Source organism: Coregonus clupeaformis, unplaced genomic scaffold (genome assembly GCF_020615455.1).
Source record: "Coregonus clupeaformis isolate EN_2021a unplaced genomic scaffold, ASM2061545v1 scaf0058, whole genome shotgun sequence".
Classification (NCBI taxonomy): domain Eukaryota; kingdom Metazoa; phylum Chordata; class Actinopteri; order Salmoniformes; family Salmonidae; genus Coregonus; species Coregonus clupeaformis.
The window spans coordinates 824574-968752 of NW_025533513.1; the positions used below are offsets into that span (position 1 = coordinate 824574).

The 144179-nt window shown below is 44.3% G+C and overlaps 6 protein-coding genes, 1 long non-coding RNA gene and 3 pseudogenes across 12 annotated transcripts; 6 read left to right on the forward strand and 4 right to left on the reverse strand.

Moving 5' to 3' along the window:
- Window positions 1–726: 726 nt before the first annotated feature.
- LOC121555421 (4-galactosyl-N-acetylglucosaminide 3-alpha-L-fucosyltransferase 9) lies at window positions 727–6216 on the reverse strand. The gene is given in 4 exon segments (XM_041869261.2): window positions 727–1826; window positions 1829–1934; window positions 3029–3076; window positions 6158–6216. Coding segments are annotated over 3 exon segments (1200 nt in total). The 5' UTR covers window positions 3068–3076; window positions 6158–6216; the 3' UTR covers window positions 727–771.
- Window positions 6217–14340: 8124 nt separating this feature from the next.
- LOC123483271 lies at window positions 14341–17499 on the forward strand. 2 transcript variants are annotated; one of them, XR_006658151.1, is made up of 4 exons: window positions 14341–14598; window positions 14709–14864; window positions 14972–15083; window positions 17387–17499. It is a non-coding gene; the product is annotated as an uncharacterized LOC123483271 (long non-coding RNA). The 2 variants fall into 2 exon arrangements; XR_006658150.1 differs by having other exon boundaries at window positions 14342–14598; window positions 17341–17499.
- Window positions 17500–20659: 3160 nt separating this feature from the next.
- On the forward strand, window positions 20660–24468 carry LOC121548019 (annotated as a pseudogene).
- Window positions 24469–27327: 2859 nt separating this feature from the next.
- LOC121549540 (SCY1-like protein 2) lies at window positions 27328–48860 on the forward strand. 2 transcript variants are annotated; one of them, XM_041861342.2, is made up of 19 exons: window positions 27328–27478; window positions 29783–29984; window positions 30232–30389; window positions 35471–35615; window positions 36736–36885; window positions 38304–38525; window positions 38862–38978; window positions 39306–39431; window positions 39698–39874; window positions 40071–40082; window positions 40282–40404; window positions 42603–42716; window positions 42901–43033; window positions 43206–43324; window positions 43454–43554; window positions 44321–44393; window positions 44572–44661; window positions 45273–45392; window positions 45698–48860. In XM_041861342.2, exons 2-19 carry the CDS (start codon window positions 29808–29810, stop codon window positions 46316–46318), a joined length of 2778 nt encoding a protein of 925 aa, XP_041717276.1. In that variant the 5' UTR covers window positions 27328–27478; window positions 29783–29807; the 3' UTR covers window positions 46319–48860. The 2 variants fall into 2 exon arrangements, with proteins under 2 accessions (XP_041717276.1, XP_041717284.1); XM_041861350.2 differs by lacking the exon at window positions 40071–40082.
- Window positions 48861–48941: 81 nt separating this feature from the next.
- On the reverse strand, window positions 48942–56363 carry LOC121549558. The gene is made up of 14 exons (XM_041861355.2): window positions 55899–56363; window positions 54955–55705; window positions 54704–54735; window positions 54366–54429; window positions 54111–54243; window positions 53692–53836; window positions 53316–53436; window positions 52399–52486; window positions 51260–51371; window positions 51004–51109; window positions 50844–50922; window positions 50542–50611; window positions 50300–50414; window positions 48942–49921 (listed from the first exon to the last, which is right to left on the reverse strand). Coding segments are annotated over exons 2-14 (1125 nt in total). The 5' UTR covers window positions 54956–55705; window positions 55899–56363; the 3' UTR covers window positions 48942–49862.
- Window positions 56364–68499: 12136 nt separating this feature from the next.
- LOC121549565 lies at window positions 68500–71303 on the forward strand (annotated as a pseudogene).
- On the forward strand, window positions 71040–71964 carry LOC121548027 (annotated as a pseudogene).
- Window positions 71965–93464: 21500 nt separating this feature from the next.
- LOC121548038 (protein mono-ADP-ribosyltransferase PARP12) lies at window positions 93465–104535 on the reverse strand. 2 transcript variants are annotated; one of them, XM_045212872.1, is made up of 9 exons: window positions 104454–104535; window positions 100470–100615; window positions 99892–100171; window positions 99089–99233; window positions 98741–98876; window positions 98337–98457; window positions 94835–94913; window positions 94464–94687; window positions 93465–94268 (listed from the first exon to the last, which is right to left on the reverse strand). In XM_045212872.1, exons 1-9 carry the CDS (start codon window positions 104473–104475, stop codon window positions 94213–94215), a joined length of 1209 nt encoding a protein of 402 aa, XP_045068807.1. In that variant the 5' UTR covers window positions 104476–104535; the 3' UTR covers window positions 93465–94212. The 2 variants fall into 2 exon arrangements, with proteins under 2 accessions (XP_045068807.1, XP_045068806.1); XM_045212871.1 differs by having other exon boundaries at window positions 100455–100615.
- A 9570-nt stretch (window positions 104536–114105) lies between these two features.
- si:dkeyp-38g8.5 (uncharacterized protein LOC568385 homolog) lies at window positions 114106–121736 on the forward strand. Its single transcript, XM_041861388.2, has 4 exons — window positions 114106–114290; window positions 114562–114655; window positions 114794–114881; window positions 120345–121736. Exons 1-4 carry the CDS (start codon window positions 114188–114190, stop codon window positions 120957–120959), a joined length of 900 nt encoding a protein of 299 aa, XP_041717322.1. The 5' UTR covers window positions 114106–114187; the 3' UTR covers window positions 120960–121736.
- LOC121549575 lies at window positions 121596–142532 on the reverse strand. Of its 3 annotated transcripts, none has more exons than XM_041861376.2 (11): window positions 142069–142532; window positions 140599–140719; window positions 138111–138309; window positions 128401–128563; window positions 127286–127945; window positions 126621–126755; window positions 126039–126140; window positions 123195–123353; window positions 122878–123080; window positions 122566–122661; window positions 121596–122259 (listed from the first exon to the last, which is right to left on the reverse strand). In XM_041861376.2, exons 3-11 carry the CDS (start codon window positions 138300–138302, stop codon window positions 122089–122091), a joined length of 1881 nt encoding a protein of 626 aa, XP_041717310.1. In that variant the 5' UTR covers window positions 138303–138309; window positions 140599–140719; window positions 142069–142532; the 3' UTR covers window positions 121596–122088. The 3 variants fall into 3 exon arrangements, with proteins under 3 accessions (XP_041717310.1, XP_041717303.1, XP_041717298.1); XM_041861369.2 differs by having other exon boundaries at window positions 140595–140719; XM_041861364.1 differs by lacking the exon at window positions 140599–140719 and having other exon boundaries at window positions 142069–142530.
- Window positions 142533–144179: the final 1647 nt, after the last annotated feature.

Consider the following 144179-nt stretch of genomic DNA (forward strand, 5'->3'; position numbering starts at 1 on the left):
AAGACGGAGCAGTTAAAAATGTTTGGTCCACACCCCCTCGACAATGAGTAGCCTTAATGGCCATGTACTCTTAATCTACACCCGGCACAGCCAGAAGAGGACTGGCCACCCGAGGTTTTAGACTTGGTTTCTGTATTTCCACTGTATGTAAAAAGGGTATTATAATTGTTATGTGAATTATTTAACAAACTATTTCAGTTTCTCTGTGCGTCTCCCAAAAGGTTGTAAGTCTTTTGGGATTTAAGTAATGGCCAGAGTCCCGGTCTGCATAGTCAGAGATATTTATTCATTGAGAATTCTGCCATCACAATTTCAGAGTCCATCTTTTATACTCATACAAAAAAATCCCTCCCCTCTGTAGGCGGGCTGTAGTTTTCCACTCTAAAACTGCTCTACTGACCATCAGTTCACACACACATATACACACATGCATACACACACACACACACTACTCCCTGCATTACTCAGTTATTGCCGTTCTCACAATATTCTGCACCATGTTTTCATAACAGTTTCTCCCCTCTTTATCTTAGTTTCTCAGTTGTCTTTGTTGTCTGGCCTAACTCTTACTCACATTGCTAAATAGTGGCTCAATGCCATAGCCTTTACTGGTCCTACATTCACACATTTCTAACACATTATACACAGTTTCAGGGTGTAATAATTAGTCATTAATAATTAATCTATCATAATACATTTGATTGATTGAACTTCACATGTTGGTGCTTATAGGTCCTTGCACATGGAAATGCCCCACTACAAATGGGTCACTTAGCCCCAAAACCATTTATTCAGATTATGAAAAGTTCTGTATCCTTTATTTATTCGAATGTAATCACATGAGCGACAGGCATGCTCAAGTCCAAACCACCATCCCTGGACTTTAAAGTTCTCTCGCCAGTTGAAGTACCTCATGTATTCTTCATTATTCTGGCCGAGAAAGAGAAGCTGCTTTGCCAGCTCCTCTGTAGAGGAGAAGTCATCCACATGGATGAAAGAATCCCTTGGGATAAAATGCTCGTAGTTGTCCCTGGATAGACCTAGAACAATGGGCACTGCTCCCAACTTCATAGCGTTGAACAGCTTCTCTGTAGCATAGTCTTTGTAGATGGAGTTTTCAAATGCCAGGTAGAATTTACAGCTGGACAGAGTCTTTGAGTATTCTTCGTTTTCTATGTATCTATTAAAATGTCGCCCATAGGCCTCTACTTTGACATGCCTACTGAGCTCGTTAAACACCTGTACCCTCTTGTAGTTTGGGTTCCAGTTGCTCACTACCCAGCAGACTAATTTGTCCTTCTTGGGCAGCTCAAAGCTCTTATCCTCACTGGTTACCTCGACAAGCGACCCATAAGGAACCTTGATGTCAGAATCCAGTCGATAACTTGCAGTCAAATTGAACAAGTTGTCAACAGCAGGAATCCTGTTTGTGTTAGCTGGTGATTCTGCATTCCACCACACCCATTTCTGGAACCATGGACGTTGCTCTTGGGGCATGTTCTTCAGGTCTCCATGGATGTCTCTATGGTGGAAGATGACACCGTGCGCCTTGCTGTAAAGGTTTTTATCTACTGTTAGGTGACAGCCTTTGATGTTAAAGTAGGCACAAGAGTCTATGTCAAAGGCGTGACCAAATGGCCACATCCAGATCAAAATGATAGTATCTGTGTCTGTGTCTCCGTCATCATCAGCCTGAATGGCTGTCTGGGCATGGTGTGTTTTCTGCCCTGTGTGGTTCCCTGCCCTACATACTTGAGGGCAAGCAGGACAACCAGCCTTCCCCTCTTGGGATGCCTTGTCAGTAGGGCATGAGGGGAACTTGATCTGGGTTTGTAGTAAATGAAGAATATGCCCACGAAGCACGCCATTAAAAAACAGCCAATCAGAACAGGCCGTAGAACCCCCTGGGAAGCCGTAGTGGACATACTTTGACCCTTTGGAAGAGAAAAGAGACCAATCAAAACCACTCTAGAATATCAACAACTAGAAAAGTACATTTCCCCCCTCACACACACAAAAAAAGGTCTGCTTACTAGCATGTTCTAACGTATTTATGGTTGTAAAATACATTATAGTAATGGTAGTGACTGGTTATAGCTGAAAAAGTAGGTAGACCGAAAGATTGATTGAAATGTATTGTATTGGTCAAGGATTGGTAGGATAGTCAATTTTACGAGGGCACGTTTGGCAGCATGAGTGAAGGAGGCTTTGTTGCGAAATAGGAAGCCGATTCTAGATCTAACTTTTGATTGGAGATGCTTAACTCAAAACAAAAACTTCTTAAAATTCATGATGCTCCTTAAGACCTGTCCTTAACAAATTAATAATCTTTGTGACTGCATTTATTTAATTGATTTTAACACTTGAATTGTGGGGTTTTAGTGGTTTTTCCTTAGTACCTGTAGCCTAGTTACATAAACAAATTAAAATGCTATTGTGTTCTTTCATATACATTTTCTTTCATATTCTAATGTTACCTATGATTACTCACAATGCTTTTATTTAGAGTAACAGTTACATATCTTATTCATAACCAGTCAAAAGGTCATCATTACTTCTATTATAATGAATAGTTCCTCCTCCAAGCCAAGTTATCAAACTTATCTTGGTATCCAAATGCCAGGAGAAGAATTGTATCACACTGCCTACATATACCATCTATGTGTAGAGATCAGTGAGTGACTCATGCCAAGCTACTTTCGGAGACGGTAGGAAGGTGTGGCTGCTATTTGAAAAGCAACCTATGAAAATTATATTTTACATAGTGACATCCTGTGACCGTGTATGCCCGATATGATCGCTTTCTGTATCAACCCATTAGGGAAAACAATACTTCACAATAGGACTTACGGGATAGTATTTACTTGTTTTTCCTGTTTGAAGGTTTCAGTTGGATTATGAACCTGACAAAAGCTAGACACACCATAAACTCCATGGTCATACCCTTAAGGTTAAAACCAGTTTGATGAGATCTTAACCTGACAGTAGAAGAAATTGTATTAATTATTGTATTCCCAAGTGACCTTACCTCTTTCAATTTGTCTGACTCATCCATGGTTATGCCCATAAAGAGAACCTGATTTTAGAAGATCAAAAATATAAAACAAATGATAAGAATTAAATCACTTTTGATTTTTTAAAACTTAATTGTGATATTATGTGTGACAAAATAGCATTCCCACTGAGCACACACTGGTTGAATCAACATTGTTTTCACGTCATTTCAATTACGTTGGTTCAACGTGGAATAGATGTTGAATTGACATCTGTGCCCAGTGGGTTAGTCTCTTCCTCTCTAAACTGGTTCCACCAAGTGTCTTAAAAAACCAACAGTGAAACTGAACATAACACCACCTATACTGTAATTGACTATATTTGATAACCCAATATTGAATATAATTTGTCTATCACCCTAATGAAATGAATAATTTTCTACACCTTAAAACAAGCTTGAGTGTTGAGGGAATGCGTGTTGGATAGTTGTTCGATAAGCAGTATGTCACCAAATGTTCTGCTTCTGGTTTAGTCTTGTAGGAACCACATACGTTTGTGGTCTAGACTAGTCTAGGGTTGCTGCTACAGGAACAGGGGTCCTTCTTGGGCAGCTCAAAGCTTTTATCCTCACTGGTTACCTCGACAAGCGACCCATAAGGAACCTTGATGTCAAATTGAACAAGTTGTTAACACCAGGAATCCTGTTTGTGTTAGCTGGTCAATTTGTAAGTTGCTCTGGATAAGAGCGTCTGCTAAATGACGTAAATGTAAACGTGATTCTGCATTCCACCACACCCATTTCTGGAACTATGGACGTTGCTCTTGGGGCATGTTCTTCAGGTCTCCATGGATGTCTCTATGGTGGATGATGACACCGTGCGCCTTGCTGTAAAGGTTTTTATCCACTGTTAGGTGACAGACTCTTGTGCCTACTTTAACATCAAAGGCGTGACCAAGTGGCCAGATCAAAATGATTGGATCATCGTCATCCTGAATGGTTGTCTGGGCATGGTGTGTTTGGTTCCCTGCCCTACGTACTTGAGGGCAAGGAGGACAGCGAGCATTTCCCTCGTGGGATGTCTGGTCAATAGGGCATGAGAGGAACTTGATCTGGGGTTTGTAGTACATGAAGGATTTGCCCAGTAAGAATGCAATCATCAGAGCAGGCCGTAGAACGCTCTGGGAAGCCGGAGTGGACATACCATCTTATAAAAATGACAATACACCATGGAATCCAGGGAACAAAATACACAAGGAATGTAAAATGCATCACTAGTGAAACATACCAACACCAGGAGTCATCCAGTGCTGTTTATTAATTCAGCATTCATGTGGCCCACGTGTCAAACTCATTCCACGGAGGGCCTGTCTGCAGGTTTTTGCTACTCCCTTATACTTGATTGATGAATTAAGGTCACTAATTAGTAAGGAATTCCCCTCACCTGGTTGTCTAGGTCTTAATTGAAAGGAAAAACCCGCAGACACTCAACCCTCCGTGGAATCAGTTTGACACCCCTGATGTGGACTTCCTGGTTGTCCTATATGATTACGTATACACTACAACCCTCAAACACAACTCTGGACCTCGAAGCCAGTTCCACTGCATTATTTTCTTGTTCCCTTCTAATCAGGGACTGATTTAGACCTTGGACAGGAGGGTGCAATTACTTATCAGGTAGAACAGAAAACCAGCAGGCTCTGGACCTTGTAGGGTAAGCGTTGAATACCCTGCACAGCAAACCATGTGCACAATACATAGAGCTACTTTTGTACATTTCTAGATTGGCCCTTGAGGGCATTGTTGGGAGTTACTGTGTGTGATCAATCTGGAATGTTCCAGAAATACATCCGTTTTTGGTTTTACATTTTTAAAATAATTTTATCATAACATTGTCCTCTGTGTTTACATTTTAAGATCATTTAAAGGCAATGCTTTTTATCCTGTGAATACGGCAAGCATTCCTTCAGCAATATCTCATTCAAGGAACAAGGCCTTAGACAATACCAAACCATAACATGAAAATCATATCAAGCATTACCTAGGACTCTTCTCTCCCCCACCCCCCCAAGTATCAACCCCGAGCTGCTGCTGCTGCATCTTCTTCGGGGTTTATTGGCAGACTACACTCATTAGGTGTATTGCGCCACCTACTGTACAGGGTGGTAAAAACGAAATTCCAACCCAAGCTAAGGGAAAGTACAGCACTTCTACCTTAGCTTCTAAACCCCACCCATAATGATTAACCTATGAGAATGTACATTTAATTAACTGAACTTTACTTTGTTAATTAGACCAGGTAATACTATTGAAAATATTAAGTTAATTACATTATTAGTTTAAATGACCATATTTAGTCAAGTACACTAGTTTAAAAAGACAGAACAGCATCAAATAGAACATGATTAGAGTTCCTACTTATAGTCCACCTTCCGGAGACATTTGAAACCCCACCTCTTTAAGGAATACCTGGGATAGGATAAAGTAATCCTTCTACCCGCCCCCTTTACTCCAACCCACCCCCCCCAAAAAAAAAAAAAAACATTGTAAAGTGCTTATCCCACTGGCTATAAGGTGAATGCACCTATTTGTAAGTCGCTCTGGATAAGAGCGTCTGCTAAATGACGTAAATGTAAATGTAGTCCCTTAAGAAGAATGAAAGTAAGACAACTACTGCATTTCTTATGAGATTTTTAGATTGTGCGAATGGTCACTTTTTTATTTTTTTATGCGGCCACAAATCAACAGTGCGCGCCACTAGGCAAAATGTAGGCTACATTTTTTATTAACGCCATCTCCTCCAAATTTGCGCACCGCACATACCGGTATGAAAAATGTATGCACTCACTAACTATAAGTCGCTCTGGATAAGAGCGTCTGCTAAATGACTAAAATGTAAATGTAATGTAAATGAAATCATGGGTGAGTGGCAGGCCAATTATCTAACTCACCACACCTGGCTGCAACCTGAGCAATCAACTTGGTAGCAAACAATTAAGGTCAGGCACACCTAAAATGGTGGATAACTATGTATGGCAATGAACTAGTGCACTTTTTCCAAATCACACTGTATATCTTTTTAAGCATTTTAGATTATAATATTAAAAGATAATAGGCCATCTAAGGCTGCATCATCACATCCCCAAGCCAAGTTTCCAAACTTACCTTGGTATCCACAATGACAGGAGACGTTGAAGAATTGTATGGCACTGTCTACATATACCATCCAGGGGCCTGTTGCACAAAAGTAGAATTAAGACATCCGGGATAAATGACTCAGCTGAGCTCAATGAAGCCAAAACATGTGCGTCCAGGCTTAATTGGTTGCACAAAGACCAAGCCAGGATGAGCAGACACGGATTCATTAAGCCAGGTGAAACCAATCCTGGATAGGTGCGCGCTCACGGCTCACTCAAATAGACCCCGCCACAGATCACAGATTAACTGATTTACCATGGCAACTAGAGCCGCGTACTTTTCCCCGTCGGAAGCACAAATCCTCATGGAGGCATACGAGGAGGTAAAAGATATAATTAAGAAGAAAGGCAACACCGCCACAGTGATAAAGCAAAGAGAAAAAGCGTGGCAAAGTATTGCAGACCGCCTGAATGCGTAAGTAGTGCACAATTACACACTCACCGCTCCGCTGAAACATCACAATTACAATTCAAATATTTAATTCACATCTCCAAAAATGCAGTTGTACTGTAATTATGAAACGGTTAAATTTTTAATTGAAATGCACTGCAGATATGAGTGAAATTGTGTAAAGTAACTCCATCACACTGTATAAAGCTATGATAAATTTTTTGATATTTTTACTGAAAACAAGACAAAAATACCAAGTAATTTTTTGCAGTGTGACTCCATTAAATGTGTGTGTGTGTGTGTGTGTAGATTAAACATGAACGGGCCAAAACGGACATGGCAGCAGGTCAAAATCAAATACAAGAACATTCTGCAGAATGGTATGGTCCCTGACTAATATTTAACAAAGCACAAGCATATATTGTACCCAGAAGGTGCCTGCTCACACATTGTCTGTACTGTTTTAGCAGTGAAAAAGAATACCCACAGACAAGGCACGGGTGGTGGGTCACCAAAGGCTGACCTTACCCCAGCAGAGGACATGGCCTTGGAGCTAAATAAAGGCAGGCCCGTCTTAGAGGGGATCCCTGGGGGAAAGAGACGAGCATAGGTTCCTCCCAAGATGCCACCCGCTTCATTCAAGGTATGTCCTTCCATCTCTACATGGGATACAACCACATTCATATTGAATCAATTTGGACTGTCTGACTTTGGTTTACCTATTGCCTTGCAGTGTCTGGCAGCACTGTGTTCCTGTTAGAGCCACCAGCACAAGCACCAGACGATGCTGATCAGTGAGTACTCCATCAAAGGCATACTGTAGGCCTGGCATGTCTTGTCTACTAGCTTCAATATGAATCCGATTAAATGTGATAGGGTGAAGGCCCCAGTGCAGCAGCAACAGCACATGATGGAGACGATGATGAGGAGGAGACCATCTCTCTGGATTCCAGAAGGCATGAGGTATCATGTTAAGACTGTGAAAGTACTATTTACTCTACAATGGTGAGGAGTCCTCATCAAAATCAAAAAAATCTAATTTCTTTTACAGGACCCAGATGCTATACAGTGGGAAAACCAGCCTGGCAACATAGTGCGTATTAATAAAAGGACACCACATCCTGCCAAATTCCAGCTGCGCTAATTGTATTGTGTTCACAGAGCTCACAAGCTATCAGAAAGTTGTATGGCAACCACCTCCGGCGCCAAATAGAACTGGCAGACATAGACATTCAGTACAAGAAGAAAAAGATGGAAAATCTTGCACTGGAGTCTTTCTAAGGTTTTTTTTTATTTTCCCAGCAATCAGTACAACCAAGTCATCGTTATAAGGCATCGCCCTCTTTTGCCCACCCCCCCAGCACCAGGTGTGGCCACTAGCCTTATATGAAGGCCCAAAATTGTGTGTTCCTTTCTGCTCTGACAATGGCATGCCCATTCGTGCGAGATGTGGTGGATGAAGAAGCACTTGTGCTGAGGAGAGCCTTCAGGCGAGAAAGGGTCTTCAGGGACCGGTTGGACCCACTGGCCTTCCCTGATGACCATCTATATGAAAGATACAGGTTTTCTGCAGATGGCATCAGGTATCTATGCAGACTACTGGGTCCCAGGATTAAGCACCGCACTGCACGGAGCCATGCACTGAGTGTGGAGCAAATGGTTTGTGTGGCCTTGCGCTTTTTTTGCTAGTGGAGCCTTCCTGTACTCAGTGGGGGATGCAGAACAGCTGAACAAGGCCACAATTTGCCGCACAATAAGGAGTGTGTGTCTGGCTATCAAAGCATTAGCAGATGTCTTCATCTCCTTCCCTGGCCACAGAAGACTCTGTGACATCAAAGAGGAGTTCTATAGGATTGCAGGTAAGAGGATCTACAAATTACAGGACAACTGTTAACACATAGTAGGATACTCATTACTTTGTGTGACAGGTTTCCCCAATGTCATTGGTGCAGTGGACTGCACACACATAAGGATAAAAGCCCCCTCAGGTGCCCATGAGGCCGATTTTGTGAATAGGAAATCCTTTCACAGCATTAATGTTCAGGTGAACATAACTTTTTGATATTGTCCATTGACGAACACTCTGCATTGCCAGTGATGTGCATTGATTGGTGTAATATTCCTCATCTTATGATTTCAGATGGTCTGCAATGCTGACTGTGTGATCAGCAATGTTGTGGCAAAATGGCCTGGCTCAGTCCATGACTCCAGAATCTTTCGGGCCTCTGAAATCTATCAGTGCCTATCACAAGGTAAGCCACACAACCCCTATTTATAACCATCATGGCTGTGTCAAGAATATCACTGTGTTTATGAGGTAGTAATGATGAGATTTTGTGTTGACAGGTGAATTCTCTGGTGTGTTGCTGGGAGACAGGGGTATGGCTGCCAGCCTTTTCTCCTGACACCTTTCACAGACCCCCAGGAAGCACAGCAGGCCTACAACCATGCCCATGCCAGGACCAGGGCCAGAGTTGAAATGACCTTTGGCCTCCTGAAGGCACGCTTTCACTGCCTTCACAAATTAAGGGTCAGCCCTGTTAGGGCATGTGATATTACTGTGGCTTGTGCTGTCCTCCACAATGTGGCCTGCCTGAGGAAGGAGAGGGCCCCCCAGAGTGCCACCAGCCATGGACTGGGACAATCCGGCAATCTTCCCTGATGACGACAGTGGTCGGCTGCTGAGGGACCAATATGTGTTGAATTATTTTAGTTAGTATGTGTGCTTTCAATTTTGGTTAAATATGTCCTGCGGTGGCAGAGGAATTTGGGTTTTTTTGGGTTCGTTTTTTTCGAATTTGGCCTCTTATGATGTTTGTGCGGTATACTGTGTGTAATACAAGGCTGCAGGGAGGCTACTGCATCCATTCATTTGTCTGTTCAGTTGATGTGTATGGATTTGTCCTGCATTTATTTTAGTGTGCAGACATGCAGGGTGTGTTATATACAGACCTTTGAATGTGTATGTATCATTTTGTATAATATGCTTGGATTCTGTGCTTTCCATCTTGTAGAGTCACTGTGACTTCAGTTTCGAAAGGAGCTGATGGTTTACCTGCTTTGTTTTGTCCTTATTCAATAAAGGAACATAATGTTACACATTGTGTTTTTATATTCATATGGAATGTGTATTTGTTTATATGACAGAGTACTAGGGCCACACTGAAGAAAAAGGATAAAGTCATAAATTTATGAGGCTGGTTCTTTCTGCAGAAAAGCTACATATTGTTTTTACAGTTTTGATACTTATGACAATGTGATACTTAATATTCTGGCACATCAGCATGTCTTTGTTTATGAAACCATACTGAAGTACAATTTCACGAAATGCCCCACATCTGTCATTTTAACAACTGTCCTCCTTTAAAACAACTGGTTACAATATTATGACTTGTGTTTTTTTCCCTCTGTGGCCCTAATATTCTATCATTTTATATATAGCCTTATAGTCTATGGGAAACTGTAAATTATCTAATGATAGCAACATCATCTAAAAAATCATTTTTTATCCAAAATCATTGAAATTAATGATCACAAACGTTTAAATAATGACAGTGGGTCTAGTTATATGTGATAACAATGTATAGTGAGCAGTGAAATAACTATTGGTTTCCATTTGTGGTGACTGCTGACTGACATTAGGGATGAGATTAAATAGATCCTGGAATTTAGCCTGGTCTGGAGCAGGCTAGCTCCACAGAATAAATCTCCATGGTAATTTATACCATAACATATCCTCCTGCCCCCTATCCATCTTTAGTGCAACCGGATTACGGATCAATTGAGCCAGGATCACCAAGATATCCTGGCTTAATCCCTTATCCTAGTTTTGTGCAACAGGCCCCAGGTGTAGAGATCAGTGAGTGACTGAGTGAAATATCTTATCAACACCCCTAATGCCTAACTTTCAGAGAGGGGGCCGGGTCAGGTGAAAAGGCACCTGACCCCGCCCCCTGGCTGTCTCATCACCTGGGGTGTGTTCAGTTCGCCTCAATGGTTGCGTGATGGTTTGTACTGAATGACACGTTTCCCCAAAATGGTGCGCACCGTTCTTCAACAACGTTTGAAGTACATTTGCTACGGTTTGGTGGTTGTGGCGAGGTCTGGCCTGATCAATACAGGTGTGAAATGGAAGTGAATAAGGGTGAATTATCGGAGGTGGCATGTTCTTGGAGCTTGCACAGATGGTCAGGATAAAGATTAGTATGTGACGGTAGGAGTGACATTTTTGGAGAAAGTGAACCCCTGCCTTTTGGCTGATCCATATCTGGTTTCAGGGTGGGTGAAATCAAAGTTGGGTGCAGTGGAATCGGTGAAGGTAACCCGAAGTGGTCTTGTGGAAATTGTTTGTGTTTCTGCCGGTCAGAGGGAGCTGGCGCTCCACGCCACACGAATGGGGACAAGAGATTTAACATGTTTTGTTCTCAGGAAAAGGGCATCATTGAAAGGAGTGATTACTGGGGTAGCTGTACATGTGAAAGTTGACCATCTGAAGGGAACGATTCCCGGTGTTTGTGATGCTTGTCGTTTGGTGCGACGCAAACAGGGTGGCATGAATGGTGAAACAGTCATTGTCTGTTCTTTTTTTTTTATGTTAAGTATTTGCCCGACAAAGTGATGTTAGGATATTTCAGTTATCCCGTACGAGCCTTTGTGCCGAATCCATTACGTTGTTAGGTGTCAAGCTTATGGGCATGTGGCAGCAGTGTATAGGAGGAAGGTTCCTAGGTGTGAGAAGTATGCAGAAGGTAATGAAACAAAGGAATGTGTAATATTGGGGAAAGAAGTGGTATGTGTTAATTGTATGGGTGCCCATGGGGCTGGGGATCAGAAGTATCTGGTGAGAGGCAGGTTGAGGTTACCAGGGTTAGAGTAGTGATGAGGCAGAGAAGAAAGTGGAGGAAGATGGGTCAAGGGGGAGGGATCCTGAGAGGAGTCATGTGAGTAGTAGATATGTGCCAACACAGAGGGATAGGCCATTGAGTGATATATGCTTCAGTAAGATTGGCTTTTTTAGCGCTCATATCAGTGGTTATCAGCTGTACCGCAGAGATTGAATGTAAGTCTCAGAAAATAGAGGCGGTGGTGGTGGCAGCAGCAGAGAAGTATTTGGGTGTATGAGATTTGACGTCAGAAGAGTTACAGGGTGTGTTGAGTGGTGGTGTCCCGTCCTCCTAGGCCATTGGCCTGAGGTAGGATCAGATAGGTTTTAATAGGGTGGTGGGGTTTTTAATGTGTAGGGTTAAATGGCAGAGTATTTTAATTGTTATTTTTTTTCCTTTCCTCTTTTTCCACTCAAAGTATAAGGGATTTATACCCCAGTCTAGTGGCGTTAAGGCAACATTTATTGGATGCCAACCGCCGTTAAACCTAATCGAAGAAGAAGCTGCGTCACATCCTATTTGATGATGGCGGTTGATTTGACTCCGAGGTTTAGACGATTGAACAGTCAAACACCGAGCCTTCGTGAAAATGTTAAACCAGGTGAGAAATTGAAATGTAAATCCTTAGGTTATAAACCGTAACATGCTTTCAACTTTTTGTTTTCCTATCCAAAAACCCAGCCAGCGTACAAAGCTGTGCAGAGCTGCCAACTCTCACGCTTTCCCCGTGTGACACACGTTTTTGCCTGTTTTCACACGCACTCACGCCACACATCCAATTTCTCACGCAAAAAAAATCGGCCGACACTCGTTCGTTCCTTTTTTCAAACTCCCCGACGGTACTGAACCATATGCGAAAGTCAACAGGAGAAGAAACGGTCACTACCTCAAGAAGTCTGATAAGAAGCTGAGCTGAGACTATGTATGTAACAATGAAATGTTGTCCAATTGAGTACTCACTCTCTTAAACTTAAAAACTTGAAAGAAATTATTTGTTTGTGCGTGTGAACATGATTTAGTGTGGTGAATGTAAACTCAGCTGATTTCGAACAGGTAAGATGTATTCCAAAGAATTGAACATAAATACAGGAAATGTGTGCAATAGAAGTAGGTATGTTTTTGTAACTGAGAGTAGAGTTATTAAACCAACGTGACCATTTGAATTGTTTAAGGTTTCAAAGATGTCCCGTAAGAGACCTTTGCCAGGACAAAAGCGAAACCTTTTATTTTATTTAAAGAACCAGCCAAGTGAGAAAAGACAGACAAACACACTGACAGAACAGCCAGAACGATTGATAGAAACGACAGGACAACAGACAGAGGAGCAACACAAAGGACAGAGAGAGCAGGAGACAGGACAGACTGACAAACAAGCAGAGGAGCAACAGACAGGACAGATTGACGCACATGCAGAGGAGCAACAGACAAGACAAATAGAACAACCAACAGGGCAGATGGAAGAAGACAGAGGGACAGACAGAAGAGACCCCCCCCCCAATCCAACAGCAGGGCCAGAAGAGTCGTGCTCTGGCTGGAGCAGCAACATATAGATCAATTTTCAAAAATGAGTGGACCTCTTCATGGCCATTTATTACCAGAGGGAGCCTCAACACGCACTACTGGTGTGCAGTCTGCCGTATTGAAAACTCCATGTTGCCACCAGGGTGTGACAGATGTAGTGCGCCATATAAAAAGCAAAGGCCACCAAGATAAGCAACGAGCTCTCCAGTCCACAGCCACAATATCCCAATATGCAATGGCCGTTCCATCTGTTGGGGGTATGTCTGCACAAGAGGTTAAGGTATGATATGTGTAATGATTCTGTCAAGGTTCAGTCAAGAGTTTTGTGTTCTAGTTGATCACGGTAAAGTCATGGTTGATAGTTTTGACTAATTTGTGGTTTGTATTTCAGTGTAGTACAGTCCAGTTTTCTTAATTTGAGATCTTAGTTGCTGAATGTGTTTTTTACCTGTGCCCTATTATCGCAGGCGTCTATTTTAAATAAACTGGTCTTTTGGGAGGATTAATACTTTTTAATTTCTTACAGACAAGAAGGGCTGAGGTCAAAATGACAGCTGGGTTGGTAGGTCACAACGTCCCCCTAGCCTTTGCGGACCACCTGGGGCCTCTCCTAAAAGTATGTTTAGGAGATTCGAAGACAGCGCAGGAGTACAGGTGTGCCAGGACTAGGTCATCCTGCATTACCAATGAAGCACTCGCACCATATTTCACACAGGAGCTTGTGAAGGAGATGAAAAAAGCCCTGTATACCCTTGTTACGGATGGGTCGAATGACACTGATATTTCACAAACTATTTGAGATTTTTCTCCTCTGCAAAACATGTGCTTTGTGTATTTTTAAACATCTAATAACATGAACATCTGTATGATTCTAACTTGTCATTATAGGAGTGGAAAAGATGAACCCGCTTACTCTCCGGGTCTTCATGGGCAGCAAAGTTGTCCACCAGTTTTTAAATATGTGCACAACAAGTGGGACGAGATGTGGGCCAGCAAGTGAGATCTTCACCAAAATGAACTCCACCATAGAGGAGCATGGCATCCCTTGGGAGAACTGCATTGGTCTCTCAGTTTACAATGCAGCTGTGAACATTGGACCACGTAATTCCATTGCCTCTAGGGTGCTCCAGAAGCATCCCAACACCTATATTCATGGTTGTCCTTGTCATGTGGCACATAACACCGGCAAAGCTGCAGGAGTGGGATTTTTTAAAGTGAGTTAAGGCCTGATTTATCTTTACATGTAACTTTTTATTTGTATCCTAATTACGTGCATTGACTGAATGTGTTATGATTGATTTATGCATTGCAGGTGTCTGGTTTTGATTTGGAGGATATGGTAGTGGACATCGGTTACTGGTTCAAGGGTAGCACAAATCGGAAAGGATACCGGACAGGTATGCATGTTTGATACTATTAAGTGTAATACTGAAATGCTGAGCTGTAGAAAATATATGATATGGATTTAATGTCTAAAACAGTTTTGTGAGCTCCATGAAGCAGAGTACATGGAGGTCCTCCTGCATATCTCGGTCCGTTGGCTAAGCCTTGAATGTTGTGTGACCAGGATCCTGAGGCTGTATGAACCTCTGGCCAGCTACTACAAATCTGCTAGTATGGTCATCAATTTTCAATTTCATTATGCAGCAACTACATGGATTGTTAGTCACATACTTGTATTAATGACAACCTCTTGTTTTGTGTTATTTATTGATTGATTCAAGATGAAAATCAGGCCAGGTTCAAGAGACTTGTGCAGACATTCACTGACCCCATGACAGAAGTGTACCTGCTGTTCTTCCAAGCCACCGTACCAACTTTCACTTCTTTCAACTTGCTGCTTCAGAGAGCAGTCATCAATATTTTTGTTACATGATGAGGTGGGATTGGATTTAGCTGTTTTTTTCCATTCTGTGTTTCTTGTTGATATCTGCAGGGATCCTCTAAAACAGGTTTCACCTACTATTTTTGTAAATGTCTGTTATAGATGGTGAAATTCGTACGCAAGCTATGTTCCAAGTTTATGGTTCCAGCAGCTCTGCAGTGCCATGAGGAGCCTTGTGAAATTGCCTTTAAAGAAAAGGCAAACCATTTACCAGGTTAGTATTTCAAATCAAATCAAATTTTATTGGCCACATGCGCCGAATACAACAGGTGAACTGGTACATTACAGTGAAATGCTTACTTACAGCCCTTAACCAACAGTGCATGTATTTTTAATAAAAAAGTAAAATAAAACAACAACAAAAAAGTGTTGAGAAAAAAAGAACAGAAGTAAAATAAAATAACAGTAGGGAGGCTAAATATACAGGGGGGTACCGGTGCAGAGTCAATGTGCGGGGGCACCGGCTAGTTGAGGTAGTTGACGTAATATGTACATGTGGGTAGAGTTAAAGTGACTATGCATAAATAATTAACAGCAGCGTAAAAAGATGGGGTGGGGGGGCAGTGCAAATAGTCTGGGTAGCCATGCTTAGCTGTTCAGGAGTCTTATGGCTTGGGGGTAGAAGCTGTTGAGAAGTCTTTTGGACCTAGACTTGGCACTCCGGTGCCGTGCAGTAGCAGAGAGAACAGTCTATGACTAGGGTGGCTGGAGTCTTTTACAATTTTGAGGGCCTTCCTCTGACACCGCCTGGTATAGAGGTCCTGGATGGCCAAGCAGTTGCCATACCAGGCGGTGATGCAACCAGTCAGGATGCTCTCGATGGTGCAGCTGTAGAATTCTTTGAGGATCTGAGGACCCATGCAGAATCTTTTCAGTCTCCTGAGGGGGAATGGGCTTTGTCGTGCCCTCTTCACGACTGTCTTGGTGTGTTTGGACCATGATAGTTCGTTGGTGATGTGGACACCAAGGAACTTGAAGCTCTCAACCTGTTCCACTACAGCCCCGTCAATGAGAATGGGGGCGTGCTCAGTCCTCTTTTTTTTCCTGTAGTCCACAATCATCTCCTTTGTCTTGGTCACGTTGAGGGAGAGGTTGTTATCCTGGCACCACACAGCCAGGTCTCTGACCTCCTCCCTATAGGCTGTCTCATCGTTGTCGGTGATCAGGCCTACCACTGTTGTGTCGTCGGCAAACTTAATGATGGTGTTGGAGTCATGCCTGGCCATGCAGTCATGGGTGAACAGGGAGTACAGGAGGGGACTTAGCACGCACCCCTGAGGGGCCCCCGTGTTGAGGATCAGTGTGGCAGATGTGTTGTTACCTACCCTTACCACCTGGGGGCGGCCCGTCAGGAAGTCCAGGATCCAGTTGCAGAGGGAGGTGTTTGGTCCCAGGATCCTTAGCTTAGTGATGAGCTTTGAGGGCACTATGGTGTTGAATGCTGAGCTGTAGTCAATGAATAGCATTCTCACGTAGATGTTCCTCTTGTCCAGGTGGGAAAGGGCAGTGTGGAGTGCAATAGAGATTGCATCATCTATGGATCTGTTGGGGCGGTATGCAAATTGGAGTGTGTCTAGGGTTTCTGGGATAATGGTGTTGATGTGAGCCATGACCAGCTTTTCAAAGCACTTCATGGCTACAGACGTCAGTGCTACGGGTCGGTAGTCATTTAGGCAGGTTATCTTAGTGTCCTTGGGCACGGGACTATGGTGGTCTGCTTGAAACATGTTGGTATTACAGACTCAGTCAGGGACATGTTGAAAATGTCAGTGAAGACACTTGCCAGTTGGTCAGCACATGCTCGGAGTACACGTCCTGGTAATCCGTCTGGCCCTGCGGCCTTGTGAATGTTGACCTGCTTAAAAGTCTTACTCACATCGGCTACGGAGAGCGTGATCACATAGTCATCCGGAACAGCTGGTGCTCTCATGCATTATTCAGTGTTGCTTGCCTCGAAGCGAGCATATAAGTGGTTTAGCTCGTCTGGTAGGCTTGTGTCACTGGGAAGCTCGCGGCTGTGCTTCCCTTTGTAGTCTGTAATAGTTTTCAAGCCCTGCCACATCCGACGAGCGTCAGAGCCGGTGTAGTACGATTCAATCTTAGTCCTGTATTGACTCTTTGCCTGTTTAATGGTTCGTCGGAGGGCATAGCGGGATTTCTTATAAGTGTCCGGGTTAGTCCCGCTCTTTGAAAGTGGCAGCTCTACCCTTTAGCTCAGTGCGGATGTTTCCTGTAATCCATGGCTTCTGGTTGGGGTATGTACGTACGGTCACTGTGGGGTCGACATCATCGATGCACTTATTGATGAAGCCAGTGACTGATGTGGTGTACTCCTCAATGCTATCTGAAGAATCCCGGAACATGTTCCAGTCTGTGCTAGCAAAACAGTATTTGACTATTCTTATGATCAAACACTATGATATGTGATATTTAGCCTTGTACCTTATACCGATATGCTGTATCTGTGACAGGAAGAAAGTTGAACATTGAGTTCACAACCAGGGCTAAATTTAACAGATTACTCGACGAGGGTGACATCACACCACAGCAGGTGGATTCATTCCATGAAGCTGTGTTGTGTTTCCTGACAAGTGCTGTGGATTATGCACTTAAGAAGCTGCCACTGGAAGAGCCACTGATCAAGCACGCACAATTTGTAGATGTACGGCAGAGGGCTGAAAGTGACATCGAAGATGTTCTGTACTTTGTTGAAAGGTTAGTTTTTTTTCTCTAATTATTGTCTATCATCTTAGCTAAAATACCCTGTGTTTTATGATGAGGTGTGTTCACTCCTAAACTGCACATGAGATATTCTTGTGTGGCTTCTCCTCAAAGATGTGTATGAACTGCAGCTGGTTGATGACTATATACCTAAAACGTAACAACTTGTAACTCTACTTTCATAAATAGGTTTCCCCATCACCTCCCATACCATGGGCCAGAGGAGCATGACCTTCTGGGTGAGGAGTTTCTAAATTATCAGACCATGCCAATGATATCCCTGCAGGACTAAACTGAAATGGAAAGCTTCTGGGCTGAAATGGCAACCCGGAAGCATAAGGTAATTTTTTTTTCCTTTTTTGTCTTTCCTTTTGGCAGGTGTGGCTTGGCTACATCTGTTGCTTAAAATTGTTGCATGCATATACAGTGGGGAGAACAAGTATTTGATACACTGCCGATTTTGCAGGTTTTCCTACTTACAAAGCATGTAGAGGTCTGTAATTTTTATCATAGGTACACTTCAACTGTGAGAGACGGAATCTAAAACAAAAATCCAGAAAATCACATTGTATGATTTTTAAGTAATTAATTTGCATTTTATTGCATGACATAAGTATTTGATACATCAGAAAAGCAGAACTTAATATTTGGTACAGAAACCTTTGTTTTCAATTACAGAGATCATACGTTTCTTGTAGGTCTTGACCAGGTTTGCACACAATGCAGCAGGGATTTTGGCCCACTCCTCCATACAGACCTTCTCCAGATCCTTCAGGTTTCGGGGCTGTCGCTGGGCAATACGGACTTTCAGCTCCCTCCAAAGATTTTTTGTTGGGTTCAGGTCTGGAGACTGGCTAGGCCACTCCAGGACCTTGAGATGCTTCTTACGGAGCCACTCCTTAGTTGCCCTGGCTGTGTGTTTCGGGTCGTTGTCATGCTGGAAGACCCAGCCACGACCCATCTTCAATGCTCTTACTGAGGGAAGGAGGTTGTTGGCCAAGATCTCGTGATACATGGCCCCATCCATCCTCCCCTCAATACGGTGCAGTCGTCCTGTCCCCTTTGCAGAAAAGCATCCCCAAAGAATGATGTTTCCACCTCCATGCTTCACGGTTGGGATGGTGTTCTTGGGGGTTGTACTCATCCTTCTTCTTCCTCCAAACACGGCGAGTGGAGTTTAGACCAAACAGCTCTATTTTTGTCTCATCAGACCACATGACCTTCTCCCATTTCTCCTCTGGATCATCCAGATGGTCATTGGCAAACTTCAGACGGGCCTGGACATGCGCTGGCTTGAGCAGGGGGACCTTGCGTGCGCTGCAGGATTTTAATCCATGACGGCGTAGTGTGTTACTAATGGTTTTCTTTGAGACTGTGGTCCCAGCTCTCTTCAGGTCATTGACCAGGTCCTGCTGTGAAGTTCTGGGCTGATCCCTCACCTTCCTCATGATCATTGATGCCCCACGAGGTGAGATCTTGCATGGAGCCCCAGACCGAGGGTGATTGACCGTCATCTTGAACTTCTTCCATTTTCTAATAATTGCGCCAACAGTTGTTGCCTTCTCACCAAGCTGCTTGCCTATTGTCCTGTAGCCCATCACAGCCTTGTGCAGGTCTACAATTTTATCCCTGATGTCCTTACACAGCTCTCTGGTCTTGGCCATTGTGGAGAGGTTGGAGTCTGTTTGATTGAGTGTGTGTGGACAGGTGTCTTTTATACAGGTAACAAGTTCAAACAGGTGCAGTTAATACAGGTAATGAGTGGAGAACAGGAGGGCTTCTTAAAGAAAAACTAACAGGTCTGTGAGAGCCGGAATTCTTACTGGTTGGTAGGTGATCAAATACTTATGTCATGCAATAAAATGCAAATGAATTACTTAAAAATCATACAATGTGATTTTCTGGATTTTTGTTTTAGATTCCGTCTCTCACAGTTGAAGTGTACCTATGATAAAAATGACAGACCTCTACATGCTTTGTAAGTAGGAAAACCTGCAAAATCGGCAGTGTATTAAATACTTGTTCTCCCCACTGTATGTGTCATGCATGTTGCAAATTATGCATGTTTTTATCTGAACTTTGTTAATGGATCAACCTACAGTATACTTACAGTATTAATCAATCAAAAATCAAGGTATGTTTTTCCATTGTGTTTTGGTGCATTTTCCATAGGTGACAGGAGCCAAAGAATTCGAGAGGCTTGCTGCCGTCGCCAAGCTTGTCCTGGTGTTGCCCCATGCAAAGGCAGATGCTGAGAGGGTGTTTCAGTTGTGGGACTGAAGAAAACCAAGAGAAGAAACAGCCTAGCATTGGATGGCACCCTGTCCTCAATAATACCATAAAGATGGCCAATCTGGAGCCCTGCTTCAAATGGGAGCCCCCCTCCGATATCATCAAGGCCTCCAAGAAGGCCACAGGCCAGTATAACCATGCCGACAGATCATAGACGAGGCTCATTTGAGATGAGCCAGGTCTGCGCAGAATCGATCACTGGCGATCACCGCCCAATACATGCTGGTTAGATTTGTGTCCGACTTGATCCCGACTTTCTCTGACGTCATGAACACGTGGGCAACGATAACCTCATGAGATCAAGGCGGCCGCAGTTCTGAGACGCAGGCAGTGCAATTGCTTTTCACCGACTGCAGGACCCAGGCGGACCAAGGTTTTTTGAAAAGTTGGCAGGTATGGCTGTGTTGGCTCAGCTGACTAGGCTAGCTAGTTAACCTCGTTAGCTTAACTGCTATCTAAGCCATTAAACACATGACATTCTAGCTAGCTGTCATGTTTTTATGGCTTATGGCCACAACCCTTATCTTTTACACAACTGTGAGTAAACTGAAGTTAAACGACCATACTAGAGGCTAGTTATTAACATCATTGGAGTGAGTGGTAGCTAACTAACTTGCAAGGTGACGTCGTCACACAGCGGGGCGACATGAACTGACAACAGCGGGAACTGACAAGAGCCAACAGTGGCTGTATTGGCAGATTTTTAACGCTTTCGTGTAGTTTTTTTTGCATGCAGTCGCCATACTGTTAATGATATATGACTGTCTACTATCTTGAATGTGTCATCACATAGGATTATCGGGGCCCTTCCACGCTACACAGCTGTGGCATAACATCATCTAGGCGCTGCAGGCACAGGTGGAGGTGCGACGACGGCGGCGCCACCTGCGTGTCCACCCTGACTGCTTCACGGGCTCGGATGCTGTAGATGCTGTGCTCAGCTACCTGATGCAAAACGTCTTATTCTGCGCCAGCGAGGTGTCCCGCCTCAAGGCCGCCAGGCTCTGCCAGGCGCTCATGGAGGCCAAGGTGTTTGAGGCGGTGGGGACCAAGCTGTTCCGCTGGGACAAGGAGGTCTCTTTCGAGGACACGGGCTGCAGCCTCTACAGTTTCCAGGACTGCGGCTCGCTGCCCGGCTCAGCCAGGAAGGATGGGGACACAGAGAACATGGCCCCCGAGGACTTAATGGGCAAGAGGAAGAAAGGCTCCAGGTTTGTCTGAGTCACAAACATGCACACACACATACATTCTTATTCTTTCTGTGTTTCTCTCTTACACACACACACACACACTTGCTTTTACTGTACCTCACTACATCATCACTGCCCTTGATGTCGATGATAATCTCTCCCTCTCTCTGCAGACTGAATGAGCTGAGGACCATCTCCAACCCCCTGGCGCTGGGCCCCTCAGACCAGAGGGTGGAGAGGCTGCTGAAGACCATCAACCTGCAGCTCTTCCTCCCTAAGGCCATGACCAAAGCCCCCACCACCTTCCTCTCAAAGACGGGTGAAATGTCAAAGCCTGGCTGTCTTCACCTGGCCATGTTGAAAAGTACTATATTGAAAAAGGAAAAGTTAATGTACTTGCTCACTAGTCCTGTCCCCTTTTCCATTCTCTGTATCCCTCCATCCCTCTTCCCCCCCTCCCTTTCTCTCTCTTCCTCTTTTTTTTTCTCGCTCCATTTTTTTCTCTCCCACTCTTGCTTCTCATTCTACCCCCCTCTCTCTCCCTTCCCCTCTGTCCTCAGTGGTGGTGGAGGAGGTGTGGAAGCAGCAGACGCTGCTCCAGCTGCTGCAGACGGTGGATCTGCCCGTGCTGGACTGCATCCTGGCGTCCCTGACCCGGGGGGCCCAGCCCCACCCCCAGGCTGCAGCCCTGCAGCCGCTGCAGAGCCACCACCAGGACCTGGTCATCTCCAACACCTGCCTGGACCGCGAGCTGCCCCAGAGCCTCAACCTCCCAGAGTTAGTACCTAACCAGCCGCCATAGAATGACTGACATATTGAGCGTACCCATGAAGGTGCAGTCAAATTGCTGTGGTGTGAGGGCCTTTTGCCGTTCAAGTTATTCTGTTTATATGTGGCTGGTGGCGGCCGCTGACTGCCTGGAGCTCTTCCCTGACCAGCTGATCGTGTTGGCGGGGGAGCACCTCCTCCAGCAGGGCGGTACCACTGGGGCAGAGAGGATGGCCGGCCAGAAGAGACTTCTGTTTGACACCATGGCTAAGCACTACGGAGGCCAGGAGAGGTCTCGGCTGCTCACCGGACGCTACCTAGACATCCACACGGCCATACTGGACCTGCTGGGTGAGACTGGCTGGTTGAGGAAGTATGGTGGGGTGTAGCGTTAGTGTGTTTTCATCATGTAGATCCCTGCGTGTGTCTTTGACACACACCCACTCACTGTCTCTCCCTATTTTTCCTCTTTGTGTGTGTGTGTTCTCAGACGGTGGGAAGGTGGATGATGCTGTCAGGGCCTATCAGCTGTGTCTGCGTCTGCTGGAGCCTGCTGGGAGAGATGAGCTGAGGAGACTCCTGGCCTTCATGGCCACAGCAGCCCATCCGGATGCATGCCGCCTGCACAAACAGGTAATCTCACTCCATACACACACCATTTTAAAACGATTGTTTCTCAAATAATGGGTCAGGGCCCAATGATAAATACTATATACATCAGTGGTGGGCAATCATACCATGCGACGCGGCTGTGGGTGCAGGCTTTTGCTTCAGCCAAAGTGGTAACACTGGTGGTCCACTGTGTGACTGACCACTCTGTATGTCCCAACAGACAGACAACAGGGCCCTGGTCAGCAGGACATTTCTGAAGGCCATCGTGCAGAATAAAGAGCTATCTCGTACCCAGAGCGAGAGGCTGCTGCTGTTTCTGATGGACAACTACACTCAGCTCTTCAATGTAGGCACATGAAATCCCTGATCCTCTTCCCTGGCCCTCTTCTGACAGATCCTCGCCTGCAGTCCTCCAATACCAAAATAAACAAGTTGTAGGGCCGCATTGTTGAACGGAAATAGTAGCTACAGAGGGAGGAAGCTTTAAAATCAGGATTCGGACACCCTGCCTTTTTAAAGTCAGGCATCTGACCCTATTCTCAAGGGTGTAATCTGTACTACAGTAGGGAGGAGGTACTACAGTAGTTTCAAGCTATTTTGTTGTCTTCAATTTGTTTGCTGTATTTCTGACATTGCCTGATGCATTATGTGCAGCATGTATATGATTTGTTTATGTGAATAAAATATCATTTTTATCAACCCTTCTCTATCCATAATGGGAGTAAACCCCCACATCGCTGATTTGAAGCTGTGAGGAGAACGCTGCAAATCCTGCAGCAAGTCCCACTTGATACATAATTTTAGGACTTGGTGATATACAGTATATGCCTTTCTGTGCTGATGCTATTATCATAACAGTACTACATAAGATAATGCGTCATCCCTAATCCTCAATAATGGAATAAACCACCATCAGTGTCGTGTTCACTAGGCACGAAATGAAAGAAAACCGACTGAAACATGCAGGGACTACCAATGAGAAGCTAATTTCCTTTTTCCGTTGCAAAATGTTTTCTGATGCATTCCCTAATAAATACACCCCCTGTATTGACTCCCTTCTCCTCCTGTGTTGCAGTGTTCACGTTCTGCCAGCAGGTGTCGCTGCAGCAGTAAGGACCAGCGCGAGGCAGCCACCCTAGAGAGCTTGACGCAGCTGATCAGAGACATCAGCCTGAGCGAGGCCCTGTCTATCAAGGAGAGGAGGAGGCAGGTCAAGGACTTCCAGAAACACCATCCCATAGTCTTCCTCCAGCACTTCTCCTCCACCTTCTAGGGGGGAAAGAAATGTAATGAGTGGTGGTAAACCCAATCCAAAATCAAGCCTTACCCCTGCCATGCATTTGTAGATTTGAAAGGATTGGATTAGTTATAAGCAATTCAAGGTATTAAGTATTCCACTTACCCAATCAGAGGGTAAGGTCATTCCAGGGCCATGTTCAGTTGCAGATTGAGATGTGATTCCTTATTCTACATGTCAGAGGCATGTTTGATCTACATAGTGTATTTATATCTAAACGTTCAATCCTGTTGAACATGCCCCTGGTCTACACAAGGGCATACTGCATAGGGGGTGGGCCTAGGGGTTGATTTTGGAATTGGGCAGTAAGGGATCCTTGTCGCCTTAATAAGTGCTTTTGTTCTTTGTTATGCAAACAGTTGTCACAGTGCTGTGTGCTTTACGTGGGATGAAATATCTATTTTGATTTGATGTAGGCCTAGTTTGTGTCATATTTTAGTGATGTTACTCTCACGAGGCTTTGCTTTTCAAGAGTTCTTATGCATCCGGCTTCCTAATGCATTTGCACTAGTTCCTAGGCCATAGTAAGTTCTCATCAACACTAGATGCTAGTGGTATGATAGTAGCAATTGTTTTGTTCTAACAAGAAGAGATGCACTTACCCAGGTGCCTCAAGAGTTTATTTCTGGGGAATGAGAGCATTCTCTGCTTTCCTTAGCTGATGCCTGTCCGGAAAACTCTTGATTTCATTGAAATCTACATCTAATGTTGGTGACACATTTGCACATACAGGTAAAAGTCAGTAAATTAGAATATTTTGAAAAACTTGATTTATTTCAGTAATTGCATTCAAAAGGTGTAACTTGTACATTATATTTATTAATTGCACACAGACTGATGCATTCAAATGTTTATTTTATTTAATTTTGATGATTTGAAGTGGCAACAAATGAAAATCCAAAATTCCGTGTGTCACAAAATTAGAATATTACTTAAGGCTAATACAAAAAAGGGATTTTTTAGAAATGTTGGCCAACTGAAAAGTATGAAAATGAAAAATATGAGCATGTACAATACTCAATACTTGGTTGGAGCTCCTTTTGCCTCAATTACTGCATTAATGCGGCGTGGCATGGAGTCGATGAGTTTCTGGCACTGCTCAGGTGTTATGAGAGCCCAGGTTGCTCTGATAGTGGCCTTCAACTCTTCTGCGTTGTTGGGTCTGGCATTCTGCATCTTCCTTTTCACAATACCCCACAGATTTTCTATGGGGCTAAGGTCAGGGAGTTGGCTGGCCAATTTAGAACAGAAATACCATGGTCCGTAAACCAGGCACGGGTAGATTTTGCGCTGTGTGCAGGCGCCAAGTCCTGTTGGAACCTGAAATCTCCATCTCCATAGAGCAGGTCAGCAGCAGGAAGCATGAAGTGCTCTAAAACTTGCTGGTAGACGGCTGCGTTGACCCTGGATCTCAGGAAACAGAGTGGACCGACACCAGCAGATGACATGGCACCCCAAACCATCACTGATGGTGGAAACTTTACACTAGACTTCAGGCAACGTGGATCCTGTGCCTCTCCTGTCTTCCTCCAGACTCTGGGACCTCGATTTCCAAAGGAAATGCAAAATTTGCTTTCGTCAGAAAACATGACTTTAGACCACTCAGCAGCAGTCCAGCTCTTTTTTTCCTTAGCCCAGGTGAGACGCTTTCGCGCTGTTTCTTGGTCAACAGTGGCTTGACACGAGGTATGCGGCAGTTGAAACCCATGTCTTTCAAGCGTCTCTTGGTGGTGGATCTTGAAGCCCTGACTCCAGCAGCTGTCCACTCCTTGTGAATCTCCCCCACATTTTTGAATGGGTTTTTTTCACAATCTTGACTAGGGCGCGGTGATCCCTATCGCTTGTACACTTTTTCTGACCACAGTTTTTCCTTCCCTTTGCCTCTCTATTAATGTGTTTGGACACAGAGCTCTGAGAACAGCCAGCCTCTTCTGCAATAACCTTTTGTGTCTTTCCCTCCTTGTGCAATGTGTCGATGGTCGCCTTTTGGACAGCTGTCAAATCTGAAGTCTTCCCCATGTTTGTGTAGGCTTCAGAACTGGACTGAGAGACCATTTAAAGCCCTTTGCAGGTGTTTTGAGTTAATCAGCTGATTAGTTTGTGGCACCAGGTGTCTTCAAAATGTAACCCTTACACAATATTCTAATTTTGTGACACACAGAATTTTGGATTTTCATTTGTTGCCACTTCAAATCATCAAAATTAAATTAAATAAACATTTGAATGCATCAGTCTGTGTGCAATGAATAAATATAATGTACAAGTTACACCTTTTGAATGCAATTACTGAAATAAATCAAGTTTTTCAAAATATTCTAATTTACTGACTTTTACCTGTATATTTGTTTCCAACTAACAGGCATAGGATCTGGGAATTAATTCAAGGGTTGTTTTGGTATCAAGTAGCTAGTTTTCTCAGGTAGATTTTTATTTAGGTACTGTGAATAGAAGTTTAGACTGTAGATTAAGCTTGAAGAGAAATTGCTTTAGACAAATAAGCATTACACTATTTCTATACCTTAATTGAAATGTAACACTTTTATTGTGTTTTTAAGACAGTAATTTAGCAAAACACGTATTGTTTTGAATTTCGTCAATTGCATCTTATAACTGGTAAGGGAATAATGCTGGTAGCACTACTTTTATATTTGTACATTTTCTGTAGGGGACATTTCTGTTGAAATGGTATTTATCTACTGTAGTTATTTGTGGAACTGTTTCCCACACTTATCAATAACCTATTACATATCTGTTAATCACATAGTTGACACTAACTATTCTAATAATATTGACTTGTAATAGGCTTTGAGCGTATGCGTTTGTAAGTTGAATCATGAATTGGTAAATGAAGGTGCAATGTTTAACATGCAGCCAAGCGTCTTTACTTTTGTAGTTTATTGGTGGTCTTACAAATGGATGATTTGTCTCTAAGTGCCATATGTTTTTAGCTCAACTTGAAGGTTGAGTGAATTAACTTGTTGAAATGAGTGTAAATCATAGAATCCAGGGGTGTATTCATTAGTTGCACACCCTAGCAAAAAGTTGTGCAACTTAAACTTTTCGCAACGAAAATGAGTTTCTATAGGACAAATTTAAATAGGTCCCTCCCTGTTTGGTTCTTAGTGAATACACCCCAAGTTACTTGTTGTGAATGTTACATTGTTAATTAAGTTGTTGCATCATTGGTACTATGTTTTAAATTCAAGAGCATTTTCTGTTTACTGTGCATGTTGCTGCCTCCTTTGCGGTTTACATATCTTAGTCAACAGAATAGTATACATGACATGATCTGTAACGTTGCCTATTGAGGTTTTATGGTTAATGCATTGAATTGTTTTGAAATGCACTTTATGTTGACTACAGTACAATAAAATAATTTTATTGAACATCATTGGAAGTTCCAGTAGTCATTTGAGCAACCATTGGACGTATGGATGTGCATGAAATATACAATATTCAAACACTATACAGAACAGAAATGTGCTATACAGAAGGGTATAATAATGAGAAAAGTACTCTTAAATCAACACGCAGCGCACGACTTATCTGCTAGAGTAGCCGGAAGTGACGCTGACAGTAAGTGGCAAGCTAGCTTAGCAAAGAAGCCAAACAGAAATTTTGACTCTGGAAGAGATGGAGGCTGTGTACCACAGCAATCAGTGACAGCTGTTTTGCTATTTAACCGCGACTTGGAATCGTAAAACCACCTACATCGCCTTCGTGACACAGGTAAGCGTGATACAGTTGGTTTCAGACCCAGAAACACCACACGGCATTTCAACAAACATGTCAAAAGTTTCGTCCCCCTTTAACTAGTCTACTGCTACGCGATAGCTAACTAGCTAGCTAACTGGGTAGCCACATGAATAAAAACAATTTGGAAGTCGGGTGAGGCCCAAACCGGTTAAACAAACAGGACAGGTATTGGTTTAGCCAATACGGTAGCTAGCTAAATTATATGGTGTAGCAAGCTAGCTAACCATGTCACACAACCGTGTTCCTCCTTCAGCAATTGCTCAACTGGCCTCTGCAGACTCACTGGTATTGATAGCCTATCATAGGAGCCAGCTAACGTTTGCTAGCTGCTTGTGTTTGTTCAGCTTCAGCTACCCTACCAGAGTCACGTGTATTGTCTACTTAGCCTGCTACTCAGACGGTGAGGTGAGGAAGTGGAAAGTCACTGTTATTGTCTCTTTCACATTTCCAGTAGGAAATGCATCCAACCAATTGTAACAGCTTATTGATTCCACTTTTATAATAAAAAGGACCATATTGAAACGGAGAATGTTACATGTAGACTAACCTATGCAATATCCAGAGACCGAGAGAGATACACTTTGGCAATATCATATTCCAACGTTACATTGCATTTTGCTTAGGATCTAGCTAGGTCTCGCAGCTTGCAGACATACATTTTGGGCTAATTCATAAATTCATTGAGCGCTATTTCAATATCTGTCATCAATGTGAGAATCTCAATAGTACAGTGCTGGTTGAATACAATCGGTCAGCTCTTCTCGCCACTTGAATAAGGGCCAGCCATTTGTATGCCCAGTCATTCTTTTTACCTCACTTGCTCGCCTGCTTTTAAGGAGAGATTCTGGGAATTGAAATACTGTGTATTGAAATGACAGGACTGCATACAGGAATAATACTGTGTGATTCATTTCTCAGCAGACAGACCGAGACTTTGATACTTTTTAGGCAACATCAATCTTGATTAAGGAGGGGATTGAATGTCTCTGCTGTAACCAAGAAGCTTGATCTTGACATGTAGCCACTTAGCTAGCAAGTTAGAAAACCAAATGCATAGCTGGAGCCCTGAGCTGGATATAATTTGATTTCTTATAGTTTATATTTAACTTACAGTTAGTTATAAGCAGTGGCATAGCACCCCAACCCCCACCCCCTTAAACAAAATATATATTTTTGAACGTTTTTTTAAATCATACTGTCTGTATTTCAAAATACCTTGGTATATTTTGTTTGGCACTGAATTTTCAGTTCTTTGTTATGGCAACCGATGTGTGAATCATCAGTTTGTTTGTTCAACAATTTATGTCAGGATGGATTTGGCAGCAATGAGAGAGAGACAGAAAGTCAGACACACAGAGAGAGGAACACACTGATTAAGTAATGGGTTTTATGGACCGGTTGGTTTCCTCCCTGCTCAAGATTAAAGCCCTTTGCTTTGTCCATGTCAAGCAGTGTCCGCTGACTCAATTATGGCTGTTGGCAACTACATCAGCGCTAGGCCCAGGTGTTGAGGAGAGCAATGACATTATACCCTGCCTGCAGGAGACCGACTTGTACAGATACAGGCTTCAGACAGTAACTCAATGAAGTTTATAATTAAACATGGGATCAATGGCTTCCTCACTAGTCTGTTGTTTGGGGTGCAAACCCACATTTCCAGGCTGCGTCCCAAATGGCATCCTATTCCCTATATAGTGCACTACTTTTGTCCAGAGCCAATAGTGTACTAAATAGGAAATAGGGTGCCATTTGGGACGTAGACCCACTGCTTGATATGCTAATAGGATATTGTGTCTGAATGTGTTCATTCACTCTGATTCTATTGTTGCTGTGCCGGGGTTTGGATAGCGCTTGTCGGGATTTGTCAGACGCGAGTGCAGACAATGCATACTAATAATACAGAAATATTGACTCTGTTTCGGATCTGTCTCTCTCACTTCTAAGTCACTGTGATTTAGGAGATTTGTTGGGATTTGTTTGTTTGTGTGTGTGTGATCGCACATGCCCACTGTGTGTACTCTGTAGTACTGTGTAGGTGGATGTGCATATTGTGTGTGTGTGGCACACATCAGAGACCTCGACAGCTCTGTCTACAGCCATTACAGGACACTTTCATGTGTGATTTTGCTCTCTGTGGCAATCTGGCAGGTGCGTCAATGTGTGTTGCTAATAGACTAGTTTTTTTCCCATACGAAAGTTGTGTGTGTTTGCAGCCTCTATTTCAGTACACCATATAGTTGAACTCTCTGTGACCTCTTTCTCTCTCTTCACCCCCAGGGGTCAAAGGTCAGGCTGAGTCACCATGGAGTCCATGCTAAACAAGCTCAAGAGCACTGTCACCAAGGTGACGGCCGACATGACCAGCGCCGTCATGGGCAACCCGGTGACGCGGGAATTTGAGGTGGGCCGCCACATCGCCAGCGGCGGGCCCGGCATGTGCTGGAGGATCTACAACGGAACCAAGAAGTCGACCAAACAGGTGAGGCTGCCTGGGGGCTTCATGGACTGATAAATATAGGCCTGTTCTATACTTAACTTGCTTAACTAGAGCAGTGTCTCCCAACCCAGTCCTTGGGCTCCCATAGCCTGAGGACTTACACATGTTTGTTTTCCACAATTTGTTCAAAGGATGGATGGGACTCATTTTACCATCTCCAACTGACACAAACTGTCAGTGGTTGTCCTGATGCAGATGGTCATTCCTGTTTTATTCTTTGTTCTTCCAGGAGGTGGCTGTGTTTGTGTTTGAGAAGAAGATGGTGGATAAGTATCAGAAGTTTGACAAGGACCAGATCATTGACTCTCTGAAGAGAGGCGTGCAGCAGCTCACCAGACTGCGCCACCCTCGTCTGCTCACTGTCCAGCACCCGCTGGAGGAGTCGAGGTGGGTTAAGCTTACTGTATGCTTCCCAGTCGAAACAGTTTGCGCGTATATTCAGACTACGTTTTTGTTCATTTTGGTGTTTGGCAACGTTTGGCAGTTTTTTTTCCGTCAGTTCGAGCACATTCTTTTCTTTGTTGAGGCTTGTCCAAGTTCGGTAGCCGAAGTCTATGCCCTTTCGTCTGTAATTGGTCAACATTAGGGATTCTTCATTGAAGTGTTTGTTGTCATTCAACGACAGACCACTCGTTTTCATCAAAATTCTTTCACTTGAGAAATACTGTATCGAACATCTTGGTTAGATGTAAAATTGCGCGACTAAGACCGCCTCTGCAAAAACATACAAATTATAATTACAGACCTCTTGAGTTATCTTAGATGAATTCAGACTATTTTAAGGATGTGTACTAGTTGCTACGGTGTCTCAAGAGGGACAAACAGTATTATTGCTGCTTTTTTTCAAGTTTTTCAAGTGAGCACAGACGTTCACTTCGCCTAGCTGAGTTCTGCTAGGAGCCTTTACACACTGACACACACGCATAACACACACGCACACACAAACACACACACACGCAAGTCATGCATACACACTCTGAGGCATATATCTGTACCTGGGGCAAAAGTTCAGGATACCACCGGGTTGCTTCCCGAGGCTGTGAGTCTGTTACCGGGGGCTGATACTGTCATGGTTCATGTGGGGTCAAATGACATTATGAAGGGCAGCTCAGAACAGCTGAAGATGGATTTTAAAGAACTGATTGGGTCTCTACTTGACACCAACAAACGCCCCATAATATCTGGCCCTCTGCCCTCCCTAAATCGTGGCATTGAACGGTTCAGCAGACTTTTAGCCCTCCTTAACTGGCTACGGGACTATTGCAGCTCAGTGGGTGTAACATTTATTGACAATTTTGATACCTTATGGAAACAAAGCTTGTATAATAAGGAGGATGGGATCCACCCAAATATTTTGGGTTCCTGGATCCTTTCACAGCATTATAAGGCTGCGTTGAGTCAATGACTCAAGTCCAGCTCATTTAATCCCTACCATTGTGTCGCTGAGTTGTCATAATGATTCAGCAAATGTACATTATCCTAGGGGCGTTGGAAGACACAATGTAAATAACCTAATTTATGTCCATCTTACTGCCCGGAATGCCTCTGCTCATCCTACAGCTATTGTATGCAGTAATCATATGCCTATGAACCAGAGTAATACTGTTAGCACTGAGGTGGTGTGCCCTAGTAGGAAGTCCACTGTGTGCAGCTCACCCTGCACTAGTAAACATACTCTGGTTATTTTTATATCTGCTAAACTTCCCAGTAAAGCAAGACAAATAATCAAGCATCCCAGAAAAGTGTTAGAAATAGCCCACATTAACATATGTAGCTTAAGAAACAAGGTTCATGAAATCAATAATTTGCTAGTAACAGATGACATTCATATTCTGACAATCTCTGAAACTCACTTAGATAATACCTTTGATACAGTGGTAGCAATACAAGATTATAACATTTACAGAAAATACAGAAATGCCAATGGGGGCAGTGTTGCGGTCTATATTCAGAACCACATTCCTGTAAAGCTTAGAGAGGATCTCATGTTAAATACTGTTGAAGTAATATGGCTACAGGTTCACCTGCCTCACCTAAAGCCCATTCTGGTGGGAAGCTGCTATAGACCACCAAGTGCTAACAGTCAGTATCTGGATAACATGTGTGAAATGCTTGATAATATATGTGATATCAATAGAGAGGTATACTTTCTGGGTGATTTTTAAATATTGACTGGCTTTCATCGGGATGCCCATTCAAGAGAAAGCTTCAAACTGTAACTAGTGCCTGCAACCTGGTTCAGGTTATCAATCATCAGCCTACTAGGGTAGTTACAAACTGTACAGGAATGAAATCCTCAACATGTATTGATCATATCTTTACTAATGCTGCAGAAATTTGTTTGAAAGCAGTATCCAAATCCATCGGATGTAGTGATCACAATATAATAATAATAATATGCCATTTAGCAGACGCTTTTATCCAAAGCGACTTAGTCATGCGTGCATACATTTTTTTTTGTGTATGGCTGGTCCCGGTGAACGAACCCACTACCTTGGCGTTACAAGTGCCGTGCTCTACCAGCTGAGCTACAGAGGACATATCTAGGAAAACCAAAGTTCCAAAGGCTGGGCCTAATATTGTGTATAAGAGGTCATACAAGCAGTTCTGTAATGATTCCTATGTTGTTGATGTGAAGAATATTTGTTGGTCTGTGGTGTGTAATGACTAGGAACCAGACGCTGCTCTTGACACATTTATGAAATTGCTTATCCCAGTTACTAATAAGCATGCACCCATTTAAGAAAATGACTGTAAAAACGGTTAAATCCCTGTGGATTGATGAGGAATTGAAAAATTGTATGGTTGAGAAGGATTAGGCAAAAGATATGGCAAATAGGTCTGGCTGTACACACATGACTGATGATTTGGCTGAGAGAAATTGATGATAAAAAGGTTGTGGGGGCTGTTTTCTTAGACTTCAGTGACATTATCAATCATAGTCTGTTGCTGGAAAAACGTATGTGTTATGGCTTTACACCCCCTGCTATATTGTGGATAAAGTTACCTGTCTCACAGAACACAGAGGGTGTTCTTTAATGGAAGCCTCTCCAACAAAATCCAGGTAGAATCAGGAATTCCTCAGGGTAGCTGTTTAGGCCCCTTACTTTTTTCAATCTTTACTAACGACATGCCACTGGCTTTGAGTAAAGCCAGTGTGTCTATGTATGCGGATGACTCAACACTATACACGTCAGCTACCACAGCGACTGAAAGGACAGCAACACTTAACAAAGAGCTGCAGTTAGTTTCAGAATGGGTGGCAAGGAATAAGTTAGTCCTAAATATTTCAAAAACTAAAAGCATTGTATTTGGGACAAATCATTTACTTAAACCTCAACTGAATATTGTAATGAATAATGTGGAAATTGAGCAAGTTGAAGAGACTAAATTGCTTGGAGTAACCCTGGATTGTAAACTGCCATGGTCAAAACATATTGATACAACAGTAGCTAGGATGGGGAGAAGTCTGTCTATAATAAAGCGCTGCTCTGCATTCTTAACAGCACTATCAACAAGGCAGGTCCTACAGGCTCTAGTTTTGTCGCACCTGGACTACTGTTCTGTTGTGTGGTCAGGTGCCACAAAGAGGGACTTAAGAAAATTGCAATTGGCTCAGAACAGGGCAGCACGGCTGGCCCTTGGATGTACACAGAAGAGCTAACATTAATAATATCCATGTCAATCTCTCCTGGCTCAAAGTGGAGGAGAGATTGACTTCATCACTACTTGTATTTGTGAGAGGTATTGACATGTTGAATGAACCGAGCGGTCTGTTTGAACTACTGGCACACAGCTTGGACACCCATGCATACCCCACAAGACATGCCACCAGAGGTCAAGAACAGACTATGGGAGGCGCACAGTACTACATAGAACCATGACTACATGGAACTCTATTCCACATCAGGTAACTGATGCAAGCAGTAGAATCGGATACAAAAAAAAAAAAGATACAAATACACCTTATGGAACAGTGGGGACTGTGAAGAGACGCACAGATACATGCATACACACACACAATAACATACACACGTACACATGGCTTTTGTGTTATAGATATGTGGTAGTAGAGTAGAGGCCTGAGGGCACACACTTAATATGTTGTGAAATCTGTTATGAATGTATTGTAATATTTTTAAAATGTATAACTGCCTTAATTTTGCTGGACCCCAGGAAGAGTAGCTGCTGCCTTGGCAGCAGCTAATGGGGATCCATAATAAATACAAATACATGCAAAAAATGGATACGTACATACACACAACAGGTGACGCATAAACACATGCAGCAAGGTATGATCAAAAGCTTTGGGCCTAGCTCTACAGACTTGGCACTGAATAATACATACACCTGCCAGAGGAAGTGGAACGAGAGATACTCACTCAGTCTTTCTCTCTCTCTCTCACACACTACCTCTTTCAATTTCAATTCAAAGGGCTTTATTGGCATGGGAAACATGTTTACATTGCCAAAGTAAGTGAAATAGATAATAAACAGTAAACATTACACTCACAGAAGTTCCAAAAGAATGAAGACATGTTGTAATGATGTGCGAATAGTTAAATTAACATAAATATGGGGTGTATTTACGATGGTGTTTGTTCTTCACTGGTTGCCCTTTTCTTGTGGCAACAGGTCACGAATCTTGCTGCTGTGATTGCACACGGGTATTTCACCCAATAGATATGGGAGTTGATCCAAATTTTTTTTGGGGGAATTCTTTGTGGGTCTGTGTAATCAGGTGCGGGTCAGGTATTCTGCCACTCTCTGTTTACGGCCAAATAGCATTTTAGATGGCTTTGTTTTTTTTGTTAATTCTTTCCAATGTGTCAAGTAATTCTCTTTTTGATTTCTCATGATTTGGTTGGGTCTAATTGTGTTGTTGTTGTCCTGGGGCTGTGTGGGGTCTGTTTGTGTTTGTGAACAGAGCTCTAGGACCAGCTTGCTTAAGGGACTCTTCTCCCGGTTGATCTCTCTGTTGGTGATGGCTTTGTAATGGAAGGTTTGGGAATCGCTTCCTTTTAGGTGGTTGTAGAATTTAACGGCTCTTTTCTGGATTTTGATCATTAGCGGGTATCGGCCTAATTCTGCTCTGCATGCATTATTTGTTCTGTATGCAGTCTCAATTTGGTGTTTGTCCCATTTTGTGAATTCTTGGTTGGTGAGCAGACCTCACAACCATAAAGAGCAATGGGTTCTATAACTGATTCAAGTATTTTTAGCCAGATCCTAATTTCTCTCTCTCGCTCTCTCTCTCTCTCTCTCTCCCACTACATACCTACCTTCTTTTATTACTCACCTTCCTCTAGTTCACCATCATCCCCCCCCTCTCTCTCTTTCTTTATCTAACTGTTCCTCTTCTCTGTCATTCTTAACACACTCCTTCTTTCTTCATCTTTCTTTGTTTGTAATAATTGACACACTAATGTGAGCATTGAAGTTGAATTCTCTCTCCCTTCCTCCTTCAGGGACTGCCTGGCGTTCTGTACAGAGCCAGTGTTTGCCAGTCTGTCCAACGTGCTGGGCCAGTGGGACAACCTGCCCAGCCCCGTGCCCACAGACATCAAGGACTACAAGCTGTACGACGTGGAGACCAAGTATGGCCTGTTGCAGGTGAGACCCAATACACACGCAAGTGTGTAGATACACATTCACACACACGTCTTGTTGCTATGTGTATTGCTTGGCAGATGTTTCAAACCCAATTGGACTAACCACATGTTTATTAAGTTGGGTCCCAGGCATATTTTTTTTAGGATAATTGATTAGATTGTGCTCCCATGCCAAGTCACACAGCTACTTAAAAGGGCAATCTGTGATTGCTACTTCAATTTTTGGACTTTTAAATTAATTATATGTACCCATTGATTCTTGAAGAATATAACTTAATGCCTCATGAGCTTAGTTCAACTGTCGTACACCTTCAGAACCCAAAGCTTGTTTTACTAATTTGTTTGTAAACAATGTTATTGTAAACAAACACTAGCCTCAAAACATGGTTAAAACTATGTTGATTTCATGGATGGTCAGTTCTTGCATCCATAGCTCTGTCTAGGAATTTGGGAGTGGTAAAAAAATCAAGCTCCACCCTTCAGCTTTTTACAAAAACATTGGTATGAAAAAATGTATGCACTCACTAACTGTAAGTCGCTCTGGATAAGAGCGTCTGCTAAATGACTAAAATGTAAATGTAAAAATGTGGGGTTTCACTGTTTGAACTGCAGATTGCCCCTTTAAGGAGGAATGCTGTGAAATGTCACTGCTGCATAATTGATCTGGGTTGGAGAAAAAAAAACTGTCAAGTACAGCTTGAATTTGTGTGTTATGGTGTGAATGTTTTTCTTTGTAAGTGTTATAAAATGCCTGGAACAAGCGAGATGAGATGAAATAATTAGACTGTACTTTATTAATCCCCAAGGGGAAATGAGTTTGTCAGTAGTTAGTATCACAGATTGTCTTTCTGTTTCTCTTGTCACTGTTTTACCTCTCCTGTCTTTTATCTGCGTCATGCCTCTTTCTTCTCCTCTGACTACTCTCCTCTGACTACTCTCCTCTCTCTCTCTTCTCCCTCCCTCTCTCTCCCCCTCCTTCTTTTCCTCTCCTCTGACTACTCTCATCTCTCTCTTCTCCCTCCCTCTCTCTCCCCCTCCTTCTTTTCCTCTCCTCTGACTACTCTCATCTCTCTCTTCTCCCTCCCTCTCTCTCCCCCTCCTTCTTTCCCTCTCTCCCTCAGATCTCGGAGGGCTTGTCGTTCCTCCACAGCGGGGTGAAGATGGTCCATGGGAACTTGTGTCTGGAGAACGTCATCCTCAACAAGAGCGGAGCCTGGAAGATCATGGGCTTTGACTTCAGCATCTCCTCCACCAACCCCTCAGACGCCGAGGTGAGATGGTCAGCACAGTACAGAGAGAGGGAGAGTGTGTTGGTGTGTGTGTGTGTGTCTGTTGACCTCTGTAGTTGAGTGTGTGTGTGTGTGTGGCCTGTGAGCACCTGTATGTATCTCTTCCTCTGTGTGTGTGTGTGTACAGTTGAAGTCTGAAGTTTACATACACTTAGGTTGGAGTCATTAAAACTAGTTTTTCAACCACCACACATTTTTTGTTAACAAAATATAGTTTTGGCAAGTCGGTTAGGACATCTACTTTGTGCTTGACACAAGTAATTTTTCCAACAATTGTTTACAGACAGATTATTTCACTTATAATTAACTGTATCACAATTCCAGTGGGTCAGAAGTTTACATACACTAAGTTGACCTCAGACATTTTTTTGTAGACCTCCACAAGTCTGGTTCATCCTTGGGAGCAATTTCCAAACACCTGAAGGTACCATGTTCATCTGTACAAACAATAGTACGCAAGTATAAACGCCATGGGACCACAGCCATCATACCGCTCAGGAAGGAGACGAAGACAAAGATCGTACTTTTTGGAGAAATGTCCTCTGGTCTGATGAAACAAAAATAGAACTGTTTGGCCATAATGACCATCGTTATGTTTGGAGGAAAAAGGGGGTAGCTTGCAAGCCGAAGAACACCATCCCAACCGTGAAGCACGGGGGTGGCAGGATCATGCTGTGGGGGTGCTTTGCTGCAGGAGGGACTGGTGCACTTCACAAAATAGATGGCATCATGAGGAAGGAAAATTATGTGGATATATTGAAGCAACATCTCAATACATCAGTCAGGAAGTTAAAGCTTGGTCGCAAATGGGTCTTCCAAATGGACAATGACCCCAAGCATACTTCCAAAGTTGTGGCAAAATGGCTTAAGGACAACAAAGTCAAGGTATTGGAGTGGCCATCACAAATCCCTGACCTCAATCCTATAAAAAGTTTGTGGGCAGAACTGAAAAAGCGTGTGCGAGCAAGGAGGCCTACAAACCTGACTGAGTTACACCAGCTCTGTCAGGAGGAATGGGCCAAAATTCACCCAACTTATTGTGGGAAGCTTGTGGAAGGCTACCTGAAACCTTTGACCCAAGTTAAACAATTTAAAGGCAATGCTACCAAATACTAATTGAGTGTATGTAAACTTCTGACCCACTGGGAATGTGATGAAATAAATAAAATATGAAATAAATCATTCTCTACTATTTTTCTGACATTTCACATTCTTAAGATAAAGTGGTGATCCTAACTGACCTAAGACATGGAATTTTTACTAGGATTAAATGTCAGGAATTGTGAAAAACTGAGTTTAAATGTATTTGGCTAAGGTGTATGTAAACTTCATACTTCATCTGTATCTGTCCTTACATACCTGTCTCCACCCCCTTCCCCGTCCTTCCCTCTCTCCCCCAGCCCAAGTATTCCTGTAAGGAGTGGGAGCCCAACCTGCCTCCGCTCTGCCTGCCCAACCCAGAGTATCTGGCCCCCGAGTACATCCTGTCGGTGAGCTGCGACGCTGCCTCGGACATGTACTCGCTGGGCGTGGTGATGCACGCCGTCTTCAATGAGGGCAAGCCTGTGTTCCAGGTCAACAAGCACGACATCTTCAAGAGCTTCAGCCGACAGCTTGACCAGGTGAGGGGAGGGGGGGAGAGATAAAGGCTTGATGGCCAAAACATGTCGACGTGACTGCTGATCAAAATACAAATGAATCAAAATTAAAATGAAGTTGAGTGCTGGTCCTCTTCATAAAGTTAGATTTCTCTTGAGCGACAGCACCAAGGACTCATTCAGGCGACAGACCTTAGTTAGAATGTATCACGTCTTATTTAGCATTGTTGAGCGATATTAACACCATAGTTCACTGCAATATCTGTAATGCATCATTGATTCCATACCTTTTTAAATTAGTAGATCTCACCCGCTCTCTCTCTCTCTCCCCCCCCCTCCCCATCCCCTGTCTGTCCATAGCTCAGCAGACTGAGCCCCACCATGTTGAATAAGATTCCTGAGGAGGTGAGGGAGCACGTCAAGATGCTGCTGAGTGTCACGCCCAACGTCCGGCCTGACGCTGACCAGATGACCAAGGTCAGATCACCCCAGTATCACCACATATGATCTTAAGTCACTAATACATCAGGATACACTTTACTTTTCACATATATTAAAGCAGGATCACCAAGTCAGCTAGCTAACTTTGATAAATATTTAGAAATACCTTTAGATTTTCTGATTCATTTAATCAAGCTAAATTTGAATATGGGTTTTTGGTTGAATCAATCCATGCCCGTATCAAAATCTTCTTCCTAAAAGGTTATTTCAGAGCATTTAAGCAAGATGAACTCATTGATCCTGCTTTATGACATACCACCCAGTTCAGTTTAATAATCCCTTCTCTCCATCTGGGTGCTTCAGATCCCCTTCTTTGATGACGTGGGGGCAGTGACGCTGGCCTACTTTGATTCCCTCTTCCAGAGGGACAACCTGCAGAAGTCCCAGTTCTACAAAAACCTGCCCAAGGTCTTGCCCAAGCTACCCAAGGTTAGTGTTCACTGTGTGTGTTGCTCTTACAGTGCATTTTAGAGTGGCCTAGCAGTACATTCCTACAGTAGAATGCTTCATGCTCAGTGTACAGGTAGTTTGGAACGCGGTCTTCAATAATCCAGTCAAATTGGGATTTGCCATTTTTTGGTTGTCCACTTTATTCAACCGCAAATATGCGTTCAAAAGTGACCTAATAAAAATCATTCTGATTAAAGCCACTATTCCTAACCCCTTTGCGTCCTGTCTCTTCTTCTCGACCCCAGAGAGTGGTGGTTTACCGTATCCTCCCAGCCCTCACCTCAGAGTTCGTGAACCCAGACATGGTGCCGTTCGTCCTGCCCAACGTCCTGCTGATTGCAGAGGAGTGTACCAAGGACGAGTACGTCAGACTCATCCTGCCGGACCTCAGCCCTGTGTTCAAGCAGCAGGAGCCTATCCAGGTACACACACACACACACACACACACACACAGTGTATCCCCATACCCAGTTTTTAGGCCTACCTTCTATGTTTGCTTGATGTGTGTTACAGGGAGGGCATGGTTAGATAACAGACTAGAGGATGCTGTAAACTTTATCTGGTGACAGGGCTGTATGTATCATACTGTTTCTCTCTGTCTCCTTTCCATGCCTTCAGGCAAGCAATATGGTGAGTGGTCTTTGCTAAGCGTAGTTGCTAAGACATTGCTTGTGCGTCGCGCGCGTGCGTGTGACACCCTAATGCTTAAAAAAAGAGCTCACTTTATTCCTAGTTTCAATTCACTGGTAGTTACACATCTCTCTTTGTATCTGTCACTCTCCCATCATTAACCCTGGATGAACCGCGTTTAACCCTCTGTGTCTATCAGATCCTGCTGATCTTCCTGCAAAAGATGGACCTGCTGCTGACCAAGACCCCACCAGAGGACATTAAGAACAGCGTTCTGCCCATGGTCTACAGAGCCCTGGAGGCACCCTCCATCCAGATACAGGTACCACAGACAACCACATCATGATTGTACGACGTGTTTATTCCACCGGCAGAAAGAGAACTGCAATACAGTTGAAATGCAAATGAAATAAGGTTAGGTTTAGGATTGAGGTTAAGGTTAGGTTTAGTTTGAGTATGATTAAGGTAAGGGTACATTAGCATACTGTTGTCCGTTGCCATTCATTTTCTGCCGGTTAAATATACACTGGCTTGATTTAATGCATAATTTGTTGGCCGGGTACTGTGCATTGTAAAAGAGAGAGATCTCTATTTACCTATCCAAATAAGTCAGTGATGTAGTGAAGGAAGTAAAGGGAGGTCAATTGCGGCGTTAACGACTAACCACTGACCCCATATCCTGAACGTACACTACCGTTCAAAAGTTTGGGTTCACTTAGAAATGTCCTTGTTTTCAAAAGAAAAGCAATTTTTTGTCCATTCAAATAACATCAAATTGATCAGAAATACAGTGTAGACATTATTCATGTTGTAAATGGCTATTGTAGCTGGAAACGGCTGATTTTTTTTTTTTTAATGGAATATCTACATAGGCATACAGAGGTCCATTATCAGCAACCACCAGTCATGTGTTCCAATGGCACGTTGTGTTTGCTAATCCAAGTTTATCATTTTAAAAGGCTAAACCCTTTTGCAATTATGTTAGCACAGCTGAAAACTGTTGTGCTGATTTAAAGAAGCAATAAAACTGGCCTTCTTGAGACTAGTTGAGTATCTGGAGCATCAGCAATTGTGGGTTCGATTACAGGATCAAAATGCCCAGAAACAAATAACTTTCTTCTGAAACTCGTCAGTCTATTCTTGTTCTGAGAAATTAAGGCTATTCCATGAGAGAAATTGCCAAGAAACTGAAGATCTCGTACAACGCTGTGTACTACTCCCTTCACAGAACAGCGCAAACTGTCTCTAACCAGAATAAAAAGAGGAGTGGGAGGCCCCGGTGCACAACTGAGCAAGAGGACAAATACATGAGTGTCTAGTTTGAGAAACAGACGCCTCACAGGACCTCAACTGGCAGCTTCATTAAATAGTACCCGCAAAACACCAGTCTCAACATCAACAGTGAAGAGGTGACTCCGGGATGCTGACCATCTAGGCAGAGTTGCAAAGAAAAAGCCATATCTCAGACTGGCCAATAAAAACAAAATATTAAGATGGGCAAAAGAACACAGACACTGGACAGAGGAAGATTGGAAAAAAAGTGTCATGGACAGACAAATCGAAGTTTGAGGTGTTCGGATCACAAGAAGAACATTTGTGAGACGCAGACCAAATTTAAAAGATGCTGGAGGAGTGCTTGATGCCATCTGTCAAGCATGGTGGAGGCAATGTGATGGTCTGGTGGTGGTAAAGTGGGAGATTTGTACAGGGTAAAAGGGATCTTGAAGAAGGAAGGCTATCCATTTTGCAACGCCATGCCATACCCTGTGGACGGCGCTTGATTGGAGCCAAATTCTTCCTACAACAGGACAATGACCCAAACTATTTAGGGAAGAAGCAGTCAGCTGGTATTCTGTCTATAATGGAGTGGCCAGCACAGTCACCGGATCTCAACCCTATTGAGCTGTTGTGGGAGCAGCTTGACCGTATGGTACGTAAGAAGTGCCCATCAAGCCAATCCAATTTGTGAGAGGTGCTTCAGGAAGCATGGGTTGAAATCTCTTCAGATTACCTCAACAAATTGACAACTAGAATGACAAAGGTATGCAAGGCTGTAATTGCTGCAAATGGAGGATTTTTTGACAAAAGCAAAGTTTGAAGGACACAATTATTATTTATATTAAAAATCATTATTTCTAACCTTGTCAATGACTACATTTCCTATTCATTTTGCTATATTTCCTATTCAAACTCATTTAATGTATGTTTTCATGGAAAACAAGGACATTTCTATGTGACCCCAAACTTTTGAACGGTAGTGTATAACTAACCATTGAGAAGATAAGAAAAACCTGACCCTAGACCAGCGGTTAGCAGCAAATTCAACCAACTTTGTAAAGCTCACATGGGAACCTCCATAGAGATTCTATAATACGCCTGACCAAGACAGACAATATTTTGCCGTTGCTATGATCCCAATGTCCATTCGAGAGTTCTAGGCTATATGTGATTCTATGGAAACCGCTGCCATTAAGTCATCACCAATGCTGTGCCCTATATTTGTGTGCCCCCCCCCCCCAGGAGCTGTGTTTGAACATAATCCCCACGTTCGCCAACCTGATCGAGTATCCCTCCATGAAGAACGCACTCATCCCCCGCATCAAGTCTGCCTGTCTACAGACCACCTCACTTGCAGTCAGTCTCTCGCTCTCATTTGACTCTCTCTGTCTCTCTCTGTCTCTCTCTCTCTCTCTGTCGCTCTCTCCCTCTGTCTCTCTCTGTTGATCAAATGCACATGGTTGTTTTTGACTGACCATTGATTGCCAGTTAATTGTACAGAAATATTCTGATTGTGTGTATGTTTGACCTGTGTGTGTAGGTGAGGGTCAACTCCCTGGTGTGCCTGGGGAAGATTCTGGAGTACCTGGACAAGTGGTACGTCATTGACGAGATCCTGCCCTTCCTGCAACAGATACCCTCCAGAGAACCAGCCGTACTCATGGGGGTTCTAGGTAACGGAACATCTAGAACGTTTTAGAATCTAGATGATAGTCCTAGGGATAGTTCTAGGCTAACACTTAAAAACATGAACTATCCATTTAACAGTATTGATACATTTTCTGTTGATGTTTGTTGTGGCTCTGATCTATTGTGGAATGGTTGTATGATTGTTTCCACCCATAGGAATCTATAAGTGTACCTTCTCCCATAAGAAACTGGGCATCCCCAAAGAGCACCTAGCTGCCAAGAGTCTGCCTCACCTAGTCTCGCTCAGTATAGACAACAACCTCAACCTCAACCAGGTAGGTAGATATGCGCGCGCGCACACACACACACACACACACACACACACACACACACACACACACACACACACACACACACACACACACACAGAGGTTTTATTCAAACCCTCTCTCTGTGTGTTTCAGTTTAACTCCTTCATGGCTGTGATCAAAGACATGCTGACTCGTATGGAGGCAGAACACAAGACCAAACTGGAGCAGCTACACAGCATGCAGGAACAACAGAGGTATCAATCAAATCACTCTTTCCCTCCTGTCTTCCCCCTCATGTTTTAATGTCAGGTGCACAACTACAGTGAAATGCCTTTCTTGCAGCTCTAACCCCAACAAAGCAGTAATCAATAACAATGTAATACTCAAAATAACAAGGTAGAACAAACACACATGAGATATAAAAATAAGAAAAACACGATAAAGTAAGTAAGCATACTATATACAGGGTTAGTCAGTTCCAGTACCATATTTACAATGTGCAGGTATACTGGTTCAATAGAGGTATATATGTATAGGGGTAAGGTGACTAGGCATCAGGATATATGATAAACAGAGTAGTAGCAGCAGCGTATATGATGATTGTATGTGAGTGGGTGTGTGTAGAGTCAGTATAAATGTATGTGCATATTATGTGTGTGTGAGTAAATGATGGAGTGTGTGTTGGAGTATCAGTGTGTGTAGTGTGTAAGGCCCTGTGAGTGTGCATTGAGACAGTCCAACCTTTTTGTATTTTATTCTTATTTTTGCACTGTCAATGCACACTCACAGGGCCTTACACACGTTATAATGTTTTAGACTGTTCTGTTCTTTCTGTATTTACTATATCTTCCTACTTCTCCTTTTCTTAGTCAACAATGACTCAGGAAATACTGTCTGTGATGCAAATTAATGTTCAGAATCTGATTAGAAAGATGAGGGTTGAGTAATGTTTGATTCTGTTTGTGCGAGACAAATTCCCTTGAATGCAATAGTTTGAGCTATTCTGTCTGTCCTCCTCAGGAGTATGAATATCAATACCAGTCAGACGAACCACTCAGAAGAGACGAAGCGCACCCCCAGCCCTGGCAACCAGGTGAGAGGTCATTTCCTTGACAACAATGAGAGAGGCGATTGCCCAGATGAGGCAAAAACGTGTGCATGAAGGCTTGATGTATGTGATTTTCATATACTTGTAGGGCCAAATGTATAATACAAATGTATCTTGGCATGGGTTGGTGTTATGGCTTATTGAAACCGTTGTCTTTTTCCAGATTGATGATGTCTTTGGAGGGAGTTCTGGGAGTGCAGGGTTTAATGGGAAAGTGAACGGAAGCTATGCACCAGCTCCCCAACTCAACAGAGTACGTACTCAGCATCTTATTCAGTAGGCACAGACCGGAGCAAACGTATTGCAATGGAAGTCAGTTAACATTCCTATTAAATAAGCTTGGGTGGTGCATGTTCTGTTTGACTCTCTTTTTGTGATTGAATGTTACCAAACCCATCTTATCTATCCTAACCTTGTATAGCTGCTAGTGTATATTTCTGTTCTCTCTCTCCCTGTCCCTCTCTCTCTCTCTCTCTCCCTGTCTCTCTCTCTCCCCGTCTCTCTCTCTCTCCCCGTCTCTCTCTCTCTCCCCGTCTCTCTCTCTCCCCGTCTCTCTCTCTCTCCCCGTCTCTCTCTCTCTCCCGTCTCTCTCTCTCTCCCCGTCTCTCTCTCTCTCCCCGTCTCTCTCTCTCTCCCCGTCTCTCTCTCTCTCCCCGTCTCTCTCTCTCTCCCGTCTCTCTCTCTCCCCGTCTCTCTCTCTCTCTCTCTCCCCGTCTCTCTCTCTCTCTCTCTCCCCGTCTCTCTCTCTCTCTCTCTCCCCGTCTCTCTCTCTCTCTCTCTCTCCCCGTCTCTCTCTCTCTCTCCCCGTCTCTCTCTCTCTCCACGTCTCTCTCTCTCTCCCCGTCTCTATCTCTCTATCTATAGATGTCTCTGACTCTGGAGGAGAAGCAGCGGTTAGCCAAGGAGCAGGAACAGGCAGCCAAACTAAGAAACCAGCCAGCACTAGCCCCCCAGAGTATCAAACCAGCTACTCCTTCTACCCAGGTAGTAGACACATACATACACTTACATACATACATACATACATACATACATACATACATACATACATACATACATACATACATACATACATACATACATACTCGTGTGAAAATGTATAGTTTCTTACTTGGTAGGCATCCATGGTTACACTTTTTTAACTCCTCATATAGAACAGTCACAATTACATCTGCATCATTTATTAGTTTGATGTTTAGATCGATGTAATCTGCTTTTGTTTCCACTTCAAACCTGCCACCTATTTGTCATTGAGATGATAAGCTGATTTGACCTGATGTGTTTGGCAGGCCAAGGACCTGACTAGCAGCCTGCTGAACAATATGACACCCCTGGGCAGCCTGTCCCTCACCTCTCCCCCCAGACCAGGCATCGTCCAGGGCAGCACCATCTCCTCCTCAGCCTACCCCTCCACCACCCCCATGGGCTCTATGGTCAGCAACGGTTACAACCCAACCATGGGCTTCCAGACAGGGGGGATGGGCATGCGGCCCCCTGGCCCCGGCCTCTACGGAGGGATGGCCACCACCACCAGCACCCCTAACTTTGGTGCCCTGACCCAGAACCAAGGGTGCACCAAGACCCCTGACATGTCTGCCTTGGACTCCTTATTCACTTCCAACAAGCCCAAAGTCGGCCTCAACCAAATGGCTCCTCCCAAGCCCACCCCCGGGACCACCGCCACCCCCTGGCTTAATCAGTTTGGTTCGGCCCAGCCCAGTCAGACTGCCCCGATGCAGGGCGCACCATTAGCCATGGGAGGGGTGGCCAGTGGGTTCGGGATGCAGGCCAACCCTTTCTTCAGCCCGCAGAACTTCTCTCAGCCCACGGCCGCTCCCGGAATGAATGCTGGTGGTGGGCTCAGACATAGTGCGTCCGTCAACAACGACCTGAAAGACCTATTTGGCTGAAAACAACTTTCCCCACTTTTAATGACGACTGATGGAAGGGAAGTTGGACTTTTGAACTGCAAACAAGAAGAAAGAAAAATATACTTTTTGGACCGACTGTGAAAATGATGATGAATCCACTTGATATTTGTTGCTATTTGTATTTTAATCTGCTGTGGTTTGGGTTGCAGTGTAGTTCTTAAGCTCCCATCGGACTGGACACTGAAGACCCAGCTTTTCGATCTGCACGCGGATTCCAAACCTTCTTGACTGGAGAGAGAGGGAAAAGACTCATGTTGTGTGCTGCTCTCAGTAATGCTTGTGGGGGTTTCATATCGTTTCTTACCTGAGACACTGGGGTGAAAGGTTTATTCTAGAATACATATCTTCTCCATAATCCCTATTCTATGTGATGGGATGAACAGTGGCATAGAGAGCAGTCTTTCTCAATCCATTCCTTTTTAGCCCAGCACTAACACATCTGTTATTCATGCTGCACATCTCAACAGCCTGCTATATCATATCAATGTGGTTCCTGAGACATTCAACACTTCTCCAGAGTGGACTGCAAAAAAACAGTACCCAAAATGCCACTCTTGATTCGTTGAATCAGTTATTAGTGCCGGTCTAAATCTAAAATGTGTGGGTCCTTTTAGTGGGGTCCTGTTGTCGCTTTGAGGACGACAATCCAAAAGAGCGGTAGAATCGCCGGCTAAACCGCACGGCCGGAAAGGCCAAGTCTCCATGGAAACGGTCTCCGCAGTAACACCCCACTCCATTTTGGGATTTTTAGTACCTATGCTTTCTGTTCTCTGCCTCGAATGAGATTATGAATAAGGATTCGACAGTGATGTCATAAATGTCAAGATTCTTAAAGTATAAATTAATCCAAATAAAACTGGATGGAAGTGAAAATCAAATCTAAGTTTATTGGTTGCGTACACAGTTTAGCAGATGTTATAGCGGGTGCAGCGAAATGTTACTAGCGCTTCTGCGGTCTCTACATCTGACCTAAAGAAAGGGTATTTTCCGAGCAGAAATCCAATTCAACGAACAGTTTGAAAAGGGAGGGATTGCTGTCCACACAGAATTCTGTGCGTGAATACTGTGAGGGTGACCGTTACATATGGCTATCTTCTTAATTGAATGAAGTAACTCACCTGTATATGTACTGAATGGTTTGCTGTAAGTGAGTGATTGGTCAATATATATATACTGGGAATTGTGAATGAATGTGAAGGAGTATACGTAAATGGGTACATAATGAAATGTCAGTGCAATCATAATCCATTTAGTTTGTTTGCCCGGTGTCTGGTAACTTTAACCTTACGTGTCCCTGTCTTGTAATACCCCCTCTTTCCTTCCATCATGTTACTGACCTGACCAATGGGAGACCACAAACGATTTGTTTTATCCACTGACTGCACTGCTAAATCAGTGATTCTGTTGAAATGTAGTGAATTTAGTAATTAATGATTTTATTCCACGCATCAAACCAGGCTGCTTTCAACAAAGCAAGCAGACCATGTATTTTAAATTAATCGTTGGACATATCAAATGTACTATCAAATGAAGGTATATCAGTCCTTTATATATATATATGAGTTGAACACTTTTTCATTAAAGGGGACCTGTCCTGCATTGTTGATATATAAAGCTATTTAAAATGGGAGCTTAAAGGGGCCCTTTTATTGTTGTGCTCTTGTGATGATGAATGAGAGGCCTTAGAGGAGAGCTGTGTGCAATAATAATCCATGGGGGTGGAACTAAGTCTGGGGCTGCATCTCAATAGTAGAAAAGTAGCCTCCTTTCCTCATCCCCTTTGCTTATCTCCTTCCCTTCATCTGCACTGATCTGAAATCCCAGGATAGGTGAAAACCCTATGGGCCAAATGGGACAGGAGAGTGTCATCTCACCTATCCACCTGTTGCAGACTAGTGCAGGTGAAGGAAGGAGACGAGGAAAGGATGCCGTTGTAGACTTTTGAGACCAACCCCCTTGTGTGAATCCTCACTGAATGCTGTTTGCTGACTGGGGGACGTAGGTTTCGTTAGTTAACAGAACACATGCTAACTTATATTCACAGGCCTTTGTCGGATAGTAAAAAAAAGAAGCTTACTGTCCATGACTAGGTGAGCTGTCACTGAGTTGGCACAATGATAATGTCATTGGCTAGTGTATAACAAAAAAGGAGGGGCCTTCTGGGTTCTAAACCTCTTTCTATTGGACACAAGTGATGGAGGTCTGTCCTGTTTGGGCAAAGACCTCTTTGACGCCCATATTTCACGAAAGGTAGCCGCAATGTTCATGCGATTGTAACTATAATGACGGAAGCTTTTTGAGGGCGAGAACTGGATTACATTTCCTGCCATCGTGACTCGTGCGCTTGGACGCGAGGACAAAAAACGAAAGCCTATTCTTCTACAAGAGTTCTGATCCTTTGTATACTACTGCTGTCATATGTGTAGTGTGGCCTCTATGAACTTTGTATTGTGTGGTGTTTTCTGAGGTGGTTCAAAGAAAATCTGTACATATATATGAAAATACACAATCTAATATTCTCTATGATGTCTGTATTTGAGTCTGAACCAGAGATTTGAAGAGTAACTTTGAATTCTGGAATAAGATGACCTCAATCAGTAGATACTGGAAAAGCACCTTTATTGGAAATAAAGAATGACAATGAAAATGTACATGGCAGAACCGGCTCAAAAGGCTTGTTGCTTTTGTACCATTGGCAGTGATAGGGGGAGTGTTATTTTTCCAGTTCACATTTCAAAAAATATTGTGCATATTGTCAGAAGCTACTTTTATAATAATAGTATTGGTTTTTAAGTATATGCACAATGTCGAAAAAATTACAGTAATTCCATGAATACATATGTAAACACTTTTTTTTCTTTCAGTATCTCATCTTTAGGAGGAAGTGGAATAGAAGGGGTTCCATCTCAGTACTCTAAAGTGACTTCATCTTCACTGTGCACATGAAGAAATGGAGTTGAGAGGAAGCCACTTTAGACAATTGAGATTCACCCAGGGTACAGTGGAGGCTGGTGGGAGAAGCTATAGGAGGACGGGCTCATTCTAATGGTTGGAATGGAATAATGGAACGGAATCATGTGGTTTCTATATGTTTGTGTTTGATACCATTCCATTGATTCCATTCCAGCCATTACAATGAGCTCGCCCTCCTACAGCTCCTCCCACCAGCCTCCACTGCCAGGGTATTGGACAGAGACAGAGGATTAGGTCAGTTAGGAAAAGAGGAGTGTAAGGTTGAGGTCAGAGGTCACCCACTACCCCCATCAACATAATAGCAGGCTGTGTCTCTACATTCTAAAGTAGTCTCCTCTCCTCTATGTAGTTGTACTGATCCAGAGGGCCTGGACAGCCAAAAACACACCCACCTGTAGTTCTCTGCATTTCTCATTATAAAAGAAAGGAAGCTACTTTAGTGTATTGTGATCCAGCCGCAAAGCAGTTCTTGGCTGAGTGGGACAATCTCAGTCGTCATATCATACAGGGAATCTTCGCCCCTGACAGAGGACAGTGTCGTGGGCAGTGACTAGTTCAGACGTCGAACAGATCGGGTGGTCTGAGTGGACAGGTTTCTTTGGGTCAGGGCTGCAAAAGACAACAAATCAAACCAACCAACTGTTAGGTCCTGACAATAATGTTCTCCAACACAGGAAACTATATTGGTTTGGAGTTTGGATTCATCAAATCAATTAAACTACTCCTAAATCTTCAATCAACCGCTATCCTTCACCCGCTAGGCACTTGTCAAACTCGTTCCACAGAGGGCCGAGTGTCGGCGGGATTTCGCTCCTCCCTTGTACTTGAATGATGAATTAAGGTCACTGATTAGAAAGGAAGTCCCCTTACCTGGTTGTCTAGGTCTTAATTGAAAGAAAAAAACAGCAGACACTAGGCCCTCCATGGAATGAGTTTGACACCCCTGCCCTAGGCCCTTGTGAAGTTCTGAGAAGATGACATATTTACCCGAGAAGTCCAGTTGATAGCTGAAGCTCCTGGTAGTGAAGTTCATAGTTCCATTTGGGTTCTGCTGGTACTGGGCTTCAATGTCCTGGCTGGATACACTGCAGGTGCCGCTTCTCTACAGGATTAAGTCAACACACACACACACTGCTTGGTCATAAGAAAGTATGTGTTTTTAATGTAGTGGTATGAAGACTACTCTTATGGAGTCTGATGAGAGAGACCAGTAAAACGGTTCATCTTACTTTGGCAAAGTCTTTCCAGCTTCCGTCCACGTCTTGAAATTGCCAACGGGACTGTAAACCCATTCCTCCACTGTGAGAGGAGGACACAGTTTTTCATTATTTGTCACATTGCACAGTTGTTACACATGGGTTCTCTAGCAGGTCAGAAAGGCCTTGACTAATGGCCAGGACTTCTTCCTGACCACATGACCAGACCAGGAAAAACTCTTGGCCCTAACCTATAGGGCCAATACTTTTTCCTGGTTAGGTCACATGGTCAGTAAAACTCCTTGCTCTAGGTTCCCAGCCTGTTTTATCCATACCTGCTCATTTGTTGAGCTTCACATTGAGTTCTCCTCACAGTTCTTTTGGTCCCGATGCGAACGTTGGTCTGACACATGCCTGGAAGAGACAGAGAAAACTTCAGGAGTGTTCCTAGACAGGTCACATGTTATGGTACACCAGTATTTAACTCTGTCTTACCTGAGAAGTCGAGGGTGTAGGAATATCTCCCAGCTTTGAAGCGTATCTGTCCCTTGGGGTTCTTCTGGTAGTGTCTCTCAATCCCAGCACTGTCCAGTGAGCAACTCTGGAAATAGCCACAGATTACATGCTGCTATACCATGATTGTCTCCCTCCTCCATTCTCACCTTAATGAGGGCCTGAGTTGAACATATACAATCTGTCTTGTAGTGTGCTATTTGCAAGGGTTCAACGAATAAAATAATGTCCCACTCACTGGAGTCTGGTATTCTGTCCACACCCCCTCCACACCCATGAATTCCCAGGTGTAGCCAGCAGAGGGAGGTGGTGAGGCAATTACAGTGGGGGCTGATGGGGCAATGGATACACTGCAAAGAAATAGACCCACAAATACTGAATTACACTTACATTTACATTTTAGTAATTTAGCAGACACTCTTATCCAGAGCGACTTACAGGAGCAATTAGTGTTAAGTGACTTGCTTCAATGTTGCTGTGACAAGAAAGTAGGTATGAAACTATAGATGATCACATTTGCATATGTCAGGAATGTATGTAAAGTTATCTTGACACTGAGTTGAGGTCGAAGGGGAAACCAGTCACACTAGAGAGAAGCTGGATTTTGTTGTTGTTGTAAATAATGTATATTTAATGCTATTATTATGTTGTGGCTATATTGTTTTTGGTGTTTGTAATTTTTTCTGTATAGATTTGATGAAGATTTCGATTTAATAACATCTACAAGATTCCTATAGGCCAGTTTGTATACAGAAAGGCTGCGTTCCAGGCTGACTACATCGCAGACGCCTTCCAGATCTCACAACACCTGGATAGGTGTTTAATTAATCAGCTAACCACATCATATAATACAGCTGCCTGACTGCGCAGTCGATGATGCAATACAACGAATGCAATGAAGTTGGCCTGGAGCTCACCCATTCAAATAACTTTGGCAACACTACCATCACACAGGTTAAATTAATGAGGCAAGTGCCTAACGGTGTATATAGATGAGGCATCATAATAACTGCTGTTCATCGTAGGCCCTAGGGGCAGAGGCTAGGGGCCAAAATACCTGCTGTTCACCGTAGGCCCTAAGGGCAGAGGCTAGGGGCCAAAATACCTGCTGTTATAATAATAATAATAAATATGCCATTTAGCAGACGCTTTTATCCAAAGCGACTTACAGTCATGCGTGCATACATGTTTTTTGTGTATGGGTGGTCCCGGGGATCGAACCCACTACCTTGGCGTTACAAGCGCCGTGCTCTACCAGCTGAGCTACAGAGGACCACAGTTCACCGTAGGCCCTAGGGGCAGAGGCTAGGGGCCAAAATACCTGCTGTTCGCCGTAGGCCCGAGGGGCAGAGGCTAGGGGCCAAAATGGAATAATACCTGGCATTCCCTGAGACGATGGAGTTGAACTTTGGACGCCGCCGGACGTTTCTCTGTACCCGGGTGGCTGAATTGGTCTGTGTCATAGCTGAAGAAGACATACATATGGTAAGAGAAACCTTTGTATTGTAAGGGAAAATGCAGTCTGGCAGGACATGCAGAGTATTGTCAATTGCTCTACAAAAAAAAAGCTTAAAAGCGGCAATCAGCAGTTGAAACAATAACAAATCGTTCTCCACGCCCCTGTTTTGGTAAAAAGGTAAGGGAGGAAGCTGGAGAAATGTGACCAATCTCAAATTCATAGACAGAGCTATGATTGCAAGGACTGACCATCCATGATATCAAAATTATAGTTTTAACCATGTTTTAAGGCTATTAAATGTTTCTTTACATTTCCTTTGTTTACAAACATTGGAGTAAAGCAAGCTTATATTTTGGGTTCTGATGGGGAACAGCAGCTGAACTAAGCTCATGAGGCATTTATAAGATATATTCTTCAAGAGTCAATAGGTACATATCATTAAGTCCAATAATGGAGGTAGCAACTGCAGATGTACCCTTTAAGGGCTCGATTCAATCCATAGCCTTGTAGCACGGTTGACATTTAAAGGTCATTTATGATTGAGCCAAAATATGCAGTGTTTACCGTGAATGTAGTCTCCGCGAATGTGGTAACATTGCCTTTAAATGTAAATCACGCTAAAACGCAGATCTTCCACGCAATGGATTGAATCAAGCCCCAAGTGCCAGATCTCAACCCCGGTGTTCCCTATATATGCTACTGGCTACATGCTCTGTCACATCACACTGTATGTGTTGGGATAAGGGGTAAAACAGTCCATAATTGGGAGGTATTATCTGAACTGCACGTTTTGCTACAGTATGACCTAATGAATACGGCCCTGTGTGGAGTCTACCTGTGAAGTCTAACGTGTAGCTGGTGCTCCCCACAGTGAACTGGAAGGTCCCCTGAGGTCTGAGGATGTACTGTTGTTCCACATTACCACTACTGACTGAGGACGAGCCCTGACCTGGACCCTGGGGTTAGGAGAGAGATGAGGGAGATTGGGTGGGGGGGAGAGAGGTGACAAGGGGTGGGTGAAAGCAGAAAGAGAGAGTGCGCGAGAGAGAGAGAGAGAGAGAGAGAGAGAGAGAGAGAGAGAGAGAGAGAGAGAGAGAGAGAGAGAGAGAGAGAAAGAGAATTGAAATATGCAGGGAGAATTTCATTTTTATTTAATTCCAATTTAAAACGTTGTATTATAGGACCATTTGGGAACTTTCAGATTCACTCACCAAAGAACCGTATTCACGCCATATCCGATTGTCTTTGAAATACCACCCGATGTCTTCACTTTGACCCTGAGGTAGGAACGTGAGTCGCCGTACACCCATGGCAGCATTTTGAGCCTCAATCTGATCAAAATCTATATAGACCTGCCTAGAATACACAGAGCAGAAAGGCTACATACACAATCCACCTGTGTTAGTTCAAAAACACGTCAGACCTTAGGTTACTGAACTATACATACAGTATAACAAATAAATCATCAGATCCTAGGTTAGTCTTAATACTCTTAAAATGCTTCCTCTCCTGTTCACCTCCTTGAACCAACATTATCTATCAAGGAAAGGGGACAAGGAAAGAACACCATTCAAGACTATTGAGATGCAGCCGTATAAAAAAATTGCCACTAAACATCTACAGTACAGACCCCATGTGTGATGGGTAGATGTTCATTCCTTTGGCCCCAGGCTGGCAGTAGTGGGTCTCGATCACATGGTCATTGTCAATACGCAGCCACCGCTGTCCTTCATACAGCTGCCACTCAAAGTGGCTCCCCCTGGCTGTCAAAATGAGGAATAGCAATTGTGCATAATCTGTTGTGTAGAAGGAAGTTGCCCCTATAAAGTTGCCCCCTTTGCACTGATCTAAGGTCAGTTTATGTAGCTTTTGCCCTTTAACTTACCTGAGGCAGACTGGCTAGGTGTGCTCTGCCCAAAGAAGTCCTCTTCCTCCTCCTCCTCATGTTCCTTCAATAAGGATTAGACTGGTAATAAACAAGTCTGAAACTATTTCTTATACATAATGATCTACCGGCAGGTCTATGGGTTCTTATTCATTGTTAAATACTTGATTTTTTGCTGTGGCCTATTTATTGCTCAAGTAGTCAGCGGTGACATCAGCATTAGGCATTTGACAAGAAAGTGTATTGTTGGTGTGTTATTTACAATAGCCTATGCAAGCAATATTGTAGATAATGAGGTGCAACTGAGCAATTTTGACCTGTAATGCTCGTAAACTTACCAGATAACTATTGCCAAACCCACGTAATGACACTGTAATTAACAGATATAAAATGTAATCATTATAACAAACAAACTGAAAAATCATCTACTGTAAAGTAACGAGACGACTTGCTTGCTTTAGTACGAAAGAAAAACTCCCAAAAGCTTAAATGCGAATTAAATCATGTCTAGAAAAACGTTTTTTAAAAGGCAAGTTATTTAAATATAAATACAATAGTAAAATAGTTTTATATAAATAAAACGTCTTACTTTTAGTTGAAAATGTAGAGTGGAAGTTTTATTCGTCTTGACACATCAGTCATGACTTTCTTTTGTATTGTTTTCACTTTCGTTTCTTGGGCAGGACGGGCGCGGCTCTGTTTTGCATAAAACATACCCTTCCAGATTGGAGAAAGATAAACAAAGGGATGATGAAACGCAGACGTAGTAGAACCAAGAACAAACACGCAAACTACCAGAACACAAAAGCATTCAAACATTTCAGATTTTATTCTGCAATTGATCAAAACATTATTTCATCGAAACATACAGTTTTTATCTTTAGTCATTGTGTACAGTAACAATATATCAGTTTAAGCTTTCAATCATATTGAGGTATTGTCACGGATTCTGCCGAGACTGCTCCTCCTCCTGGTTCGGGCAGGCTTCGGCGTTCGCCGTCCCCGGAGTACTAGCTGCCACCGCTCTATGTTTCTGCTGTTTGATTGCTTTTGTCTGACTGTTACACCTGTGTTCATTTGTGTGTTGATTTCTTGTCTTATAAGTTCCTTGTTTTGCTCTAGACTGATTGTGTGTTGTTTTTGTTGCCACTTTGTCGGAGCTACATTTTTGCACTCTGTTTGTTTTATGTTTAGTGTTTACGCGTGGTGCGTAATTTTTCCCTCGCCTCTTGGTTTGTTTTCGAGGTCGGGTTTTCTCTTTTCTTGTTCGACTATTAAAGTCTGTTGGACTTAACCTCTGTGTCCTGCGCTTGACTCCTCCACCACATCCACATCGGTTCCTAGTGACAGGTATATAGGACAAGCGTCACCCCATTTTCAGGAACATTTTAAGGCAGTGGATGTTATTCCAACATTCACATCACTGTAGATTGCATTGCATTGATTTTTATGAAACGTAAAATATTTGTCTTGAATTAATCAATTAATTATTGCAAAACGTCTAACTGTGCGTTACAGGATTTGTTTACTCACAGTTCTTCGGAAAATGTATTGCACCAATAAAAAATTCACTCATCTAGGGGTAAAGTACAAGGCAGTCAGTGGGCTGTTTATTTAGAACAGCCATGATAGAAATTAACACAAGCGAGATGACGAATGATGTATATATACACATCATGTATATATACACATCACTCGATTTAAAGTGCTAATATTTTAAGTGTGTATGCAAATTCTAATAAATGATTAAATTAAAATACTTTTGAAGGCTTATTTAATTATGGCTTTGAATATTCACATATTTTCGAACAACACCTGAGATAAAAGGTATTATTACCGACATTTCAACATCATGCACACAAATGTTATCTAACTAAATGTCCCAGTTACTTGAGCATGGCAGTCTGCTTCAGCATTCATCATATACAGTTTAAGTCGGAAGTTTACATACACCTTAGCCAACATCATTTAAACTCAGTTTTTCACAATTTCTGACATTTAATCGTAGTAAAAATTCAAAGTCTTAGGTCAGTTAGGATCACCACTTTATTTTAAGAATGTGAAATGTCAGAGTAATAGTAGAGAGAATGATTTATTTCAGCTTTTATTTCTTTCATTACATTCCCAGTGGGTCAGAAGTTTACATACACTGGATTAGTATTTGGTAGCATTGCCTTTAAATTGTTTAACTTGGGTCAAACGTTTCGGGTAGCCTTCCACAAGCTTCCCACAATAAGTTGGGTGAATTTTGGCCCATTCCTCCTGACAGAGCTGGTGTAACTGAGTCAGGTTTGTAGGCCTCCTTGCTCACACACGCTTTTTCAGTTCTGCCCACACATTTTCTATAGTATTGAGGTCAGGGCTTTGTAATGGCCACTCCAATACCTTGACTTTGTTGTCCTTAAGCCATTTTGCCACAACTTTGGAAGTATGCTTGGGGTCATTGTCCATTTGGAAGACCCATTTGTGTCACGATCGTCAAACAGAGATGAGGACCAAGGCGCAGCGTTGCAGGCAAACATACTCTTTAATTAGAGACATGATCAAAAACAACAAACGATACGTGACAGTTCACGGTCTAACATAAACAGACTTGAAACAAAATCCCACAAACACGAATGAAAAACAGACTGTATAAATATGGCTCCCAATCAGAGACAGCCAGCAACACCTGACACTCGTTGCCTCTGATTGGGAGCCACTCTGGCCAACATAGAAATAGCACCCATAGAACAAAACACATTGATCTACACACCCTGGCTCAACATAACAGTGTCCCCAGAGCCAGGGCGTGACAGTACCCCCCCCTAAAGGCGCGGACTCCGACCACGTCAACCAAATACCACAGGGGAGGGACCGGGTGGGCACTCCGCCTAGGCGGCGGATCCGGCTCCGGGCCTGATCCCCGCTCCCTCTCCAACCCCCCAACGTACCCCTGGTCCGGTCTGGCCCCGCTGGCCTGAGCTGGACTGCACACTGATGGAGCGGATTGCTCTAGCTCCGGCGTAAAACATCTGACCAGTGCCGAACCAGGCACCAGTGGAACAGGCACGGGCCGTGCTGGACTGACAACGCACACCACTGGCTTGGTGTGAGGAGCAGGAGTGAGCCGAACCGGGCTGACGAAACGCACCACTGACTTGGTGCGGGGAGCAGGAACGGGCCGAGCCGGGCTGACGGGGCGCACCACTGACTTGAGTGCGGGGAGCAGGAACGGGCCGAGCCGGGCTGACGAGCGCACCACTGACTTGGTGCGGGGAGCAGGAACGGGCCGAGCCGGGCTGACGAAGCGCACCACTGACTTGGTGCGGGGAGCAGGAACGGGCCGAGCCGGGCTGACGAGCGCACCACTGACTTGGTGCGGGGAGCAGGAACGGGCCGAGCCGGGCTGACGAGCGCACCACTGACTTGGTGCGGGGAGCAGGAACGGGCCGAGCCGGGCTGACGAGCGCACCACTGACTTGGTGCGGGGAGCAGGAACAGACCGGACCGTACTGGGGACACACACCACTGGCCCTACACCGGGATCTGGAACGGGCCGGACCGGACTGGTAACACACCCCAGTACCTCTCGCCGTGCCTCTACACCTTCCATCCCCTCTTCTACCAGTGGCCCCCGTAACCTGGCGGCCTCCTCTGCCAACCCGCTGGACCGCTCTATCGCGGCCTCCTGCTGCCCCGACGTCGTGAGCCCCCCCCTAAACATTTTCTGGGGGTCTCTCCTTCCCGTGGGCCAGGCCTCTATAGTTCTCGCCCAACTCTCGCTCTTCTGCCTCCAACTCCCGCTATTCAGCTCCTCAATTGGCTTGACCCAGTCGAAGCTCTTCCTCCATTGTTCCCAAGTCCACTCTCTCTGCTCTTCACTCGGCTTGACCCAGTCGAGGCTGCCACGGAGATCTGCTAGGGATTTCCCTGGCGATGGCTCCTCGACTCGCTGCTTGGTCCAGTTGTGGTGGGATTTTCTGTCACGATCGTCAAACAGAGATGAGGACCAAGGCGCAGCGTTGCAGGCAAACATACTCTTTAATTAGAGACACGATCAAAAACAACAAACGATACGTGACAGTTCACGGTCTAACATAAACAGACTTGAAACAAAATCCCACAAACACGAATGAAAAACAGACTGTATAAATATGTCTCCCAATCAGAGACAGCCAGCAACACCTGACACTCGTTGCCTCTGATTGGGAGCCACTCTGGCCAACATAGAAATAGCACCCATAGAACAAAACACATTGATCTACACACCCTGGCTCAACATAACAGTGTCCCCAGAGCCAGGGCGTGACAGTACCCCCCCCTAAAGGCGCGGACTCCGACCGCGTCAACCAAATACCACAGGGGAGGGACCGGGTGGGCACTCCGCCTAGGCGGCGGATCCGGCTCCGGGCCTGATCCCCGCTCCCTCTCGAACCCCCCAACGTACCCCTGGTCCGGTCTGGCCCCGCTGGCCGGAGCTGGACTGCACACTGATGGAGCGGATTGCTCTAGCTCCGGCGTAAAACATCTGACCAGTGCCGAACCAGGCACCAGTGGAACAGGCACGGGCCGTGCTGGACTGACAACGCACACCACTGGCTTGGTGTGAGGAGCAGGAGTGAGCCGAACCGGGCTGACGAAACGCACCACTGACTTGGTGCGGGGAGCAGGAACGGGCCGAGCCGGGCTGACGAAGCGCACCACTGACTTGGTGCGGGGAGCAGGAATGGGCCGAGCCGGGCTGACGAAGCGCACCACTGACTTGGTGCGGGGAGCAGGAACGGGCCGAGCCGGGCTGACGGGCGCACCACTGACTTGGTGCGGGGAGCAGGAACGGGCCGAGCCGGGCTGACGGCGCACCACTGACTTGGTGCGGGGAGCAGGAACGGGCCGAGCCGGGCTGGACGGGCGCACCACTGACTTGGTGCGGGGAGCAGGAACGGGCCGAGCCGGGCTGACGAGCGCACCACTGACTTGGTGCGGGGAGCAGGAACAGACCGGACCGTACTGGGGACACACACCACTGGCCCTACACCGGGATCTGGAACGGGCCGGACCGGACTGGTAACACACCCCAGTACCTCTCGCCGTGCCTCTACACCTTCCATCCCCTCTTCTACCAGTGGCCCCCGTAACCTGGCGGCCTCCTCTGCCAACCCGCTGGACCGCTCTACTCGCGGCCTCCTGCTGCCCCGACGTCGTGAGCCCCCCCCTAAAAATTTTCTGGGGGTCTCTCCTCCCCGTGGGCCAGGCCTCTATAGTTCTCGCCCAACTCTCGCTCTTCTGCCTCCAACTCCCGCTATTCAGCTCCTCAATTGGCTTGACCCAGTCGAAGCTCTTCCTCCATTGTTCCCAAGTCCACTCTCTCTGCTCTTCACTCGGCTTGACCCAGTCGAGGCTGCCACGGAGATCTGCTAGGGATTTCCCTGGCGATGGCTCCTCGACTCGCTGCTTGGTCCAGTTGTGGTGGGATTTTCTGTCACGATCGTCAAACAGAGATGAGGACCAAGGCGCAGCGTTGCAGGCAAACATACTCTTTAATTAGAGACACAATCAAAAACAACAAACGATACGTGACAGTTCACGGTCTAACATAAACAGACTTGAAACAAAATCCCACAAACACGAATGAAAAACAGACTGTATAAATATGGCTCCCAATCAGAGACAGCCAGCAACACCTGACACTCGTTGCCTCTGATTGGGAGCCACTCTGGCCAACATAGAAATAGCACCCATAGAACAAAACACATTGATCTACACACCCTGGCTCAACATAACAGTGTCCCCAGAGCCAGGGCGTGACAATTTGCAACCAAGCTTTAACTTCCTGACTGATGTATTGAGATGTTGCTTCAATATATCCACATCATTTTCCTTCCTCATGATGCCATCTATTTTGTGAAGTGCACCAGTCCCTCCTGCAGCAAAGCACCCCCACAGCATGATGCTGCCACCCCCATGCTTCACGGTTGGGATGGTGTTCTTCGGCTTGCAAGCCTACCCCTTTTTCCTCCAAACATAACAATGGTCATTATGGCCAAACAGTTCTATTTTCTGTTTCATCAGACCAGAGGACATTTCTCCAAAAAGTACAATCTTTGTCCCCATGTGCAGTTGCAAACCGTAGTCTGGCTTTTTTATGGCGGTTTTGGAGCAGTGGCTTCTTCCTTGCTGAGCAGCCTTTCAGGTTATGTCGATATAGGACTCGTTTTACTGTGGATATAAATACTTTTGTACCTGTTTCCTCCAGCATCTTCACAAGGTCCTTTGCTGTTGTTCTGGGATTGATTTGCAGTTTTCGCACCAAAGTACATTCATCTCTACGAGACAGAACATGTCTCCTTCCTGAGCGGTATGACGGCTGCGTGGTCCCATGGTGTTTATACTCACATACTATTGTTTGTACAGATGAACGTGGTACCTTCAGGCCTTTGGAAATTGCTCCCAAGGAGGAACCAGACTTGTGGAGGTCTACAATTTCTTTTCTGAGGGCTTGGCTGATTTCTTCCGATTTTCCCATGATGTCAAGCAAAGAGGCACTGAGTTTGAAGGTAGGCCTTGAAATACATCCACAGGTACACCTCCAATTGGCTCAAATGACGTCAATTAGCTTATCAGAAGCTTCTAAAGCCATTACATATTTTTCTGGAAATTTCCAAGCTGTTTAAAGGCACAGTCAACTTAGTGTATGTAAACTTCTGACCCACTGGAATTGTGATACAGTGAATTATAAGTGAAATAATCTGTCTGTAAACAATTGTTGGAAAAATTACTTGTGTCATGCACAAAGTAGATGTCCTAACCGACTTGCCAAAACTATAGTTTGTTAACAAGAAATGTGGTTGAAAAACGAGTTTTAATGACTCCAACCCTAGTGTATGTAAACTTCTGACCTCCACTGTATATCTGTTAACTATAAGTCTTTGGATAAAACCATCCGCTAAATTACCATATTGCATGATATCATATTGTTCACACTTTTTTCCCCGCATACTATTTAGTACGGTAGTATGGGTATTCAGACATGGCCAGGGTCTTTCTCCCCTTTTTTTAAAACATCTACATGTTTAATTTGAGCTCCAGATTGTATCTACTAAAATAGTAGCTTGATATATTGACGGGCTTAGTTCTGGCCTTCTGACACTGGGCTGAGGTAGATGGAGTGTGCCCCTGACGGTTTCCTGCTGCATCACTGTCTGATTCCTCTTCTGTAGCACTACTCTCAGAGTTACTCTCAGAGCAGCTGAAGTCCTCCTGGTAGCTATTCCCTTGACTAGGGTCTGGACAGGGAAAATAGAATAGAATAGAATAGAACAATAGGAAATAGAAGAGAAGCTGTAATTACAGTGTGATATTGGACCAGTGTGATATCAAATTGTGTTTTGTAAACTGTAAAAAAAATCCTGTAATTGTCACGGTAAATAACTGTATAATCAATAGTAACACACTGTATAAGCTGAATACAGTAGGCTACCGTAAATTACATTGCATTGTAGGGAAAAATTAAATGACTGGGAAATATTTTAAGTATTTTGTACCGTAAAAAATGCTACGTAAAACATTTCACATCATGCTTTACTGCAGGTAGATTTTTAATATCTGTGTTTTTGCATGTACATTGATTGATTCATTTTACGCTACACAAAGATGAATAACATACATGTTTCTAAACTAATCCAATTCGTTAATTAGATTTTTTGCACCCGTTACTGAAATGGTCATTTCAGATTAAATGTCTTAGGTAGTCACCTCATGTTCCTAACCCTGACAATCATTTTGAATGCAGGTTGTGGGTGAATAAATTCCAACTGTTGGATATCCTTACTCTGGCTGGATTCCAGTAGGAATTACACATCACTTTTTAAATCAGCATAATGTGACATGCAGGTAGGGTTGCAAAATTCTGGTAACGTTTCCAAAATTCCCTAGGTTTTCCAGAAATCCTGGTTGGAAGATTCCTGGAAACGGGAGGGAATAAGCAAGAAATTCGGATTCGTTCAACCAGGATTTCTGGAAAATATGGGAATTTTTGGAATGTTACAAGAATTTTGCAACCCTACCTACAAGTAACATTATAATAATTTTGCCACCCTACTTGCAGACCTGATGTGGCCTGTAAACCATACATTTCAGGCCTGTGGGGGAAGTTCACAGGGCAAGTCATAAAGGACATGTGCAGAATGTTGAACATTGAGCAGAAGTTCCATGTTGCATACCGGCCTCAGGTGGCGGGATTTATCGAACGCACAGATTTTCTTAAGGAATCATTGTCCAGACAGATTGCACAGCATAAAGGTCAGTGGATAGCTCTTCCCACAAGTGTTGACGGTGATGAGGGCCACACCCTCCAGGGCCACAGGAATCAGCCTGTACGAGTTGATGACAGGAAGAACCATGAAACTTCCCATTGACCCAGATGTGAACACAGCTGAGCTGGGGCCTATGATGTTTGCAAAGCAGCAGACTGTGTTGACTCACTTACAGGACAGGCTCAAGGTCCAGTATGCACAGGCATCTCTGAGGCAACAGCAGTCAGACAGAGCAAACAATGCACTGTTCAATCTTGTGGTTGAAACCAAGTTCACAGAGGGGGACATGGTCATGGTGAGAGTGAGAGTGACAGTGAGAGTGAGTGAAAGAGAACGCTTTTGCCCCAAGATGGCATGGTCCTTACGAGGTCAAGGCTGCATGTAACAGCTGCCTGGCTGTTAAGGCCCAGCAAAGGTTTAAATGGTTTCACATGACACAATGTAAACCATACCGGGGTCAAATGCGATGAAGCAATGTTTTGACTTGTATGATCTTTGTTTTTTCTATTTCTGTCTTAACAGAAGGGTGGTAGCTGTTCCCTGGACCCCAGAGGCCAGGACAGTGACGTGACCAACCTGCATCGAATTAGGACAGCGAGTAGAGCTTAACCATGCTCTGGGGTGCCAGAGATGGGTATGGAAGTATAGTGGGCCATACACGAACAACCAGATTCCACTTTATCCTAAACAGATAGATACATGGCCCCCTGGGGTTACCTCAGGACCAGATTGTGCCATGCAGATCTGCTGTAACATAGGATCCAGCCATCTTCCCGACCGCATAGACAAGAGCTTTCCCATTCACAAAGGTATCAAGATTAATCCTGACATTTGTTTCCAATACAACAGAACAATCTGGTTCCAGTTATTGGATACATCAAATACACCCATAGACATACTGAACACATTTTATTCTGTTTATAACAATGGCAGAGATCCCAAAAAGTGTTACAACACGACAGATCTGCTTCCTGACATCTATAGGTGCAAGCATGTTGCACCTCATAACAGGACGCATCATAACATTATTACTGCATTGTTTAATCTAACTTTTCCTATAGGTGACTTCTACAGACCCAGATCTTTCATCTGGACAGAACGAAGGGAGGGTATGTACTGTGTTGGTTCGTGTGCTGCTAATTTCACAGCCTGGACAAATTGTCATCTTGTGAGGTGGATGTGGGGTGAAGTCAGGCGCAGGACACCGAAGCTAAGTCCAAAAGTTTAATAAAGACAGATCCCAAAAACAAGGCACGGCCTCTAAACAAAGGAGGCGGAATAATGCCCAATTACGCAAAACATGCGTAAAATACACAGAACACAAAACCCTACACGAAAACACACATGACAGGCGAAATAACAACACACAACTAATCCATACAAACACAGGGAACTAATAGGACACGTAATCATCACAAATCAGACACAGGTGCTAAGGACAGACAAAAGCAATCACACATGGAATCATCCAACGATGGCAGCTAGTACTCCGGGGACGACGAACGCCTTTGCCTGCCCGAACCAGGAGGAGGAGCAGTCTCGGCCGAAACCGTGACAGTACCCCCCTTGACGCGCGGCTCCAGCCGTGCGCCGACCCCCGGCCTCGGGGACGGCCAGGAGGACGCGGACCCGGGCGCGTGGGATGCCCATGGTGGAATTCTGTCAGGAGGGATGGATCGAGGATGTCCCTCCTGGGCACCCAGCACCGTTCCTCCGGACCGTACTCCTCCCACTCCACGAGATATTGGAGACCACTCCTCCGGCGCCTGGAGTCCAAGATGGTCCGGACCCTGTACGCCGGGACCCCCTCGATGTCCAAAGGGGGCGGAGGGGTCTCTCCTATCTCTTCCTCTTGGAGTGGGCCAGCTACCACCGGCCTGAGAAGAGACACATGGAACGAGGGGTTAATATTTTTATACTCTATAGGTAGTTGTAACCTGTAACACACCTCGTTCAATCTTCTCAGGACTTTGAAGGGCCCCACAAACCGCCGACCCAGCTTCCGGCAGGGCAGGCGGAGGGGCAGGTTTCGAGTCGAGAGCCAGACTCGATCTCCCGGTGCGTACACCGGGCCCTCACTGCGGTGGCGATCGGGCGCTCGCCTTCTGTTGACGGATGGCACGCTGCAGATGGACATGGGCAGCGTCCCACGTCTCCTCCGAGCGCCGAATCCACTCGTCCCACCGCAGGAGCCTCGATCTGGCTTCGTGCCATGGCGCCAGGACCGGCTGATAACCTAAGACACACTGGAAAGGTGTTAAATTGGTGGAGGAGTGGCGGAGAGAGTTCTGGGCTATCTCTGCCCAGGGGAGGAACCTCGACCACTCCTCCGGCCGGTCCCGGCAATGGGACCTCAAAAACCTACCCACATCCTGGTTTACACGTTCCACCTGCCCATTACTCTCTGGGTGGTACCCCGAGGTAAGGCTCACCGAGACCCCCAACCGTTCCATAAACGCCCTCCAAACTCTGGAGGTGAACTGGGGACCCCGGTCAGACACTATATCCTCGGGGACCCCATAGTGCCGGAACACATGGGTGAACAGGGCCTCAGCGGTTTGTAGGGCAGAAGGGAGACCCGGCATAGGAAGGAGACGACAGGCCTTAGAAAACCGATCCACAACGACCAAAATGGTGGTATTCCCCTGGGAGGGGGGTAGATCGGTAACGAAATCTACCGAGAGGTGGGACCATGGTCGTTGTGGAACGGGCAGGGGATGTAGCTTACCCCTGGGCAAATGTCTAGGTGCCTTACACTGGGCACACACCGAGCAGGAGGAGACATAAACCCTCACATCCTTAGCTAACGTTGGCCACCAGTATTTCATGCTAAGACAGTGCACGGTCCGGCCAATACCTGGATGTCCAGAGGAGGGTGATGTATGAGCCCAATAAATAAGTCGATCACGAACCTCGAGCGGAACGTACGTCCGCCCCACAGGACACTCGGGGGAGTAGGGTCGGCACGCTGTGCCCGCTCGATTTCCGCATCGACCTCCCACACCACCGGAGCCACCAAACAAGACTCCGGCAATATGGAAGTAGGCTCGTTAGACCTCTCCTCTGTGTCATACCGCCCGGGACAGGGCGTCTGCCTTAGCATTCTGGGACCCCGGGATGTAGGTGATCTTGAAAACAAATCGGGTTAGGAACATGTTCCACCTAGCCTGACGAGGGTTCAATCTCCTAGCTGCCCGGATGTACTCCAGGTTACGGTGATCTGTCAGAATGAGGAAAGGGTGTTGAGCCCCCTCAAGCCAATGCCTCCACACCTTTAGAGCCTGAACTACGGCTAACAGCTCCCTGTCCCCAACGTCATAGTTGCGCTCCGCCGAGCTGAGCTTCTTAGAGTAGAAGGCACAGGGGCGGAGTTTAGGTGGCGCGCCGGATCGTTGTGACAGGACTGCCCCAATACCGGTCTCAGACGCGTCCACCTCTACTTGGAAGGGTAAAGAGGGATCCGGGTGCGCCAGCACGGGAGCCGAGACGAACAGGTTCTTAAGTTTAACAAATGCCCTGTTCGCCTCAGCCGACCACTGCAAACGAACCGGACCCCCCTTTAGTAGAGATGTAATGGGAGCTGCAACCTGTCCAAAACCCCCGAATAAACCTCCGGTAGTAATTAGCAAAACCCAAGAACCGCTGCACCTCTTTTACAGTAGTTGGAGTTTGCCAATTACGCACGGCCGATACCCGGTCTACCTCTATCTCCACACCAGACGCGGACAACCGATAACCCAAAAAGGAGACGGACTCCTGGAAGAACAGGCATTTCTCTGCCTTGACATACAAGTCATGCTCCAACAGTCTTCTCAACACTCGGCGCACCTGGGCTACATGCTCGGCTCGTGTAGCAGAGTACACTAGGATGTCATCAATGTAAACTACTACACCCTGCCTATGCATGTCCCGGAAAATCTCGGTCAACAAAGGATTGGAAGACTGAAGGAGCATTCATTAACCCGTATGGCATGACGAGATACTCGTAATGACCCGAGGTTGTGCTAAATGCTGTCTTCCATTCATCCCCCCCCCTAATGCGCACCAGATTATACGCGCTCCTGAGATCTAACTTTGTGAAGAAGCGCGCGCCACGTAATGACTCCGTCATCGTCGCAATCAGTGGCAGTGGGTAGCTGTATTTAACTGTAATCTGATTGAGACTACGGTAGTCAATACACGGACGCAATCCCCCATCCTTCTTCTTCACAAAGAAGAAACTTGAGGAAACCGGGGAAGTAGAAGGCCGTATGTATCCCTGTGCCAAGGACTCGGCTATGTACGTCTCCATAGCCGCTGTCTCCTCTTGAGACAGGGGATACACACGACTCCGTGGCAGGGCCGCTCCAGTTTGGAGATGTATCGCACAGTCCCCCTGTCTATGAGGAGGTAGCCGTGCTGCCCTAGATTTACTGAACGCAAGTGCTAAATCCTCATACTCAGGGGGAATGCGCAGTGCGGGCACTTGGTTCGGACTCTCTACCGAGGTCGCCCCTAAGGAAACACCTAGACATCTCCCCTACACACTGGGCAGACCACTCCATAAGAGCCCTCTGTTGCCACGCTATGGTAGGATCATGGGTGCTTAACCAGGGAAGTCCCAACACCACGGGTACGCAGGAGAATCAATCAGATAAAACTGAATGATCTCCTCGTGACCTCCCTGTGTTGTCATCGTCAGTGGTGCTGTGACCTCCTGATCAGACCCGACCCCAACGGCCGGCTGTCTAAGGTGTGGACAGGAAACGGAGTTTCTACCGGCCGAAGGGGGAATCCCTAACCTACCACAAAATGCCCGATCAATAAAGTTCCCAGCAGCGCCTGAATCTACTAGCGCCTTATGCTGGGAATGAGGTGCCACCTGTGGAAATCTCACAGGAATATTCATGTGACCAACAGAAAGCTCTGGGTAAGTGGGGCGCCTGCTTACCTGAAATGACTCCCCCAGTGCGCGGCCTGTCGTCACCTCTCCCAAGAGACCCTCCCCAGCACCTGGCCGCGGTGTGCCCTCCACGACCGCAGGTGGTGCAGGGGATGGCTCCCCTCGGGTTCCCTCTCCTCCTCTCTCTAGCGCCAGCACCCCCGATCTCCATAGGAATAGGCTCGGAGGTGCTGGAGGGCGAAATGGACGACCCCCACTCGGGACGTCCGCGGGTGGCCAGCAGGGTGTCTAGACGGATGGAAATGTCCACCAACTGGTCGAATGACAAGTTGGTGTCCCTGCAGGCCAGCTCACGACGAACGTCCTCTCGTGAGGCTACACCTGTAGTGGTCGATGAGGGCCCTCTCATTCCACCCCCGCATCCGCTGCTAGTGTCCGGAACTCCAGTGCGAACTCCTGGGCGCTCCTCTTCTCCTGTCGGAGGTGGAACAGACGCTCTCCGCCGCTTTACCTTCCGGTGGATGATCGAAGACAGTCCTGAAGCGGCGGGAAAACTCCGCGTAGGTGATGGTTGCGGCGTCTATTCCCTCCATTCGGCGTTGGCCCATTCCAACGCCTTGCCGGATAGACAGGAGATGAGGGCGGAGACGCCTCGTATCCCGAGGGCGCCGGGTGTACAGTAGCCAGGTACAGTTCCACCTGTAGCAGAAATCCCTGACACCCGGCTGCAGAACCGTCATATGCCCCCGGGAGCGAGAGCCGAATACCACTGGGTTCCGGTGCTGAGAGAGGAGGACTGGCCGTTGGTGATGGGATAGTGGGTGATGGCGTGGGCACCTCCCTAGTCACCAAACGACTCAGCTTGCTGGACACTTCGCCTATGGCGGTCTCAAGTTGCTGGAACAAGATGTCGTGAAAGCGTATCCGTTCATCCAGCAACCTGGATGTCGCCACTGCTCCTGCTGACTCCAGACAGGTGTGTTGTTCTGTCATCTTGTGAGGTGGATGTGGGGTGAAGTCAGGCGCAGGACACCGAAGCTAAGTCCAAAAGTTTAATAAAGACAGATCCCAAAAACAAGGCACGGCCTCTAAACAAAGGAGGCGGAATAATGCCCAATTACGCAAAACATGCGTAAAATACACAGAACACAAAACCCTACACGAAAACACACATGACAGGCGAAATAACAACACACAACTAATCCATACAAACACAGGGAACTAATAGGACACGTAATCATCACAAATCAGACACAGGTGCTAAGGACAGACAAAAGCAATCACACATGGAATCATCCAACGATGGCAGCTAGTACTCCGGGGACGACGAACGCCTTTGCCTGCCCGAACCAGGAGGAGGAGCAGTCTCGGCCGAAACCGTGACACAAATGCAAGAATTGTTCATGGTCAACTAAGTATTGTTTTAACCTTACTACATGCACCTATCACAAACCAACACTGTTCAAAACCATATCCAGTCTCTAAACGTGGTCTTGTTAAAGGAAACATTAACAAGATCCTCTTGCATGATGTTAATCCAGTTATGGTCCATGTGTCCTACAACATATCTGATGTTCTGTCAGCATTCCAGGCTCGTTGTAGCAGTAATGATAGAACATGCTAATGGTAGCAGACACCTACTGAGGATTTAATTTCAGATTACAAGGGCAGACTTGATGTCCAAGCCACAGACACACGTACAAGGCGTGGCTTAACCACCGGTGTGACTTGCCTCTTTGGGTGGTAACTCCGGGTTTAACACATATCAGCTGGCTAAGCATTCACAATACACTGCATGGATTTCAAATCAAGTAGTGACTGGTTTTCAGCACCTGACGCTCGGTGATGATAGTATCATCAAGGCAGTCAAGTCAGAAGCTGAGACATTATTGAAGCTTAATCATGTTTTTTGACCAAACGCGCACTGTGAAACATAATATAGCTTGTTGAACTTAGGCACAGGTCTTGTTCACAGCTGCACGGCAGGAGATATTGGATCTCGGCCTGGGTAAGGCACCACGCCATGCGCTGAATGACCTTATTGGCCTGGGTAAGGCACCACGCCATGCGCTGAATGACCTTATTGGCCTGGGTAAGGCACCACGCCATGCGCTGAATGACCTTATTGGCCTGGGTAAGGCACCACGCCATGCGCTGAATGACCTTATTGGCCTGGGTAAGGCACCACGCCATGCGCTGAATGACCTTATTGGCCTGGGTAAGGCACCACGCCATGCGCTGAATGACCTTATTGGCCTGGGTAAGGCACCACGCCATGCGCTGAATGACCTTATTGGCCTGGGTAAGGCACCACGCCATGCGCTGAATGACCTTATTGGCCTGGGTAAGGCACCACGCCATGCGCTGAATGACCTTATTGGCCTGGGTAAGGCACCACGCCATGCGCTGAATGACCTTATTGGCCTGGGTAAGGCACCACGCCATGCGCTGAATGACCTTATTGGCCTGGGTAAGGCACCACGCCATGCGCTGAATGACCTTATTGGCCTGGGTAAGGCACCACGCCATGCGCTGAATGACCTTATTGGCCTGGGTAAGGCACCACGCCATGCGCTGAATGACCTTATTGGCCTGGGTAAGGCACCACGCCATGCGCTGAATGACCTTATTGGCCTGGGTAAGGCACCACGCCATGCGCTGAATGACCTTATTGGCCTGGGTAAGGCACCACGCCATGCGCTGAATGACCTTATTGGCCTGGGTAAGGCACCACGCCATGCGCTGAATGACCTTATTGGCCTGGGTAAGGCACCACGCCATGCGCTGAATGACCTTATTGGCCTGGGTAAGGCACCACGCCATGCGCTGAATGACCTTATTGGCCTGGGTAAGGCACCACGCCATGCGCTGAATGACCTTATTGGCCTGGGTAAGGCACCACGCCATGCGCTGAATGACCTTATTGGCCTGGGTAAGGCACCACGCCATGCGCTGAATGACCTTATTGGCCTGGGTAAGGCACCACGCCATGCGCTGAATGACCTTATTGGCCTGGGTAAGGCACCACGCCATGCGCTGAATGACCTTATTGGCCTGGGTAAGGCACCACGCCATGCGCTGAATGACCTTATTGGCCTGGGTAAGGCACCACGCCATGCGCTGAATGACCTTATTGGCCTGGGTAAGGCACCACGCCATGCGCTGAATGACCTTATTGGCCTGGGTAAGGCACCACGCCATGCGCTGAATGACCTTATTGGCCTGGGTAAGGCACCACGCCATGCGCTGAATGACCTTATTGTTTCACTTGGACTAGAAAAATGGTTCAAGTCAGACAATATTCCGAATATTCAATATGTTGAACTGTTAGCCACTGTGATTATGTACAATTCTAAAGAATGTGCAATATGCTGAACTGTTAGCCACTGTGATGATGTACAATTATAAAGAATGTGCAATATGCTGAACTGTTAGCCACTGTGATGATGTGCAATTCTAAAGAATGTGCAATATGCTGAACTGTAAGCCACTGTGATGATGTACAATTCTAAAGAATGTGCAATATGCTGAACTGTAAGCCACTGTGATGATGTACAATTATAAAGAATGTGCAATATGCTGAACTGTTAGCCACTGTGATGATGTGCAATTCTAAAGAATGTGCAATATGCTGAACTGTTAGCCACTGTGATGATGTACAATTCTAAAGAATGTGTTGGTTGTATTGGTTAATATGTAACTTTCCCTTTTATTCTTCCGGACCAAGTATTTCCAAACTCAAGCTCCATTGCCCCCTTTGGGAGTGGTCGTTAAAGACCAAGTCATGAAATGGGATCACTTTACTGGCTATTTTTGTGTGAATGGTACTGATACGTTGATACGTTGTCATGAGACTTCAAGTTATGTAATTTGCAACTGTAATACATTACAATCTGTAACTTTTAACGCTACCAAACTGATGAGTGTACGATCATTGCGCGGCTATTCTGATGCTATCCAAGTATCTCATACCCAGTGGTGTGTGATAAGTGAGATGGACTATTTCTCCAACAGGGGCCTGTCCGGCTAACCTTTCTGCTTGGAAGTGACTGAAGAGTTCACAATGCGACAGCTGAATATTCTAGGCAGGGAACCCCTTGACACTGACATTAAAACCTGGTGGGAGGACACCTTCTATGAGGAGAGCACCAGGTCACTGACGGACTCCATGGCCATGGTACAGGAACTTCTGCAGGATACCAGCTACTATCTTGCACACGCCCAGGTCGAAGTCAACCTGGCCAAGAAGACAGCCATTATCCTGACCAGCGCCTCCACTGCCTCGGCCAAATACGCATACACCTGGTGGGACTGGGTGTCTCGCGCGTGCTTCTTGGCGAGCCTGCTCGTGGTAACTACAACTTTAGTACAGTGTTGCTATTTTAGACATTTGATCACCTCTCTTGAGAGTGAACAAATGTGAAGGATGAAGGCCAGCGATGAAGATGAGTCTAGCGACTTGCTGGCCCCGAGGCCCAGCGTGATGACTCAATCACGATTTATTACATTGTTTGGATGGCTGACCACCTGTGGGCTATCATAGGGGGACTGTGGCTTTCTCAGTGCCATGACCTTCCCATAGAACCCTGGGAACACTGATTGGAGAACCCTGGGAACACACCATTGGAGGTGTGAAGGCTGATGAAAACTTTTATTGACGAAATGAATGTTACTGTGTGAATTAAATGGTCATGTTTGTATTGTTTCAAGAGTTACAAACGTTGATATGTACAGTGGGGGAAAAAAGTATTTAGTCAGCCACCAATTGTGCAAGTTCTCCCACTTAAAAAGATGAGAGAGGCCTGTAATTTTCATCATAGGTACACGTCAACTATGACAGACAAAATGAGAAAAAAAAATCCAGAAAATCACATTGTAGGATTTGTAATGAATTTATTTGGAAATTATGGTGGAAAATAAGTATTTGGTCAATAACAAAAGTTTCTCAATACTTTGTTATATACCATTTGTTGGCAATGACACAGGTCAAACGTTTTCTGTAAGTCTTCACAAGGTTTTCACACACTGTTGCTGGTATTTTGGCCCATTCCTCCATGCAGATCTCCTCTAGAGCAGTGATGTTTTGGGGCTGTCGCTGGGAAACACGGACTTTCAACTCCCTCCAAAGATTGTCTATGGGGTTGAGATCTGGAGACTGGCTAGGCCACTCCAGGACCTTGAAATGATTCTTACGAAGCCACTCCTTCGTTGCCCGGGCGGTGTGTTTGGGATCTTGTCATGCTGAAAGACCCAGCCACGTTTAATCTTCAATGCCCTTGCTGATGGAAGGAGGTTTTCACTCAAAATCTCACGATACATGGCCCCATTCATTCTTTCCTTTACACGGATCAGTCGTCCTGGTCCCTTTGCAGAAAAACAGCCCCAAAGCATGATGTTTCCACCCCCATGCTTCACAGTAGGTATGGTGTTCTTTGGATGCAACTCAGCATTCTTTGTCCTCCAAACACGACGAGTTGAGTTTTTACCAAAAAGTTCTATTTTGGTTTCATCTGACCATATGACATTCTCCCAATCCTCTTCTGGATCATCCAAATGCACTCTAGCAAACTTCAGACGGGCCTGGACATGTACTGGCTTAAGCAGGGGGACACGTCTGGCACTGCAGGATTTGAGTCCCTGGCGGCGTAGTGTGTTACTGATGGTAGGCTTTGTTACTTTGGTCCCAGCTCTCTGCAGGTCATTCACTAGGTCCCCCCGTGTGGTTCTGGGATTTTTGCTCACTGTTCTTGTGATCATTTTGACCCCACGGGGTGAGATCTTGCGTGGAGCCCCAGATCGAGGGAGATTATCAGTGGTCTTGTATGTCTTCCATTTCCTAATAATTGCTCCCACAGTTGATTTCTTCAAACCAAGCTGCTTACCTATTGCAGATTCAGTCTTCCCAGCCTGGTGCAGGTCTACAATTTTGTTTCTGGTGTCCTTTGACAGCTCTTTGGTCTTGGCCATAGTGGAGTTTGGAGTGTGACTGTTTGAGGTTGTGGACAGGTGTCTTTTATACTGATAACAAGTTCAAACAGGTGTCATTAATACAGGTAACGAGTGGAGGACAGAGGAGCCTCTTAAAGAAGAAGTTACAGGTCTGTGAGAGCCAGAAATCTTGCTTGTTTGTAGGTGACCAAATACTTATTTTCCACCATAATTTGCAAATAAATTCATTAAAAATCCTACAATGTGATTTTCTGGATATTTTTTCTCAATTTGTCTGTCATAGTTGACGTGTGTCATAAGGTGCTGAAGGTGGGTGTGGTGTAGGAATCAGGCGCAGGACGCAGAGGCTCAGTTCAAAGGCTTTAGTGCTAAATACACAAACAAAAGCACAATAAGCCTGAAGGCGAAATACCAGGTGCACACAGGCGACAAAATAAACTGCGCACAAAACATGTGCAAAGAAACCACTCCAAACACTGGAGGGAAAAATGTAGCTCCAACACGTAACAGAGGCGCAATCACACACAAACACAGACACACACAACGAGAACTAAATAGAACACTAACGAGGACTAACTAGACACAGGTGTACAACATTAAGACCAAACCAAACGAACATGAAACATAGATCGGTGGCAGCTAGTACTCCGGGGACGACGACCGCCGAAGCCTGCCCGAACCAGGAGGAGGAGCAGCCTCGGCCGAAACCGTGACAACGTGTACCTATGATGAAAATTACAGGCCTCTCTCATCTTTTTAAGTGGGAGAACTTGCACAATTGGTGGCTGACTAAATACTTTTTTCCCCCACTGTATTTATTGTTACAGGGAAACTGTTATTCTGTTCGTGGGACTGTGGATAGTTCAAAGAGGAGCGACACAGGGGTACCTCTAATCATACAGTTTTGAGGTGTGGTGATTAGATTAGGGATGCTTGTGAAGTTTTCTGCCTTTTGCTTGAATGTTTCGGGCCATGCAAAGTGATGTTAATTAGACATGGGAGATAATGGTATTTGTAGCTCTCTGAAGAATAAAAGCTGGATTTAAACTTTGATAATGGAGTCACTGGTAAACCGATCTCCTGATGTACTTTTGTATGTCATAGTGGTAAATGTTCTATGCTGTTAAGAATTATTTTTATTGTGAAGATTTCTGGTATGTACCATTTGATAATTGTATTATTGCATAACTGTAATACATCTGATTACTTTTAAATGGATACGAACCATAGTCCTTATATTTCTGAGTAATATTCTTTGAATTATTATTTGTTGAATTGCCTAATGGTAAATTTGATTCACAATACACATAGCATATATGCTTGGCCTCTAACTGTGCAGCTCTGAGCTAAGGTTAACTCAATCATTTAATGCTAAGACATTGATTGCAAGATTTTAGCTTGTTGTCCCATAGCCTCTTAATAATTGCATAACGGCAAACCTAGACACCTGCATCAGAGGTTGACATGGGAGTGAAAATTAATTCCTGTCCAGTCTTGTCCTGTCATGTCATTTTTTTCCCTGTACTGTCCTGATCCCCAACAGTTCTATAACCCTGGAACTTCCTGTCCCTTCCTGATAAAAAAATAAATAACTCCCGTCAAGTCCCTTGCTCATTTTTGCGAGCAGAAATATAGGCTATTGTGTTTGTTTAGGAAGTAGCCTTTTGAAAATAATATCAATAATATGCGACTGCGGTATGTGGTTGTCTTACCTATTTTCGTTAAATGCACTGACTGTAGGCCTAAATCGATCTGGATAAGAGCATATTCTAAATTACCTAAATGTATATATCGATTAGGCTTAAGGATGAGGACAGAGACCCAGCAGGATAGCCTACAGCTAAGCACTGTGCACATATGAACATTTACAACACATTAATATTTACATCATGAACATTGAAAAATAATAACCTGAGCGTCAGTACTGCATAAATCAATCCATTTTAATTTCACTGTTCACCTCAGATGGCACGGGTTTAGTTAAATACGCGAACAATTCGGCTTGACCGTAAAGTCCCGCTCTCCGGGTGGCAGCCTATTTCATTAAACCGTCGCATTTTTTACAAGCCATTTACTACTGGAGCGAGGCTCTAGAGTGAGCCGGGAGAGGGGAAATGACCCTATTGATTTTTATTTATTTGTATAATTAAGTAAACTATATTAGGCCTAGCCTACACAGTTGTTGTTTTTACGAAATGCTCCACACATGACATATTTCACATTATAATGGAGTCAGATGGTATATCATATTATGGTCGCATTCCCCTAGTTCTCTGTCATCCTCATACGAAGTCGATTTTCACTAATTTACACTATTTCACAGCGGTTTAGATGCGGTTTAAATACATCATACACGAGAGCAAAGTAAACATAGAAACGTGAGTTTTATATAAAACACAACAATAAACTTTAAAGTTTTGTAAAGTCAGCTAGGGCCTATCAAATCATAGCCATCCGTCTGACAATGCCCGCATCATGCATCTTCATATGAAACATAAACATTACAAGCTAAGGGGATATAATAAAATTAAACGTTGTAAGGAAATAATCAAATCAATTAATATGTAATGCGTCTTACCATTTGCGCAGCTGGACGCCATGGGGAGAATAGTAATAGCTGTATTTTACCATTTGAATAGCCTGCACACCCAGTGACACTCACTTAATCATTATACATTAGGGACAGGTCGAAATTTATGGGGGGGTCATATTACATTTTTAGCTTTGAGAAGGGTTGTGTATGTTTAAAAAAAAATTGGGCACAGGGGATGGTAGTGCGTTTTGTCCCTCTTTTGCAGGTTTTACTATATAATTTCGTCCATCCTAGCCAAAGTTCCTCATCTGCGTGCATGTGCCTCCCCTATATCAAGGTGTTTTGGTACTTCCCTTATGTGCTACGCTTTTCCTTGCACTAACTTTTACTATATCACAGATCAATATAGTCTACCAGTCTGTCTATCCTACCCTCAATCCACCATTCATAGTGACAATAGTGGTAGGTGGATCGTTTGTCCAGATCTGCAATAGGCTAACTAGCAATCATACCTCACATAAAAGCATTCAAAGCGGCATCAATTTTCCATATGAATCCACAAGAACAAATAGGACTATCTGATTGTCACGGTTTCGGCCGAGGCTGCTCCTTCTCCTTGTTCGGGCAGGCTTCGGCGGTCGTCGTCTCCAGAGTACTAGCTGCCACCGTCCTATGTTTCGATGTTTGATTGGTTTTGTCTGTTTTGTTACACCTGTTCCTTGTTAGTGTTCATTATGCGTCCTATTTAGTTCTCTTGAGTTTTGTCATGTGTTGTGTGTAATTGTTTGTTGTCACGTTGTGTGCTAGTTCGTTTTCTGTTCTCTCTGTATTTTGTTTAGAGAGAGTTCCGCACTTTGTGCGCCCTTGCTTTGCACTTTACCGTGTTGCGTAAAGTTCGCTTGCCTGCCTGGTTGCCTGTTGCCGTGTTTGGCTTATTCTTTTGCCTTCACTAAAGACGTCTGTACGAAGCCTCTGTGTGTCCTGCGCATGATTCCACACCACATCTACACTCAACCCTGACAGAATTACACACCTTCCACCATGGAATCAGCAGGAGCAACCGCACCCACTGAGATTATCGAGGAGCGCCTTCGTGGACAGGAGGACAGGATTAACCAAATCGGGCACGCTCTGGATAGAGTCATGAACACCCTCCATCGATGGGAGACCAGCGGGGTACCCACGCCCCCACCTACCACACCATCACCATCGGTCAGTCCACCTGTCCAACTTCCGGAACCCAGTGGGTTTCGGCTCTCGCTCCCGAGGGCGTACGACGGCACCGCTGCCGGGTGTCAGGGGTTCCTGCTGCAAGTTGAACTCTACCTCGCCACCGTACACCCGGCGCCCTCGGGACACGAGAGCGTTTCCGCCCTCATCTCCTGTCTCACCGGCAAGGCGTTGGAGTGGGCCAACGCCGAGTGGAGGAGAATAGACGCCGCAACTATCACCTATGCGGAGTTCTCCCGCCGCTTCCGTGCAGTGTTTGACCATCCACCGGAGGGGAAGGCGGCGGGGAGCGTCTATTCTACCTCCGGCAGGGGATGAGGAGCGCTCAGGAGTTTGCACTGGAGTTCGGACTCTAGCGGCAGATGCAGGGTGGAATGAGCGGGCTCTCATAGATCACTTCCGCTGCAGCCTCCGGGAGGATGTCCGTAGAGAGTTGGCGTGCAGGGATACCACGCTTTCGTTTGACCAATTGGTTGACATGGCCATTCGGCTGGACACCCTGCTCGCCACCCGCGGGCGTCCCGGGTGGGGGTCGCCCATTCCACCCTCCAGCACCTCCGAGCCGAGTCCTATGGAGCTCGGAGGTGCTGGCGCTAGAGAACGGAGGAGAAGGAGCCCGAGGGGGGCCGTCCCCTGCACCAACTGTGGCCATGGAGGGCACACCGCGGCTAGGTGCTGGGGAGGGTCTCCTGGAGGAAGAGAAGGCAGGCCACACATTGGGGAGTCCTCCCAGGTGAGTAGGCGCCCCACTTACCCAGAGCTTTCTGTCGTGCACATAACCATACCTGTTTGTTTTCCACAGGTTGCACCTCGTTCCCAGCATAAGGCGCTAGTAGATTCAGGCGCAGCTGGGAATTTTGTAGATCGTAAATTCTGTGTAGAGTTAGGGATCCCCCTCCTTCCGGTTAATAATCCTTTCCCTGTACATGCCCTAGATAGCCGTCCGTTAGGATCCGGGTTGATTAGGGAGGTCACAGTGCCACTTAGGATGGAGACGCAGGGGGGTCATGAGGAGACGATTCAGCTCTATCTGATCGACTCTCCTGCGTATCCGGTGGTGCTGGGGCTTCCCTGGTTGATTACACATGATCCTACTATTTCGTGGCGAGAGAGGGCTCTTAAGGGGTGGTCTGCCCAGTGTGAGGGGCTATGTCTGGGTGTTTCCGTAGGGGCGACCTCGGTGGAGAGTCCAATGCACGTTCCCCCCGAGTATGAGGATTTGGCACTCGTGTTTAGCAAGGCGAGAGCGGCGCGATTGCCGCCTCATAGACAGGGGGATTGTGCGATAGACCTCCAGGCAGGAGCTGCGCTCCCGCGGAGCCATGTGTATCCTTTGTCACAAGAGGAGAAGAGGGCGATGGAGACATACATTGCCGAGTCTCTGAGACAGGGATACATACGGCCCTCCACTTCCCCCGCGTCCTCGAGCTTCTTTTTCTTCACAAAATTCTTCACAAAATTGGAGCGCATATAACTTGGTGCGCATTAGAGAGGGCGATGAATGGAAGACAGCATTTAGTACTACCTCGGGTCATTACGAGTATCTCGTCATGCCATACGGGTTAATGAATGCTCCATCAGTCTTCCAATCCTTTGTCGATGAGATTTTCCGGGACATGCAGGGGCAGGGAGTAGTCGTGTACATAGACGATATTCTGGTGTACAGTTCTACCCGAGCCGAGCATGTAGCCCTGGTGCGCCGAGTGTTGAGGAGGCTGTTGGAGCCTGACCTGTATGTCAAGGCAGAGAAATGTCTGTTCTTCCAGGAGTCGGTCTCCTTTTAGGGGTATCAGTTTTCTGCGTCAGGGGTGAAGATGGAGGTTGACCGTGTGTCAGCCGTGCGTAATTGGCAAACCCCAACCACGGTTAAAGAGGTGCAGCAGTTCTTGGGTTTTGCGAAATACTACCGGAGGTTTATCCGGGGTTTTGGACAGGTGGCAGCTCCCATAACGTCCCTTTTGAAGGGGGGTCCGGTGCGCTTGCGGTGGTCAGCTGAGGCGGACAGGGCTTTTGGGAGACTGAAGGACCTGTTTACTTCGGCTCCGGTGCTGGCGCACCCGGATCCCGCTTTACCATTCCAAGTGGAGGTGGACTCGTCAGAAGCCGATATCGGGGCCGTTCTCTCGCAACTGTCCGGCACACCACCTAAACTCCGCCCCTGTGCCTTTTATTCGAAAAAGCTCAGTCCGGCGGAGCGTAATTATGACGTAGGGGACAGGGAGCTGTTAGCCGTGGTACAAGCCCTAAAGGTGTGGAGGCATTGGCTTGAGGGGGCTCAACAACCTTTTCTCATTTTGACTGACCACCGTAACCTGGAATACATTCGGGCAGCTAGGAGACTAAATCCTCGCCAGGCTCGGTGGACTATGTTTCTTACATCCCTGGGTCCCAGAACGGGAAGGCAGACGCCCTGTCTCGGCGGTATGACACGGAGGAGAGGTCCGTTGAGCCCACTCCCATACTACCTAAGTCTTGTCTGGTGGCACCGGTGGTGTGGGAGGTCGATACGGAGATCGAGCGGGCGTTACGCACCGACCCTAGCCCTCCACAGTGTCCGGTGGGTCGGACGTACGTCCCGCTCGAGGTCCGGGATCGACTCATTTATTGGGCTCACACGTCACCCTCCTCTGGGCATCCAGGTATTGGCCGGACAGTGCACTGCCTTAGCACAAAGTACTGGTGGCCAACGTTAGCCAAGGATGTGAGGATTTATGTCTCCTCCTGCTCGGTGTGTGCCCAGTGTAAGGCGCCCAGACACTTGCCTAGGGGTAAGTTACAACCCCTGCCCGTTCCACAACGACCCTGGTCTCACCTCTCGGTGGATTTTGTTACAGACCTTCCCCCCTCACAGGGGAATACCACCATCCTGGTCGTTGTGGATCGGTTCTCGAAGGCCTGTCGTCTCCTTCCCATGCCGGGTCTTCCTACTGCCCTACAGACCGCTGAGGCTCTATTTACCCACGTCTTCCGGCATTACGGGGTACCCGAGGATATAGTGTCTGATCGAGGCCCCCAGTTTACCTCCAGAGTCTGGAGAGCGTTTATGGAGCGTTTGGGGGTTTCGGTGAGCCTTACCTCGGGTTACCACCCGGAGAGTAATGGGCAGGTCGAACGTGTCAACCAGGATGTGGGTAGGTTTCTGAGGTCGTATTGCCAGGGCCGGCCGGAGGAGTGGGCGAGATATGTTCCCTGGGCCGAGATGGCACAGAACTCTCTCCGCCACTCCTCCACTAAACTAACCCCTTTCCAGTGTGTGTTAGGGTACCAGCCGGCTCTGGCACCTTGGCATGAGAGCCAGATCGAGGCCCCTGCGGTGGATGAGTGGGTGCGGCGCTCGGAGGAGACGTGGAACGCTGCACATATCCATCTGCAGCGAGCCATCCGTCGACATAAGACGAGCGCCGATCTCCACCGCAGTGAGGGGCCAGTGTACGCACCTGGAGATCGAGTCTGGCTCTCGACCAGAAACCTGCCCCTCCGCCTGCCCTGCCGGAAGCTGGGTCGGCGGTTTGTGGGGCCTTTTAAGGTCCTGAGGAGATTGAACGAGGTGTGTTACAGGTTACAACTGCCAATTGATTACAAGAATATTAACCCCTCGTTCCATGTGTCTCTCCTCAGGCCGGTGGTAGCTGGTCCACTCCAGGACTATGAGATAGAAGAGACTCCTCCGCCCCCGCTGGACATCGAGGGGGCTCCGGCGTACACTGTTCGGTCCATCCTAGATTCGAGACGCCGGATGGGGGGTCTCCAATATCTCGTGGAGTGGGAGAGGTACGGCCCGGAGGAGCGGTGCTGGGTGCCGAGGAGGGACATCCTAGACCCGTCTCTTCTGACCCGAGTTCCATCGTGGTCATCCCACGCGCCCTGCTCCGCGTCTTCCTGGTCGTCCCCGAGGCCGGGGTCGGCGCACGGCTGGAGCCGCGCGTCAAGGGGGAGTACTGTCACGGTTTCGGCCGAGGCTGCTCCTTCTCCTTGTTTGGGCAGGCTTCGGCGGTCGTCGTCTCCGGAGTACTAGCTGCCACCGTTCTATGTTTCGATGTTTGATTGGTTTTGTCTGTTTTGTTACACCTGTTCCTTGTTAGTGTTCATTATGCGTCCTATTTAGTTCTCTTGAGTTTTGTCATGTGTTGTGTGTAATTGTTCGTTGTCACGTTGTGTGCTAGTTCGTTTTCTGTTCTCTCTGTATTTTGTTTAGAGAGAGTTCCGCACTTTGTGCGCCCTTGCTTTGCACTTTACCGTGTTGCGTAAAGTTCGCTTGCCTGCCTGGTTGCCTGTTGCCGTGTTTGGCTTATTCTTTTGCCTTCACTAAAGACGTCTGTACGAAGCCTCTGTGTGTCCTGCGCATGATTCCACACCACATCTACACTCAACCCTGACACTGATAGGCAGCAGAGGCCAGGTGCAACATTGCGCATGAAAGAACAGTGAAAAACTGTCAAAAGCTCCCCTATTGATCTTGATTAGGACAATATAATTATCCTACCTAGACTAGCCTACAATACCCCAATGCAATGAATAATTGCATTATTGTTTTCTTGTTTTCAAGTGAGTACAAAATTCGACTCTAGGCTGCCGTGAAAATGTCATAACAACGCAAAAGCTCTGTGATTTGAACGTTTCATTCCATTTGGATCAGTTATGAGTCTACTCTGGACAGTTTATAAGGTCTAGAAAGGCACAGTAGCAGGCCAGTCTGGCTGTATTTTTACTATAATAATGTGGCCACATGATCTTAATGCATGCTCTGCCTCCTCTCCAATCGAGTGGCTATTCCTCGCACACCTAGAACCCTAACACTTCAATATAGCCTAAATATTTATAATTTAACTTAAAATCTATTACCTTTTTATATGTGGCATAAACACAACCAGACACAATGTTTTAATCTGATTAGGCTACTTCAAAAGTCTCCTGTAGGCTTGCGCACATTCGTCCAAAATATACACTGAACAATAATATAAAAGCAACATGCAACATTTTCAGTTCATATAAGGAAATCAGTCAACTGAAATAAATTCATTAGGCCCAAATCTATAGATTTCACATGACTTGGTGGCAGCCAATCAGAATGAGTTATTCCCCACAAAAGGGCTTTATTACAGACAGAAATACTCCTCCGTTTCATCAGCTGTCCGGGTGGCTGGTCTCAGACGATCCAGCAGGTGAAGAAGCCGGATGTGGAGGTCCTGGGCTGGCGTGGTTACACGTGGTCTGTGGTTGTGAGGCTGGTTGGACGTACTGCCAAATTCTCTAAAATGACGTTGGAGGCGGTTTATGGAAGAGAAATTAACATTACATTCTCTGGCAACAGCTCTGGTGGACATTCCTGCAGTCAGCATGCCAATTGCACACTCCCTCAAAATTGAGACATCTGTGTTGTGTGACAAAACTGCACATTTTAGAGTGGGCTTTTATTGTCCCCAGCACAGGGTGCACCTGTGCAATGATCATGCTGTTTAATCAGCTTCTTGATATGCCACACCTATCAGGTGTATGGATTCTTTTGGCAAAGAAGAAATGCTCACTAACAGGGATGTAAACTAATTTGTGCACACAATTTGATAGAAATAAGCTTTTCGTGTGTTTGGAACATTTCTGGGATCTTTTATTTCAGCTCATGAAACATGGGACCAACACTTTACATGTTGCGTAAAAATTTTTTTGTTCAGTATAATTCCAGCATGCTCAAAATGGCCTGACATTAACAAGGTTTCCATAAAACCTTTTTATGCGAGTAAAGTACATAGAAATGTCATGACATCATGGGAAAGCATGTAGTTTATTAGGCTACAGATGAAATAAGTTATGATTAACTTCACAGGGTGATGAAGGTGCAAGGTGATGAGCGTGATGCTTCTTTTAATAAATTTCGAGAGTCTTATTTTGGTGACATGATGATCGATGCTTGGCTGTCATTTGACAAGTAAAACAATTCTCACACTTTTGTCCAAAATAGTCTCATCATGTCATAGGGAGCTGTTGGTTAGAGCGCACTTGCCAATACCAGAGTGGGCACATTCGCTATACCTATGGCTACGCAACATTTTTAGTGACAAAACCATCAGTAGTCCAAGAGTTGAAAATGCGATGGAAACCCATTTAACATGTATTTTTCATTTGGTACATGGGAAATTGACCACAAAAGTGATTTTTATGTGCACTACGTATTTCGGTACAGACTTTTAGCCTAGACAAGTCAATTTGATAGAAACATAACTGACTGTCTCCCTCCTCCTTTCTCACCTTAATGAGGGCCTGAGGTGAACATATACAGTTGAAGTCGGAAGTTTACATACACTTAGGTTGGAGTCAGTAAAACTCGTTTTTCAACCACTCTACAAATGTCTTGTTAACAAACTATAGTTTTGGCAAGTCGGTTAGGACATCTACTTTGTGCATGACACAAGTAATTTTTCCAACAATTGTTTACAGACAGATTATTTCACCTATAATTCACTGTATCACAATTCCAGTGGGTCAGAAGTTTACTAAGTTGACTGTGCCTTTAAACAGCTTGGAAAATTCCAGAAAATTATGTCATGGCTTTAGAAGCTTCTGATAGGCTAATTGACATCATTTGAGCCAATTGGAGGTGTACCTGTGGATGTATTTCAAGGCCTACCTTCAAACTCAGTGCCTCTTTGCTTGACATCATGGGAAAATCGGAAGAAATCAGCCAAGCCCTCAGAAAATAAATTGTAGACCTCCACAAGTCTGGTTCCTCCTTGGGAGCAATTTCCAAAGGCCTGAAGGTACCACGTTCATCTGTACAAACAATAGTACGCAAGTATAAACACCATGGGACCACGCAGCCGTCATACCGCTCAGGAAGGAGACGCGTTCTGTCTCCTTGAGATTAATGTACTATGGTGCGAAAAGTGCAAATCAATCCCAGAACAACAGCAAAGGACCTTGTGAAGATGCTGGAGGAAACAGGTACAAAAGTATCTATGTCCACAGTAAAACGAGTCCTATATCGACATAACCTGAAAGGCCGCTCAGCAAGGAAGAAGCCACTGCTCCAAAACCGCCAAAAAAAGCCAGACTACGGTTTGCAACTGCACATGGGGAGAAAGATCTTACTTTTTGGAGAAATGTCCTCTGGTCTGATCAAACAAAAATAAAACTGTTTGGCCATAATGACCATCGTTATGTTTGGACGAAAAAGGGGTAGGCTTGCAAGCTGAAGAACACCATCCCAACCGTGAAGCACGGGGGCGGCAGCATCGTGCTGTGGGGGTGCTTTGCTGCAGGAGGGACTGGTGCACTTCACAAAATAGATGGCATCATGAGGAAGGAAAATTATGTGGATATATTGAAGCAACATCTCAAGACATCAGTCAGGAAGTTAAAGCTTGGTCGCAAATGGGTCTTCCAAATGGACAATGACCCCCAAGCGTACTTCCAAAGTTGTGGCAAAATGGCTTAAGGACAACAAAGTCAAGGTATTGGAGTGGCCATCACAAAGCCCTGACCTCAATCCTATAGAAAATTTGTGGGCAGAACTGAAAAAGCGTGTGCGAGCAAGGAGGCCTACAAACCTGACTCAATTACACCAGCTCTGTCAGGAGGAATGGGCCAAAATTCACCCAACTTATTGTGGGAAGCTTGTGGAAGGCTACCCTAAACGTTTGACCCAAGTTAAACAATATAAAGGCAATGCTACCAAATACTAATTGAGTGTAAGTAAACTTCTGACCCACTGGGAATGCGATGAAATAAATAAAAGCTGAAATAAATCATTCTCTCTACTATTATTCTGACATTTCACATTTGTAAAATAAAGTTGCAATCCTAACTGACCTAAAACAGGGAATTTTTACTAGGATTAAATGTCAGGAATTGTGAAAAACTGAGTTTAAATGTATTTGGCTAAGGTGTATGTAAACTTCCGACTTCAACTGTACAACCTGTCTTGTAGTGTGCTATTTGCAAGGGTTCAAGGAACAAAATAATGTCCCACTCCCTACTTGCTCATGAATTCCCAGGTGTAGCCAGTGGAGTATGAAGGACCAAATCTGCCATAATTATAAATAAATGCACATAAATAAATAAATGGATGAATACATAAATAGATAATAATTTCCATGATTTTCCCACTTTCTTTCATTTTATTCATTTATACTATTTCTTAATTTATTTATGTATTTCTTCCTCCAATATGAAATGAGGGGGTGTCAAGCAAACGTATGTGAGTGGTATCTAGCACACCATTGGTTGATCAATGCCACTGCTCGATTGCGTTTGCCTGGGCTGCATTCAGTATGACAGATTAGCACCCCCCAAAGAAAAATGTGTAGTGCATATAGCTGTGTATCAATATGATATATTGATATATCCTAAAACTTGATTGGAGTCCACCTGTGGTAAATTCAATTGATTGGACATGATTTGGAAAGGCACACCCCTGTCTATATAACGTCCCACAGTTGACAGTGCATGTCAGAGCAAAAACCAAGCCATGAGGTCGAAGGAATTGTCTGAAGCGCTCAGAGACAGGATTGTGTTGAGGCACAGATCTGGGGAAGGGTACCAACACATTTCTGCAGCATTGAAGGTCCCCAAGAACACAGTGTCCTCCATCATTCTTAAATGGAAGAAGTTTGGAACCACCAAGACTCTTCCTAGAGTTGGCTGCCCGGCCAAACTGAGCAATCGGGGGAGAAGGGCCTTGGTCTGGGAGGTGACCAAGAACCTGATGGTCACTCTGACAGAGCTCAAGAGTTCCTCTGTGGAGATTGGAGAACCTTCCAGAAGGACAACCATCTCTGCAGCACTCCACCAATCAGGCCTTTATGATATTGGCCAGACGGAAATCACTCCTCAGTAAAAGGCACATGACAGTCCGCTTAGAGTTTGCCAAAAGGCACTTAAAGACTCTCAGACCATGAGAAACTAAATTCTCTGGTCTGATGAAACCAAGATTGAACTATTTGGCCTGAATGCCAAGTGTCATGTCTGGAGGAAACCTGGCACCATCCCTACGGAGAAGCATGGTGGTGGCAGCATCATGCAGTGGGGATTTCTTTCAGCGGCAGGGACTGGGAGACTAGTTAGGATCAAGGCAAAAATGAACAGAGAAAAGTACAGAGAGATCCTTGATGAAAACCTGATCCAGAGCGCTCAGGACCTCAGACTGGGGCGAAGATTCATCTTCCAACAGGACAACGACCATAAGTACACAGCCAAGACAACGCAGGAGTGGCTTCGGGACAAGTCTCTGAATGTCCTTGAGTGGCCCAGCCAGAGCCCGGACTTGAACCCGATCTAACATCTCTGGAGAGACCTGAAAATAGCTGTGCAGCAATGCTCTCCATCCAACCTGGCAGAGCTTGAGAGGATCTGCAGAGAGGAATGGGAGAAACTGCCCAAATACAGGTGTGCCAAGCTTGTAGCGTCATGCCCAAGAAGACTCAAGGCTGTAATCTCTGCCAAAGGTGCTTCAACAAAGTACTGAGTAAAGGGTCTGAATACTTATGAAATTGTGATATGTTTTTTCTTTTTGAGAAATTAGCAAAATATTCTAAAAACCTGTTTTTGCTTTGTCATTATGGGGTATTGTGTGTAGATTGATGAGATTATTATTATTTATTTTTTAAATAAATTTTAGAATAAGGCTGTAACGTAACAAAATGTGGAAAAAGTAAAGAGGTCTGAATACTTTCCAAATGCACAGTATATATAGTTTATATTTTATATATATATTTTTTAGCTGCCCTGAACGACGGGTCACCACTGATAACACTAGAGAGAATCTGGAGTTTTTTGTAAAAAATGCACATTTAATGCTATTATTATGTTGTGGTTATTTTGTTTTTGATGTTTGTAATTTTTTCTGTATGGATTTGATGAAGATTTCTATTTAATAACATCTACAAGATTCCTATAGGCCAGTTTGTATACAGAAAGGCTGCGTTCCAGGCTGACTACATTGCAGACGCCTTCCAGATCTCACAACTCACAAATTAATCAGCTAACCACATCATATAATACAGCTGCCTGACTGCGCAGTCGATGATGCAATACAAGGAATGCAATGAAGTTGGCCTGGAACTTACCCATTCAAACAACTTTGGTAACACACACATCACACAGGTGAAATTAATTAGGGAAGTGCCTAACGGTGTATCATCATATCTGCTGTTCACCGTAGGCCCTAAGGGATAGGCTAGGTGCCCAAATACCTGCTGTTCACCGTAGGCCCTAGGGGAAGAGGCTAGGGGCCAAAATTGAATAAAGCCATGGATGAAACCCCATACCAGCCATTCTCTGAGACGATGGAGATTTGGACGCCGCCGGACGTTTCTCTCTACCTGGGTGGCTGAATTGGTCTGTGTCATAGCTGAAGAAGATATACATATGGTAAGAGAAACCTTTGTATTGTAAGGGAAAATGCTGTCTGGCAGGACATGCAGAATATTATCGATTGCTCTACAAAAAAAATCAGCAGTTGAAACAATAACAAATCGTTCTCCACGCCCCTGTTTTGGTAAAAAGGTAAGGGATGGGGCTGGAGAAATGTAACCAATCTCAAATTCATAAATCAAATGTATTTATAAAGCCCTTTTTACATCAGTAGATCAAATAAAATGTTATTTGTCACATCCGCCGAATACAACTGGTGTAGACCTTACTGTGAAATGCTTACTTACAAGCCCTTAACCAACAATGCATTTCAAGAAATAGTGTTAAGAAAATATTTACTAAATAAATAAAATAATTTGTACAAATAAAAAGTAGCACAATAAAATAACAATACTGAGGCTATATACAGGGGTTACCGGTACCAAGTCAATGTGCGAGGGTACAGGTTAGTCGAGGTAATTTGTACATGTACAGTGGGGAAAAAAAGTATTTAGTCAGCCACCAATTGTGCAAGTTCTCCCACTTAAAAAGATGAGAGAGGCCTGTAATTTTCATCATAGGTACACGTCAACTATGACAGACAAAATGAGAAAAAAAAATCCAGAAAATCACATTGTAGGATTTGTAATGAATTTATTTGCAAATTATGGTGGAAAATAAGTATTTGGTCAATAACAAAAGTTTCTCAATACTTTGTTATATACCCTTTGTTGGCAATGACACAGGTCAAACGTTTTCTGTAAGTCTTCACAAGGTTTTCACACACTGTTGCTGGTATTTTGGCCCATTCCTCCATGCAGATCTCCTCTAGAGCAGTGATGTTTTGGGGCTGTCGCTGGGCAACACAGACTTTCAACTCCCTCCAAAGATTTTCTATGGGGTTGAGATCTGGAGACTGGCTAGGCCACTCCAGGACCTTGAAATGCTTCTTACGAAGCCACTCCTTCGTTGCCCGGGCGGTGTGTTTGGGATCATTGTCATGCTGAAAGACCCAGCCACGTTTCATCTTCAATGCCCTTGCTGATGGAAGGAGGTTTTCACTCAAAATCTCACGGTACATGGCCCCATTCATTCTTTCCTTTACACGGATCAGTCGTCCTGGTCCCTTTGCAGAAAAACAGCCCCAAAGCATGATGTTTCCACCCCCATGCTTCACAGTAGGTATGGTGTTCTTTGGATGCAACTCAGCATTCTTTGTCCTCCAAACACGACGAGTTGAGTTTTTACCAAAAAGTTCTATTTTGGTTTCATCTGACCATATGACATTCTCCCAATCCTCTTCTGGATCATCCAAATGCACTCTAGCAAACTTCAGACGGGCCTGGACATGTACTGGCTTAAGCAGGGGGACACGTCTGGCACTGCAGGATTTGAGTCCCTGGCGGCGTAGTGTGTTACTGATGGTAGGCTTTGTTACTTTGGTCCCAGCTCTCTGCAGGTCATTCACTAGGTCCCCCCGTGTGGTTCTGGGATTTTTGCTCACCGTTCTTGTGATCATTTTGACCCCACGGGGTGAGATTATCAGTGGTCTTGTATGTCTTCCATTTCTTAATAATTGCTCCCACAGTTGATTTCTTCAAACCAAGCTGCTTACCTATTGCAGATTCAGTCTTCCCAGCCTGGTGCAGGTCTACAATTTTGTTTCTGGTGTCCTTTGACAGCTCTTTGGTCTTGGCCATAGTGGAGTTTGGAGTGTGACTGTTTGAGGTTGTGGACAGGTGTCTTTTATACTGATAACAAGTTCAAACAGGTGTCATTAATACAGGTAACGAGTGGAGGACAGAGGAGCCTCTTAAAGAAGAAGTTACAGGTCTGTGAGAGCCAGAAATCGTGCTTGTTTGTAGGTGACCAAATACTTATTTTCCACCATAATTTGCAAATAAATTCATAAAAAATCCTACAATGTGATTTTCTGGATTTTTTTTCCTCAATTTGTCTGTCATAGTTGACGTGTACCTATGATGAAAATTACAGGCCTCTCTCATCTTTTTAAGTGGGAGAACTTGCACAATTGGTGGCTGACTAAATACTTTTTTCCCCCACTGTATGTAGGGGTAAAGTGACTGCACAGATAATAACAGTGAGTAGAAGCAGTGTAAAAACAAAGGGTTGGGGGGTGTCAATGTAAATAGTCCGGGTGGCCATTTGATTAATTGTTCAGCATTCTTATGGTAGAAGCTGTTAAGGAGCCTTTTGGACCTAGACTTGGCGCTCCAGTATCGCTTGCCATGCGGTAGCAGAGAGAACAGTCTATGACTTGGGTGACTGGAGACTTTGACCATTTTTTGGGCCTTCCTCTGACACCGCCTAGTATAGAGGTCCTGGATGGCAGGAAGCTCTTGATGGTGCAGCTGTATAACTTCGTGAGGATCTGGGGACCCATGCCAAATCTTTTCAGTCTCCTGAGGGGGAAAAGGTGTTGTCGTGCCCTCTTCATGACTGTCTTGGTGTGTTTGGACCATTATAGTTTGTTGGTGATGTGGACACCAAGGAACTTGAAACTCTCGACCCGCTCCACTACAGCCTCGTCGATGTGAATGGGGGCGTGTTCGGCCCTCCTTTTCCTGTAGTCCACGATCATCTCCTTTTATCTTGCTCACGGTGAGGGAGAGGTTGTTGTCCTGGCACCACCCTGCCAGGTCTCTGACCTCCTCCCTATAGGCTGTCTCATCGTTGTCGGTGATCAGGCCTACCACTGTTGTGTCGTCAGCAAACTTAATGATGGTGTTGGAGTCGTGCTTGGCCACACAGTCGTGGGTGAACAGGGAGTACAGGAGGGGACTAAGCACGCACCCCTGAGGGGCCCCCGTGTTGAGGATCAGCATGGCAGATGTGTTGTTGATGTGTTATAGACAAAGCCAGAATTTCTAGGACTGAACATCCATGGATATCAAAATTATAGTTTTAACCATGTTTTGAGGCTATTAAATGTTTGTTTACATTTCCTTTATTTACAAACATTGGAGTAAAGCAAGCTTATATTTTGGTATCTGATGGGATTCAGCAGCTGAACTAAGCTCATGGGGCATTTGTAAGATATATTCTTCAAGAATCAATAGATCCATATCATTAAGTCCAAAAATGGATGTAGCAACTGCAGATGTACCCTTTAAGCGCTCGATTCAATATAGAGCGCGGAAGACCTGCCTTGTAGCGCGGTTGACGTTTTAAGGTCATTTATGATTGAGCCAGGAGGGAGAGAGGGTAGTGGGGAGAGAGGTGACAAGGGGTGGGTGAAAGCAGAGAGAGAAATGAAATATGCAGAGAGAATTTATTTTATATTTCATTCAATTTAAAACGTTTTATTATAGGACCATTTGGGAACTTTAAGTCAGAACTTACAGGCTACTGAACTGTTGTGTAACAAACACATTTATCAGATCTTAGGTTTGAATCTTAATACTCTTACAACGCTTCCTCTCCTGTTCACCTTTCAACAGGATATGCCAATTAACAGTCTAAAAACCACTTGAGGGCAATTAAATCAGGTTTGACTGTTCAAACACAAGTCACATGGCCAGGAATCAGATTTTTACCTGACAGAGGGAGGTGGTGAGGCAATTATGGTGGGGGCTGATGGGGCAATGGATACACTGCAAAGAAATAGACACACAAATACTGAAATGTCAGATTCCATGTGCTTTTTGGCTGTTCAGACTGCAGGGAAAAAGTACAGATTGGAATCGGAATTCTATTCTGCTATTGATCAAAAACATATTTTATGGAAACATAGTTTGTCTTTATTCATTGTGTACAGTAACAATATGGCAGTTTAAGCTTTCAATCATATTGAGGTACATACGACAAGCGTCAATCCCCTTTTAGGAACATTTTAAGGCATTGCATCAATTTTTATAAAACATATGTAAAATATGTCTTCAATTAATCAATTAATCATTGCTAAAAGTCAAACTGTTCGTAACAAGATTTGTTTACTCACAGTTCTTCTGAGCATTTATTATTGCACCAATACATTTTACTCATCTAGGGGTAAAGTACAAGGCAGTCAGTGGGCTGTTTATTTAGAACAGCCATGTTAGAAATTAACACAAGCGAGATGACCAATGATGTACTCTACCGTTCAAAAGTTTGGGGTCACTTAGAAATGTCCTTGTTTTTGAAAGAAAAGCAATTTTTTTTGTCCATTAAAGTAACATCAAATTGCTCAGAAATCCAGTGTAGACATTGTTTATGTTGTAAATGGCTACTGTAGCTGGAAATGGCAATTTTTTATGGAATATCTACATAGACGTACAGAGGCCCATTATCAGCAACCATCAGTCCTGTGTTCCAATGGCACGTTGTGTTTGCTAATACAAGTTTATCATTTTAAAAGGCTAATTGATCATTAGAAAACCCTTTTGCAATTATGTTAGCACAGCTGAAAACTGTTGTGCTGATTAAAGAAACAATAAAACTGGCCTTCTTGAGACTAGTGGAGTATCTGGAGCATCAGCAATCGTGGGTTCGATTACAGGCTCAAAATGGCCAGAAACAAAGAACTTTCTTCTGAAACTCGTCAGTCTATTCTTGTTCTGAGAAATGAAGGCTATTCCATGCGAGAAATTGCCAAGAAACTGAAGATCTCGTACAACGCTGTGTACTACTCCCTTCACAGAACAGCACAAACTGTCTCTAACCAGAATAGAAAGAGGAGTGGGAGGCCCCGGTGCACAACTGAGCAAGAGGACAAATACATTAGTGTCTAGTTTGAGAAACAGACGCCTCACAGGTCCTCAATGAAGCTGCCAGTTGAGGACCTGTGAGGCGTCTGTTTCTCAAACTAGACTACTTTCAGGGTGATGAACCATCTTACATTAAATTATAAAATACTGAACTTCCCCTTTAATTAAAATGATGTTGCATTTTTAGAGGATGTTCCTATTGTACAGTGAAGAAAAGTTGGTTTGTGTTACACCTGTGATGTTTGAACTGATGTCTAGTTTGAGAAACAGACGCCTCACAGGTCCTCAACTGACAGCTTCATTAAATAGTACCCGCAAAACACCAGTCTCAACGTCAACAGTGAAGAGGCGACTCTGGGATGCTAACCTTCTAGGCAGAGTTGCAAAGAAAAAGCCATATCTCAGACTGGCCAATAAAAACAAAAGATTAAGATGGGCAAAAGAACACAGACACTGGACAGAGGAAGATTGGAAAAAAGTGTTATGGACAGACAAATCGAAGTTTGAGGTGTTGGGATCACAAAGAAGAACATTTGTGAGACGCAGACCAAATGAAAAGATGCTGGAGGAGTGCTTGATGCCATCTGTCAAGCATGGTGGAGGCAATGTGATGGTCTGGGGGTGCTTTGGTGGTGGTAAAGTGGGAGATTTGTACAGGGTAAAAGGGATCTTGAAGAAGGAAGGCTATCACTCCATTTTGCAACGCCATGCCATACCCTGTGGACGGAGCTTGATCTGAGCTAATTTCCTCCTACAACAGGACAATGCACAACTCCAAACTATGCAAGAACTATTTAGGGAAGAAGCAGTCAGCTGGTTTTCTGTCTATAATGGAGTGGCCAGCACAGTCACCGGATCTCAACCCGATTGAGCAGTTGTGGGAGCAGCTTGACCGTATGGTACGTAAGAAGTGCCCATCAAGCCAATCCAACTTGTGAGAGGTGCTTCAGGAAGCATGGGTTGAAATCTCTTCAGATTACCTCAACAAATTGACAACTAGAATGACAAAGGTCTGCAAGGCTGTAATTGCTGCAAATGGAGGATTCTTTGATGAAAGGACACAATTATTATTTATATTAAAAATCATTATTTCTAACCTTGTCAATGACTACATTTCCTATTCATTTTGCTATATTTCCTATTCAAACTCATTTCATGTATGTTTTCATGGAAAACAAGGACATTTCTAAGTGACCCCAAACTTTTGAACGGTAATGTATATATACACATCATTGGAGATTACCCTTGATTCAAAGTGCTAATATTTTAAGTGTGTATACTAAGGCTTATTTAATTATGGCTCTGAATATTCCCATCTTTTCAAACAACACCAGAGATAAAAGGTATTATTACCTACATTTCAACATCATGCACACAAACGTTATCTAACTAAATGTCCCAGTTACTTGAGCATGGCAGTTTGCTACAGCATTCATCATATATGTATACCCTATAAAGGCAAAGTGCACTATCTGCTTAAAATAATAAACTTCAAAATCTGACTTCAAAGTATTTTTCTGTCCAGACATACAGCAATTTCTGGTACTTCATGATATATTCTGACTAGCTTGTTCTTGTCAGGAAACTAAATGCCTTATTATCACATATTACACCAGGCCATTACAACAGATAAAACATTTTTTTTTACCACATTTTCAGATACTGCACTTTGCTTTTGCAGGGCAAAAAAATACACACAAAAAAAGGTAAACAGTTTTTTCTTGTGTGTGTATGTTGTTTCATACACAGTGTCTACAGGAGTATATCCAATATCTGTAGTCAAAAAGTATTATTGTTATTATTAAGTACAGTACAGTACAATACTGTAGGCCTTTTCTGCAATAGACGTGTATTTCGTTAGTGAGCTAATGGCAGGTTCTTGCATGTAAACAATAGCAACCCAACAATTCTACTTCCGCCTGATGTTGCGGGTCACCCTTGTAGACAGGTTGGTTTGCTTCATGGCTGCAAAAGACAGAGACATATAGAGAATGCTTCAAACAAGGCCTAAATACATATTGTCATTCCTTTTCTAGAAAATACTAGGCCTAAATACTACTATAAGAATGACTACCTTCAGAAGTGATCACACTAAAGTTGTCTCCTCGAACATGAGTTACACATCGTCTGCAAGGCTACACACATCTTGAGGCCTCCTACCTGAGAAGTCCAGCTTGTAGGCCTGTCCATTTACAGTGAAGGACATGGATCCATTGGAGTCCTGCTGGTACTGGTCTTCAATGTCAGCACTGGACACTGAGCTTGCACTGTCTTTGAAGGTGTGCCATCGCCCACTTTTCCCCCCAAACTGCCACTCTGGAGATCCACTCTGGCCCGCTGGGGACATCTTTATTCTCTGGAAAGCAGACGTCACTCGACCAGTTCTGTTCAATCAGAGAGACCGTTCCATTTACCTCAAGTAAATTATCAATACATTAAAATCAGCATATTCAAATAATGAGGGTTTTATCTATGGCACAGTCAATGTCTTCTCCTAAAGGGTAAATCCGTTCGATTGTGCTAGTACTTACAGATTTCCGCTTTGGGGTGGTTGGTACTTTGGACGACGGACAACTTTTCTCTTCCTCTTGCCGCTCACCTGTCTCATTTCTGACAAGCACACACACAAACAAATAATGAACAAAGAAACTAATAAGCAACGCAGAAAATGTAATCTTATTCACATACTTTCACTTTGCCAGTTACGTTGAGTCTTTCTGTTTTGAGTGAGTCACAGACATGAGTGAGTCACAGACTGGCATAAGCTTGGCATCGACCACAAGACGCTACAGAGGGTAGTACGTACTGCCCAGTACATCCAGGAGCTCTATAACAGGCGGTGTCAGAGGAACGCGCTAAAAATGTGTATACATATATATATATATATACAGTGCCTTTGAGTTTTTCCACATTTTGTTACGTTACAGCCTTATTCTAAATGGATTGAATAAAAAAATGTCCTCAGCATTTACACACAATACCCCATAAGGACAAAGTGAAAACAGGTTTAAAGAAATGTTTGCAAATTTATTAAAAACAGAAATACCTTATTTACATACAGTACCAGTCAAAAGATGTGGACACCTACTCATTCAAATGTTTTTCTTTATTTTTACTATTTTCTACACTGTAGAATAATAGTGAAGACATCAAAACTATGAAATAACACATATGGGATCATGTAGTAACCAAAGAAAGTGTTAAACAAATCATTTTATATTTTAGATTCTTCAAAGTAGCCACCCTTTGCCTTTGCTTTGCACACTCTTGGCATTCTCTCAACCAGCTTCATGAGGTAGTCACCTGGAATGCATTTCAATTAACAGGTGTGCCTTGTTAAAGGTTAATTTGTGGAATTTCTTTCCTTCTTAATGCGTTTGAGCCAATCAGGTGGTATACAGAATATAGCCCTATTTGGTAAAAGACCAAGTCCATATTATGGCAAGAACAGCTCAAATAAGCAAAGAGAAACGACAGTCCATCATTACTTTAAGACATGAAGGTCAGTCAATCCGGAAAATGTCAAGAACTTTGAAAGTTTCTTCAAGTGCAGTCGCAAAAAACATCAAGCGCTATGATGAAACGGGCTCTCATGAGGACCGCCACAGGAATGGAAGACCCAGATTTACCTCTGCTGCAGAGGATAAGTTCATTAGAGTTACCAGCCTCAGAAATTGCAGCCCAAATAAATGCTTCACAGAGTTCAAGTAACAGACATCTCAACATCAACTTTTCAGAGGAGACCGCGTGAATCAGGCCTTCATGGTCGAATTGCTGCAAAGAAACCACTACTAAAGGACACCAATAAGAAGAAGAGACTTACTTGGGCCAAGAAACACAAGCAATGGACATTAGACCGGTGGAAATCTGTCCTTTGGTCTGATGAGTCCAAATTTGAGATTTTTGGTTCCAACCGCCGTGTCTTTGTGAGACGCAGAGTAGGTGAACGGATGATCTCCACGTGTGGTTCCCACCGTGAAGCATGGAGGAGGAGGGGTGATGGTGTGGGGGTGTTTTGCTGGTGACACGGTCAGTGATTTATTTAGAATTCAAGGCACACTTAACCAGCATGGCTACCACAGCATTCTGCAGCGATACGTCATCCCATCTGGTTTGCGCTTAGTGGGATTATTATTTGTTTTTCAACAAGACAATGACCCAACACATCTCCAGGCTGTGTAATGGCTATTTGACCAAGAAGGAGAGTGATGGAGTGCTGCATCAGATGACCTGGCCTCCACAATCACCCGACCACAACCCAATTGACATGGTTTGGGATGAGTTGGACCGCAGAGTGAAGGAAAAGCAGCCAACAAGTGCTCAGCATATGTGGGAACTCCATCAAGACTGTTGGAAAAGCATTCCAGGTGAAGCTGGTTGAGAGAATGCCAAGAGTGTGCAAAGCTGTCATCAAGGCAAAGGGTGGCTACTTTGAAGAATCTAAAATATATTTTGATTTGTTTAACACTTTTTTGGTTACTACATGATTCCATGTGTCATTTCATAGTTTTGATGTCTTCACTATTATTCTACAATGTAGAAAACAGTAAAAATAAAGAAAAAACCTTGAATGAGTAGGTGTGTCCAAACTTTTGACTGGTACTGTAAGTATTCAGACCCTTTACTATGAGACTCGAAATTGAGCTCAGGTGCATCCTGTTTCCATTGATCATCCTTGAGATGTTTCTACAACTTGATTGGAGTCCACCTATGGTAAATTCAATTGATTGGACATGATTTGGAAATGTACCTTTCTATATAAGGTCCCACAGCTGACAGTGCATGTCAGAGCAAAAACCAAGCCACGAGGTCGAAGGAATTGTCCGTACAGCTCCGAGACAGGATTGTGTCGTAGGCAGAGATCTGGGGAAGGGTACCAAAACATTTCTGCAGCATTGAAGGTCCCCAAGAACACCAATCAGGCCTTTATGGTAGAGTGGTCGGACGGAAGCCACTCCTCAGTAAAAGGCACATGACAGCCCTCTTGGAGTTCACTAAAAGGTACCTAAAGACTCTCAGACTATGAGAAACAAGATTCTCTGGTCTGATGAAACCAAGACTGAACTCTTTGGCCTGAATGCCAAGCGTCACGTCTGGAGGAAACCTGGCACCATCCCTACGGTGAAGCATGGTGGTGGCAGCATCATGCTGTGGGGATGTTTTTCAGTCGCAGGGACTGGGAGACTAGTCAGGATCGAGGGAAAGATGAACGAAGCAAAGTAAAGAGAGATCCTTGATGAAAACCTGCTCCAGAGCACTCAGGACCTCAGACTGGGGCGAAGGTTCACCTTCCAATAGGACAACGACCCTAAGCACACAGCCAAGACAACGCAGGAGTGGCTTCGGGACTGGCCCAGCCAGAGCCCGGACTTGAACCCGATCGAACATCTCTGGAGAGACCTGAAAATAGCTGTGCAGCGACGCTCCCCATCCAACCTGACAGAGCTTGAGAGGATCTGCAGAGAAGAATGGGAGAAACTCCCCAAATACTGGTGTGCCAAGCTTGTAGCGTCATACCCAAGAAGACTCAAGGCTGTAATCGCTGCCAAAGGTGCTTCAACAAAGTACTGAGTAAAGGGTCTGAATACTTATGTAAATGTGATATTTCAGTTTTTAATTTTTAATAAATTAGCAAACATTTCTAAAAACCTGTTTTTGCTCTGTCATTATGGGGTAATGTGTGTAGATTAATGAGGGGAAAAAACTATTTTAGAATAAGGCTGTAACCTAACAAAATGTGGAAAAAGTGAAGGTGTCTGAATACTTTCTGAAGGCATTGTATCGCCTCGTTATTGTTATTTTATTGTATTACTATTTCCTTTCCTTTTCTTTAGCAAATGTTTCATACTTTTTAACTCATTGTTGGGAAAGGGCTCATAAGTAAGTATTTCACGGTAAAGTCTATACCAGTTGTATTGGGCGCATGTGACAAATAAAAATGGATTGATTTGATTTGACATTAAAGTTTTAATGTCAACATTGGCGTAATGTCAATATAAGCATTTGTCTTAGGTTTCTTTCAGTCTGACTCACGTCTGAATCGGATCTCGAAGGTATCGGAGCCGATGTTGAACGTGAGAGAACCGTTATGGTTGCTTTGGAATTTCTTCTCGATCTCAGAACTCTGGATGGGGCCTGGGTTTCCCTTGGGATCCTGAGAGAAAAAACAAACTATCTTCCTGTCACTCAATAATGGTTTCTGTGACACTTTTTTTTCTCTCAATAACATTACATGTCATATGATATTACATTTATAAGCTTAATTAAGTCTGGAGTAGAGGATTCCAGAGTTCCAAAATATGTTTCCATGGTTCAGTTTACTTCCTGAATTGACTGAATTGAAATGGATGGAATTGACCTCAACCCTGGTATCTTCCAAAGTTCAGCTTCTTAAGATAACGGTACACTTGGGGTTGTTGCCTAGTCTTCTGCTGTACCTTTTCTCCATACTTGGTCCAGCCTTTGCTATTAGAGTAGAACCAGATCCATTCTGTTTGCTGACCATCCAAACGCCTCACCCTCAGATTCTTCTTACCGCGGACTCTGATCGCCTTGAAATCAATACTCACTGCCCTACAGAGAGAGAGAGAATAGAGAGAGACAGAGACAGACAGAGGGGGAGAGAATGCGTCTCAATTACCAAAAGTATTCTTTCAAAGTCCTTGAAAGACTTTTGATCAGTCAACCAAACCATATTTGTCTGTATATATAGTATATACAGACAATGTATGTAGGCCCATCTGGCTCTGAACTAAACTAATACCACCAGGTGTACTTCCTCTTACCCATAGGGGGTGTTGTAGATATTGATGCCCTTGGTGTTGGGTTGGGAGTACTGTGCCTCCAGGATGTGATCGTTGGCTATGTCCTTCCAACCATGTCCATCGTCCAACTGCCATTTGTAGGGCCCGCTAAAGTCAAGCTGAGTCCCTGACAGGGTGGCACAAAATGGATACTAGTAAATTATACTCCCAACACACTCATTCATTGCATCCATACATATCTCTATTCATGGTCACAAACATATTAGCTTGATTATGCCATTGTTGGACTTGGTCAATGAACATTTCTAAACGTTTCAAGGTTTATGGATTGAATGGAAGCAAACTATTTTTTTCTCTTGTCCCATCGCTGCAACTCCCGTACGGACTCGGGAGAGGCAAAGGTCGAGAGCCATGCGTCCTCCGAAACACGACCCTGCCAAGCCGCACTGCTTCTTGACACACTGCTCGCTTAACTCGGAAGCAAGCCGCACCAATGTGTCGGAGGAAACACCGTACAACTGGCGACCGTGTAAGCGTGCATGCGCCCAGCCTGCCACAGGAGTCACTAGAGCGCGATGGGACAAGGACATCCCGGCCTGCTAAACCCTCCCCTAACCCGGACAACGCTGTGTGCCGCCTCATGAGTCTCCCGGTCTCGGCCAGCTGCGAAACAGCCCGGACCGAACCCGGGTCTGTAGTGATGCCTCAAGCACTGCGATGCAGTGCCTTAGTCCGCTGCACCACTCGGGAGGCCGAATGGAAGCAAACTTGTCGACTCCCTCCCTCCCTCACTTGACCCTATTATAGCCTAGTACACGTCTCACCTCTAGATGAAGACCTTTCCCTGGCCCCGTCTCTGCTCGCTCCAGATAAAGACCTCCTCCTGTCCCTCCTTCCACCTCTTCCTCCAGATGAAGACCTCCTCCTTTCTCTCCTCCCACCACCTCCATCTCTGTCAGAGGAGGAGCTGGGGTGCTTGAGGCGACACTTGGTCCCATTGCGACAGTTGCCTTTCAGGGCGTTTTTGCAGACGTGTAGGTAGTGGCACCTTTTCCCATCCTGGCAGTGACCACTGTTGTAGTACCTGCAAGGCTCTTCCTGATCCTGATCAAATATAACATAATCAATCAAACTGAAATAGATATGACAGTATGAATTACACAGAATATATCTTAACTATAAGTCTTTGGATAAAACCATCCGCTAAATTACCATATTACATGATATCATATTGTTCACACTTTTCTTTTTAGAAGGAATTATATGGGGTGCCATTTGTAAAGTTGAACAGGTAATTTGTACAGGCTATTTTATTTATTTTTTACATCTAAATGTTTAATTTGAGCTCCAGATCGTATCTACTAAAATAGTAGCTTGATATATTGACGGGCTTAGTTCTGGCCTTCTGACACTGGGCTGAGGTAGATGGAGTGTGCCCCTGACGGTTTCCTGCTGCATCACTGTCTGATTCCTCTTCTGTAGCACTACTCTCAGAGTTACTCTCAGAGCAGCTGAAGTCCTCCTGGTAGCTATTCCCTTGACTAGGGTCTGGACAGGGAAAATAGAATAGAATAGAATAGAACAATAGGAAATAGAAGAGAAGCTGTTTTTACAGTGTGATATTGGACCAGTGTGATATCAAATTGTGTTTTGTAAACTGTAAAAAAAATCCTGTAATTGTCACGGTAAATAACTGTATAATCAATAGTAACACACTGTATAAGCTGAATACAGTAGGCTACCGTAAATTACATTGCATTGTAGGGAAAAATTAAATGACTGGGAAATATTTTAAGTATTTTGTACCGTAAAGAATGCTACGTAAAACACAGTAGCAGTTCACTTACTGTATTTGGGAATATTCCAAATAGAATGTCACACAAAAAGCAAATGGGCAACAAAATCAAAGCACGTCCTCTGAAGCAAGAGAGAAAACGTTTTTGCAAATTATAATACATTTAATATTTTATTCCTAGTTAATTGGTACCTGTTTTGTTATATTATATGCATTACTTTGTTTATGGCAGTACTGTTTTATATTATACAAAAAATATACAATCAGAAAGGCACATCATACAAATAAATCAGTTTCCATTGTTAAAAGTAAACCACAAAAATAGGAGCTACATGTAAAACGCAGGGCCCTTGTGGAAATTAGGTGAATTACAACATCACTTCGCCTGAATTCAAACAACTCTCCTCCTTCCCTCCCACACAATAGATTACAGTACCAGTAATGGATTCCAGCCAGTGAGTTGCGGTGAAGAGAAGTGGACAGCTCGTGAGTTCTCTGAAGCCAAGCTACAAGTTGCTCCATGTTTCAGCTGTATTTGTGCGTGCATAATATGAGTGAGTATTTTCAATGTGATGTATACTGAGTGTACAAAACACTAGGAACACCAGCTTTTTCCAGGTGAATCCAGGTGAAAGCTATGATCCCTTATTGATGTCATCTGTTAAAGCTACAATATGTAACTTTTTTGGGGACCCGACCAAATTCACATAGAAATGTGTGTTATTGATCTTTCATTCGCATTGAAAGCAAGTCTAAGAAGCGGTAGATCTGTTCTATGTGTGCTATTTCTATGGTTCTCGTTCTTAAGTTTTGTTTTTGCGTCTTTTCCTTTCGGTTTTGTACACCAGCTTCAAACAGCTGAAAATACAATATTTTTGGTTATGGAAAATATATTTCACAGCGGTTTAGATGGTACAATGATTATGTACACTATACTTGCTTGTTTAGGTCACATAAATTGAGATTTGGCAAACTATTCAAATTTTAGCAATCAGGAAATGGCGTTGCGATTTTTGCATAGTGCATCTTTAAATTGAGACATGGATTGTGTATGTGTGCCATTCTGAGGGTGAATGGGCAAGACAAAAGATTGAAGTGCCTTTGAATGGGGTACGGTAGTAGGTGCCAGGCGCACCGGTTTGAGCGTGTCAAGAACTGCAACGCTGCTGAGTTTTTCACGCTCAACAGTTTCCCGTGTGTATCAAGAATGGTCCACCACCCAAAGGACATCCAGCCAACTTGACACAACTGTGGGAAGCATTGGAGTCAACATGGGCCAGCATCCCTGTGGAACACTTGACACCTTGTAGAGTCCATGCCCCGACGAATTAAGGCTCTTCTGAGGGCAAAAAGGGATGCAACTCAATATTAGGAAGGTGTTCCTAATGGTTTGTACACTCAGTGTATGTATTTATGTAAAAACTAGGGACCACAATATAAATAAGTCCTCGAATTCATAGTGCAATCCCAGTCACTTTTTAAAATATTTGTACTGTGTGTATATGTATAATTTCATTGTATATTACATGCTGGGGGGGGGGGAGAACTTTGTAAGATAATTATGTGCATTGTCATTACTAGCTTCCTAGCCAGTTAGCCAGGCTAACTAGCTACCTTTCCCCTGTGTCATACACTCTCTGTATTTTAGTCGTGATTGTGCCTTACTTGTAAGATGGTAATAGCTTTGTTAAAGTAGTTCCATTCTATGTAGAGTTCCTGTTATACTGTACTGCCTGCTCACTATTGCAGCAGCTTAATAACCATGTATAGCATGTTTAAGTTGGTTAATGAGCGCTCTCGCTCTGTCCGCCATTAACTTGGTTTAGTGACAGTTTTCTCACTGTGCGGTGATCACGTGTACTCTCGGGCCACATTATACTTCACAGTCTATGTCAGCACATTGGATCTGTGTTATGTAGCAGTAAAGACAGCAGATTTATCCTGCTATTGTCATTCATATTTTTATATGCTGCATTATCATTCAGTTAAGTCAAGTTGTGTCTGTGTATAGCCTTACCCCTTTTACACATGATTGTGTATTATAATGTGTAGTTTATTTTCTACCCTTGTAGAACCACTATCCACAGTTATTACTGGTCTGTGTGTGTGTGTGGATCTTCAATAAACCCTCTTAATCTGGAAATACTGCCTCCTCAATGTTTTGGACGGACATTCTGTAGTGGTTACTACCTAATACCAGCACCTACGTTTTGCCCTATTTTAATGGTCCTTTGAATCTACAACCTAGCCAAATTTACAGTCTGCAATTCGGGGCTTTTCTTGATGTGGTCGTTCCTTGATATCAGGAAACGCTCATTGGTGCCTGCCATTGGTCAGTTCCGGTGTTATGAGACAGATTGTTTCTCGACACAGATGATTTGTTTACATAGCTGGGTAGGATAACTAACGTGGCAGGTTAGGATCATTAACGTGGCAGGTTAGGAAAAGGGTTAGGGTTAGGCTTAGCTACAATGCTACAGTTGTCAACAACTGTTGTCCCCGACGCGAATGAAGCGACCATGGACCAATGGCGAGCATCAATGGGTGTAACTTGATATCAAGAAACGCCGATATCAGAAAACGCCCCTAATTGCGGTCTGCAATTACACCCTTCTCGCTGAACTGGAGGAGCATGTATTACTCCAGCCGCACACAAGCCTAAGATCACCATGTGCAATGCCAAGATTCGTCTGGAATGGTGTAAAGCTCGCCGCCATTGACTCTAGAGCAGTGGAAATGCGTTCTCTGGAGTGATGAATCACGCTACACCATCTGGCAGTCCAACGGACTAATCTGGGTTTGGCGGATGCCAGAAGAACGCTACCTGCCCCAATGCATAGTTCCAACTGTAAAGTTTGGTGGATGAGGAATAATGGTCTGGGGCTGTTTTTCATGGTTCGGGCTAGGCCCCTTAGTTCCAGTGAAGGGAAATCTTAACACCACAGCATACAATGACATTCTAGACAATTCTCTGCTTCCAACTTTGTGGCAATAGTTTGGGGAATGCCCTTTCCTGTTTCAGCATGACAATGCCCCCGTGCACAAAGTGAGGTCCACACAGAAATAGTTTGTCGAGATCGATGTGGAAGAACTTGACTGGCCTGCACAGAGCCCTGACCTCAACCCCATCGAACACCTTTGGGATGAAGAGTGGAGGCTGTTATAGCAGCAAAGGGTGGACCAGGTGTCCACATCCTTTTGGTAATGTAGTGTAGCTGCCTATAGGCATCCTTCCTTGTTTATAGTCTACCAGTCTAATTTTAAGTCTACCAGAAATGAAAGTGAAAGCATGTTAGAATTTCCAAGAAACAAAATCCTACTATTATAGTAACTTTACCATAAAGACATCATACCTGAGAACAAAGTAAACATAGAAACGTGAGTTTTATATAAAACGCCTAAATTAACTTTAACGTGTTGTCAAGTCGGCTAGGAACTATTGAATCATAGCCGTCCGTCCGACACGAAACAACAACAATTCACGCATCATACCGCTTGATATGAAACATAAATATTACAAGGGAAGGGGATATAATAAAAGAAAACATTGTAAGGAATTAATCGAATCAGTTCATATTTAATGCGTCTTACCATTTACGTTGCTGGACGCCATGGGGAGAATAGTAATAGCTTTCGTTTTCCATTGAATAGCCTGCACACCAGTAAAGCTCGCTCAATCAGTTTACATTAGGGACAGGTCGAAAGTTAAGGGGCGGGGGTTGTCAAACCTTTTTATTTTGCTTTGGGGAGGGTTGTGTGTTTTTTTTTAAATTGGGCACAGGGGATGGTAGTGCGTTTTTTCCCCCTAGGTTTACATTCGCTCTTTTGCTATTTTTACTATATAATTCCTCCATCTTAGCCAAATGTCCCCATCTGCTTGCATGCGCCTCCCCTATAATCATGGTGTGTTGGTACTTCCCTTATGCACTACCCTTTTCCTTGCACTAACTTTGATTATAAACTGGGTGGTTCTTGCCCTGAACGCATATCAGACCATATACCACAGGTATGACAAAACATTACTTTTTACTCTTCTAATTATAATAATAATAATAATAATATGCCATTTAGCAGACGCTTTTATCCAAAGCGACCCATACATTTTTACGTATGGGTGGTCCCGGGGATAGAACCCACTACCCTGGCGTTACAAGCACCATGCTCTACCAATTGAGCTACAGAGGACCAATTCTAATTATGTTGGTAACCAGTTTATAATAGCAATAAGGCACCTCTGGGGTTTGTGATATTTGGCCAATATACCACGGCTAAGTGCTGTATCCAGGCACTCCGCGTTGCGTCGTGCTTAAGAACAGCACTTAGCCATTAGCCTAAGCTAAATAGCCTTGGTTTCTCAAATGACTGCCTCTCCTGGTTCACCAACTACTTCTCAGATAGAGTTCAATGTGTCAAATCGGAGGGCCTGTTGTCTGGACCTATGGCAGTCTCTATGGGGGTGCCACAGGGTTCAATTCTTGGGCCGACTCTTTTCTCTGTGTATATCAATGACGTCGCTCTTGCTGCTGGTGACTCTCAGATCCACCTCTACGCAGACGACACCATTTTGTATACATCTGGCCCTTCATTGGACACTGTGTTAACAAACCTCCAAACGAGCTTCAATTCCATACAACACTCCTTCAGTAGCCTCCAACTGCTCTTAAACACTAGTAAAACTAAATGCATGCTCTTCAACCGAACGCTGCTTGCACCCGCCCCACCCGACTAGAATCACTACACTCGACGGGTCTGACCTAGAGTATGTGGACAACTACAAATATCTAGGTGTCTGGTTAGACTGTAAACTCTCCTTCCAGACTCACATTAAGAATCTCCAATCCAAAGTTAAATCTAGAATCGGTTTCCTATTTCGCAACAAAGCCTCCTTCACTCATGCTGCCAAACATGCCCTCGTAAAACTGACTATCCTACCGATCCTTGACTTCGGCGATGTCATTTACAAAATAGCCTCCAACACTCTACTCAGCAAATTGGATGTAGTCTATCACAGTGCCATCCGTTTTGTCTCCAAAGCCCCATATAATACCCACCACTGTGACCTGTACGCTCTTGTTGGCTGGTCCTCACTACATATTCGTCGCCAAACCCACTGGCTCCAGGCCATCTATAAATCACTGCTAGGCAAATCCCCGCCTTATCTTAGCTCATTGGTCACCATAGCAACACCCACCCGTAGTCTGCGCTCCAGCGGGTATATCTCACTGGTCATCCCCAAAGCCAACACCTCCTTTGGCCGCAATTCCTTCCAGTTCTCTGCTGCCAATGACTGGAACAAATTGCAAAAATCTCTGAAGCTGGAGACACTTATCTCCCTCACTAACTTTAAGCATCAATTGTCAGAGCACCTTACCGATCACTGCACCTGTACACAGCCCATCTGAAATTAGCCCGCCCAACTACCTCATCCCTATATTGTTATTTATTTTGCTCATTTGTACCCCAGCATCTCTATTTGCACATCATCTCTTGCACATCTATCATTCCAGTGTTAATACTAATTGTAATTATTTTGCACTATAGCCTATTTTATTGCCTTACCTCCATAACTTGCTAAATTTGCACACACTGTATATATATGTATTTCTGTTGTATTATTTTTTTTGACTTTGTTTTGTTTTACCCCATATGTAACTCTGTGTTGTTGTTTTTATCGCACTGCTTTGCTTTATCTTGGCCAGGTCGCAGTTGTAAATGAGAACTTGTTCTCAACTGGTTTACCTGGTTAAATAAAGGTGAAATAAAATAAATAAAATAAAAATTGGCCATATACTGTACACAGCCCCTTATTGCTTAATTATAAACAGAGCCCTGAATGCTGATTGGCTGAATGCAGTGGTATATCAGACCATATACCAGGGGTATGACAAAACATTTATTTTTACCCTTCTAATTATGTTGGTAACCAGTTTATAATAGCAATAAGGCACCTCAGGAGTTTGTGGTATATCAAATCAAATGTTATTTGTCACATGCGCCGAATACAACAGGTGTAGACCTTACCGTGAAATGCTTACAAGCCCTTAACCAACAATGCAGTTCAAGAAATAGAGTTAACAAAATATTTACTAAATACACTAAAGTAAAAAATAAAAAGTAACACAATAAAATTACATAACAATAACAAGGCTATATACAGGGGGTACCGGTACTGAGTCAATGTGCAGGGGTACAGGTTAGTCTAGGTAGTTTGTTGGGGGTAAAGTGACTATTCATACAGTTGAAGTCGGAAGTTTACATACACCTTAGCCAATGTCACGCCCTGACTCAAGGGACATGTATTTGTTGAGTCAGGGTGTGTATTTTCTGTGTTGTGTTTGGCTATGTTGATTGTCTATGTTAGATTCTAGTATGTCTAGATCTATGTTGGCCTGTGTGGTTCCCAATCAGAGGCAGCTGTCGCTCGTTGTCTCTGATTGGGGACCATACTTAGGCAGCCTTTTGGCACCTGTTAGTTATGGGATCTTGTTCCGTGTAAGGTATGTTGGTTGTTTGCTACCTTGGACTTCATGTTTCATTTCATTTGTCGTTGTGGTGTTTATTCTATATAAATAAACATGTACGCATATCACGCTGCGCCTTGGTCCGTCCCGTTCATAAACGATCGTGACAGCCAAATACATTTAAACTTAGTTTTTCACAATTCCTGACATTTAATCCTAGTAAAAATTCCCTGTCTTAGGTCAGTTAGGATCACCACTTTATTTTAAGAATGTGAAATGTCAGAATAATAGTAGAGAGTGATTTATTTCAGAATGTATTTATTTCATCACATTCCAAGTGGGTCAGAAGTTTACATACACTCAATTAGTATTTGGTAGCATTGTCTTTCAATTGTTTAACTTGGGTCAAACGTTTCGGGTAGCCTTCCACAAGCTACCCACAATAAGTTGGGTGAATGTTGGCCCGTTCTTACTGACAGAGCTGGTGTAACTGAGTCAGGTTTGTAGGCCTCCTTGCTCGCACACGCCTTTTCAGTTCTGCCACAAATCTTCTATAGGATTGAGGTCAGGGCTTTGTGATGGCCACTCCAATACCTTGACTTTGTTGTCCTTAACCATTTTGCCACAATTTTGGAAGTATGCTTGGGGTCATTGTCCATTTGGAAGACCCATTTGCGACCAAGCTTTAACTTCCTGACTGATGTCTTCAGATGTTGCTTCAATATATCCACATCATTTTCCTTCCTCATGATGCCATCTATTTTGTGAAGTGCACCAGTCCCTCCTGCAGCAAAGCACCCCCACAGCATGATGCTGCCACCCCTGTGCTTCACGGTTGGGATGGTGTTCTTCGGCTTGCAAATACCCCCCTTTTCCTCCAAACATAACGATGGTCATTATGGCCAATCAGTTCTATTTTTGTTTCATCAGACCAGAGGGCATTTCTCCAAAAAGTAAGATCTTTGTCCCCATGTGCAGTTGCAAACCGTAGTCTGGCTTTTTTATGGCGGTTTTGGAGCAGTGGCTTCTTCCTTGCTGAGCAGCCTTTCAGGTTATGCCGATATAGGACTCGTTTTACTGTGCATATAGATACTTTTGTACCTGTTTCCTCCAGCATCTTCACAAGGTCCTTTGCTGCTGTTCTGGGATTGATTTGCACTTTTCACACCAAAGTACGTTAATCTCTAGGAGACAGAACGCGTCTCCTTCCTGAGCGGTTGTCACGCCCTGGCTCTGGGGACACTGTTATGTTGAGCCAGGGTGTGTAGATCTATGGGTTTTGTTTCTATGGGTGTTTATTTCTATGTTGGCCAGAGTGACTCCCAATCAGAGGCAACGAGTGTCAGCTGTCGTGGGTTGTCTCTGATTGGGAGCCATATTTAAACTGTCTGTTTTTCATTCGGGTTTGTGGGATTTTGTTCTATTTTGGTTTGTGTAAAACCGTAGACATCACGTTATCGTCTATTGTTTTGATCGTGTGATCATTCCAATTTAATAAATATGTTCGCTTTCAACGCTGCGCCTTGGTCCGCTTCATCATGTGTCAACGATCGTGACAGAAAATCCCACCAAGATGTGACCAAGCAGCGTGTCCAGGAGCCATCGCCAGGGAGATCCCTAACAGATCTCCTTCGCCTCCTCGACTGGGTCAAGCCGAGTGAGGAAGAGAAGGGCTTGACCTTGTGGCAGAAGGGCGAAAGGCTGGCGAGGGACATGGAGACCTGGTCCACGGGTAGGGGAGACACCCATAAAATTTTTAGGGGGGGGCTAACGCCGTGGACGACGGGGCAGCAGGAGGCCGCCAGGTTACGGGAGTCACTGGTCACCAGGGGGAGGGAGGATGTAGAGGCACGGCGAGAGGTACTGGCGTGTGTTGCCAGTCCGGTCCGGCCTGTTCCTGATCCCCACGTAGGGCCAGTGGTGTGTGTTCCCAGTACGGTCCGGCCTGTTCCTGCCACTCGCACCAAGTCTACGGTGCGCGTCGCCAGCCCAGTCCGGCCCATTCCTGCTCCCCGCACCAAGTCAGGGGTGCGCCCGACAGACCGGCTCGGCCCGTTCCTGCTCCCCGCACCAAGTCAGTGGTGCGCCCGACAGCCCGGCTCGGCCCGTTCCTGCTCCCCGCACCAAGTCAGGGGGTGCGCTCGACAGCCCGGCTCGGCCCGTTCCTGCTCCCCGCACCAAGTCAGGGGTGCGCTCGACAGCCCGGCTCGGCCCGTTCCTGCTCCCCGCACCAAGTCAGGGGGTGCGCTCGACAGCCCGGCTCGGCCCGCTCCTGCTCCTCACACCAAGCCAGTGGTGTGCGTCGTCAGTCCGGCACGGCCCGTGCCTGTTCTCCGCACCAAGTCAGGGGTGCGCTTCGACAGCCCGGCTCGGCCGCTCCTGCTCCCCACACCAAGCCAGTGGTGTGCGTCGTCAGTCCGGCACGGCCCGTGCCTGTTCCACCGGTGGCTGGTCCGGCACCGGTCAGATGCTTCACGCCGGAGCTAGAGCAATCCGCTCCACCAGTGTGCAGTCCAGCTCCGGCCAGCGGGGCCAGACCGGACCAGGGGTACTTTGGGGGGGTTGGAGAGGGAGCGGGGATCAGGTCCGAGCCGGATCCGCCGCCTAGGCGGAGTGCCCACCCGGTCCCTCCCCTGTGGGTTTTGGTTGACGCGGTCGGAGTCCGCGCCTTTAGGGGGGGGTACTGTCACGCCCTGGCTCTGGGGACACTGTTATGTTGAGCCAGGGTGTGTAGATCTATGGGTTTTGTTTCTATGGGTGTTTATTTCTATGTTGGCCAGAGTGACTCCCAATCAGAGGCAACGAGTGTCAGCTGTCGTGGGTTGTCTCTGATTGGGAGCCATATTTAAACTGTCTGTTTTTCATTCGGGTTTGTGGGATTTTGTTCTATTTTGGTTTGTGTAAAACCGTAGACATCACGTTATCGTCTATTGTTTTGATCGTGTGATCATTCCAATTTAATAAATATGTTCGCTTTCAACGCTGCGCCTTGGTCCGCTTCATCATGTGTCAACGATCGTGACAGCGGTATGATGGCTGCGTGGTCCCATGGTGTTTAAACTTGCGTACTATTATTTGTACAGATGAACGTGGTACCTTCAGGCATTTGGAAATTGCTCCCAAAGATGAACCAGACTTGTGGAGGTCTACAATTTTTTTTTCTGAGGTCTTGGCTGATTTCTTTTGATTTTCCCATGATGTCAAGCAAAGAGGCACTGAGTTTGAAGTTAGGCCTTGAAATACATCCACAGTTACACCTCCAATTGACTCAAATGATGTCAATTTGCCTATTAGAAGCTTCTAAAGCCATGACATCCTTTTCTGGAATTTTCCAAGCTGTTTAAAGGCACATTCAACTTAGTGAATGTACACTTCTGACCCACTGGAATTGTGATACAGTGAAATAATCTGTCTGTAAACAATTGTTGGAAGAATTACTTGTGCCTGGATTAGGACCTGTGCCGCTTTCTGTGTAAGGTAGGGTCGTACTCTGCAAATGTTGTAGAGCATGAACCTGCAGGATTGGGTCACCGCTTTGATGTTAGCGGAGAACGACAGGGTGTTGTCCAGGGTCACGCCAAGGACAATACCAATGATCGAAGCTTGGCTGTCATTTGACAAATAAAAACATTCTCACACTTTTGTCCATAATAATCTCATCATGTAGTAGGCTATACCCGCACTGTATCTGCAAGCTGTTGACTAGAGTGCACCTGCCAATATCAGAGTGGGCACATTCGCTATACCTAAGCAACATTCTTGTGACAAAACCATCAGTTGGCCTAGAGTTGAAAATGTGATGGAAACCCATTTAACTTGTAATTTTTATGTATTTACACACAGACTTTTATCTAGAAACACAACTCTGATGTGAAAATTCGCATATTGCTTTTATGCAGATTTGGAATATTTGCATGAAAATCTGTAAATTGGATGGAAACCTAGCTATAGACACCCTAAAGCAGTGGTCACCAACCTTTTCTGAGTCTAGATTACTTTCGTAGTCAAAAAGCAAGCAGAGATCTACCACTCAGATTTATTTTTAAACATGACTTAAACAATGTAATATTAACCTAATAAAAACAGTTGTGTAGGAATGATGTTTGGGCAGTAGGCCTAACGCTTTGAACACACCAACTGGGTCATTGCATAAAATAGTATGCAGCATCATCTAGATATGTGTGCAACAAAAGTTGAACATTCACCTTCTGCTACCATTTCTGTCAACCCGTTTACACATACAATTTGACGCATAAATTCGATAAATCCAACGTCTGCACCACACAGAATGCACTGCAACTGCCTCTGCAACGCAATGCTGTAAGGCAAACGCAGTGTTCCATTGGAAATGAATGTACTTCTGGTGTACCAAAACCCAATGAGACAGTCAGTGTGTTCGAGGTGTAACGCTTTTTGTTGGTCGTTGGCACATCCGGTGGGTGGTTGTTTGAATAAATACAAAATATCTCAGTTGGTGTAGCACTTGGGAGGCACTACTGAACTGATGGTACCTGCGTTTGATGGTCATGGTGCTTCAAGACAACTGGGAACTGGAAAAAAACGAGGTCAAATCATGACATCAGTGAATTTCAGGTCGGAAAATCGAAGCTCTAGAAAGATTTCCGAGTTGGATGACCGTTCAAAACGATTTTTCCCAGTCGGGTCTGAATCAAGTGCACCTACCTCCAACACGTCTTTTAACGTTGGGTTTTCTACAGAAATGTTTGGTGATCGACCGGTTGGCGACCACTGTCCTAAAGACTGGCAAGAGCGCTAGTCCAGTCATTGTCACTTTGATTACGCCAGCACATCCTGGGTCACCAGCAACCCCGAACATCTAAAGAAAAGGCTACAGACGACCCAAAACAAGAAGAATTGTACTTAACCCCCCCCACCCCCAAAAAATTCATCTGGAGGTCGAGCATTCTATTGTCTGTATCTCTTTAATGTGTCTGTATCTATGTAATTGTATACACTCAGTGTACAAAACATTAGGAACACCTGCTCTTTCCATGACAGACTGACCAGGTGAAAGCTGTGATTCCTTATTGATGTCACTTGTTAAATCCACTTCAATCAGTGTAGATGAAGGGGAGGAGACAGGTTAAAGAATGATTTTTAACCCTTGAGACATGTATTGTGTATGTGTGCCATTCAGAGGGTGAATGGGCAAGACAAAATATTTAAGTGCCTTTGAAAAAGGTATGGTAGTAGGTGCCTAGCGCACCGGTTTGAGAGTGTCAAGAACTGCAACGCTGCTGGGTTCAGTTTCCATGTGTATCAAGAATGGTCCACCACCCAAAGGACATCCAGCCAAATTGACACAACTGTGGGAAGCATTGGAGTCAACATGGGCCAGCATCCCTGTGTACCGATTTCGGCACATTGTAGAGTCCATGCTCCGACAAATTGAGGCTCTTCTGAGGCCAAAACGGGGTGCAACTCAATATTAGGAAGGTGTTCCTAATGTTTTGTACACTCAGTGTATGTATTTATGTAAAAACTAGGGACCACAATATAAATAAATTCCCGAATTCATAGTGCAATCCCGGTCACTTTTTAAAATATTTGTACTGTGTGTATATGTATAATGTTTTTAAACTGAAAAATCAAATCAGTCAATCAATCCAAACTGTGCAGCGGCCATTTGATGAATGGAAAGATACATCTGTTACAAAACAGCCAAGCCTTAGACATTGGGTAGGCCTACAAAGTAGGGAGGGATGTATTTTCTGTTTGTCGAGATTGACATAGTCTATTTATCGTGGTGTTGAAAACGCAAACCATGATATTGGAGTGCCCGAAGTCGGTATGCTTTGTTTATTGGTTGTGTGGTGCATTGGCACAGAAAGCTGTTGGTGGACAATTAGTTGCATATATATATATATATATAGTACCAGTCAACTTTGGACACACCTACTCATTCCAGGGGTTTTCTTTATTTTTACTATTTTCTACATTGTATAATAATAGTGAAGACATCAAAACTATGAAATAACACATTTGGAATCATGTAGTAACCAGAAAAGTGTTAAACAAATCAAAATATATTTGAGATTCTTCAAATAGCCACCCTTTGCCTTGATGACAGCTTTGCACATTTACGTCATTCAGCAGACGCTTTCATCCAGAGCGATTTACAGTTAGTGAGAGCATTCATTTTCATACTGGCCCCCGGTGAGAAACGAACCCACAACCCAGGCGTTGCAAGCGCCATGCTCTACCAACTGAGCTACGCGGGGCCTTATTATTCTACGCTGTAAAAAATTGTACAAATAAAGAAAACCCTTGAATGAGTAGTCCAAACTTTTGACTGGTAGTATATATAAAAAATGCCATAAAAATGTTGAAAATCTGATTTCCCCGTTATAGTATAATAACAATGGCAACAGATAATGTGAAAAACCCTAACCTGGGAACTAAAGAAATCATAGTTAGGTTACTTTGATTGGCCTATAGCCTACGGACGAGTAATCTAATTAGTAGAATTACAGAACAACGTTTTTTCTATTATATTTTAATTGGAATACAATACTTGGGTGGCAAATTATTTTGGAAAATGATAACTTCAAGCCTCCTACAGTGATTTCTGTGAACTGTATAACACAAAATTCGTCAAAGTTGTACATGAGCCGCTGCACATCTTACAGCTTTAGTAATAAAACGTTATGATGTAGGCAATGGCACTTGCGAACGTGAGGTGAGAAATGGTAGTATGTAGTGCGTGTGCACAGTCTGAACTGTGGGTGGAAGCAATACGCCTAGCGACTAGTCTGCGGCCGGAAACCAACACAAAGAAGAAGAGACGAAGGGCGGAAAAGACGAAGTGCACTCCATTGTGGTCCCTTCGTAGTGCTAGCTAAAATGGATGCTACCATGGAAAATATCGAACACACGCTACCGCTATACTCTAATAATGCAAAAAAGAAAAGTAAAAAGAAAGTGAATTCAGAATACACATACAAATGTAAGTAATCAAACTATCCTTTATATGTTTATTTCGGACTACAAATGAAGTAAGGAACTCCGAGCTAGTTAGCTAGCTAGTAAGCAAGCTGGCTACCTACAAAGGGGACATCATGGCGCCTTGTCTCGAATACTTGTTCTAGCAGATGCATGCGTACAGATCAGACGGAGCGATCCACATTTGTCCTATTAGTCAGTTAGAAATGTGAATGTTATTTAATTTGAATTATATTATGCATGTTGTGATTTTCTCAAATGTTTCTTTATTTCAGTGTCTGAATATGAAACAATGGACTTTGTGAAATTGCGCGTATCAAATCGCTACATGTTTACGGGGAGGAGAAATGCCTCTCGATTGGCCTGGAGGTGAGATCAGGCTACTTAACCGAGATCCTCCCTGTACACGTTTTGTTAAATAAGTTTTTTCGTTTTACCTGTCATTGAGACAAGTCAATGTGTATGTTTTTGAAATCTAAATTATCATTGTGTACCTTTTTGTTGCAGGGCCATCCTCAAACACATGGGCTTGCAGGGGAAGATGACTGCCAGTCAGGCAATGAAAAAATGGGAAAATCTCAAGAAGAGATACAAGGTAGCAATTGCAGCCAACATACACTAAATATCCAAAAGTATGTGGACACATGGTTGTCAAACATCTCATTCCAAAATCACGGGCATTAATATGGAGTTGGTTCCCCCTTTACTGCTATAACAGCCTCCACTCTTCTGGGAAGGCTTTCCACTAGATGTTGGAACATTGGTGCGGGGACTTGCTTCTGTTCAGCCACGAGCATTAGTGAGGTCGGGCACTGATGTCAAATCAAATTTTATTGGTCACATACACATATTTAGCAGATGTTATTGCAGGTGTAGTGAAATGCTTGTGTTCCTAGCTCCAAAAGTGCTGTAGTATCTAACAATTCACAACAAAACATACAAATCTAAAATAATGGAATTAAGAAATATATAAATATTAGGACGAGCAATGTCGGAGTGGCATTGACTAAAATAGAGTAGAATAGAATACAGTATATACATATGAGATGAGTAAAGCAGTGTTCCATTATTAAAGTGGCCAGTGATTTTATGTACAGTGGGGAGAACAAGTATTTGATACACTGACGATTTTGCAGGTTTTCCTACTTACAAAGCATGTAGAGGTCTGTACTTTTTATCATAGGTACACTTCAACTGTGAGAGGCGGAATCTAAAACAAAAATCCAGAAAATCACATTGTATGATTTTTAAGTAATTAATTTGCATTTTATTGCATGTCATAAGTATTTGATCACTTACCAACCATTAAGAATTCCAGCTCTCACAGACCTGTTAGTTTTTCTTTAAGAAGCCCTCCTGTTCTCCACTCATTACCTGTATTAACTGCACCTGTTTGAACTCGTTACCTGTATAAAAGACACCTGTCCACACACTCAATCAAACAGACTCCAACCTCTCCACAATGGCCAAGACCAGAGAGCTGTGTAAGGACATCAGGGATAAAATTGTAGACCTGCACAAGGCTGGGATGGGCTGCAGGACAATAGGCAAGCAGCTTGGTGAGATGGCAACAACTGTTGGCGCAATTATTAGAAAATGGAAGAAGTTCAAGATGACGGTCAATCTCCCTCGGTCTGGGGCTCCATGCAAGATCTCACCTCGTGGGGCATCAATGATCATGAGGAAGGTGAGGGATCAGCCCAGAACTACACAGCAGGACCTGGTCAATGACCTGAAGAGAGCTGGGACCACAGTCTCAAAGAAAACCATTAGTAACACACTACGCCGTCATGGATTAAAATCCTGCAGCGCACGCAAGGTCCCCCTGCTCAAGCCAGCGCATGTCCAGGCCTGTCTGAAGTTTGCCAATGACCATCTGGATGATCCAGAGGAGGAATGGGAGAAGGTCATGTGGTCTGATGAGACAAAAATATAGCTTTTTGGTCTAAACTCCACTCGCCATGTTTGGAGGAAGAAGAAGGATGAGTACAACCCCAAGAACACCATCCCAAGCATGGAGGTGGAAACATCATTCTTTGGGGATGCTTTTCTGCAAAGCGGACAGGACGACTGCACCGTATTGAGGGGAGGATGGATGGGCCATGTATCGTGAGATCTTGGCCAACAACCTCCTTCCCTCAGTAAGAGCATTGAAGATGGGTCGCGGCTGGGTCTTCCAGCATGACAACGACCCGAAACACACAGCCAGGGCAACTAAGGAGTGGCTCCGTAAGAAGCATCTCAAGGTTCTGGAGTGGCCTAGCCAGTCTCCAGACCTGAACCCAATATAAAATCTTTGGAGGGAGCTGAAAGTCCGTATTGCCCAGCGACAGCCCCGAAACCTGAAGGATCTGGAGAAGGTCTGTATGGAGGAGTGGGCCAAAATCCCTGCTGCAGTGTGTGCAAACCTGGTCAAGACCTACAAGAAACGTATGATCTCTGTAATTGCAAACAAAGGTTTCTGTACCAAATATTAAGTTTTGCTTTTCTGATGTATCAAATACGTATGTCATGCAATAAAATGCAAATTAATTACTTAAAAATCATACAATGTGATTTTCTGGATTTTTGTTTTAGATTCCATCTCTCACAGTTGAAATGTACCTATGATAAAAATTACAGACCTCTACATGCTTTGTAAGTAGGAGAACCTGCAAAATCGGCAGTGTATCAAATACTTGTTCTCCACACTGTATATAGGGCAGCAGCCTCTAAGGTGCAGGGTTGAGTAGCAGGGTGGTAGCCGGCTAGTGATGGCTATTTAACAGTCTGATGGCCTTGAGATAGAATCTGTTTTTCAGTCTCAGTCCAAGCTTTGATGCACCTGTACTGACCTCGCCTTCTGGATGATAGCGGGGTGTACAGGCCATGGCTTGGGTGGTTGATGTCCTTGATTATCTTTTTGGCCTTCCTGTGACATTGGGTGCTGTAGGTTTCCTGGAGGGCAGGCAGTGTGCCCCCGGTGATGCGTTCAGCATACCGCACCACCCTCTGGAGAGCCCTGCGGTTGCAGGCGGCGCAATTGCCGTATCAGGCGGCGATACAGCCCTACAGGATGCCTCATGAGGTTGAAGAGGTGCTGTTGCGCTGCCTTCACCACACTGTCTGTGTGGGTGGACCATTTCAGATTGTCATTGATGTGTACGCCGAGGAACTTGAATCTTTCCACCTTCTCCGCTGCGGTCCGTCAATGTGGATAGGGCTGTGCTGTTTGCTGAAGTCCACGATCAGCTCCTTCATTTTTGTTGACGTTGAGGGAGAGGTAATATTCCTGGCACCACTCATCCAGGGCCCTCACCTCCTCCCTGTAGGCTGTCTCATCATTGTTGGGAATCAGGCCTACTACTGTTGTCGTCTGCAAACTTGATGATTGAGTTGTAGGCGCGCGTGGCCACGCAGTCATGGGTGAACAGGGAGTACAGAAGGGGGCTGAGCACGCACCCTTGTGGGGCCCCTGTGTTGAAGTGGGGGTGTTGTTTCCTACCTTCCACCTGGGGGCGGCCCGTCAGGAAGTCCAGGACCCAGTTGCACAGGGTGGATGCTGAGCTATAGTCAATGAACAACATTCTGACGTAGGTATTCCTATTGTCCAGATGGGATAGGGCAGTGTGATGGCGATTGCATCGTCTGTGGATCTATTGGGGCAGTAAGCAAGTTGAAGTGGGTCTAGTTGTGTCAGGTAAGGTAAAGGTGACATGATCCTTAACTAGCCTCTCAAAGCACAGAAGTGAGTGCTACCTTTGCTTTCTTGGGTACTGGAACAATGGTGGACATCTTGAAGCAAGTGGGGACAGCAGACTGGGATAGGGAGAGATTGAATATGTCCGTAAGCACTCCAGCCAGCTGGTCTGCGCATGCTCAGAGGACGCGGCTAGGGATGCTAGGGTTAACGCGCTTAAATATCTTACTCACGTTGGCCACAGAGAACGAGAGCCCACAGTCCTTGGGAGCGGGCCACGTCGGTGGCACTGTGTTATCCTCAAAGCGGGTGAAGGTGTTTAGCTTGTCCGGGAGCAAAACGACAGTGTCCATGACGTGGCTGGTTTCCCTTTGTAATCCGTGATTGTCTGTAGACCCTGCCACATACGTATCGTCTCAGAACTGTTGAATTGCGACTCCACTTTGTCTCTGTACTGACGTTTTTCCTCTTACGGAGGGAATAACTACACTGTTCGTATTAAACCATACTCCCAGTCACCTTGCCATGGTTAAATGCGGTTGTTCACGCTTTCAGTTTTGCGCGAATGCTGCCATCTATCCACGGTTTCTGGTGTGGGTAGGTTTTAATAGTCACAGAGGCAACAACATCCCCTATACACTTCCTGATGAACTCAGTCAACGTGTCCGTGTATACGTCAATGTTATTCTCAGAGGCTACCCAGAACATATCCCAGTCCGTGTGATCAAAACAATCTTGAAGCATGGATTCTGATTGGTCAGACCAGCGTTGAATAGACCTTAGCATGGGTACTTCCTGTTTGAGTTTCCTGCCTATAGGAAGGGAGGAGCAAAATGGAGTCGTGATCTGATTTGCCGAAGGGAGGGTGGGGGAGGGCCTTGTAGGCATCTCGAAAGGGGGCGTAGCAGTGGTCCAGTGTTTTTCAGAGCGATTAGTACAGTCAATGTGTTGATAGAACTTCGGGAGCATTTTCCTAAAATGTGCTTTGTTAAAATCCCCAGCTACAATAAATGCGGCCTCAGGATATGTGGCTTCCAGTTTGCTTATAGTCCAATGTAGTTCCTTGAGGGCTGTCGTGGTATCAGCTTGAGGGGGAATATACTATAACCGAAGAGAATTCTCTTGGGAGGTAATACGATCGGCATTTGATTGAGGTATTCTAGGTTGGGTGAACAAAAGGACTTGTGTTTCTGTATATTATCGCAATCACACCATGAGTAGTTAATCATGAAACGTACACCTCCGCCTTCCTTCTTCCCGGAGAGTTCTTCATTCCTTTCTGCGCGATGTACTGAGAACCCAGCTGGGTTGTATGGACGGGGACAGTATAGCCCGAGAGAGCCATGATTCTGTGGAACAGAGTATGTTAGTCCCTGATCTCTCTTTGGAAGGAGATCCTCGCCCTGAACTTGTCTACTTTATTGTTCAGAGACTGAACATTAGCGAGTAATATACTCAGAAGCGGTGGATGGTGTGCACACCTGAGTTGGACTAGAAGTACACTCCGAATACCTATTTCCTGCTGGTGGCGTCTTGGAGCAGCTTCTGGGATGAGTTCAATTGCCCTGGGGGGTACGAACAAAGGATCCAATTCGGGAAAGTCGGATTCCTGGTCGTAAAGCTGGTGAGTTACCGCCGCTCTGATATCCAAAAGTTATTTCCGGCTGCGAGCTTTACACCACTCCAGCTGACGCTTGGCATTGGGCATGGTGATCTTAGGCTTGTGTGCGGCTGCTCGGCCATGAAAACCAATTTCATGAAACTCCCTACAAACACTTATTGTGCTGACGTTGCTTCCAGGGGCATTTTGGAACTCGGTAGTGAGTGTTGCAACCGAGGACAGACAAATTTTACGTGCTACGCGCTTCAGCACTCGGCGGTCCCGTTCTGTGAGCTTGTGTGGCCTACCACTTCGCAGCTGAGCCGTTGTTGCGCCTAGACGTTTCCACTTCACAATAACAGCACTTACAGTTGACCAGGGCAGAAATTTGACGAACTGACTTGTTGGAAAGGTGGCATCCTATGACGGTGCCACGTTAAAAGTCACTGAGCTCTTCAGTAAGGCCATTCTACTGCCAGTGTTTGTCTATGGGGATTGCATGGCTGTGTGCTCGATTTTATACACGTCAGCAGCGGGTGTGACTGAAATGGCAGAATCCACTCATTTGAAGGGGTATACACATACTTTCGTGTACCTCATGATTGAAACCTCATGAAATTGACCCTATAATAGGCATCCTTATATAGTTATAAATAACCCTGCCCAAGAGCCATCCTGTGCCTACTACTTTGTCCAAGCCTAACATCTACTCAACTAATCATCAAATCCTTCATTATCTGACTACCTACTAATACTGTTTATCCTTGTTTTGGGGACAGGAGCTGAAGTACCCTCCCCCAGGGGTGCAGGTGTTCCCCCACAGTTGGCGTTGGTATGATCTGATGAGTGATGCAATGGAGGGGCGTCTGGCAGGCTCAGCCCCCATCATCGGCCCACTACCCCCAGGCACCAGCGACAGTGATTTTCTCCCTGACGCCCGGCCCAGGAAGAGAGCCATGATGGGGGGGATAGGGGTGATGGGGATGCACTGCGACCTGGACGAGATGGACACCGAGAGGGCAACGCTAGAGACTGAACGGGCGGCATTGGAGGGCGAGCGAGAGGTGATGGGGAGAGAGCGGATGGCGCTGGAGAGAGAGCAAGCAGGGCTGGAAAGAGAGATGGCCAATCTGGACCGGGAGCGCGCCCAACTGGAGAGGGAGAAGGCGGCGGTGGAGAGAGAGAGGGGACTGATAGAGAAGGAGAAAGCGCAGGTGGCCAGGGATAGGCTTGCTGTGGACAGAGACAGAGCTCTACTGGCGGAGGGTAGAGCAGCGGCGGAGAACGGTGCGGAAGGACAGAGCAGTAAAACAGGAGGACAGAGGGTCGTTGGGTCATTGGAAAGAACCGAGAGATTCCTCAAGATGTTTGAAAAGTTGGTTGAACGTATGTGAAGAACAATTACATGTTTGTTTACACTAGACTAGGCTATTCAATTGAGAAGTAATTGGATATAATTTGTATTGGTTTTATTTTCTATGAATGTACAAAGTTTTCATTGACAAATCCTTTTTGTATTGCTGTTCAGAGATACCTGTATGCCTATTGTTAGCTGGGCTAGAAGCATTTGAACATTAACTGTCTAAACAGTTGTACTCAATCAGTTCATTTCAAAATCAGTTTGCAGTTACACACCTCACCGGTTAATTCTCAATGAAAAAGTTAAGCCATTGAGGTCATCAAAACAACTTTATTCAATTGTGGTATTTCCATACATAGCACACAATAGCAGGCTATTATTATTATTAACCCCATCCACACCCAACAGACCACCCCCTCCCCAGTCGTACAATAGTCTTGATCTTTATTGATATAGGCTATTGTGGTCAAAACAACAACTTTGAAATGTAATATACCAAATATTGCAGTTCATGTAAAAAAGTTACTTCAGAATATATTTTTATATTACAGTACAGACTTTACAACAAACGCTTGTTTAATTGCTTATTTTATTGCAATGATATTCAATTGACCATTCCAGTAAGCTTCAGCTTCAATTAGTTTATGCTAGTATAATTTTAATTTTTTAAAAAAATAGTGTTAGATTTCTGTAATATAAATTTTTTCCTTTACAAAAACATATTTAAACAATATTACTGGTTGTCATTGCCAGTCGTGAACAGACACGAAACAATGTTTGATTGTTGGATCAATAAAATGTCAAATTTTAATTGTCTCTTTGCATCAAGTTGCAGAACAGTTTGGCTTTTGACAAATAAAGTTATCTGGTGTGTATTTGTGTGTGTATGTGTAGGAATGAGAGATACACACCATTTCTCTCACTTGGTATGTGTTATGTATGCAATCAACAACCGATCAGGCTTAAATTAGGTAAGGTAGGTAGATTGTGTGTACTGGTATTTACTGTATGTGCAGATTGCCATTGAACTGATAGACGGGACAATTTTTAGGATCTGTCTCCGTAGGTAAGTGTGTGGTATGTACATATGTCTGATAGACAATGAGTTGAGCTGTGTAAGTATGCGTGTGTTAGAGTATTCACATGTATGTATCAGTGTGTGGTTAGATGTGGGCTCCGATGGGAACGCGGGGCAGACACACATAGGCCTGTGGGGTCCTGCTGAGGTTGATGGGGTTGCCGTCCAGGCGAATGTCCTCCAGTGCGTTCCTGATGTAGTTGAAGTCTTTCAGGTTGCAGAACGTGTCCTCGTGTATCATCTGAATGTTGTTGCGCTGGAAAACAAGGCATTGGAAGTCGGTAAGGAAACACCGAAACAACACATTCATTAAAACGATGAATGACGAGCTAATGCTTGTTTGAGATTCTGCACAGGTCTGACAGAGTGCTGGAGAAAAGTGCATTTTAAATATACAATAATTTGCCCAAATAACAAACTGATGGCAGAGAATTGGTCAGAATGTTTCGAAACAGCTTGCAGAAAGAGTGGAAAATCCCTCTAGTCACCACCAGTGTACAGTATGGAGGTAATCCTATAGTTCACCCACAAGAAGGCAGTACAGAGGCAGAAGTGCTGGTACCTGTAGGTGCAGAGAGCGCAGGCTATCCGGTAGGGGCACAGGGATGTGGTCGATGTGGTTGTCTGTTAGGTACAGGTACAGCAGACCAGTCATGTCCTAAACAAAACATAAGAAGCATCATTGTTTGCATTTACAGAGTCATTAATGCCAGACAGTCTTTCTCAATACATCCCTGTTTTTGTTTTATCCCAGCATTAACACACCTGATTCAACTCATCAAGGGCTTGGGGATTAGCCCAATAGTGGAATCAAGTGTGATAATGCTGGGAATAAGCAAATCAATTCTTTGTGATCGCTGTCAGACCTACATACCTTGAAAGCTTCTTTGTGGATGCCCGTGGCGCCAATGTTGTTGTGGCTGGCGTCGACGAGGGTCATCATGGGCGGAAGGGCAGGCAGCTGTGCCACGCCGTTCTCACGGAGCACCAGCTCCTCCAGCACCGGCAGGCCGGAGAACGCATCATCAGCGATGGACGCAATCTCGTTGGCGGTCAAGTCTATCCTCTTCAACTTGTCTGCAAGAGAGGGAAGGTAAAGTACTCCGACTGTTCCACATAGTTTCATTAATTGAAACAACCATTGAACAGCAGGAAATCTCATGGGCTGTGCCTTTAAAATGTTACACCTACTCATCTGAGCAAAGTCGCCCTTGTTGATCTTGGTGATGTGGTTGTAGCGGGCGTAGAAGTGAGTGGTCTCTTTGGGGAGAGGCGGCACGCTCGTCAGCTTCACATCATCACAGTAGACAGAACCACCCAGACAGGTGCACAGCAGGCAGGTAGGCATCCCTGGGACAGACGGAGGGACAGGAAGACAGACAGACAGGACAAGGAAGTAAGATGGAGGTAGGCGATACACTTGAAAGAACAGTTGATAGGTCTGACATGTTGTATGATGAAGTTTAGGCCACCAGCCTTAGATACAGTAACAATGGGTTTGGATAATGGTAGAGAAGTGTACTCAATGTTGATATGTTTGTTTTACCGTTTGCATCAAGAAATGTCAAGTCTGGATTGGACACAGCTCTTGATGTGACACAGGTGTGCACATTGTGAGACGTGGCATGAGGGTTGTTGCTGAGGTGCAATGGTTGAGGTGTAGTGCATTACCAATGTTAGACATATTGTGTTAATGGTGTTTGGGACAGGTTACAACAACACATACGTTAGGTGAAGTTGATAACAGATGTTACAGACACATTGTAGAGCTACTTGAAAGTATACACATATGTTACAGACAGAAACATGATAGTGTTTGTGACAGGTTACGACAAGACATAAGTTGTGTAACGGACGTTACAGATACACTACCGTTCAAAAGTTTGGGGTAATTTAGAAATGTCCTTGTTTTCGAAAGAAAATTAAAAAAAAAGTCCATTAAAATAACATCAAATTGATCAGAAATACAGTGTAGACATTGTTAATGTTGTAAATGGCTATTGTAGCTGGAAACGGCTGATTTTTAATGGAATATCTACATAGGCGTACAGAGGCCCATTATCAGCAACCATCAGTCCTGTGTTCCAATGGCACTTTGTGTTTGCTAATCCAAGTTTATCATTTTAAAAGGCTAATTGATCATTAGAAAACCCTTTTGCAATTATGTTAGCACAGCTGAAAACTGTTGTGCTGATTAAAGAAGCAATAAAACTGGCCTTCTTGAGACTAGTTGAGTATCTGGAGCATCAGCAATTGTAGGTTCGATTACAGGCTCAAAATGGCCAGAAACAAATAACTTTCTTCTGAAACTCGTCAGTCTATTCTTGTTCTGAGAAATGAAGGCTATTCCATGCGAGAAATTGCCAAGAAACTGAAGATCTCGTACAACGCTGTGTACTACTCCCTTCACAGAACAGCGCAAACAGGCTCTAACCAGAATAGAAAGAGGAGTGGGAGGCCCCGGTGCACAACTGAGCAAGAGGACAAATACATTAGAGTGTCTAGTTTGAGAAACAGACGCCTCACAGGTCCTCAATGAAGCTGCCAGTTGAGGACCTGTGAGGCGTCTGTTTCTCAAACTAGACTACTTTCAGGGTGATGAACCATCTTACATTAAATTATAAAATACTGAACTTCCCCTTTAATGAAAATGATGTTGCATTTTTAGAGGATGTTCCTATTGTATAGTGAAGAAAAGTTGGTTTGTGTTACACCTGTGATGTTTGAACTGATGCTCACTATCCTGTTAATTTTGACCAAACATTTTACAGTTATGTTTACAAACCAACAGACCATGGAGAATGTGGTAACAGTAAAAACATCTGTAATAAAATATATGTAAAACAGGGTGAGAATAGTCTTGTTTACTTGGTTGGAAGGTGGAGTTTCCTCACTAAAAACACTTTCTGTTGTGCCTTTACCCAGATTGCACTTGTATTCTTCTCTCATCTCAGTTTGTGATTCGAAATTGTACCCAGACATTTGTATCCACATTTTCCAATTCCTGGCTGGGATTTTTTGGGGGGAGGGCCACCCTTGAGGGTCTTCCTCAAATCAATGTCCTCAGTTTTTTTCAACGTTTTTTTTCTATTACAGGCTCAAAATGGCCAGAAACAAATAACTTTCTTCTGAAACTCGTCAGTCTATTCTTTTTCTGAGAAATGAAGGCTATTCCATGCGAGAAATTGCCAAGAAACTGAAGATCTCATACAACGCTGTGTACTACTCCCTTCACAGAACAGCGCAAACTGGCTCTAACCAGAATAGAAAGAGTAGTGGGAGGCCCCGGTTCACAACTGAGCAAGAGGACAAATACATTATAGTGTCTAGTTTGAGAAACAGACACCTCACAGGTCCTCAATTGGCAGCTTCATTGAGGACCACAATTGCTGATGCTCCAGATACTCAACTAGTCTCAAGAAGGCCAGTTTTATTGCTTCTTTAATCAGCACAACAGTTTTCAGCTGTGCTAACATAATTGCAAAAGGGTTTTCTAATGATCAATTAGCCTTTTAAAATGATAAACTTGGATTAGCAAACACAAAGTGCCATTGGAACACAGGACTGATGGTTGCTGATAATGGGCCTCTGTATGCCTATGTAGATATTCTATTAAAAATCTGCCATTTCCAGCTACAATGGCCATTTCCAACATTAACAATGTCTACACTGTATTTCTGATCAATTTGATGTTATTTTAATGGACAAAAAAATTACTTTTCTTTCGAAAACAAGGACATTTCTAAGTGACCCCAAACTTTTGAACGGTAGTGTACATATGGCTTAAACACAGTTTGTGATCAGTTTTAATATGATGCAGATAAATATAAGATTCAACAACCCTATTCAATCAAAACCAGGGTTTCTGGGGTGAAATTAAAGAGACAACTCGTATGAAGATATGAGAAAATATGTTTCAATATGGGAATGTGATAGACCCCATATACTGTATAGTGAAGTAGAATAGACCCTATAACCCCAGAAGCCTGGTTACAGGTTTTGATTGAATAGTTAGCGTTTGTGCTGGATACTGACCTTTAATGTCCAAGTCAACCTCTGGCAACCCAGAACCCCCTGAGCCTACTGTACCTCCAGACTCCTGAGGGGTTTTCGGGGTAGTCAGGAGCAGTTCCTCCTCTTGTTAGAGATAGAGATGAGGTATTAAAGAGACAGGTTGGAAACAGCATGGACAGTGACACGACAACAAGTGCTGTTTGCAACGGTGAGAAGTCACAAATAGCAAGGGAGTTATGTTGTTGTTGTTTATGACACATTTAACTGATTAAATTAAGTAATAGTTAAATGGAACCTTGTGAATGGATTTTGAGAGTTAATCAAATTATGTTATGTTGATATATGTTTAATATAAATAGGTACCTTGGAACACTATTCTTAGCTGGAATTGGAGATTATTCATACCACAAAGCCTATGAAAAGCATCTCTTGACCACATTATTTGGTCAACTTCCCTTGTCCAAATACAGACATGGCAGCAGAGCATGCTTTCTGCTCAAAGTTTTTGGGGCCTTTACCCCTGTTTTCCTTACACATATGGTACAATGGGTTGGTACCATAGAGATCTGTTTTCTTAGAGTTTCTTTATTTGGTGGTACTGACCTTCTTCAGGGTCAGGGATTAATATGACCTCTGACCCACCAGAGTCGGAGCCCCCAGGCCCTGAGGCCCCGGACTCCCCAGAAGCACCCAATGCCTCCTGGGGGATAATGTCGGGAATGAGGGGCAGCTCCTCCTCTTGTTAGAGCCAAGGGGAGGGGTTAGGAGACAGGTTAGTGCTTCTCATGGGATGGGATGGACTGTCAATCAAGCAATCATTTAATCAGCCAATCAATCAATCACACTCATATATGGTTTGACAGTGGGTTAGGTTGACAATGATTAGGAACTTATGGTAAGTAATGCCATGACAATGGTAGAACAACGGATGACGTTTACATTGACATTGGTAGGACAATGAGTGATGTTTACAATGACAGTTGGTATGAGTGACGTTTACAATGACAATGGTACTGTAAGTGACAAAGCAATGACACAGGGTTTACAATGTCGACAAGTAGCAATTCACAAGCAAGCATTATCAATCCACATTTAACCAGCACAAAGCAGTTAAATGAAAATGCAAATTTAGAAATGACAAGAAATCCCATATAGTCTGAGCATATCAATCAGTGCTTGGAACTGTACTAGGTTCACAAGACCAGTATAGGCCCAACCAACTATCTGTATACTTCTACAGTCTAGTCTGTAAAAGTATAGGTACTGACCTCCAGATATAATTATTATTCCTGAAGCCCCGGAACCCCTGGAGCCAGAACCTCCGGAACCTCCAGAACTGGAACCCAATATGTCCCCGGAACCACCTGAGCCTAGGAGGGTCCCGGAACCAAGATCCCCGTAACCCCTAGAGCCTCCAGAACCAAGGTCCACAGAACCCACAGAGCCTCCAGAACCAAGGTCCACGGAACCCACAGAGCCTCCAGAACCATTGTCCACGGAACCCACAGAGCCTCCATAACCAAGATCTCCGGAACCCCCAGAGCCTCCAGAACCAAGATCCACGGAACCCACAGAGCCTCCAGAACCAAGGTCCACGGAACCCACAGAGACTCCAGAACCAAGTTCCCCGGAACCCACAGAGCCTCCAGAACCAAGGTCCACGGAACCCCCAGAGTCTCCAGAACCAAGTACCCCGGAACCCCCAGAACCTCCAAAACCAAGGTCCTCAGAACCCCCAGAACCAATTTCCCCAGAAGCCCCTGAGCCTCCAGAACCCAAAAGGTCCCCAGAACCGGAAGCCAAAAGGTCTCCGGAACCCCCAGAACCTCCGGAACCCTCAGAGCCACTGGAACCTCCAGAACCCGTGGAACCCCCAAAGTCCCCGGAGATTTGAAGGATGTCAATGGGACTCAGGCGCAGCTCCTCCTCTTGTTAGAGACAAGATTAGGTGTTAGAAGAGACAAGTTAGAGCAGAGTGGACCATGATTCAGTTTAGGGCTAGTGAGTCATGTTTACAATGATGATTAGGTGACATTACAAAAAGTGAATGAGATTTATGGTTGAGTACTACACATTTAACCAATATCAGACAGTTAAATGGAACTCATGCATTTGGAAATGACAAAGGATGATTGTAAAAAGGGGTTGATTTGCATTGGTAGGCGTTAAGAGGGAAGATTGTGTATCACTGGCAGTACTGGACACATACCTTCATCTCCCTGTGTGTATGGGCTCATAGTGTGAGGTGACAGAGTGTATGTGCTGTGGGTGTGTGTATGTGTGTGAATGCTGGGTGGGTGTGTGCGCTGTGTGTGCGTGCTGTATGTGTGTATTATGAGTGTGTGCTGTGTATGTGTGTGTGTGTGTGTGTGTCTATACAGACCTCCCTGTGCGTCGGGGCCCATGAGTACCCCAGACCCCCCTGAACCTTGGGGGATGAGCTGGGGTCTTAGGGGCAACTCCTCCTCCTCTTCCTCCTCCAGTGATGCAGGGCCCCCAGGGCCAGGGTAGTTATAGTCTGGTGGGGCCAGTGTGCCAATCTCTATCTGTGGGAAAGACAGTGACAGAGGGATTCAATGCTAATGCATGAGGTGCGCCACCAGAGAGCACCAGAAAGTCGTAGCCTCACTTTCTGAATAACCGGAGGCCTCAAAAACCAACTGTCGCTCATGGACCGTCTTTTGGTCTAGCCATACAGAGTGTGAAGCACTGATTTTGAGTTCAATACCAGAGGACAGCCTTACGTATGACCATGCTCAATAGGCAATAAAGCTTAACAGCGACAAAACAAGACTGCAATATTTGGATACAACACAAGTAGCTAAAGAATGCCCAGGAAAAGGAGCAGGGACATGAGGACTTTTAGACATCCTGACATCTCCCATTCAGAGGGCAGAGAAGATCCAGAGACAGTGAAAGTATCAGTTATCCACAGGCATAGCTCCACAGGGGCACCTCAGGGCTATGCTGTTTCACCTCTACCATTTATATACAGATGACTGAAGAAGCAACCAGGAAAGGAGACACATCATTAAGTTTGCAGATGACTAAGTCATTATAAACCTCCTAAATGATCATGGCACTGGTAATGGCCAAGTAGTGGAGGACTTTGTGTGTTTGTTAATATCTACAGGTGAACGTTGAAAAAATGAGGACATTAATATTGATTCGAGGAAGACCCTCAAGGGTGTAAACAGACCCTTTCAGTGTGATGAACCAATTGACAACTTGTAAAATACCAAACCTCCCCTTTAACTGACTGTGACCACCCACTGTTTTTAGAATTCCAACTCTTGCCATCAGTAAAACAGTCCAGGATCCAAAACCAAGACTGCTAGAGCAAAAGCAGCATGAAACCCTGTTATTCTGTTTTACCCTCTGCCTAACATTCTATTCTTGCATACACAAAAAACCTAATAAATAAGCCTTGGTACAAGAACTCAGCCGTAGCATTGTTGCGGGTCTTCAACTTGGGGACTGCATAACCTGCACAGCAGGCTTACCTATGGTAGCGGTGTCTTGGTAGGACGCTCTGTGACAATCACTTCCCGGGTCAAGTGACAGGATATACTCATAGGGGTCACATTCAGACAGTACATACAAACAGAAAAATGGAATTACCCGTTGCAAACGGAGAAGTTAGAATAGCTACCGCGTGAAAATGTTGGAAACCTGTTCAACCTCACCCAGTTGAGATCGACTATGACAAATTGTAAAGAGGAAGTATGCCATTTACGAGCAGTTTGTGTGTTTCATGTGGAGTAATGGCCAAAGCAAAGAAACAGTCACACTACGAGGTAGGCCTACATGTAAAGAAAATCTCCTAACCTCAGTCACATCTTATCCTGTTGACCTTTCACCTCTCCATGTTCTCACACTCCTCAGAACACAATGACGAGTGTGCATGTGTCAGTATGAAAAATGTATGCACTCACTAATTGTAAGTCTGCTAAATGACTAAAATGTGAAATGTAAATATAAAATGTCAGATGGTCAAAGCATTTTGACTGAAATTGACCAAACAGACGGCCGAAATATACAATGTCAAGAGGACATTTTTAAATCCTAAGGGCAAACAAAGGCACACTTTGCAGAAGTGGTCTTTGGCAATAAAAGGGCCCCTACAGTTTGTACTGATAGTGCCTCACAGCAAAGCACGATACACTCATTGTTTTAATAATACCAGTTATGGTATCAACTACAACTGCATCCATCTACTGTGCTTTAAGCCATACATCTCACCTCTAAACAGATGAACATAATGCAAAACTTCCAACATAGCTACATGTCCCTATGTTTTGTCATGTGGAAGGGAGGGAGTTGTAAGAGTCCTTGAACTGTCATTTTTGTTTTGTTCTTCATTCATTTGTATGTTTGATGCAGATGCCATGTCTCTCAACTTATCATATTTGCATTTTCTTGCACGTAAAACAAATATCTGAAAAATCAGACAATAAAGAAATATATCTACTCTAATGTTAAGAATGTGATTGAGTCACTTCAAGGGGCACCTGCCTTCATTGCCCTATTCAGCAAACCATGAGAGCAATGACATGCACTTCTATTATTAGCCACACAGGGGCGCTGAAACCCCACAATGTGCCAAAGGCAATACCTGACTCTCTCACACACACCCATTGGCTGATTCTATCTTCCAAAAGAGGGAATGGTCCTTGTGGAACCAAGAGACACATGGTAGCTACAAAAATGCACATTTCACTCCACTTCTCTTAACCAATGTTCAGCTGTCCATCGATTTTCACACCAAGTCCGACAGATTCCTAACCTGAGGTAGCCTAAGACTTACCTAAAGGTAATATACCTAAAGGCAACTCAACACAAAGTTTGTTTCTGTATTTTGAAATTCCTAAAATTAGATACATGTTTAGATGCAAGAAAAGGCATGTGCAGTAAAAAGAGGACATTTGTAAACGTAGCCACGAAGAACGGGTATGAAATTGAAAATGCACGTCTTGAGAGTTTTGCAGTGACAGAGTTTAGGAGACAACAAGGTAGGCCTTTGAGTAGTCTTGCACAGAGTTAGCTTGCTTGCTGCTGATCCCCCTCCTCCTCCTTCCCCCAAAAAGCAAACATACAAACTCAGGGGAAACGAGAGGCGAAAGCTTGGCTACCCAAAAAAAAGAAAAAAACTCTGGGAAACAACGTGGGAATACAAAATGTGCAGAGAGAGAGTTTTGAAGTTCCATGATGTGAAATAGAGGAGCTGCTTCGAAGCATACAGATCTTTCTATGTAGCACTGCACTCTCGCTCACTCGCAAACATAATTTTCTGGTCTATCTTGCGAATGCATCTCTTCAGAAACTTCACAACTCTAGAGAGATCTATGCATAATACCATGACTCTTCCAAACCAAGCTGTGACACCCTAAAATACGTCACGAAACCAACCAAGGAATCCCATTTTGCCACAAAGTCCTAGACTCACAGAATGGTTTATATGTTAGGCCATTGTCAGTGTGTATACCACACACGCTCACCCATTTGGATGTAGTTTATTTGCACAGATAAAAACAATAAGTTAAAAACAATGTGCAGCAAGAGGCTAAATGGGCTTGTCTAGTGAGTCTTCTAGAGGTCAGACAATATCAAGCTAATTTAAGACAAAGAAAATAAACAATGGAACCCAAAACAGGCAAATGGAATGAATAACTTTAGAAGATATGTATTGGTACTCTCTACGTCATGCACATAGGGGTGAAGTGGTATGTTGGAAAGGGATTCTTTACATATAAACAAGAATTTTAAACAAATATGGGTTCAATGGCAGGCATATGGGAATGTACACACGTACATCTGTAAAAATACTGTCCATCTGCCTTTGTGTAACGTTCAGCGTGTCTTTTTCAGGGCCCACCACCCCTCTCTACAAAGGCCAGCTTCGCTCAATAATGGCTTCATGATAACACAAGATACATTGCAGCCACACTGCATTAAAATATATATATATATTACCTAGATTTTGTGTTGTATTGAGATAAGGAAGTTAACAGAACTTGTTTTGAGTTTCTCTCAATCACCCAGAAAATGCATTTACTTGTTTTGAGTTGATTATGCTTGCCCAGGAACTGCAAGATAATTCAAACTTGTTTCAAGCCTTTTTTAGGTTAAAGTAAGCAAAATTATCTGCCAGTGCACTAAGATAATTTACCTTGGTAAGACGTCAAGTTAATGCATTCTAATGGTAAGAGATACAGTGTCTAGGTAAGATCAAAACATTTTGCAGATTGCATGTTGACAATATGTTGTCCATTGAAAGGCTTTCTGCTATATAGTTTGGTGACCTAGTTGCACGTGATGAAAGACTTAAACACTTGCTTAGCTCCCTGGGCTCACATCTAGGCTTTAGCTAAATGGGCTAATAGGGACTTGTGGTGCACAGACCAACCGGGTTCAGCATGCGTGACCCACAAGTTGGTGAATACACTAATCCCTGTCCACATGCAGCAACTGCCAATGACAAGGTCATAGGTCACCTGAGAGATCAGAGGTACACGCCTATGTTTGTTTTCAAAACAACAGCACAGACTTTAATTTGAGAAATAGACTAAATAATGGCAAGGTTGTCATGTATTATGACATAATCAATTAAATGCATATCCAATTATTGTAATTTGTATTACTTTCGTGGAATTGCAGTATAGATCAGACTTGTGTAAAATATTGAGATGAGCTTGATTTAACTTGAAATTTGACCTTTTGGGACTATTCTATTGGTTCTATTGTAATGGGCAAACTAAATTAAGTGCAGGTAAAGTATTTGACCCAGGTCTGGTATAAACATTGTTAAAGACACCACTAGAGGCTAATGGCAGTCAGGTAGAACGTGAAGACTTAAAACAGAATAAAGCTACTGATTTTTACTACATAACTTCACTTGTTTTCCAGGAGTGGCCCCTTATGACCGTCTCTAAAGCTGCTATTCTGAAGCTGCTTAGAGATACCATTAAACAGACCAAAGAGAGCATTAAAAGCTGCCATTTGCATGTTGCTGGTGCAATGTCACAACAGACAGATACGCTACAGTGCTCTAAACCAAGTCAGCACCTGTTCTAGGAGTGTCTGCAAAGAGCTTTAAATGCACCAGACCAGAAACTCCGGCCTTGGATTACAGTTTGCAGCAGAAAAGTGTGAAGCTTCTTAGGGTTAGGGTTAGAGCTGCAGAATAAAGAGAGGCAGTAGAGAGCTGGAAAGACAAAGCAGAGATCATTGCTCTGAGTCTTCCCTGACTTGCTGAGGGAGGATTCCTTCCAGTCTGCATGATCCCCTTTCCCCCTCTACATACCCCCTCCTTATTCCTAAATCTGCCCTCTCACCCTTCAGTAGCCTACTGTATCAAGGGTAAGCGCTGCCACACACTAACAAATATTCTATAATCTCACTGAACATTTTAATCATATGAGAGCGATCTAGAATATATTTTCCCCAGCACACACACCACTGCAGAGAAGGCGTGAAGGGAACTGCTAGACTTTTTCCTGTCTTCTATCTACACTATTGTCAAGGGTTTGTTTTCTCCTGTATCAGGTTCTCTTTCTCCTGAATCATTCCAAGGCTTTTGGATCATATGGACTATACTCAATCTGTCATGTTTATATTGAGAAGAAGAGTTTTAATTGGGCCAATGTAAATTTGATTTAATTAGCTGTAATTGTTTGAAATAAAAATGTGGTAATTTAACAGACGTGATTATCCGAAGCAGCACACACACGCCCACATGCACACACATACACACACATACACACGCACACGCTATGCGTTAACATCACCTTCCTCCATCAAACTGAGCCATTAGAACATTCTCTGAGATGATGTAATCTGCAAAACGCATCAAATCAAATCACTCTCATTAGAGAAAAAAAAGTTATGATATCACATGCACATTGATAAACCAACACACTAATGCAAGACTACAATATTGTTTTGTGCACAGATCCCTCATGTCATAATAGCCAAATGTGCATTGGATTGCGGGACTGACTTGGATGGTGTCATACCACATCGGGTTCAGTTTAAATGGTTTGGCTCAAAGGGAACAAGTCGAAAATCTGATCCCGCTGTTTAGCCTCATGCCAGCCTGACATCGTTTTGGCATTGTGTCTATGTTACGAAAGAAAATAAACGGGAACATTGGCTGAAATGGGCTGTTTTAGTGTTCCCTGTCCAAACCTGCATTGCAGACTAGTTGCATCACATCCAACTTGGGCCGAGTTGAAGGCTACTTCTGTCATGGGCAGCGCTCTCTCTGCTCTCCTCTTTCTGCCATTTTTCAGTCAATTGAGTGCTTTTTATTGTTCAGATTGTTTAATGTCTGACAGAACCCTCTGGCCCACTAGAAACCAATTGGGTTCTGGCTAGCACAGGAGGATGATGAGCTGATGTCAGACCTGGGCCAAATGTGGGTTAGAATTGAACTGAACAAAAAAGACTATAATATCATTTGCCACATTGGCCATCAGCATCTACAGGAATTAGCTAGAAGCTACTAACACCTCTCACAAAGAGCAATGCCACTAATTTACTTTGACCCATACTTTCCATACTAGTTCCATGTCTAATGTAGTTACATTCTTATCCTAATCATATCCCTTCCCCTGTCCTTTATGCATACAGTACATGCAAGTGAGTTGAGAGGCTCAAATCCTGCAGCTGTATTGCTCAATGCATACATTTCAATCTATCACCCCCTCCCTTCCCCCAGCCCCAACACACAAGCACAATATTTTCATGCATTCTTTTCTTCTCCCCACAGGCAATTTGAAATATTCTGAAAAACAGCCAGTTTAAACCAGCAGTGACAGTAAATCAGATGTCTTGTTTTGTAACGTTGATAAATAACTGATCTAACCGACACAAAGGCATACATATCCAGGTGGTAATATCTTTCAGACAAATAGATAAAATGATGAAAGACTACAGTAAAACAAAATATATATATTTTGACCCTAGGGCCTGCCCCCTATTATGGATGAAGGGTTTGACCATGCAAAATGCACAACGATGAAGTTGATAAACCCAGAACCAACCAAGTAGTAATCCCAAAGGGGGGAAAGATACACCTGCTTTCAGAGTGCGATTGAGTACTTGAGTCTGACAAATGATAAAGTTGCTTTTCCACATAGATGAATAAAATGTCATTATATGCATTATTCTCTGTCTGAAGGTACTGTAACTGCGGAAAAATGTTCACTGAGCCCATCAAGTCATGTCTACAGACACAGCAACTGCAGTATTTGACTCCGAATGCTACACAGCTGTAACAGGCCTAGATGTAATCTAATAATCAGAGTTGAGAAGCATGGAACCTCCAATCCCTCCCAACTCAAAACTTAACTTCTCCCTTCAACCATTGCTCTTCATAGAATAGTTAATTAGATGCCTCTCAAACATTTTCAAGACTTGCTAGTTGCAGCCCATGCATACAGTACAATCCATCAGTGCCAATCAGTCCTTGAGGGGGAGTGAACGAGTGCAGTTTGGAGAGAAGGGGGAGAAATGGGATACATGGAATTGGGCCAAAGTGACAAGCGTTGAAAACTACAGTCAGCCATGAGCCTTCAAACTAATGAGCAGGACATTTGTGAGGTTCTATCTGACATTTTGGTTTAAAAAAATTTAAAAATCACATAGCTGCTCTTTAAGTGGTCCTTTACATGTGAGATATGTCAGAAAAAAAAAAAAAGTACATTTACAATAAATAAATAAAATCTGAACGTTCTATCTGCGCAAACAGCTTTTAATTTGGTGCTATAAAGTTCTATATGCAATCCAATCACTATGCTGGGTTGTCAATCAAAAATAATTGTATGTAAGGTGATATACTTATTGAGTCATGAAAGAGGAAGACATCACAAAACAGTTCTGAGATCTGGGACTAGAAAATACAAATAATCTCAAAACAATGCATTTTGCAGATAAAAACGTATAGTCCCAAGTCCTTGGGTCTCAAACTCTTCCAATGTTTCAGTAATGCAGATTCCATCATCGAGGCTCAGAAGACTGTAGGGTGTAAGCCATAATAAGCCCCCATCAACCAATTAACACACCATCTTTCACAAGATAGAATGTCAATGCTTTATCCACTAACTTTGACATCTGAGTCAGGATATGGAGCTAGCTTAGTGCAGGCAATATCAACCAAGGCAAAACAGTAATGTGATACATAGGGTGTACAACATTTTATAAGTAATACATTCATCTTCAAAACATAGGAAGTCTATGATGTGAGGTTCCTTCCCCTCTTCTTCCCTGTTCCTCCCTCCTGTCACTGACCTGTTATGACTGAGTCACTGACAGCTATAGTACAGTTGAAGTCGGAAGTTTACATACACCTTAGCCAAATACATTTCAACTCAGTTTTTCACAATTCCTGACATTTAATCCTAGTAAAAATTCCCTGTCTTAGGTCAGTTAGGATCACCACTTTATTTTAAGAATGTGAAATGTCAGAATAATAGTAGAGAGAATGATTTATTTCAGCTTTTATTTCTTTCATTACATTCCCAGTGGGTCAGAAGTTTACATACGCTCAATTAGTATTTGGTAGCATTGCCTTTAAATTGTTTAACTTGGGTCAAACGTTTCGGGTAGCCTTCCACAAGCTTCCCACAATAAGTTGGGTGAATTTTGGCCCATTCCTCCTGACAGAGCTGGTGTAACTGAGTCAGGTTTGTAGGCCTCCTTGTTCGCACAGGGTTTTTCAGTTCTGCCCACAAATGTTCTATAGGATTGAGGTCAAGGCTTTGTGATGGCCACTCCAATACCTTGACTTTGTTGTCCTTAAGCCATTTTTCCACAACTTTGGAAGTATGCTTGGGGTCATTGTCCATTTGGAAGACCCATTTGCGACCAAGCTTTAACTTCCTGACTGATGTCTTGAGATGTTGCTTCAATATATCCACATACTTTTCCTTCCTCATGATGCCATCTATTTTGTGAAGTGCACCAGTCCCTCCTGCAGCAAAGCACCCCCATAGCATGATGCTGCCACCCCCATGCTTCACGGTTGGGATGGTATTCTTCGGCTTGCAAGCAGCCCCCTTTTTCCTCCAAACATAACGATGGTCATTATGTCCAAACAGTTATATTTTGTTTCATCAGACCAGAGGACATTTCTCCAAAAAGTACGATCTTTGTCCCCATGTGCAGTTGCAAACCGTAGTCTGGCTTTTTTATGGCGGTTTTGGAGCAGTGGCTTCTTCCTTGCTGAGCGGCCTTTCAGGTTATGTCGATATAGGACTTGTTTTACTGTGGATATAGATACTTTTGCACGTGTTTCCTCCAGCATTTTCACAAGGTGGCACTTTTCGCACCAAAGTACGTTCATCTCTAGGAGACAGAACACGTCTCCTCCCTGAGCGGTATGACGGCTGCGTGGTCCCATGGTGTTTATACTTGCGTACTATTGTTTGTACAGATGAACGTGGTACCTTCAGGCGTTTGGAAATTGCTCCCAAGGATGAACCAGACTTGTGGAGGTCTACAATTATTTTTTTGAGGTCTTGGCTGATTTCTTTTGATTTTCCCATGATGTCAAGCAAAGAGGAACTGAGTTTGAAGGTAGGCCTTGAAATACAGCCACAGGTACACCTCCAATTGACTCAAATAATATAAATTAGCCTATCAGAAGCTTCTAAAGCCATGACATAATTTTCTGGAATTTTCCAAGCTATTTAAAGGCACAGTCAACTTAGTGTATGTAAACTTCTGACCCACTGGAATTGTGATACAGTGAATTATAAGTGAAATAATCTGTCTGTAAACAATTGTTGGAAAAATTACTTGTGTCATGCACAAAGTAGATGTCCTAACTGACTTGCCAAAACTATAGTTTGTTAAAAAGAAATTTGTGGAGTGGTTGAAAAACAAGTTTTAATGACTCCAACCTAAGTATATGTAAACTTCCGACTTCAACTGTATGTAATGTGGTAGTTGCTTTCACCTATCACACCGATTAGTGATTGGTTCAAGGACGTGTGGATAGAGGGATACATTCTTAGAATGTTCAAACAGGGTCTGAGGTCAAATCTCAGTATCTCAGTCACCCATCCCTCCAATTTCCCCCCAGTCTCTTACCTGAGGTTCGTCAATAGTCAGTCCATCTTCATAATCATAGACATCCTGGTTTTCCAAATTCAAGTTTTCTAGATCCACATCGTAGTTGGCGCTGTCGTACGTGTCTAATTCCACCTGCCGGGCAAATCTGGGGCTGGCCACCACCGCTTTGAGGACGAAGAGTCCCAATATGAGCCTCGCTAACATCCTCATAGTCCACCTGGAAACACAGGAGGAGAGAGACATGTCAACCAAGCACTGAACAAAGAGAGTGAGACCATGAAGAACCAACCCTCATATAGTGAAGCTAAACACTGATAAAGAAACAATTTGATGAAGCGTTCATAGTACACAAAGAAGACATATTGTTTAAACCTTCAGTATATTTTATTTTACTGAGGAAAAAGGAAAATTTATTTTTCTACTGAGACTGAGATTCAATCATTAGCATAATCTTATGAACCAACCATAAGAAAGAAGTGAGCATTTTTATGACAAAGGCTGTGTCATCCATCCTCAATCTTCAGAGACAACACAGGAAGTTCAAGTTACAAATGTCTTTGCCATGTCTTTGCTAAATGTCACATGGCATTCATACAATGCATATACTGTATATGCAGGCCTTTGAATTTCATAGAGCACCAGCACACACTGGACAGTCACATCTCTGTGTTAGATACAGCTTTAATAGCCATGGTACCAATCATATCCAAAGGAAAATTATTTGTTTGGCCATGTTACAGTACCTGCAGGGCAATTTCATTGTAACAGAGTGATGCTGAGACTCAGATTTTTCACTTTAAAATGTATGCCAAACAAAAAACAATAATTGCAAAGTTTAACAAACCATGCAACTCATTGCACAATGACGACTTTTAACAATTTCCACATTTTTTTAAAACGAAAACACATTTACTTGAAGAATAGTGCAGATGCAAGTTTGGTAACAGAATGGAGGCACCAACAGCACAAACAGTCATTGTTACCAAACTTCGCATCTGCACTGTTCTTCAAGTAAATGTTTTTTTTTGTGCGGAAATAGTTAAAAGTAGTCCTTGTGCATATGGTTTGTTTAACTTTGCAGTCATTGGTTTTTGTATGACAGATTTGAAAGACTCTCAGCATCACTCCGTTTGTCACGTCCTGACCTTAGAGATCAACTGTATTCTCTGTGTGGTTAGGTCAGGGTGTGATTTGAATCTAGTTTATTCTATTTCTATGTTGGCCGGGTGTGGCTCCCAATCAGAGGCAGCTGTCGATCGTTGTCTCTGATTGGGGATCATACTTAGGCAGCCATTTTGCCTACCTTTAGTTGTGGGATCTTGTTTCTGGTTAGGCTTGTTGCTGTTAGCGGTCTGAACTTCACGTTCAGTTGCGTTTGTTATTTTGTCAAGTGTTTATTTAATAAATTAAACATGTACGCATACCACACTGCACCTTGGTCCGATCCTTTATACAACGAACGTGACACCGTTATCCACTGCATGGGTGTGCTGTGGGTCCGGCTTGGACATTTGGTTGGTAGAACACACAATTTTGAGGTCAGGGAACGTCCATTACCAAGGTGCAGACAGCCTAAATAAATGAAATGTGATGACAGCAAATTCCCCTGAAACCTCATCTTGGTTTTAATCATTGGCTGCCCGTGGTGTGTCAAAGGTGAAGGGTCTGAGTTGATCTGGTAAATGCTACTGTACCTGGGATTATATTCACTGGTCTCGTGGGAACATGTTTTTTGCTGAATCTGTCAGAAAATGGTTTACAAGGTGCTGGGAAATATGGGTCGTTTCCCCCTGTTCATTTTTGGAGCATTGTTTCTTACTGCTGAATCACTCTAGTTTTTAAATTCCCTACTAGAAAATGTCACAACATTTTGATTATGTTATCATAAGAAGTTTTGGCTCAGTTGAATTGGCAAAAATGTATCATGTGTGCTTTTCCGGGTTGTGGTGCAGAAAAGTCAGTCAGACCTCTTTCTCTTTCTCTCTCTCACCACCTCCTTGGACGAGAGCTTTGACGCTAACCTTCCTACTTAATTCCTCATGCTGTAGGCTAAAAGGACTATCTCTGGACACTATGAAATAAAAAAAAAGCAAATTCCAGGTGGGCTGTTGGCTGGGATGTTTATACTGAGCCCAGTAACAGAAAAGGCCAGTCAAAATGATCTTCACTAGATCATTAACAGATATATTCTGTCATGTGTACTGTAGAAGGACCAGACAGCAACTTGTGAGTGCAGTCTCTACAGTAACACAGGGTCTGACTTTGGGCTGAACTGAAACAGGCCAGTCAAAAAAGGCCCTGGAAAACAAGAGGAGAGAGAGCATAGGAGAGAGAGAGAGTCCTCTGGGCCGGCAGGGAAACGGAGAGCGAGGGAAGAGAAGAGAGGAGCAGCGAGAGGAGTGAGAGAGACGTGGACGAGACCCTGGCCCTCAGGGTTAGCTGGAGAGAGCGAGGGAAAATAGCGCTGTGAGAGAGAGACAGAGAGAGAGAGAGAGAACTGACTTGCCCCCTCGGCCTTCACAGAGGTTCTTTATGAGTCCACGTCCCGGCCTGTCTCAGCACTCACACTCGAAATTCCACCGAGGTTTGTGGACAGGATGGCAGTGAGTTACGACTGCAAGGAAAACCTGAATTCAATGCGCGCGCACACACACACACACACACACACACACACACACACACACACACACACACACACACACACACACACACACACACACACACACACACACTTAAACACTGACTCACACAAACACCACCCTCACAGAGACACACACATACCTATCTTTCAGAAAGAACATTGAGTCCCTATTTTTGGGATGAGCGCTGATAAAAAAAACAAAAAACGCTTATTTAAGTCATAAATCCATTCTTTGTTGATATGGGGTAGAGAGTCATCTAAATATGGTTTTATCTGTCTGCTATTTACAATAGCACACTTTCTACTCTTTATTGGTGCATAGAGAAAGGTCTGGGATCTGTCAGTTTTCATAATGTCAAGAAACCATGACAACACATGGCAATGGTGAAAGAGGGACTATACTAAAGACAGAGGCGTGCTTTTATACGCGCCATCACAGCACACAGTGTGTTTGTGTGTGTGTGTATGAGTGTGTGTGTAGCCTACAGACTGCCTGTGTGTTTTGCTTGGCTCTGCGTTGGGCATTCCTGATATTCAGTGATTTTACTGTTTTTTTTCTTCTTCCCAATAGCTGGAAGTAAAGCTGATTTATTTTACACAGACTTCCCATACAAAATTAGCAATGAGACTAATTTGTGCAAAACTGAAGAGCTAAAAGTATAATCAATTACTGTAAATTGAAATTGAGGCAAAATTGTCCAGGTGTTACTGGATGAACTATGCAAAATGATGAATTGCCAAATTGCCAAATCCAATATCTCCAATCTCTTCAACCTGCTGATTCCAATCCAGGGTGACAATATCCCTGTCACCACAATGGTTATTAGAAGGAATCAAAACACTTGATACAACGCGCTAACAATCCAATTAAAGGATCCAATCAAGAGCGTGCTTAACTTCATCCCTAAAAAGGGTAAGTCAACCACTGCTCTGTTCAGTATGAAATTTGACATCGGATCAAATGTTAAGGTCAAAATGCAACAAAAAGTGCTGTCGCTACTCCTCAAAGTTACCTGTTCGCCCATACCTGAATGGTCACAATTACCAAGCCAGTTGTGCACTAAGCAAGCAAGAAATAAATATCATCACTTTATATGATCAGACACTGGTCATACAAACAAAGAATAAAAAAAAAAATCCCAAAGCAATTCAAATATCAAATATCAAAACCTCTATTAGCAATACACCAAGGTAGCAATTAGCCAACATGTCCATGCACTGTACAAACTCCTGTGAACAGCACTTTTTGGAGGGGTTAATTTTGCTAGTGTGCCTTGCAAATCCTGCGTACTAAAACCCATAGCCCATAGTGTAGATAGCACCCAGAAGGCTTACCTCTGTCTCCTGTTTTCCCGAATGGTCCCTTCAGCCGTGATGGAGATGCTGAGGGCTAGGGGACCTGGCCAATGGTGAGAGGTCGCTCAGGGTGCCGGGAAGAGGGAGGCTGGGTGTGTATAGGTGTGTATGTGTAGGTGTGTGTAGGTGTGTATGCTCTGGCAGACCAGAGCAGTGTGCCCTACCTTGTGTGTGTGAAGGTAGGCACTGAGAACGACCGGAGGGGAGCGGACTGCTTTTGGTCACTCGGATTTAGGCTGTGCACCCACCCCGCACCATGAACACTTTTCACACACCCACACTCACTCACATAGAGAACCTGCTGTAACAACAGACACCAGATAGACACACACACAGATAGAGAGAGAGAGAGGCACCCCAATGGCTGAAATATCTTTATCCCTAACAAGAGTAGCCTTTATCTTTCTAGAGGAGTGCGTGGCTTAATCAGACCTGCAGTCTGACTCTGAAATATTTGTCTTCCTTTTGCTAAGGTGAAACTCTGGCATGTGCGGCTTTCATGTGTGGTGAGGGATCTACGGGGCCCCAGCACACAATGGGGCCTCTGTGAAGAGCCCCTGTTAGCACGATGCCGAGAGGAAGTCCCTGCCTGGAGGAGAACGGCCGCAGCTCTCCATCCACTGGTAGCGCTCAGATCAATAGTCAGTTTTATCTTTACTTCCTATTGTTCAAGACTTGGACTGGAAAATAAAATCCTCTATCTGTGGTTAGGTCTTGGTGCAGCACAGTCAAGACCCAATGAAGGCAGAGGTTGGGACTAAATGCAGATCCAGGATCAACTCACTCAATTCTAATTCCTAATGTTAAACCGATAGGAGGGAAATACAAACTGACCTAGGACCTGCTATTCCTACTTCCACCCAGGCTGGAGCAGTAGACACAGACAGGAAGTACCTTACTAGCTTTCATATGTCAGCTTTATCTTACGTTTCTGGTTTTCTGGCCTGAATTTTCACTCGACCCCCCAACCTCTCTCTTTCTTTCTCCCCAAGTAACTGGAGCTTTTGCTGAGTGAGGGAAATTGAACTATGCTGGAATGCTGGAAATCGTTGGGAATTGTGCTACACCTGCTACCAGGAATGGTGGCATACACTGAGTGTACAAAACATTAGGAAAACCTTCCTAATATTGAGTTGCACCCACTTTTGCCCTCAGAACAGCCTCAATTTGTCGGGTCATGGACTCTACAAGGTGTCGAAAGCGTTCCACAGGGATGCTGGTCCATGTTGACTCCAATGCTTCCCACAGTTGTGTCAAGTTGAATGGATGTCTTTTGGGTGGTGGACCATTCTTGATACACACGGGAAACTGTTGAGTGTAAAAATTACCAGCAGCGTTGCAGTTCTTGACACGCTCAAACCCGTGCGACTGGCACCTACTACCATACCCTGTTCAAAGGCACTTCAATCTTTTGTCTTGCCCATTCACCCTTTGAATGGTACACATACACAATCCTTGTCTCAATTGTCTCAAGGATTAAAAATCCTTCTTTAACCTGTCTTCTCCCCTTCATCTACATTGATTAAAGTTGATTTAACAGGTTTCATCAATAAGGGATCATAGCTTTCACCTAGATTCACCTGGTCAGTCTATGTCAAGGAAAGAGCAGGTGTTCCTAATGTTTTGTACACTGTATATCTATGGTCAGGTGGAATTGTGATTTTACTAACCCCAGCATGATTCTGAGAAGGGATTGGTTTATGATGGTGGTAATTGATTCATATTTTAATCTGAGACTGTTACCAGCTAAAATATACAGTGAGGGAAAAAAGTATTTGATCCCCTGCTGATTTTGTACGTTTGTCCACTGACAAAGAAATGATCAGTCTATAATTTTAATGGTAGGTTTATTTGAACAGTGAGAGACAGAATAACAACAAAAAAATCCAGAAAAACGCATGTCAAAAATGTTATAAATTGATTTGCATTTTAATGAGGGAAATAAGTATTTGACTCCTCTGCTAAACATGACTTAGTACTTGGTGGCAAAACCCTTGTTGGCAATCACAGAGGTCAGACATTTCTTGTAGTTGGCCACCAGGTTTGCACACATCTCAGGAGGGATTTTGTCCCAGTCCTATTTGCAGATC

Excerpts from the sequence above, each read along its gene's own strand:
- LOC121549540 (XM_041861342.2), top strand. The coding sequence starts at position 29,808 with ATGGAGTCCATGCTAAACAAGCTCAAGAGCACTGTCACCAAGGTGACG. Across the intron at positions 29,985-30,231 it reads CCAAGAAGTCGACCAAACAG|GAGGTGGCTGTGTTTGTGTT; the intron begins GTGAGGCTGCCT and ends TTGTTCTTCCAG. Across the intron at positions 42,717-42,900 it reads TACAGACCACCTCACTTGCA|GTGAGGGTCAACTCCCTGGT; the intron begins GTCAGTCTCTCG and ends CTGTGTGTGTAG.
- LOC121549558 (XM_041861355.2), bottom strand. Across the intron at positions 51,372-52,398 it reads ATCGTCTCAGGGAATGCCAG|TGTATCCATTGCCCCATCAG; the intron begins GTATTATTCCAT and ends ATTTCTTTGCAG. Across the intron at positions 49,922-50,299 it reads CTATCAACTGGACTTCTCGG|CCCTGACCCAAAGAAACCTG; the intron begins GTAAATATGTCA and ends TGTCTTTTGCAG.
- LOC121548038 (XM_045212871.1), bottom strand. The coding sequence starts at position 104,475 with ATGGCGTCCAGCAACGTAAATG. Across the intron at positions 100,172-100,454 it reads AGAAGGCCAGAACTAAGCCC|GATCAGGAAGAGCCTTGCAG; the intron begins GTCAATATATCA and ends ATATTTGATCAG. Across the intron at positions 94,269-94,463 it reads CTACAAGCTGGACTTCTCAG|CCATGAAGCAAACCAACCTG; the intron begins GTAGGAGGCCTC and ends TGTCTTTTGCAG.
- si:dkeyp-38g8.5 (XM_041861388.2), top strand. The coding sequence starts at position 114,188 with ATGGATGCTACCATGGAAAATATCGAACACACGCTACCGCTATACTCT. Across the intron at positions 114,291-114,561 it reads TTCAGAATACACATACAAAT|TGTCTGAATATGAAACAATG; the intron begins GTAAGTAATCAA and ends TCTTTATTTCAG. Across the intron at positions 114,882-120,344 it reads ATCTCAAGAAGAGATACAAG|GAGCTGAAGTACCCTCCCCC; the intron begins GTAGCAATTGCA and ends TTTTGGGGACAG.
- LOC121549575 (XM_041861376.2), bottom strand. The coding sequence starts at position 138,302 with ATGAGGATGTTAGCGAGGCTCATATTGGGACTCTTCGTCCTCAAAGCG. Across the intron at positions 128,564-138,110 it reads TGACTATTGACGAACCTCAG|ATAGAGATTGGCACACTGGC; the intron begins GTAAGAGACTGG and ends TCTTTCCCACAG. Across the intron at positions 126,756-127,285 it reads AATAATAATTATATCTGGAG|AGGAGGAGCTGCCCCTCATT; the intron begins GTCAGTACCTAT and ends GGCTCTAACAAG.